Raw genomic sequence first — 144,179 nt, 5'->3', positions numbered from 1 at the left:
TGCTATTGGGCTATTTTACACCAGCTCAATGTAACTTTGCCACGGCTGGCTTAATACCATGCAGGTCAGAGGTGAGGGGTTCTGCTCTGCACTACAGCATCAATGACCATTCCTGAAATCTAGGGGGTGCCGCTGAGTATGGTAGCGTCGTGGTTCTGTCACTGGGCTAGTAATCATCCATCTAATGGCTGAGAGTGATAATGCTAGTTGATTCATGAACATGTAGTTCAAATCCCACCTGTGGCAGTCTGAGAATTGAAGTTCTGTTTGAAAAAGGGAATTTAGTAAATCTAGTCATTTGTGTGCCAACGTCAGAAACATACCCACAAAAGCTGCTATTTTTAAAGAAGAAAATAACTCCTACAGCGCCTTTCACCACCTCGGGACGTCCCAAAGCACTTCCCCACCGATGAAGTACTTTTTGAATTGTAGTCCCTGTTGTAATTGTAGAAAGCGCGGCAGCCAATCTGCGCACAGCAAGGTCCCAAAAACAGCAATGAGATAAATAATCTGTTTTTAAGTGATGTTGGTTGAGAGATGTGAAAATATCAGATGGACCCATCAGCAAATCCCCAGGAATTGGTTCAGGATAAGGTTTAGACAATCTCAGTCTAGACAACCCTGAAAAATCTTTCCTACTAGCATCTGTGGACTGTTGCCCAAGTTGGGAGAATTCTCCTGCAATAGGCAAGGAACAGCCTGACCTAGACATACTCATAGACTCATATCTTCTGGCCAACATCCCGAGAACAATTACAAAAGATTCACCTCCGCTCCTCCAATTCTGGCCTCTTGTGCATCCCCGATTTTCATCACTCCACCATTGGCGGCCGTGCCTTCAACTGCCCAGGCCCCAAGCTCTGGAATTCCCTCCCTAAACCTCTCTGCTGCGTCAGCCCTGGCTCAGTTGGTAGCACTCTCACTTCTGAGTCAGAAGGTTGTGGGTTCAAGTCTCACTCTAGAGACTTGAGCACAAAAATCTAGGCTGACACTCCCAGTGCAGTGCTGAGGAAGTGCTGCACTGTTGGAGGTACTGTCTTTTGGAAGAGACGTTAAACCGAGGCCCCGTCTGCCCTCTTAGGTGGATGATAAAGATTTCATGGCACTATTTTGAAAAAGAGCAGGGGAATTATCCCCGGTGTCTTGGCCAATATTTATCCCTCAATCAACATCACTAAAACAGATTATCTGGTCATTATCACATTGCTGTCTGTGGGAGCTTGCTGTGCGCAAATTGGCTGCTGCGTTTCCTACATTATAACAGTGACTACACTTCAAAAAGTACTTCATTGGCTGTAAAGTACTTTGGGACGTCCTGAGGTCGTGAAAGGCATGTTATAAATGCAAGTCTTTCTTTTCTTTCTTTTGTTCTTCTTTTCCGTCTTCTCCTTTAAGACGCTCCTTAAAACCTGCATCTTTGACCAAGCTTTTGATCACCTGTCCTAATATCTCCTTATGTGGCTCAGTGTTAAATTTTGTCTGATAATCGCTCCTGTGAAGTGCCTTGGGATGTTTTACTATGTTAAAGGCACTATATAAATACAAGTTGTTGTTGTTTCTCCCTTGCCCCTTCTTTCCCCAAACTTAGTAACATCTTTCAGTTTTCAGCTCGACAAAAGGTCACGCCAAATAACATTTCAACTTCTATTTTCTCTTCACGGATGCTGACTGATCTGGGGCCAGATTCTAGCATTTGCAAGTTTTTTTTCTTCGTTTTTTGTTTAAACGAAACCATATCTCCGTGCAATGCAAATGTGTCGCTTCATAAAATATGCAAATGACTTTCATCTTCAGCCTTTGTGAAGTGTTACTTTGAAAGATGCAACCTCCTGGAGTGTGGAACTTGAAAAATATTGCAAAATTAATTGCAAACCCTCAAAATAATGTCCTATTCGTCATATGCCGCAGACAAGGGCTCTTCATGGCCCCTTTGAAGAAGATCCTATTTCAGCAGAGGCATTGTGTTATGAATCATTGCTTTGAAAGACACTTATGTGCCCATGGGTTCAGATGATAAATCATTACCCAGCTAATAGTAATAATGAAACTGCAATAGGAACTAAGCAAGTCATCCTACCGAGCCTTCCTTACAGCAGCTTCTCATTTCTCTGGAGATATATAGAAGGAAAGAAAGAAAGAAAGAAAGGAAGGAAGGAAAGAAGGAAAGAAAGAAAGAAAGAAAGACTTGCATTTCTATAGCGCCTTTCACAACCACAGGATGTCCCAAAGTGCTTTACAGCCAATGAAGTACTTTTTGAAGTGCAGTCACTGTTGTAATGTAGGAAACGCGGCAGCCAATTTGCGCACAGCAAGCTCCCACAGACAGCAATGTGAAAATGACCGGATAATCTGTTTTAGTGATGTTGATTGAGGGGTAATTAATGGCCAAGACGCTTGGAGATCTCTGCTGCACTTTGAAACAACGCCATGGAATCTTTTACATCCACCTGAGAGGCCAGACGTTTAACATCTCATCGGAAAGACGGCACCTCTGACAGTGCGGCACTCCCTCAGTACTGCACTGGAGTGCCAGTCCAGGTTTTGTGCTCAATTCCCTGGACTGGGTCCTGAACCCACGACCTTCTGACTCAGAGGAGAGAATGCTACCCACTGAGCCACAGCTGACAACTTGTTAAATATAAAGCTCTTTATTCTTCCTTTATTCATTCTTGGGATGTGGGCATCACTGGCAAGGCCGGCCTTTATTGCCCATCGCTAGTTGCCCCTTGAGAAGGTGGTGGTGAGTCGCCACCTTCTTGAACCGCTGCAGTCCGTGTGGTGAAGGTGCTCCCACAGTGCTGTTAGGGAGGGAGTTCCAGGATTTTGACCCAGCGAAGGTGGAGGAACAGAAAATGCTGGAAGGTAGCATCTGTGGAGAGAGAAACAGAGTTAACGTTTCGGGACGATGACATTTCATCAGAACTGGAGAAAGTTAGAGATGTAACAGATTTTAATCATGTGCAGGGGCGGGGAAAGGGGGAGGGGAGGAAAGAACAAAGAGAAGGTCTGTGGTAGGGTGGAAGGCAGGTGAGATTAAATGACAAAAGGGATGATTGTGCAAGGCAAAAGGGGGTGGTAATGGGACAAGTAAAGAAACAAAAGATGGGTCTAGAAGAGGTGTAAATGGGAATGGCAGAATCATCAACAGCTGCCATGTGAAAAAATAGGGGCCGAGGTTATGGTCTGAAATTGTTGAACTCGATGTTGAGTCCCGAAGGCTGTAAAGTGCCTAATCGAAAGATGAGGTGCTGTTCCTCGAGCTTACGTTGAGCTTCATTGGAACAGTGAAAGAGGCCGAGGACGGAGAGGTCAGAGTGGGAGTGGAGCGGAGAATTAAAGTGACAGGCGGCCTAAAGCTCAAGGTCACGCTTGCAGACTGAACGGAGGTGTTCCGCAAAGCGGTCACCCAAGCTGCGTTTGGTCTCCCCAGTGTAGAGGAGACTGCATCGTGAGCAGCAAATACAGTATACTAGATTGCAAGAAGTACAAGTAAATCGCTGTTTCACCTGGAAGGTGTCTTTGGGGGACCCTGGACGATGGGAAGGGAGGAGGTAAGAGGGAAGGTGTTGAATCTCCTGCGCTTGCACAGGAAGATGAGAGGGTGTTGGGGGTGATTGATGTCCACCTCTGGTCCACTACTTCAATCACCCTCAACCCCTTGAGAGTTTGAATACAAGCAGCAGATCTGGCTGGAAGGGGGGCCTTGAACCCATGACCTTTGGAATCACTAGGCAAGATTGACTACCATGGAGCCAAGGCTGATGCCATTAAGTGGAAGTGGGCTTGTGGTAATCATTAGAACCTGCACTCCAGGTCCTGTATTGATTTCTTTGTGGGTTCAATGACGAGACATTTATGAAAGAGAATGGCCTAGAAATTGAGTTTTGGCGCAGCCAGGGCTTTAGCGCCGGAAGTTAGTGCCGGAGCTAAGTCGCGCTGGTCGGGCCCAAAATTCACCAATTCTGCGCCCAAACGGCTGCCGGCGCTGCTGAGAGCTGTTTGCGCCTGAAAACTGGCGCTACGCGCTGAATATCGGCGCTATTCCGGCGCTGCGGCGCCCGCTGCGGTGCGGCAGGTTCGGGAAGTGCAGGCCTCCTCCTTCCCTTAAGGAGGAGCTGCCTGCACCCGGCCGCGGCCCTCGAAAATCTTTTTAAAAATGAGCCCGGCACCTCGGACAAGTGCCGGGCTTGCTTCTGTTCCGGGGGGGGGGGGGAAGTCCGGGGAGGGAGCTGCGGCCAGGCGGCCGGCGGGAAAGCGGCCGGCCGCCGCGGTGCCTTTAATGCGCCGGCGCAAAGTCATGTAAGACTCTGTTGCCAGAGTCTTAGTTGCGGCTGCCACGGGCGAGGCGGCCGCAACTGAATTTCGGCGCTGGGGCCCGTCGGCATGGCAACCGGGACGCTGCGCACACCGATGACGTCATCGGTGCCGGCGCAGCGCTACCGGTCTACCGCGGCGGAAGGGCCCCAGGCAATTTCGGCGCCGGCGCCAATTGCAGCACTAGGCCCTCTAGCGCCGCAAAATCGGCGCTAAGGGCACTGAATTTCTAGGCCAATGTCTTTTAATCTAAAGCTTGTTCAACTCTTTTAACAGCATTTACAGGAGACATCATGTTAGAAATCCATCTAAAGCGAAACTGAAACTAAACTCCTCTGCCTTGCTTGTCTCTGTCACATGCCCTCTGCTGGTCAGGCACAAGCAATCAATACATGCAATCATGCTGGTAAGGCATCATAATCGAACAGGCAAATACCATCTCTATTTGCTGATATCATTACATCTCCTTTTCTTAAAACAAAAGTATTTTACTTTTAACTAACAACATGTTTTCTTTGTATTAATCTGCATTTTAACTGTAACACTTAATGAACTTACATTATCATTATCATGATCAAGGTTTTTTAACCTTGCTTTGTGTGTTCACATGAAATATGTCAATACACTAGAACTTGAAGAAAGAATAAGATAACATTACTTCCTCCTATAACAATAGTCCTTAAATTTGCTCAATGAGTCTCTCAGGAGGCTTCACGTGTCTTGAGGATTTTCTGATTGATTGTCCTTGAATCTGAGTTGTTGCCTCAGATGATTGGTTCTCAGCTGTGTGATCAGGTTGTTCAACAGTATCAGTCTCTTGACCTGCTGTGGCTGGTCCCATGAGAAGATCTCGACGATTTCTTCTCAGAACAGCACCCTCATCTGTCTGAATGGTGTATGATCTTGGTTGAACTTCACTCAGGACAGTTCCCTTCTGAGTCCATGTGTTTGTTTTGTCTTTCAACCTTACTTGGTCACCAGTGTGGAGTTCAGGTAGGTTTTGTGTTCCTCTGTCATAGTAGTACTTTTGCTTTTCTTTCTGTTGTTCTTTGAACTTCCTCACTTTCTCCCGCTCTTTTGTTTTCAGGAGGTTCTCCGGGATGGGTAGGTTTGACCTTAGCATACGTCCCATAAGGAGTTGGGCTGGTGACATACCACACTCGAGCGGCGTTGTGCGGTATACAAGCATGCTCTGGTAGAAGTCAGTTCCACTGTCTTTTGCCTTGTACATCAGTCTTTTCACTGTGTTTGCGGGCTCTCCTGAGTCAACAGCTCTGGACAACGTGTCTGCTGTATACATCAGCTTACCCGGTGTGTACGCAACATTCAGTTCATCATAGACTGTCTCTCCTTCGCTTTCCACAACGAGGACTCTCTTTACCAGGTTCAGCCTCTCACAGGCTTTTAAACCTAGTATGGCTTGCACATCCTTTAGCACCACGATTAATGCTAGCGTGTGCTCTCTGTCCTTGTGTGTTACTTTGACAATGCATCTTCCTTTCACTGGTATATCAGTACCTGTATATCCTGTCACTTTCACTTTTATTCCATGTATCTTTGGTCTGGGTCTAATTTTCTTAAAATCAGTCTCTGATATCACATTAACTTGTGCTCCAGTATCCAATTTAAATGGAATATGTATGTCATTCACTTTTAGTGTCAACATCCAGTCTCTTTCTTCTTCTTTGTTTTCAGACACAACATCTACATTGAACTCCTCTACGTCGCTTTCATCTACTGCATGGACCTTGCTTTGTTGCATTTGGTTCTTACAGCAACGGGCATAATGGTTGTTCTTGTTGCAACTATTGTATGTTTTACCATATGTTGGACACTTTCTTGGTGGATGCTGTGTACCGCATCGACTACATGACTTTCGATTGTCCCTTTCATTTTCGTTCGCTGGCCACGCCTCTTTTTTCACATTGGCGCTCTTTTTGTTAAACGGTTTGTGTCCGTTCTTACTCACTGCATCCACGTTGCAGCTACTGTCACTGAACAGCTCCTTTGCCTGCAACTTCACAGTCTCTGTAGCCCTACACAGTGCTATGGCTTTTCCCAGGTCTAGATCTTGCTCTCTTAGCAGTCTTTCCCTTAGACCATTATCTGGAATACCACACACCAGTCTGTCTTTTATCAGCGAGTCTGTCAGTCCCCCAAATTCATATGTTTTGCTTCTGTTTCTCAGTTCAGTCACATACTGATCAATAGTCTCACCCGTTTTCTGTACACATGTGAAAAATCTGTGCCTCTCAAATGTCACGTTACTTTTAGGTATGCAGTAGGCCTCAAACTGTTCTATTATTTTATCTAGCTTCATTTTGTCTCCATCAGCAGCGAATGTGAAGTTATTATACACCTCCAGCGCTTCATCACCCACGACATGTAAGAACAGTGACGCTTTCATTTTATCACCTTTCTCGTCAGCTCCGATTGCCGCTAAATACAACCCCACACGTTATTTGAACCTCCTCCAATTTTCAGCCACATTACCTGTCAACTGAAGCGTCGCCGGTGGGTGTAAACCTTCCATTTTTCACTTCGTTAGCTATTCTCCAATGGTAAGCAACGATGCTCTCTTTTGGCTTGCTAATTAGTGGAGAGCTGATTTAACTTCAGATTTTTTCTCTTCATCTCTTTCAATCACTTCTGACACCATATATTGATTTCTTTGTGGGTTCAATGACGAGACATTTATGAAAGAGAATGTCTTTTAATCTAAAGCTTGTTCAACTCTTTTAACATCATGTTAGAAATCCATCTAAAGCGAAACTGAAACTAAACTCCTCTGCCTTGCTTGTCTCTGTCACATGCCCTCTGCTGGTCAGGCACAAGCAATCAATACATGCAATCATGCTGGTAAGGCATCATAATCGAACAGGCAAATACCATCTCTATTTGCTGATATCATTACAGGTCCCAGACTGCCCTTGAGCCACACCATGGGAGATCGATAAAGAAAATACTGCAGGTGCTGGAAATACTCAGCAGGTCAGGCAGCATCTGTGGAAAAACAGCAGCAGCCAACATTTCAGGCCTTAGGCCCTTCCTCAAGCCTAGTCACCAAAAGGCTAAAAGATTGACTGCTGCTGTCTTACCATGGGAGACCTACTAGTCGCTGTCTAACAATGCCCTGTAAACTATTTATGCTTTCATAATAATTTATCTAGAAGATATAACCTTTTTAGTAGCCTCAATCAATATTATAATAAAATGCTTTTAAACCCAATGCTTTGTGTTACTGTCAGACTGCTTGACTCTCTCCGGCTGCAAAGCCCAAGATCAACATCAAAGCCCCATCACTCTCCGCTCTGATACAAGATCCAATGCTCTTGAGAGATACAACAGAGACCTCATCCTAACCAGTGCCATTAGCTTTTACTGAATGGCTTAACCTGGACGAAATGTATAAAATTCTTAGAGGGCTTGACAGGGTACATACTGAGAGGTTGTTTCCCCTGGTTAGGGAGTCCAGAACTAGGGAGCACAGTCTCAGGAAAAGGGGTCAGCCATTTAGGACTGAGATGAGGAGAAATGTCTTCACTCAGAGGGTTGTGAATCTTTTGGAATTCTCTACCCCAGAGGGCTGTGGAGGCTCAGTCGTTGAGTATATTCAAGGCTGAGATCGATAGATTTTTGGGCACTAAGGGAATCAAGGGATATGGGGATCAGGCGGGAAAGTGGAGTTGAGGTCGAAGATCGGCCATGATCTTATTGAATGGCGGAGCAGGCTCGAGGGGCCGAATGGCCTACTCCTGCTTCCATTTCTTATGTTCTTACAAAACACTGGAAAATAAAAATGAAGGTCCCGATTTTAATGGTGGCGGGGGTTGGGGGAGGGGTGGGTACGGAGCTCACAAGCCCGAAAACGGGCAAGGAGGCACTGCCAATCTTAAGGGCCAGGCCTCGTTATCGTAACTTCCATTGGCGTACCGCTTTAACCCGGCCAGATACACGACCTAGCTGGCGGGCGGCAGTGGAAGGCCGTAAGCAGGAGGCCACAGCCAGGGCCCAGTGGGATTCAGGTAAGTGGTAAGAGTGGGGGTGGCGGGGCAGGGGGTGGGGGGGACGATGGCGGTTTATTAACATTTAGCTGCTATCCCTTGCCGATATCATCTGGAAGGATGGGGTCACCTTCCACCAGTTAGCCCACGACACCTATGCTGAGGGGTGGGAGGGGGCCCGTGTGGAGCATAAACGCCGGCGCGGACCAGTTGGTCTGAATGGCCTGTTTCTGTGCTGTAGACTCGATGTAACTCGATGCTTTACCTCCCCAAGGCTGTTGCTGCAACTGTCTGCCTTACAATAAGATCTGAATGAGATCACATCCTCTTAGATTCCCACCAGCACTTGTGTGCTTCTGAGCTTGACTTTACTTATTTCCGGAACCTGGGTGTACTGCCCCAACCCAAACAACAACAACAAGTTGCACTTATACAGCGCCTTTAATGTAGTAAAACGTCCCAGGGCGCTTCACAGGAGTATTATAAAACAAAATTTGACAGCGAGCCACATAAGGAGATACAGGAAACTTTCGTTTAACCAGAGGTTAAATGTCCGGAAAGCACTATCTACCGGCAAAATTCAGGAGCCGTTTCCTATAAGTTTTTTTACTTCTCGTTGCTTTTTTTTTCCAGTCAGGCTCTGCAAGGTCTAGCTGAAGCTGTTGCTTAGCTACAGAGACGCTTTTAAGCTGCGGCCGACTGTTTTGAAGCTGTTGCTAAGCAACAGGGTTTGTTGATTCACACGGAGCTCAGAAGCTCCGTATGTTTTAACATTAGCGCTGGTTTCTACGGCAATTTTGATGGTACGGCACCAGCTCGGTCCCGTCAGTGCCGGATACCAGAAAGTTTCCTGTATTAGGACAGCTTGGTCAAAGATGTAGGTTGTATGGTGATGTAAGAAAACTACTAGGCACTTGGTCTAAGCGTTAAACAAAGCTTTAATCAACTGTTTTACAACATGGAGGTCGAGTTGTGTCCTTCACCAGTTCCTGTTAAAGAATGTCCTGAGCAAGCTGGGCCCATGCCCGAGTATTTATACTCTCCCTGGACAGCGCCACCAGCAGGCCGCCCAGTATTATTTCATAAGTCATTTCCACATGAATGACAAGATTCCTGTCATATGGCGTGTCTTAAAGGATATTTCCTTGATAGTAGCAGGAACGATTTATAAAGTGCAGTGCAAGGGTTGGATGGTGCTACAAAGGGAAGGTAACTTGTAAAATAAAACAGTCACAGCTTTAGAGGAACTGTATGACTATGATGATGTTGCTGGCAGTAAATTCTCTAATGTATAATATCTAAGATTAGAGTTCTGCAGTTATTAATCTGCCAAATAAAAGCGTAATAAAAAAATTACAATAAATCCATAACTCTGTAGCGCAATTATCACCCTGCCGTGATCTGCACTCCTGTGTTCTGATTAAATTTGTTTGTATTGGATTTGTAAAATGTACGGCCCTCGTACACAATATCAAACCTGATCAACATTATGTAGGGTCTCGGTATCTACATGCAGTTTTGCTACAACCAAACTGTTCTTTCTCCGTTGTCTTGTACAAAATGTCTGTCCCACAAACAACATTGAGGTACAATCATTGAGGTTGACAAACCATTTGTGAGACCTTTATTTTTTTTGGTCGATTTTCTCTCATCCTACTTTCCTGACAGCTCTAAATCTCGCCACTGTACAGTTCCTCGGGAACCCTCTGGTACCTTCTACCTCTGTCATCCCAGGCAGCGAGTTTTGGGGTGGGGGGCTATTGGAGAATGAAGAACATCAGAACCAAGGCTGACCCTGCCCGCCACTTGATGTCCACATACACTTTCCAGTATGTGTCAACGGACACCAATCAGGATCATGAACACGGCCTGATTCTCCTCTCCTTAGCCCAGGAACACTGAGGTCTCTTATGGCACCTCAACCATTTATCGTGCGGCCAGCCGGCGCTAACTGGGCAGAGGGAATGATCCCTGCACCGGAGCGGGTAGGCCCAATCCGGACACTGGGCCTCGGGCCCCATTGTCATGAGACCGGCGAGCTGCAGACACCTGCTGGGGAGTGATGGGTGTCCCTGGGTAGAGGGTTACAATTAGGGGCCGCTGTGTCGCGATTGGAAGGGAGGGGGGTAATTGGGATGGGGGTGGGGGGGGAAGTGGTCAGGAGGGAGGGGGTGATTGGGACAGGGGAAAACCTGTGGAATTCTCCACCAAAGAAGCCACTGAATATATTTAAGAAGGAGATAAATAGATTTCTAGACACAAAAGGCATCAAGGGGTATGGGGAGGGAGCGGGAATATGGTATTGAGATAGAGGATCAGCCATGATCACATTGAATGGCGGAGCAGGCTCAAAGGGCCGAATGGCCGACTCCTGCTCCTATTTTTTTATGTTTCTATGTTTTCTAAAGCGATTGAGAGGGAGGTGGTTATTGGGACGGGGGAAGCGATTGGGGGGAGATGTTAATTGGGATGGGGAGATGCGATCGGGAGCGAGGGGGTGATTGGGACAGGGAGACGGGATTGGGAGCGAAGGGGTGATTGGAACAGGGAGAAGGGATCGGGAGCAAGGGGATTGGGACAGGGAGAAGGGATCGGGAGCGAGGGGGCAATCGGGAGCGAGGGGGCAATCGGGAGCGAGGGGGCGATTGCGACAGGGAGAAGGGATCGGGAGCGAGGGATTGGGACAGGGAGAAGGGATCGGGGGTGAGGGGATTGGGACAGGGAGAAGGGATCGGGAGCGAGGGGATTGGGACAGGGAGAAGGGATCGGGAGCAAGGGGGTGATTGCAACAGGGGGAAGGGATCGGGAGTGAGGGGATTGGGACAGGGAGAAGGGATCGGGAGCGAGGGGGCGATTGGGACAGGTACAAGGGATTGGGAGCGAGGGGGTGATTGGGACAGGGAGAAGGGATTGGGAGCGAGGGGGTGACTGGGACAGGGAAACAGGATCGGGAGAGAGGGGATTGGGACAGGGAGAAGGGATCGGGAGCGAGGGGGCGATTGGGACAGGGAGACGTGATCGGGAGTGAGCGGGAGATTGCGACAGGGAGACGTGATCGGGAGCAAGGGGGCAATCGGGAGCGAGGGGGCGATTGGGAGAAGAGGGGAAGCGTTTGGGAGAGGGGGTTGGTGGAAGAGGGCTGTGTGGGGGCTGGTAACAGACTTCTGCACTGCAGTGTACCCGAGAGGAGCACAGCTGCACCTCCCGGCTCCACATTCAGGTAAGTATACTTTAGACACTTAGGCCTAGAAATTCAGTTGGGCGCGCCAGCCGTTAGCACCTTAGGAGGAGTAGATCTCGAGCGCTAGGCGCTTAGCGCCCGGGCGCAGCGCGATCTGCGCCTCGCCCCAACTTCAGTACACATTTAGCGCCGGCGCAAAGTCTTAGCGCGCGCAGCATGACATCATTTACTAGTGCAACGCCCTTTGTGCGCCCCGAACCGGAACTTCACTCGCGCCGGGCCATTGTGCGCCGGGCGGCCCTAACGACTGTGAAGTGGAATGGTACACAGCCGAGGCGAGCCGCGGGGAGCGCTAATTAAAGGGCACTTACCCTGCACTATAAAGGCCAGCCATTTTGCAGCATTCACTCTTGTGCAACGGTTTTTTGGAGAGAGACCAAGGAGGAGAGCTTACTGGTTTGGACCAACACTAGGACAGGTATTTTTGGCTCAGGCCAGAGCTTAGCAATTATCTTTGCCTTCATTGAGAGCTCATTGTTTGCCAGCATATAATGGGGGCTGCATTGGGTGCCAACGCTCACTTTCAGCCTTATGCCAGAAGGGCTTACAGACGCCGTGAGAGAGTGGCAGCCCTGGCTAGACGCAGAGGGGGCAACAGGCGTCGCCAACTGAGGCCTTACCCACCCAGGGTATACCGCCAGCAGTCCTCCTATCTGACCATGTCTGCCGCGATGTGTGTAAGGAGGCTGCGATTCAGAAGGGAGGTGGTTGCAGACATCTGCCAGCTGCTTCAGAGAGATCTGCAGCCACAGCTGATGCGCAGGACGTCTCTGTCGGTGGCAGTGAAGGTGACGGTGGCTCTCAACTTCTATGCCACCGGCTCCTTCCAATCCGCAGCTGGGGACATCGCTAACATCTCCCAGTTCGCCGTGCATTGCTGCATCCGCCAGGTGACCGAAGCCCTTTTCAGAAGGAGACATCAATTCATCTCCTTCCCCATGACCCTGGACAAGCAGCAGCAGCGTGCAGTGGGATTTGCAAGAATAGCGGGCTTCCCCATGGTGCAGGGCGCCATTGACTGCACGCATGTGGCTTTGCGGGCACCTCTGGAGCATGCCGAGGATTACCGCAACCGGAAGGGCTACCATTCCCTCAACGTACAGCTGGTGTGTGACCACAGGCAGCGCATCCTAGCTGTCAATGCCCGCTTTCCAGGCAGCAGCCACGATGCCTTTATCCTGCGACAGACAACTGTGGCTGACATGTTCCAGGCACAGCCTCCCCCAAGAGGATGGCTTATCGGGGACAAAGGCTATCCTTTGTGTACCTGGCTCATGACCCCGCTCCACGCGCCCACGACCCCTGCTGAAGAGGCATACAACGAGAGCCATCAAGCGACTAGGAACATCATAGAACAAACAATCGGCGTCCTCAAGCAACGGTTCCGCTGTCTCGATCGCTCCGGGGGAGCCCTCCAGTATTCGCAGGACCGAGTCTCCCAATTCGTCGTCGTTTGCTGCACGCTGCACAACCTGGCTATCCGCAGGACTCAGGCACTGCCACCTCACGTTGGACCCCCACCTCAGGAGGAGGAGCAGGAGGAGCATGAGGAGGAGGAGGACGAGGAGTACCAGCCCAGGAGGGAGGCACAAGGTCCAAGGGCCGCCCGTCGGCGGCTTATTGAACATCACTTCTAGGCCCCCTGTCAGGGAATGGCTTGTGCCAATGAAAGAATATGATTGCAGCCGCTCCGCAAGCCCTCAGCCGGTTAAGGCAACAAACACTTCAAAGATCAAACATGGACAATGTTAATAAATAAAATGCTTTATTGTACAAACTCAGGGCCCTTCCCACATGAAAACCAAAAACAGACGAAACCCCCAAAAAACACTCAAACACATTACTCGCTCCCACAACCTGGAGAGGATTAACAAAACAGTGCAACTAAAATGGCCGTCATCCTCGGACTTCGTAAAATACAAACATCACATCCTCGGCCTTCAAAAAACAAACATCCAATTCTCGGCCTCAAAAAACAAACATCCAATTCTCGGCCTCAAAAAACAAACATCCAATTCTCGGCCTCAAAAAACAAACACAACTGGCCACACATTCGACTTTTTGGCCCGCTAGGGCGATGCCTTGGCCATCTTTGTGTGGCCCCTGCCCGCCCTGCTGCTCCTCCTCAAAGTAAGGCCATTGGCTGCTGCAAGGTTGGGGGCAGGCTCCAGAGGGGCACATGTCGTGACGGCAGATGCCCTTGGGGGTCGGCCTAGTCGAGGTCTGGCCGTCGAGCGGGCGGCTGTTGAATGCTGCAGCTGTGGCTGGCCAGCATCAGTCGCTGCAGCAGCTCCTGGCAGCTCCACTGGGGGAGTGGCAGTGGCGGCTGGAGGAATGGGGGCAAGCTGGCGGATGGCAGGCGCTCGCTGGTCGCCTGAGACACTGGCACTCGCCCGGGCCAGCACTGCAGCATGCGCACCAATCTGCCGAGGGACAGACCGCTGTGCTGCTGCAGAGCGCCGGGTGCCCTGGCGATGCCTGGCTGACACAGCGAGTGTGGCAGCAGTGAGTGCCCGTGTTGACCTGTTCAGTGACCTCATCAGAGCACCCAGTGACTGCACGGCACCACTGATCAACTGCCCACTCGCTGCCTGAGCTGCCCCGAATGCCGCCCGACTCGCTGCCTGATCTGCCCCGAATGCCGCCCGACTCGCTGCCTGCTCTGCCCCAAATTCCACCAAACTGATGGCCTGTGAGGCCCCGACGTCGGTGACACTCCGAGAGAGGGACTCGATGGCCTCAGGCAACCGTGCCACTACCCCCATGAGCTCCGTGTGCCGGCGCTCCGAGTCCGCGGACAAGTCCTCAAGGCGTTCCATCTCCTCGGCGAAGACCATCTCCGGACTGGAGGCCGGACTCTCCCTCTGGGGAGAAGGCCGCCGAGCTGGCCGGCCCTTCCTGCGTTGCTGGACGCCGCTGGGCCCAGCAATTGGACTCCCCTCCGACCCTTCCCCCCTCTGGGGAGAAGGCCGCCGAGCTGGCACCCCCCTCCCACGTTTCTGCAGGCCGCAGGTCCCATGAGCTCCCCTCCCCTCCGACACTTCTGCGACGCTCCCCTCCAGGGAAGACGTGTCCCCTACATTGGCATGGGTTGCCACGGCTGAGGGTTCCCCTGATGGGCCGCCTTCCTCTTGCTCCTCCTCCTCCTCCTCCTCTGAGGGGCTGTCACTGGCAAGTTCAGGGACCTCCTCCTCACCATCTGAAAGCAGGAAGGCACAAGAGTAGCTTTAGAGTGAGGAGAGGGCGTCAGCGAGGGATGCATGCGTGGTGGCATTCAGCGCATTGGTCGGACATTGGCAAAGCAGGTAGATCTGATGCGCAAGTGGGACGAGAGAGGTCCAAACGTTGATGTCCTTACCATTGGTGCCCAGAACAGGGTCGGCATCTCCACATGCAACGGGGCCAATCACCCGGCCACCCATGATGCGCTCCACGCGATGTTGCAGCTCGGTGAGCGGCTGGATCTGGGGTCGGCCTCCCCTGGTCGCAGTCCGGCTCTTCTTGTTATTGGCCAGCTTGGCCTGCAAGAGAAAGGACGGCCTCTAAGTACAGTGTGTCGCCCTGATCTTGTGTGCACTGCCTCCCATGGTGGAATAGCCTGGCCAGTGTGTCGCCCTGATCTTGTGTGCACTGCCTCCCATGGTGGAATAGCCTGGCCAGTGTGTCGCCCTGATCTTGTGTGCACTGCCTCCCATGGTGGAATAGCTTGGCCAGTGTGCTAAGTGCAGAATGGGCAATTGATGTTCATGCCTGTTCCATTGCTGCTGGATGAGGGCTGGCCATTAGGGCTTTCAGGTCCCTTTGCCCATAATGTGAGGTGCACATGCAAGGATGAGGAGGTCACTGGAAAGGGTACTCACCCTGACAATCCGCGTGAGGTCATTAAACTTTTTGCGGCATTGGACACCGGTCCTGGGGACCTCGCTGTTGGCTGACACCTTGCTGGCGACATGCCTCCAGGCTCTCCGGTAGGCGCGGACCGGCACCTTCCTGCCATTGTCCAGGTACAAAATATGGCGCCTCTTCTCCACACCACCAACCAGCACACTCAGATCACGCTCTGAGAAGCGCTGCGCTCGTTCACGGGCCCTCTGCATGGCTTCAGGCGCTATTTGGGTCCAGCAGCAGTGTTCAGGCCTAGCTGGAGGGCTCCACTATCCAGGGCGTGGCAGCAGACAAAGTCGACCCTTCCCCCTTAAGAGCTGGCCGGCGCCAGGGTGTCTGCTGTCAATCACGAGATGGCCGCACCTGCGCTGCGCCCGGCCTGGGCGCTCTCGCTCAGCACCTCCGGCTTAGCGCCTAAAGAGAGGCATCCAGCGCCAGTTTTAGCGCTCGAGCAAACTCTTAGGGCGAACCAATGAATATCGGAGAAGTGGCCTCGATTTGGCGGCGGGCGCAAACTTTAGCGGCCGCCCGACTTTAACGCCCCAAAAGTGGCTACAATGAATTTCTAGGCCTTAGCTTACTGGTAGAGGCCTGCAGCGATTCCTTTAATAACCGCTGGTTAGGCCGCATACAGACCGTATTTTCCTGACTGCAGCCGATTCACGCTGGCTGCATTCGGGGCAGCCCAATTTTGCAAAGTGGGCCTCAGATAGGCATTATCCCCCCCTATTTACATAGCAAAGGGCTAACACCTATTTCAGCCGTGGGCTCTGAACGCCGCTTTTTCTGCCTTCACCAATATGGTGGGCAGCGCATTTCTGGTGCATAATATGAGCGTGCACCACCCGCCATACTGAAAGCTTAGGCGTCCATCTTGTGTCTGAAAAACGGCCGCAACGCCATCCAATTACTAGAACACTGTGTTTAAACAACATCAATTAACAGATTCCATTGGGGAATGACTGGATAGAGAAGGCGAGAGCCAATCTGGCTCGAAATACGTTAACTTAGCACAGACCAGGAACATAAGATAGAGCCTTCTGGTCCGAATTATACCAACCATGGCCCCATGGAACTAGAAGAATATTTCTTTTACCCTATTTACAATCTTGCTTTACATTCTGTTACAGTCCCATCTCTCCCATGGTGGTTGCTTGGAACTCTGTCAAAGATATAATCACCAAAATATATTTCCTCCAATTACTGATATCAGTGAAATAATTATTCTTTTTTTTATCACTTCTTGCTTTAACACACAGTAGGACTTAACCTAGCAGGTCCCTAACGGTCAGTTCGGAGAGCAAGGCAACTGGGATGCTCGTGTAACTATTAAAGAAAGCAAAAAATAATTTTTAAATACTGTAGCACAAACTGACCATGTACTGTCATGTTACAAGTAAAAATAGCGAAAGACCTAGCAATTTAAGTAAATCATTGCAGAAGGACTGCAAGCTAAAAAAAAAAGCGTATACTTTATGGCTAGCATGAGGAAGACTGCTAATCCGGGGCTTGATTCAGAATGTCCTGAGTATTACATAGACTGTACAGCGCAGAAACAGGCCATTCAGCCCAACAGTTCCGTGCCGGTGTTTCTGCTCCACACGAGCCTCCTCCCACCCCTCTTCACCTCACCCTATCACTCTATTTCTTTCACCCTCATGTCTTTAACTAGCTTCCCCTTAAATGCATCTATACTATTCACCTCAACCACACCCTGTGGTAGCGAGTTCCACATCCTAACCACTCTCTGGGTAAAAGGGTTTCTCCTGAGCTGCTTATTGGATATATTAGTGACTATCTTATATTTATGGCCCCTAGTTCTGGTCTCCCCCACGAGTGGAAACATCTTCTCTACGTCTACCCTATCAAACCCTTTCATAATCTTAAACACCTTTATCAGGTCACCTCTCAGCCTTCTCTTTTCTAGAGAAAAGAGCCCCAGCCTTTTTAATCTTTCCTACATTACAACAGTGACCACACATTAGCTGTAATGCGCTTTGGGACGTCCGGTGGTCGTGAAAGGCGCTATATAAATGCAAGTGTTTCTGGGGGAGAAATTCGGTATCGCCCCGTTTTGGGGCGCAATTATCGGCCGGGGGCAAAGTTTAGCGCCTGGCGCTAATTATCGCCTCCGACTGCAAACTTGGCTTCTATCGCCCCTGGAGGTGATTGGAGCGCTAAATCAGGCGCTACACACCTCTCTTAAGGCGCTAATGCTGAGGAGCGAGGCGCTACCTCAGTGCGCTGGCGAAGCTCATGTGATGTCAGTCAGCAATGGAACACAGACACGCTGGTGCCGGCTGCAATGTATATACCTTTAAGGGGGGAACTATGTTTTACAGCTCATGTACACTGCAGTACCAGCAGTGACCACACCTGTATATAGCACTGAGTAGTAATCTGTACAGATCAGTTGAAGTGTGAGCCACGTTGAGTAAACACCTGTTGTACCGTTCTCCGCAGTCTGTGTCTTATTATATACGGACACAACATTGGCGACGAGGCAGGTTCGAACCTACCTGCAACTCTGCATCACCTCCCGGGGATTCGTTCCTGGAGATCAGTGGATTGGAGGTCAAGGCCAGAGACTCGGGCGTCGACCACGGGCAACCGCCCAGTCATCCAGCAGAGACTCGAGAATTGCGGGGGAGGCTGTTGAGAGCCAGGCTTGGCTTTCCAGTCGAGGTGGTCCAGCGAAACGGGCTGGCAACAGGTGGTGCGCAGACCCTTCCTGGACAGCGGCGGGCTAGAGCCCGACCGAGCGGCACAGCAAAGGGCCGAGCAGCGTCGACGGGGGAGAGAGAGAGAGGGCAGAGCGCACAGGGCACAGCCGGTGTTCAGGGGCCGAGCAGCGTCGGAGAGATGGAGAGAGAGATGCGCAGAAACCTACAGGGCACCGCCATTGCCACGAGAACTGCTGGGAGCGGGGGAGGAAGGAAAGCGCGGGAGACGCCATTTTAAGCCATTGGGAGACGCCATTTTAAACCACACCCAAAATGCCAAAGAGTGGCAGTATCACCGCATTTGACAATGAAGTCGAAGATTGGACTACATATGTCGAACGAATAGAGGTGTACTGCAAGGCAAATGAGGTGTCAGATAACAAGAAAGCATCGGTATTGTTAAATTTAATGGGTGCAAAGACATATGGTTTATTACAAAATCTAGTAACCCCAATGAAGCCAATGGAAAAGAGTTTTGAAGACATAGTAATAATACTAAAGGAACATTTAAACCCCACACCGCTGCTGATAGCAGAAAGATTCAAGTTTCACAAACAGAACCAGCATAAGGATGAAAGCAATGCTGATTATTTAACAGAACTGCGCAAACTATCGAAACACTGCCAGTTTGGAGCGGGCCTGGCAGATACCTTAAGGGACAAGTTTGTGTGTGGGCTTCAAAGTGAAGGAACCCAGAAACGGCTTTTATCTGAAAAGGACCTTACGCTGGAAAAGGCTTTCAGCATTGCGGTATCATATGAAGCAGCAGCACGGGGTGCTGCAGAGATACAACAGAGACCGCAAGAATATGGCACAAACGAAATGTCATATGGAACAGAGAAGTGCTATCGCTGCGGCAGAACAATACATGACCAGAATGATTGCTGGTTCAAAGACAAAGTGTGCAGACAGTGTGGAAAAGTAGGACACATAGCGCGAGTCTGCAGGTCGGGAAAGAAAACCAGCAATAAGAAACCTACCAAAGGAAAGTACAAGAAGGTACATAAGATGTTAGGCCAGATGACCAAAAGCTTGGTCAAAGAGGTAGGTTTTAAGGAGCATCTTAAAGGAGGAAAGTGAGGTAGCGAGGTGGAGAGGTTTAGGGAGGGAATTCCAGAGTTCGGCCTAGGCAAGAGAAGGCATGGCCACTAACGGTTGAGCGATTATAATCAGGGAAATTCATGAGGACAGAAATAGAGGAGCGCCGTTATCTCGGGGGAGTTTGGGGGCTGAAGGAGATTACAGAGATAAGAAGGGGCGAGGCCATGGAGGGCTTTGAAAACAAGGATGAGAATTTTGAAATCAAAACGTTGCTTAACCGGGAGCCAATGTAGGTCAGCCAGCACAGTGGGTGATGGGGGAACGGGACTTGTTGCGAGTTAGGACACGGGCAGCCGAGTTTTGGATGACCTCAAGTTTACGTAGGGTAGAATGTGGGAGGCCAGCCAGGAGTGTGTTGGAATAGTCAAGTCTAGAGGTAACAAAGGCATGGATGTGGGTTTCAGCAGCAGATGAGCTGAGGCAAGGGCGGAGATGTAGTGTATGTACCTGTGGTAAACCACGTTCACTATCGTATCACTGTTAGTAGTTAGCACTGTTCACCACTGTTCGTTATAACTGTATCACTGACCACTATTGTATCACGGTACGAGGTCGCCTCTTGCCACACTGCTATACCTGGGATGACCACTGCCGACTCCGCCTTGGCTCCACCCACCAGGCCAGGTATAAAGGTGAGCGACTGGCTGGTATTCCTCCTGCTTGGATCGGATCACCCACGAGAGTGGGCTGTTATTTAGTCAATAAAAACCTTTAGTCACCTTCGTAACTCTTCGCCTTTTATTGGAGGAATTGATAGGTATATCAATTTTATTGACTAAATTTAATGATGTCCGACAACGAGTCACAACCGGCGGAGGAGCCACCAGCGCAGCTCTCAGGAGCACAGCCACACCAGCCAGCTTGGCTGCGAGCCCTCAGACCGCCGTACCTGGACCTGAACCCACGAGCAGCAAACTCAGCCGCAGACTTTAAACACTGGCTGGTCTGCTCCGAATCATACCTGAGAGAATCCAGCGTCCCTCAGGCATCCAAACTAAGTGTCCTGCAGGCACAACTGAGCCCGAGAGTATACACTCTCATCGAGGACATGACTACCTATGAGACCGCCATCAACCTGCTGAAACAGAAGTACCGGACCCCGGTAAACTACATGTACGCTAGGCACCTCCTAAGATCACGGCCGCAACAGCCAGGAGAATCAGTAGCCGAATTCTCACAGGCGCTATATGCACTCGCCAGGAACTGTGACTTTAAATCGGTGTCGGCAGCCGAAAATACTGAAGATAATATCCGCGACGCATTCCTGAAAGGCCTACGGTCCGAGTACTCACGGCAAAGACTGCTGGAAGCTAAAGACCTCAGCATGGAAAAAGCTGAAGCCCTCGCTATCTCCCTGGAAGTGGCCCACCAAGATCAGGAAGCATTCACCAGGTACTGCTCGCGACCCTGGGACTCGGGCCCGACCCCTACCACAGCACCCTTCCCAGCGCCGCCCCCGGGACCTACCTCTGCGTCGGCGTCCCGGACCCGACCGGCCCCGCCACCCCCGGCACCGGCCCCGACATCGGGCATCCGCGATCGGGCCGCCGGCTGTTTTTTTTGTGGCCAGGAGAAGCACCCGAGGTCGCGCTGCCCAGCCAAGAACTCCATATGTAAAACCTGCCTGAAGAAAGGCCACTTCTCCAAGGCCTGCAGGAGCGGATCCTCAGAGGCCAGCAGTGCCGCATGCGAACTATGGGGGCGGCCATCTTCGTTTAGGGCAACTGAGGCCAGCATCCCCACACATGAGTCATGGGGGCGGCCATCTTTGTTTAGGGCAACTGAGGCCAGCATCCCCACACATGAGTCATGGGGGCGGCCATCTTTGATTAAGGCAACCGACCCCAATAGTGCCTCATGGGGCCCTACCTCGTGGGAGACGCCATTTTACTCACCACGCCCGACCGCCTCGCCCGCAGATGACAACGACTCGCTCAGCTACACACTAGCTTCCGTCACCCTGGACCAAGCCCGCCCGCACCATCTGTCCAAGTCAATGATGGACATCAAAGTGAACGGCCACGCCACGACCTGCCTGTTCGACAGCGGAAGCACGGAGAGCTTCATCCACCCAGACACGGTGAGCCACTACTCCCTCTCTGTCCTACCAACGCGCAGCCGAATCTCGATGGCATCGAGGTCCCACGCCACGGACATCAGCGGCTATTGTGTCGTGACCCTGTCGGTTAAGGGCACGGAGTATAAAAACTTTAAACTCCTCGTCCTCCCCCATCTCTGCGCTGCCGTCCTACTAGGGCTGGACTTCCAATCCCACCTCCAAAGCGTAACCCTAGCATACGGTGGACCCCTCCCCCCACTCACAGTCAACAACCAGCAAACGTTAAACCGCCCACCGCGTAACACCTGCAGCCTCTCCACCCTCAAGGTCCCGCCACCCTCTCTGTTTGCTAACCTTACCCCTGACTGCAAACCCGTCGCTACCAAAAGCAGGCGGTATAGCGCCGGGGACAGAGCCTTCATTAGCTCTGAGGTGCGGCGCCTCCTGAAAGAGGGCATTATCGAGGGGAGCAGCAGCCCCTGGCGTGCCCAGGTCGTAGTCGTAAAGACCGGCGATAAAAACCGCCTGGTCATCGACTACAGCCAGACCATAAACAGATATACCCAGCTGGACGCATACCCCCTCCCCCGCATATCTGACATGGTCAATCAGATTGCACAGTATAAAGTATTCTCGACCATCGACCTGAAGTCGGCCTACCACCAACTCCCTATCCACCCTGAGGACCGCCAGTATACCGCCTTCGAGGCGAATGGGCGCCTATACCACTTCCTTAGGGTCCCCTTCGGTGTCACTAATGGGGTCTCGGTCTTCCAAAGGGAGATGGACCAGATGGTTGACCAGAACGAACTGCAGGCTACATTCCCCTACCTAGATAACGTCACTATCTGCGGCCGCGACCAGCAGGAACATGACGCGAATCTGGAGAAATTCCTCCGTACGGCCCAACGGCTGAACCTCACCTACAATAAGGAGAAATGCGTGTTTAACACCACGCGCCTTGCCATCCTCGGCTGCGTAGTGGAGAACGGAATCATCGGCCCCGACCCAGAAAGAATGCGCCCCCTCATGGAGCTACCCCTCCCCCACTGCCCTAAAGCACTTAGGAGAACCCTGGGGCTTTTCGCCTACTATGCCCAATGGGTACCCAATTACGCGGACAAAGCCAGACCCCTCCTGAAAGCCACTTCCTTCCCCCTCACGGAGGAGGCGTGCGCGGCCTTCTCCCTCATTAAGGGAGACATAGCCAAGGCCACGATGCACGCAGTGGACGAGTCCATCCCCTTTCAGGTGGAGAGCGACGCATCCGACTTCGCCTTAGCCGCCACCCTAAACCAGGAGGGGAGGCCAGTGGCCTTCTTCTCAAGGACCCTACAGGGCCCCGAGATCCGACATTCGTCGGTCGAGAAAGAGGCCCAGGCGATCGTGGAGGCAGTACGGCGCTGGAGGCACTACCTGGCAGGCAAACGATTTACCCTCCTCACCGACCAGCGTTCGGTGGCTTTCATGTTTAATAACAAGCTGAAGGGCAAAATCAAGAATGACAAGATTTTGAGATGGAGAATCGAGCTCTCCACCTACGATTATGAGATCTTGTACCGGCCAGGCAAGCTGAACGAATCCCCTGATGCCCTTTCACGAATGACATGCGCCAGCGCGCATATCGATAGGCTTCAGACCCTCCACGACCAGCTCTGCCACCCCGGAGTCACCAGACTCTACCATTTCATTAAGGCCCGCAACCTGACCTACTCCATCGAGGAGGTCAGGACCATGACCAGGAACTGCCAGACCTGTGCGGAGTGCAAACCGCACTTCTATAGGCCGGACCGAGCAAGCCTGATCAAGGCCACCCGCCCCTTCGAGCGCCTGAGCATCGACTTTAAGGGGCCCCTCCCGTCCTCTGACCGTAATGTGTACTTCCTCAACATCGTTGATGAGTACTCCCGTTTCCCCTTTGCCTTCCCCTGCCCCGACATGACCAGTAGCACGGTCATTAAGTGCCTGAATGCCCTCTTCGCCTTGTTCGGGTTCCCGAACTATATACACAGCGACCGGGGCTCCTCCTTCATGAGCGAGGAACTCCGGCAATTCCTCCTAGAGAGAGGTATTGCAGCAAGCAGGACCACCAGCTACAACCCCAGAGGTAACGGTCAGGTGGAAAGAGAGAACGCGACGGTATGGAAGGCCGTCCTCTTAGCCTTAAAGTCTAAGGGCCTCCCAACCTCCCGCTGGCAAGAAGTCCTCCCGACAGCGCTGCACTCCATCCGGTCATTACTTTGCACGGCCACTAACACCACCCCCCATGAACGAATGTTCGTTTTCCCCAGGAAGTCGACTACGGGAACCACTCTACCAACCTGGCTGACCGCCCCGGGGCCGGTCTGGCTGCGGAAACACGTGAGGACCCATAAAACGGACCCCCTGGTCGAGAGGGTGAACCTCCTGCACGCCAACCCCCAGTACGCCTACGTGGCGTACCCAGACGGGCGGGAGGACACTGTCTCCCTACGAGACCTCGCACCCTCAGCCGATCCGGAAACACCGCCACCACCCCCCCCAACCTCAGTCCAGGTAGACAGCATGCCGGAACCCCACGAGCCCTCGCCGACCACGCAAACACCAGCATCAACACCGGATAAGGCACCAGCACCGGATAAGGCAACACCACCGCTGCGGCGATCGGAGAGGCTTACGAAGCCTCCGGACAGACTGACCTACCAGAATTGGTAGTACACTTCACCCCGCCGGACTTAATTCTAAACAAGGGGTGAATGTGGTAAACCACGTTCACTATCGTATCACTGTTAGTAGTTAGCACTGTTCACCACTGTTCGTTATAACTGTATCACTGACCACTATTGTATCACGGTACGAGGTCGCCTCTTGCCACACTGCTATACCTGGGATGACCACTGCCGACTCCGCCTTGGCTCCACCCACCAGGCCAGGTATAAAGGTGAGCGACTGGCTGGTATTCCTCCTGCTTGGATCGGATCACCCACGAGAGTGGGCTGTTATTTAGTCAATAAAAACCTTTAGTCACCTTCGTAACTCTTCGCCTTTTATTGGAGGAATTGATAGGTATATCAGTACCCGTCTACCTTTAAGGAAACTATTGTATGTAACCGTTCACCTTTAAGAGAACTACTTTAGGGGTGGCACTACTTGTTGGCTTCTGTATACTGTAATACCGATAGTGACCACACCAGTATATAAGTGTTGTGGCAGGATTGCTGGGGCAGATTCGCCCTGACCTTCGAATAGTAAAGACCTGTTTGTTTGTTACTTCTGAAGTCTGTGTATTTATTAACTGCACAACCCACAGACTTTACAGTGGCGACGAGTCCGATCGTACCCTGCGGCAAGACTACCAAAGCAACGAAGAGCGTCGAAGAGAGGCAACCGCCCTCGTCGTGCTGCTGAAAGAAAACACGAGGCTGCAGCAGGAGGAAGGAGGAAGACTTTAGCAACAAAAGCTTCCATCTGCAACAGGCACTGACTACCCTTCTACCACGGTGCGGAGTGAGCCGATCAGCAGGAAACAAGGCGGCCGCAGAGACTGTGAGTAGGGGAAGGTGTAGAGAATATCCGGAGGATAAGGGCTGTGCACTCGACCACGGTCGAGGGGGAACGGAGCCGGTCAGAAAGTCGGGTCCAACGGCGTCATGAGACAGTCGGACCTCGATCGGCGGGAAAAGCCGGGCAGCGACCGCAGCCACGAAGCGCTGAGACTGGGAGTAGGCGCGGGAAGAGAAACCCAGCCGCAGCCGGGGAGGGAAATACCGGTCTGCGAGAGGGCTGGGAGGCGAACAGGAACCATGCGGGTGGGAGAGAGAGACAGAGCCGAGCAAGGAGAGAGAGGCTGCGCGAGAGCCAGTCCAGCGGCTGAGCTGTTCTCCACCAAGGGGTACCCAGAGCCGGTGGAACCGAACGTGCGGGAGAGAGAGCGACAGAGCCGGGTACGGAGAGAGAGACTGCGCGAGAGCCAGTCCAGCGGCTGAACTGTCCGCCGTTAACGGGGTGTACCCAGCGCCGGTAGAGCCATGCGAGCGGGAGAGAAAGACAGAGCCGAGTAAGGGGAGCTGTGCGGAAGCCAGCCCAGCGGCTGAACCTGTCCGCTGTGGGGAAAGCGTACCCCTTCCACCAGGGAAGAAACGCGGGAAGCCGCCATTAGGCGGAGAAGACGACAGAAGCGGGAAACCGCCAGTGAAGTGGGCGGGGCGAGAAGGAAAGAGCGGGAAACCGCCATTTTCGCGGGAAAACCGCCATCTTAGAAATAAACAAATAAATAAGAATACTTAAAGAAATACTTGTGTTGTACCCAAGGAAAGGAAGATGCCTAAGCGGGCGGACATCAACGAGTTCAATTCGGAGATAGAAGACTGGGCCACGTACGTAGAACGTATTGAGATACATTGTAAGGCTAACAAAATAGCTAAGGATGAAAAAGCTTTAACCTTACTTAACATGATGGGTGCGAAAACATTCGGGTTGTTGAAGCATCTTCTCTCACCAGCTAAACCGGCGGATCAGACTTTCGAGGATATGGTAGCAGTGCTGAAGGATCACTTGAACCCCACACCGTTGATGCTGGCTGAACGATTCAAATTCTACGCAAGAACGCAGAGGAAAGACGAAAGCAATGCGGAATACTTGGTCGAACTGCGTAGGCTAGCGAAATACTGCCAGTTCGGAGGGAATCTGACAGAGGCACTGCGTGACAAGTTCGTATGCGGATTGTCCAAAGAAGGAACGCAGAAGCGACTACTGGAAGAAAATGACCTCACACTGGACAGGGCTGTCCTCATAGCGGCATCGCACGAAGCCGCAGCGAAAGGAACGGCGGAAATGCAGCTAAAGGCAGCGGCACTAGGGGTGAACCAAATTACTTCGAGCACAATAAAATGCTACCGTTGTGGGAAGACAACACACGACCAGAATCAATGCCGGTTTAAAAACCAAGAATGCAGGAAATGTGGCAAGATCGGGCACATAGCTAAGGTATGCCGGTCAGGAGCAACGCACAACAATAAGGAGTCACCACAAAAATGGTACGGGAAGGTGCAAGAGGTGACTAAGAAGAGTCTGAGGGAACAGAAGTCGGTCTCACACTCCAAATGCAAAGGACTGGACAGTCTGAGAATTCACAACGTGAGCAATGAAGCTGACCGACAAACTATCTGGATAACGCTACAGATTGCAAAGGTCCAAGTAAAAATGGAAGTGGACACCGGATCGGCGTTGACGGTCATGAATAAGCATGACTATAAAAAAATTTTCAAGCATATTCCACTACGGGATACGGAACTAGTACTACAGACATACACGGGGCACAAAGTATTCCCCATCGGAAAGATAGAAGTCAAGGTGAGATACAAGGATAAAGATCATCACCGGTTGGACCTGTATGTATTGCCTGAGGGAGGACCACCACTTCTGGGACGGGAGTGGATCCGAAAAATAAAGTTGGACTGGCAGTCCCTAAACACCATGACGGTGGATTCCGAAAAAGAGGATGTCAAACCTGAACGGTTGTCCAGAATATTGGACGAAGCTAAGGAGGTATTCCAGCAAGGACTGGGAACACTGCGAGGAATTAAAGCAAAGGTTAAGATTGCAGAAAATGCAAGCCCAAAGTTTTTTAAGGCCAGATCGGTACCTTACGCAATACGACCAGCTGTGGAGGCAGAACTGGAAGAACTTGAACGATCAGGGGTTCTGTCAAAAGTGGACTGGAGTGAGTGGGCCACGCCCATTGTTCCCGTCATGAAGTCCTCACCAAGTAATAAGCCAGGGGGACCGGGGAAGGTCCGTATCTGCGGAGATTTCAAGATCACTGTGAATCCGGTGCTTCACACGGTACAATACCCGCTTCCGCGGATTGAAGATATCTTTGCTTCGTTGGCTGGAGGGAAGCATTTCACGAAAATAGATCTGGCTCAAGCATATCTACAGATGGAGGTCGAGGAAGAGTCACGCCAGTACCTCACCATCAACACTCACAGAGGCTTGTATCGCTACAATAGACTGGTCTTTGGGGTAGCTTCGGCGCCAGCAATTTGGCAGAGGGCCATGGAACAGATGTTACAAGGAATTCCAAGCACGCAGTGCTACTTAGATGACATTTTAATCACGGGAAAAGATGAGGAAGAACACCTCACGAATTTGAAACTGGTACTCACCAGGTTGAAGGAGTATGGCCTTCGGGTCAATCGCAAGAAGTGTGAGTTCTTCCAAAACTGGATCTCATACTGCGGTCATGTCATTGACCGAGAGGGACTGCATAAGTCACCTGAAAAGATAGAAGCGGTCGTGAAGGCCCCCGCTCCAGGAAACGTATCACAGTTAAGATCATTCTTGGGGTTGATTAATTACTATCACAAGTTTCTGCCAAATTTATCCACGGTGCTGCATCCGCTGAATGACCTGTTGCGGAAAGAAACACCATGGAAGTGGAGTGAAGAATGCAAAAAGGCTTTTCGCAGAAGCAAGGAGTTGATCACCTCTGAAGAAGTGTTGGCTCATTTCAACCCAGCATTACCCCTTCGTCTAGCTTGCGATGCTTCCCCGTACGGAATTGGGGCAGTACTCTCGCACAGGCTACCAAATGGCTCGGAAAGGCCAGTGGCTTTCGCGTCCCGATCATTGACACCCGCGGAGCGAAATTACGCCCAAATAGATAGGGAGGCCCTCAGTCTTGTGTGGGGCATGAAGAAATTCAACCATTACCTACAATGTAAAAAGTTCACATTGCTGACAGACCACCAGCCGTTGGTGTCCATATTCAACCCAAATAAGGCCGTTTCCACCATGACAGCACAAAGGTTACAAAGGTGGTCCGTGTTACTTGGGGCACACCAATACGAAATTGAGTACAAAAGGTCTAAACAGCATGGAAATGCTGATGGGTTGTCCTGCTTGCCATTGCCGATGGTAGAAGAAGCGAGTATAGTGGACCCAGTAGAGTTGTTCCACTCATCCATAGTGGAGTGTCTGCCGATAACAAACTCAATGATTGAGAATGAGACAAGGAATGACCCGACTCTTTCACGAGTCTATGATGTAACAGTGGAGGGATGGCCAGCACAGAGCGAACCAACACTGCAAGCATTTGCACAGAGGAAAGAACAACTGTCAGTGTGTCGAGGAACCCTGATGTGTGGATCTAGAGTGGTGATTCCACCCAAACTCCAAAAGAAAGTGCTAAAGGAGCTGCACGAAGGACATCTGGGTGGAGTAAAGATGAAGAATCTAGCAAGAGCGTTTGTGTGGTGGCCAGGCATTGATGGAGACATAGAGGAGATCACGAAGAACTGCCTAGGATGTCAGAGGGTTCAGAACGCGCCACCCCAGGCTCCTCTGCATCCATGGGAGTGGCCCTCATCGCCTTGGCAAAGAGTACACATCGACTTTGCTGGTCCATTTATGGACTCGATGTTTCTAATAGCGGTGGATGCCCACTCCAAGTGGCCGGAAGTAATTAAGATGACCACCACCACGACGGAAAAAACCATCACAGTGTTAAGGACTATGTTTGCTCGGAATGGCCTGCCGGAACAAATCTGTTCGGATAATGGACCACAATTTGTGTCCGAAGAATTCAAGAAGTTCTTAAAGAGCAATGGGGTTAAACATTACACGTCAGCCCCATACCATCCCGCCTCCAATGGATTGGCTGAAAGGTTTGTCCAGACCTTCAAGAAGGCCGTAAAAGCCATGAGTAATGAAAACATAAGTCTACAACATAAGGTGGATAGCTTTTTGTTGGCATACCGAAATGCAACACATGCGGTCACAAATCAAACTCCCGCAATGATGTTTTGTAATAGACGCCTAAGATGCCGGCTGGATTTACTAAAACCAAACGTCAGAAGAGACGTAGAGAACCGGCAATTCCAGGGCATGAACGACAGGGTCACTAGATCTTTCCAGATCGGTCAACGAGTGTTGGCCCGGGACTACCGTACTGAGAAATGGCAGCCTGGAACTATTGGGAAAAGGCTGGGGCCGTTGATGTACACCGTGGACATTGGAGACAATATAATAAGGCGTCATGTTGACCAAATCATAGGGTCCGCTACAAATGGGCAACCGACTTCACCACTTTCTCCGGGTAAGGTTGAGACTGAGATACCCAGAACACCTACTTCCGATCTAGTGATACTGGAGTCAGCTGAACCTGACACGGCTTTTCAAGCCGAATCGAACTTGCCAGAAGCACCTCCTAGCCCGCCTGAAATGACGACACCACTGCGGCGTTATCCGGACAGAATCCGGAAACCCCCAGAAAGACTGAATCTATGAACTGTCTTACATAAACCTGTATATATGTTAGAATGTATGTTCACTATGGACTTAGTATGTTGAAAGCTAAAAAGGGAGGATTGTAGTGTATGTACCCGTCTACCTTTAAGGAAACTATTGTATGTAACCGTTCACCTTTAAGAGAACTACTTTAGGGGTGGCACTACTTGTTGGCTTCTGTATACTGTAATACCGATAGTGACCACACCAGTATATAAGTGTTGTGGCAGGATTGCTGGGGCAGATTCGCCCTGACCTTCGAATAGTAAAGACCTGTTTGTTTGTTACTTCTGAAGTCTGTGTATTTATTAACTGCACAACCCACAGACTTTACAGGAGACAGGCGATGTTACGGAGGTGGAAACAGGCGGTCTCAGTTATGCTGCAGATATGTGGTCGGAAGCTCATTTCAGGGTCAAATATGACACCAAGGTTGTGAACAGTGTGGTTCAGCCTCAGACAGATGTTAGGGAGAGGGATGGAGTCAGTGGCTCGGGAACGGAGTTTGTGGCGGGGACCGAAAACAATGGCTTCGGTCTTCCCAATATTTAATTGGAGAAAATTTCCGCTCATCCAGAACTGGATGTCGTTCAAGCAGTCTGACAATTTAAGAGACCGTGGAGGGGTCGAGAGAGGTCATGCTTGTAAATCCTTTTTGCACCTTCTCCAGTGCCTCTATATCTTTTTTATGATAGAGACCAGAACTGTTCACAGTACTTACTGCAAGTGTGGTCTAACCAGGGATCCAGACAAGTTTAACATAACTCCCCTGCTTTTCAATGCTACCCCTTTAGAAATGAACCGTTAGTGCTTTGTTTGCATTTTTTGTGGCTACTTTTAGTGATTTATGTATCTGTACCCTTAGATCCCTTTGCTCCTCTACCTCAGTTTGAGCCTTAGGTTTTTATTTTTATATTAAAACTGATGATTGTATGGGAAACCTGAAACAGCCCCTTACATCACAGCAATGTAACCCTTTTTACAACAGCACTGCCGCACCATGTGACCCCTCCAGCAGCAGCAGCAGCGGCCGCACCACGTGACCCCCCACCACCAGCATCCTCTGGCCGGGCCGCACCACGTGACCTTCCTCCGGCCGGGCCGCACCACGTGACCCTCCTCCGGCCGGGCCGCACCACGTGACCCCCCAGCAGCATCTCCGGCCGGGCCGTACCATGTGACCTCTCAGCCGCATCGATCCCATTGACGGGGGGGGGGGGGGGGTGGGGGAGCAGAAGATTACGTCATCTCATCCCCGCGCGGCGGTGTCGCAGAAGCCCCGCCCCCTCTGTGGTGGTGACGTCACGTCCGGCCTGCCGCCTTATAAATAGCGGGCTCCCGGCGCTGGCGCATCCCGTTTGGCGGTGGAGTCCTGGTGTGCGGGTAGTGTAGTAGAAGCTCGCCTCACAACAACAACAAGAAGAAGACGAAGCAGCGCGGCGCTGACTCATCTCACTCACTTTCATTATTTCGCCTCACACCGCGCCGAAGAAGCAAACATTTTTTCCCCCCCCTGTTCCCTCCACATGTTTCATCACAAGCCGAATATTATATCCAAAAAAAGAGAAATTACTAATTTTTTAAAGTGATTTTTCTGGGGGGCGGGGGAATAAATTCATTTTATTTTCTAAAAAATTAAAAAAAGGATTTCCTCGATGTACGTTCTGGGCACTTGGGCCGATATGAAGCCAGAGATCACGGCGGCGGTGGGATTTATTTGCAAGCTGCTCCGGACCAAGGCTCTGGTGGACGAGCGCCAGCTGCAGACTTTCTGCCAGTCGCTGCAGGACCTGCTGGCGGGTAAGTGTCGACCTTCCGAACGGACCGCGGCGGCCCCGGGAGCTGGCGCCCAATGGAACGCTGCCCGGTAAAATGGAACGCGGCCCCGGGAGCTGGCGCCCAATGGAACGCTGCTCGGTAAAATGGAACGCGGCCCCGGGAGCTGGCGCCCAATGGAACGCTGCCCGGTAAAATGGAACGCGGCCCCGGGAGCTGGCGCCCAATGGAACGCGGCCCTGGGAGCTGGCGCCCAATGGAACGCGGCCCCGGTAAAATGGAAAGCGGCCCCGGGAGCTCGCGCCCAATGGCCCGGGACAATGTCTCCCATTGACCCCCGCGGACGTGTCCTAAAGCGCTGCCTAGATGTAACTTTTTTTATATTCTAATTTTTCTTTCTATCCCTCCCCTCCGTGCTTTGTGCTGCACGCTGAATGCAAAAAATCCTTTTGGCTGCAGTGAAAGCAAGGGTGCAAGACTGAATCTTCATTAATTGCCACAGGACGCTGCAAACAACAACCCCCCAAAAAAAGTGTTACTTTCTGTTAGCCTTTCTCCAGTTTAGATCATGTCTTCCTTTGCCTTTCCAACAGAGCACTATAAACACCACTGGTTCCCCGAGAAGCCGTGCAAAGGATCCGGGTACCGGTGCATCCGGATCAACCACAAAATGGACCCCATCATCTGGAAGGCGGCGAACCGGATCGGACTGAGCAACCAGCAGGTTTACCAGCTGCTCCCGAGCGAACTCACCCTCTGGGTCGATCCCTACGAGGTGTCGTACCGGATCGGCGAGGACGGCTCGATCTGCGTCCTGTACGAGGCGCACCCCATCGGCCACAGCCACCAGCACCACCACCACCTCCACCACCACCTCGGCGCCGGCTCGCCCCTGCCCATGGTGGACGGCAGCCGGACGAGCTGCAAGGACGAGCTGCTGATTGGCAGGACGAGCCCTTCCAAAGCCTACAGCATGATGACCGTGTCCAGCTAGTGCACGACCAAAGGCTGCACTGGTTTGGAGGGAAGGGTGGGGGGGGGGAAAGAAGGAAGGCTCCTATGATCTGGGACTCACTCTGGGGTCAGTTCTCTCTCTCAAATGTTAAGGAGAGAATTTGTAGCTCTCACACAGGCTGTATGTGTGTCTTTGAAAAAAAAATGTCAAATTTGCTCAAATGTTTCCAGCAATATACCAAATCCAGACCAAAATATATTTTATATATATATCTATCTATATATAGAAACATTTCTGTATGAGGAAACGAAAAAACTGCCAACTATCTGTCGCCTTTTACTTATTCCTCAAAACAGTATTTTGACACGTGGCGATTTGTTTTTAAAAAAAAATAAAATTAGGGCGAAAATATCTTTGAAATGGGTTTAAACAGCCTTTGTAGAGCTACAAAAGCACTGCTCTTTTAACATTTGACTAACTACTTTGATGAAATAGCTATATCTGTACATTGCTAGCCTAGGATTTTTCTAAAGTGCCGTCTTTTATTTTTAGCACTGTTCAGTGAAGTGGATGCGGACTGTAGTTTCTCCTCTACCGTGATCGGGTGGCTTCACAAATGTTTGGTTTGTGAATTCTGTTTCGATCATCTCTCGATATTTGGTAAATTATGAACTGCTGTAAATTTGTACAGTTCATGTATATTGGTCGTGGCAAAAAAGTTGTACAGATTTCTATTTTGGAAGAGAGATTTTCTTCTCTTATAATAAAACGTTTCCTATCTTGCCATTTTAACAAAAAAAAAACAAAAGTTGGCTTCCGTGTTTTGGTTGGGGAAGTGTTTGCGATTTCTTTGTGGCCCCTTGCAACCAGTATTCAGCACCGTAAAATTCCAAAATTGGCCTCGAAAGAGGGGAACTGAAAGTAAAATCTTAACATCCGAGTCTGCAGCTGATGCAATGTTTGAAAACAAAAGTGTAGGAATTAAGGTTTTTTTTGGAGATGCGATCAGCTAAAATTCTGTAGAATGCTTGAAATCATTTTTTTTGAACGGAATGATGGTCGGGGTGGGGGGCGGGGTGGGATGGTCGGGGTGGGGGGCGGGGTGGGATGGTCGGGGTGGGGGGCGGGGTGGGATGGTCGGGGTACAAGGGAAACCTGCGGCCAAAACAGGGCGACTTCCAAGCCAACGCATTTTTGAGTGTTACAGAACATTAAAAATAATGGAGCCCAGATCTCTCTCGTTTACTTTCTTCGCTTGGATCTTTGGGAATTCAAATGTTTACCCCCCCCCCCACCTCTGGTGTTTAGTTGGGCAAGTCCAAATGAGCTTTATAAGTGCTTGTTAGTATAATAGAAAGTGTTGGTGTGAAGATCAGCATCTGGTGAAGCGCCCAATAAGTCTCAACATGTCAGGTTCTTACCATTGAGAGCTTCCTCAGTAACCAGAAAGGGGCTGATTATTAGCTGTGGCTTGTTTACATTTACAATCCCCCGCGCCCCCCCCCTCCCCTCAATAGTATGTGCGTTCAAACTCGCTGCACTTCAGAACAAAATATTTCCAGACTTGTAGTAACTGAAAGGATAAAGTATGCTGCTAAAATGGGGGCGCATCTCGCCTTCTCCTTGGGCACTTCTAATCCATTGCATCTCAAAAGTGACACCGAATGACACCGGCCGTGTTAAATCCCCCACCGTCCTCCCTGGGACTGAGATGGAAATCGAACCTCTTTTGTTTCGGTGCAGACTGGATCGTGAGCAGCTTGGGACGTCCATCCAAACTCCCACTGTTACTCTGACGGCTACCGGTAAGTCTTCAAAAGACATTTTTTTAATCTCTTAAAGGAATGCCAGCGAGAGAGATTATTGTGTAGGAGGGAATATTCCTTGATACTCTTCCATTGTGCAAGGTGAGGTTGCCTCTTTGTGCCATGCATTATAATTAATTCAAGCCTAGAAAGATTCATATATTGCTTAGGAAGAATGCTCACATCAGCCATGAGATGATTTGTATTCCATTTGTGGAGCTGAATGCTTTATCTTGTGAATAAGTCCCGCAGCCTCGAGTGTGGAATACAAATGTGCAATGTATGGCAGATTCCCCCCAGCTGTTATGAATATTCATAGAATCATAGACATTTACAGCACAGAAGGAGGCCATTCGGCCCATCGTGTCTGTGACGGCCGACAAAGCTCTCCACCCTAATCCCACTTTCCAGCTCTTGGTCCGTAGCCCTTAGGTAACGGCACTTCAAGTGCATATCCAAGTACTTTTTAAATGCAATGAGGGGTTTCTGCCTCTACCACCCTTTCAGGCAGTGAGTTCCAGACCCCCACCGCCCTCTGGGTGAAAAAAGTTCTCCTCAACTCCCCTCTAATCCTTCTACCAATTACTTTAAATCTATGCCCCCTGGTTATTGGCCTCTCTGCTGTGGGAGATCGGTCCTTCCTATCCAGGTCCCTCAATTTTATACACATAATGGACAATTAAAGGAATATAAAATTGTCATCAGCTTCCCTCACCCATTATCTTGAGAGTGACCTTTTAATAATGGGAGTAAAAATTAAAGTACATTCCATTGAATTTTATACGTTCATAGTTTAATGTTTTTTTTTTGGAAGTGACAAGATATTTAACAAATCAACTAAGTGTACGTGTTGCAGGTTCAAGATCCTGCTGCTAACAGTTGCCCCAGTTGAAAAGATGTTTGGCAAGCCAGTTTTCATTTGTTTACAAACGCGTGGCAATAATGCAATTTGCATCAACACGGCCCCTTCGCCTCCGATGAGCGGCAAATCACAAGGCTCTTTTTAGAGGCAAAATAAAAAGGTTTGCCAGAAACGCTTTTCATAAAAGACAATGCCCCTTTGATTAATGCTGAGCAGTCTTTGTTGACTTGGATAGCGGGGGGAACAATTACTAGCCAAGTTGTTATCTTTACAGGAGCCCCCTGAAGGGTAACCTAGCCCTGGATGCGTGGCTGTAATTTGAAACTCTTATCAAAGGCAGAAAGGGGGAGGAAGCTATACAATATTGAAGCCATTATCCACGATTGCAAGGGTGGAAATATTTCTAAAGTTGCTAGGCTACACAAATGTGATGATGAAAATTGCTCAGTTTTGTTACCGTGTAACGTGAACGCATCAGAAAATTGCCAGATTATCTTTGTGATTGTTGATTTTATGATTACTTGGTAGCTGAGGGTTGATTGTATGAGTTCACACTCTGGTGCATTGCTGGGGGGACGGGGGGAGTGCTTATTGGAAATTGGATGTAGACGTTAGCAAACCCCAGGGATTCTCTATTCTTTAGCTCCAATAGTCTGAATTCTTAAAACTTACCTATGTTAGCTAAGGTTTATACTTCAGTTCAAGTCACACTCCAGAGACCTGAGCACAAAAAGCTAGGCCAACACTCCAGTGCAGTGCAGAGGGAGCGCTGCAACTGTCGGAAGCGCTGTTTTTCGGATGAGACGTTAAGCCGAGACCCCGTCTGCCCTCTCAGGTGGATGTAAAAGATCCCACAGCACTATTTCGAAGAAGAGCAGGGGAGTTCTCCCCGGTGTCCTGGCCAATATTTATCCCTCAACCAGCATCACTAAAAAAAAACATTATCTGGTCATTATTTCATTGCTGTTTGTGGGAGCTTGCTGAGTGCAAATTGGCTGCTGCGTTTCCTACATTGCAACAACAATTACACTTCAAAAAAGTACTTCATTGGCTGTGATGCGCTTTGGGGCGACCTGCGGTCGTGAAAGGTGCTATATAAGTGCAAATCTTGTTTTCTTTTATTGCGAGGCTAAAGCTATGTTCTGGGTGGAAACCAGATTCTACTGTATTTCAGTAAAAGAATGCAAAGGGTCCTCCCCATTTCTGGGAGCAGTATTAAAGGTTTTGAATAAACACCAGCTTCGTATAGTGTTCCCAGTTGCTACGGGGATACAAAGAACGTGCATTTCACGCCCTCAGGATGTCCCCAAGCGCTTCACAGCCAATGAAGTACTTTTTGAAGTGCAGTCACCGCTGTAAAGTAGGAAACGCGGCAGCCAATTTGCGCACAGCAAGCTCCCACAAACAGCAATGAGATACATGACCAGATAAGCTGTTGAGGGATAAATATTGGCCCAGGACACCGAGGATAACTCCCCTGCTTGAAACATTGCCGTGAGATCTTGTCCGTTCACCTGAGAAGGCAGGCGGGCACCTCCGACGGTGGAGCACTCCCTCAGTACAGCACTGCTGCCAGCCTAGATTTTGAGCTCATGTCTCTGGAATGGGACTCGGATGTGAGAGTGCTACCACTGAGCCAAGACTGAGTCAATTCTTGGAGGTAGTTACAACAGTGGGGCAGGTGTGACTGCTCCATTTGAGGTGAAATGAGATGAAGACACTAAGAATGCCAATAGATGAAGGAATAAGGTGGAGCCACCAATGGTAAGAGGTAGCTCTTGACTAGACCTTTGAAAAGCGAGTATGCTCTGGTCCTAAAATTAAGCTGTGGGATACCAGCATATGAATATTTAATGTATTTGTCTGAAATTACGAACTGTTTTAGAAAAAGCATTAACCTGTTCAAAACAAATGGGTTAAAACCTCTTAAATTAACGGAGACATTTCAGCTGAATGGTATAATTTCAGGGTTTTCATAGTTGAAGAACTGATTTTCATTACCACAGTGAATATCACAATGTCCTGAATCAGCCCCGGAGGCCGTAGAGTCTGAAGGAAGTTTATGAATATTGAGAGGAGTCATCCAGCAAAAATGTTTTGGGTTGGACGATGAGTGGAAAGCAACAATACAAGAGAGAGCAAGAGTTGGAGAATGAATGTCTCGAGGGAACCTCTAACCTAATGGAAAAATAATCAGCGGGTTTATCCATCAACTACAGCACTGATGGAGCAATTTCAGAAGAAACAAAGCTGCCATGACTATCTTTGGTACAAGACCATATGGTGGTGACTTGTTCAGGAATGCATGGAGTCATAAAGTCTTTGGCGATGATTCATCAAAAGTGTTCAGGAAGCAAGTGTTTAACATAATTGGAGAGTCCACGGAAGCTTTTGTAGCTATAGAAATGAGCAGAAATTTTAAAGATTGGGAAGATCGAAGCCATTGTCTTCAGCCCCCTCCACAAACTCCGATCCCCAGCCACTGATTCCATCCACAGCAACTTGTATTTATATAGCGCCTTTAACGTAGTAAAACGTCCCAAGGTGCTTCACAGGAGCGTTAGAAGGCAAAGAATTTGACACCGAGCCACATGAGGAGAAATTAAGGCAGGTGACCAAAAGCTTGGTCAAAGAGATAGGTTTTAATGAGCGTTTTAAAGGAGGAGAGAGAGGTAGCGAGGCAGAGAAGTTTAGGCAGGGAATTCCAGACCTTGGGGCCTAGGCAGCTAAAGGCACAGCCACCAATGGTGAAGCAATTATAATCAGGAGTGCTCAAGAGGCCAGAATTAGAGGAGCGCAGATATCTCGGGTGGGGGGGGGGGGTGGTTGTAGGGCTGGAGGAGATTAGAGATAGGGAGGGGTGAGGCCATGGAGGGATTTGAAAAGAAGGACGAGAATTTTGAAATTCAGTTGTTGCTTAACCTCCCTGGCCACCATCTCCTGACTCTTCCAACGCTTTCATGGCCGACTTTGCAGTTTCCCATGCTCCACTACTGCCAGATCCTAACTCGCAGCAAGTCCCGTTCACCCGTCACCGCTGTTCTCGCTGATCCTAACTCGCAGCAAGTCCCATTCACCCGTCACCCCTGTGCTCGCTGATCCTAACTCGCAGCAAGTCCCGTTCACCCATCACTCCTGTGCTCGCTGATCCTAACTCGCAGCAAGTCCCGTTCACCCATCACTCCTGTGCTCGCTGATCCTAACTCGCAGCAAGTCCCGTTCACCCGTCACCCCTGTGCTCGCTGATCCTAACTCGCAGCAAGTCCCGTTCACCCGTCACCCCTGTGCTCGCTGATCCTAACTCGCAGCGAGTCCCGTTCACCCATCACCCCTGTGCTCGCTGATCCTAACTCGCAGCAAGTCCCGTTCACCCGTCACCGCTGTGCTCGCTGATCCTAACTCGCAGCAAGTCCCGTTCACCCATCACTCCTGTGCTCGCTGATCCTAACTCGCAGCAAGTCCCGTTCACCCGTCGCCCCTGTGCTCGCTGATCCTAACTCGCAGCAAGTCCCGTTCACCCATCACCCCTGTGCTCGCTGATCCTAACTCGCAGCAAGTCCCGTTCACCCGTCACCGCTGTGCTCGCTGATCCTAACTCGCAGCAAGTCCCGTTCACCCGTCACCACTGTGCTCGCTGATCCTAACTCGCAGCAAGTCCCGTTCACCCGTCACCCCTGTGCTCGCTGATCCTAACTCGCAGCAAGTCCCGTTCACCCATCACCCCTGTGCTCGCTGATCCTAACTCGCAGCAAACCCCGTTCACCCATCACCCCTGTACTCGCTGATCCTAACTTGCAGCAAGTCCCGTTCACCCGTCACCCCTGTGCTCGCTGATCCTAACTCGCAGCAAGTCCCGTTCACCCATCACCCCTGTGCTCGATCCTAACTCGCAGCAAGTCCCGTTCACCCATCACCCCTGTGCTCGCTGATCCTAACTCGCAGCAAGTCCCGTTCACCCGTCACCCCTGTGCTCGTTGATCCTAACTCGCAGCAAGTCCCGTTCACCCATCACCCCTGTGCTCGCTGATCCTAACTCGCAGCAAGTCCCGTTCACCCGTCACCCCTGTGCTCGCTGATCCTAACTCGCAGCAAGTCCCGTTCACCCATCACCCCTGTGCTCGCTGATCCTAACTCGCAGCAAACCCCGTTCACCCATCACCCCTGTGCTCACTGATCTACATTGTCTCCTGGTCCACCCACGCTTCGAATTTAAAATTCTCATCCTTGTGTGTTCAATTCCCTCTGGTCTCACCCCTCTCTATCTCTGTGACCTCCTGCAGCCCTACAACCCTCTGAGAACTCTGCGCTCCTCCAACTCTGGCCTCATGTGCATCCATGACTTCCTTCGCCCCACCATTGACGGCCGTGCCTTCAGCTGTTTAGGCCCTGAGCTCTGGAATTCCCTCCCAAAGCCTCTCCTTTAAGAAGCTCGTTAAAACCTACCTCTTTGATCAAGCTTTTAGACACCCCTCCTAATAACTCCTTCTTTGGCTCAGTGTCAATTTATGTCTGATTACGCTCCTGTCAAGTGCCTTGGGACGTTTTACTACGTTATAAGACACTATGTAAATGCAAGTTGATGTTGATGTAGGGCAACAGGGTGTTTCGGACGCAGAAGGAGAATTTAACCAGATTTCTAAGCATTTTGACTAGCAATGAGTGGTTGAAGAGAAGTTCTATGGCAGAGTTAAATTTGGAAGCACAAATATTGAAGATGATGTTAGAGATACCTTCAGGACCAGCGATCTTACTGTACTGTAGGTAGCGGCTGATGAGAGAGCTGGCAGGGATAAAACATGGCTTGACATCAGCCACGATTGCCAAAAGAATAGAGAAATGGAGGTTTTTTACCAATTGTGTGCAGTTTTAGTCGCCTTATCTGAGGAAGGATGTTCTTGCCATGGAGGGAGTGCAGCGAAGATTCACCAGACTGACACCTGGGATGGCAGGAATGACGTATGAGGAGAGATTGGGTCGATTAGGCTTATATTCGCTAGAGTTTAGAAGAATGAGAGGGGATCTCATTGAAATTTATAAAATTCTAACAGGACTGGACCGACTAGATGCAGGAAAGATGTTCCCGATGGTGGGGGAGTCCAGAACCAGGGGTCACAGTCTAAAGATAAGGGGTAAGCCATTCAGGACTGAAATGAGGAATTTCTTCACCCAGAGAGTGGTGAACCTGTGGAATTCTCTACCACAGAAGGCAGTTGAGGCCAATTCATTAAATATATTCAAGAAGGAGTTGGATATATTTCTTAAGGCTAAAGGGATCAAGGGATATGGGGAGAAAGCAGGGACAGGGTACTGAGTTTGGATGATCAGCCATGATCTCATTAATTGGCGGAGCAGGCTCGAGGGGCCGAATGGCCTACTCCTGCTCCTATCTTCTATGTTTCTATCATTAGGATGAGAGGTAGAGGGGGAAAGTAGGCCAAGCAGACCAGCTTTCACTTTAGGAGAAGAGGATTCACAGAAAATTGAGCAGCAGATGTAAGGGACCAGAGGAATGTCGCTCATATAGGGGCAGCATGATGACAGTTTGTGATTCTTTTCACTAAAATTGTTTCATCAGCTCTAATAGTTGGTTTATAAAAATTCTGAGCACAGATCAAACTGGCTCGGGATGCCTCGGACTGCTCAAGACGGGCTATGTTATGAGATGATTTTTTAAAAAACAGGACCGGATTGGGCGCAGCTAAAGAATCAGATCTGTCAGATGCCCAAATTCCTCAGGTGCATCTCAGCCCTTGATCAGAAGCTTGGACAAGTTTGGGCCCTTGAGCAGAAAAACCATGGCCTCTGCACCTAGATATTGCTGTATACCAGATGACCACCAGCACTCGATTACTGGTTTTGCCCTGGTTACCCTCTGGTAGATGATTAATCTGTGAATGTGCTTTTCTTCCTACCTGCAGCATTTGGGGAAAAATACAGTGTGCTGATAGGGTGAGTTGATGTAAGGGGTGGGACGAGGCTGGTGTGGAGCAATAAACACCAGCATGGACCAGTGGGGCCGAATGGCCTGTTTCTGTGGTTATGTAAGGCAAAGGGTGAGGCACGAGAGCTTCCCCTCCAGCTAGAACATCATCAGTCACTACACTGGCACAGATCGAGAGGTCAGGCGAGTTGAAAGCAGCAGTCGGACTGGAAACGGCAGCAAACAACTAATCCAGTTGTCTGACTTAAAAGTGCCAAATATGAATGGACTGGCTTAAAAAGTGCTATTTGTTTCCTGGTAATCTTGCAAGAGATAGATCTGAGACTGGGTGGAAAATAAAAAGATCAATCAGATATAACCATAATAAAAAAAAGTATTATATTCTCACCTCCACCAGAGACTTAAGCACAAAAATCTAGGCCGACACTCCAGTGCGGTGCTGAGGGAGTGCTGCACTGTCGGAGGTGCCGTCTTTCGGATGAGACGTTAAACCAGGTGGATGTAAAAGAACCCACGGCACTATTTCGAAGAAAAGCAGGGAAGTTCTCACCAGTGTCCAGGCCAATATTTATCCCTCGATCAGCATCACTAAAAGAAGCTCAGATTATCTGGTCATTATCACATTGCTGTGAGCAACTTTCCTACATTACAACAGTGACTACACTTCAAAAGTACTTCATTGGCTGTAAAGTGCTTTGGGATGCCCTGAGGTCGTGAAAGGCGCTATAGAAATTCAAGTCTTTCTTTTATCTCTAAGCACCGCACCTTAGGAAGGATATACAGGAGACTTTGGTTTATCCGGAGGTTATATGTCCGGAAAACTCGATCTAACGGCAAAAATCAGGAGCCGTTTTCTATGTTTTTTTAGTTCTCATTGCTTTTTTTTTCCCAGTCAAGCACTGCAAGGTCTGTAGCTATAGCAACAGCTTCAGCTAGAGACGCTTGCAGCTGCAGCTGACTGTTTTGAAGCTGTTGCTAAGCAACAGGGTTTGTTGATTCACACGGAGCTTCTCAGTTCCGTATGTTTAAACATTAACGCTGGTATGTCCGGCACTTTTGATGTTACGGCACCAGCTCGGTCCCGTCAGTGCCGGATATCAGAAAGTTTCCTGTATTGGAGAATGATACCGGGGCTAAAAAAAATTAAATTATGAGGGTAGCTTGCATAGACTGGGCTTGTATTCCCTTGAATATAGAAGATTAACGGGTGATCTAATTGAGGTGTTTAAGATGATTAAAGGATTTGAGAGGGTAGAGAGAGAGAAACTATTTCCTCTGGTGGGGGGAGTCCAGAACAAGGGGGCACAACCTTAAAATGAGAGCCAGGCTGTTCAGGGGTGATGTCACACAAAGGGTAGTGGAAATCTGTAACTCTCTCCCCCCCCCCACAAAAAGCTGTTGAGGCTGGGGGGTCAATAGAAAATTTTGAAACTGAGATTGATAGATTTTTACAATAGCAAAATACTGCAGATGCTGGAAATCTGAAATAACAACAGAAAATGCTGGAAATACTCAGCAGGTCAGGCAGCATCCGTGGAGAGAGAAACAGAGTTAACGTTTCAGGTCTGGGACCCTTCATCAGAACTGGAAAAAGTTGGAAATGTAACAGTTTTTGTTGGGTATTAAGGGGTATTAAGGGTTACAGAACCAAGGCGGGTAGATGGAGTTATGGCACAGATCTGTCATGATCTAATTGAATAGCGGTATAGGCTCGGGGGCCTGAATGGCCTCCTCCCATTCCTATGCCAATCTTACAGATCCGCTGCTTTTGAAAGTTTGCAGTTTTACCTTCCTACTGGTAGTGATTGTTATCCTATTTATAGTACGGACTGATTTCATCAGCAGGTGGTCACCAATGTTCCCTGTAATTTTTTTTGAGGGGGGCCGCACGACCCCTTTAACGAGACATGCGGCCCATTCAAAAATCCGCGCATGTGCAGTTCTTGCATTTAAAATGCCGGTGAGCTGGTCTTTCGGAGCTCTGCACAGGTTAAAGGGAACATTGGCGGTCACATCGTCTAACTCCGATCCACCTCGAGCTGCCCTGCTCCTTCCAGGGACACAATTAGCTGATAATCTGTTTTTACTGATGTTGGTTGAGGGAGTAACATTGCCAGGACACCGGGGAGAACTCCCCCCCTGCTCTTTGGGCCTCGGTTTAATGTCACGTCTGAAAGACGGCACCTCCGACAGTGCAGCACTCCCTTCGCACTGCACTGGGAGCGTCGGCCTTGATTTTGTGCTTCTTGTCTCTGGAGTGGGGCTTAGAACCCACATCCCCTGTGACCCAGAGGCTGACACACAAATGAATACAGCCACTGTGGGGCACTCCAACTGTAATTTGAGTCTACTTGCTTCTGACGATTAGTATATATAACAACTTAAACACAGGCTCTAAATGTAATATCATAATTCTTGAGCACTTATTTGAAAGGTCTGAATAAATAGCTATAGATCAGTATCAAAGATTTGGACAAACTTAGTGATTGCAAAAGAACCGAGTATCAAAATATTGTCAATGAAAGTGTATTTTCATATTAACTTTGAGGATTTTTTTTTTTATTTACAAATAACTTCCAGAATTGCTGTGGAATTTTTGCACTGAGATAAATTACAGTATTGAAAAAAAAAGTTCCTTGAAGTAATTCTATTAATCATTTATTTTTTTAAATTGTAGTGTTATTCTTGAACAGGGTATGCTCAGTTAAGCTAAGTTGCCTTTTGTTTGTTCAGGGTTTAAGTTTATTGGCTTCATCCCTTTTTTCAGATCAAATTTTTGCTGTGCTTTTATTTACATAACCCTTCAGTTATAAATAGTGAAATGGAACTAAGCTGGTTTCTCATGCTCGCCTGCTGTACGCTGTATTCATTTGCGTGCAGAACTAGAACTAGTTGTGTGTAACAAAACTACGACACAGGCAGTGAAAGTACTTGGGAGTTGGCATCACAATCCTTTTGAATTCATGGCTGGGTTATAAAGACTTCCCGTAAAGCTCTTTGGGTTTTCACCACGTTTGTTACGCAATATTTTAGCCATCTTTATTTGCTAACTGGTTCATTGGGAATGAACAGTCTGTAAAAATGGATAAGTGAAGTTAAAAGTGGCTGTGCCAGGGAGAGAGAGTCACTTGTTAGGAGGATGACGGGAACAGTGATGTGGAGAGACTGGAGAAGCTGGGGGTTGTTCTCCTTAGAGCAGAGAAGGTTAAGAGGAGATTGACCAGAATGGTTCCAGGGATGAGGGACTTCAGTGATGTGGAGACACAGGAGAAGCTGGGGGTTGTTCTCCTTAGAGCAGAGAAGGTTAAGGGGAGATTGACCAGAATGGTAACAGGGATGAGGGACTTCAGTGATGTGGAGACACTGGAGAAGCTGGGGGTTGTTCTCCTTAGAGCAGAGAAGGTTAAGGGGAGATTGACCAGAATGGTTCCAGGGATGAGGGACTTCAGTGATGTGGAGACACTGGAGAAGCTGGGGGTTGTTCTCCTTAGAGCTGAACAGGTTAAGAGGAGATTGACCAGAATGGTAACAGGGATGAGGGACTTCAGTTATGTGGAGAGACTGGAGAAGCTGGGATTGTTCTCCTTTTGAGGAGTGGAGGTTAAGGGGAGATTGAATGGAGGTGTTCAAAACTATGAAGGGTTTTGATAGAGTAAACAAGGAGAAACTGTTTCCAGTGGCAGGAGGTTCGGTCACCCGAGGACACAGATTTAATATAATTGGCAAAGGAACCAGGGTGGGAGATGAGAATGTATTACGCAGCGAGTTGTTGTGGTCTGGAATGTGCTGCCTGAAAGGGCGGTGGAAGCAGATTCAATAGTAACTTTTAAAAAGGGAATTGGATAAATACTTGAAAAGGAAACATTTGCAGGGATATGGGAACAGAGCAAGGGAGAGTGGGATTAATTGGATAGCTCTTTCAAAACAGCCAACACAGGCATGATGGGCCGAATGGCCTCCTTCTGTGCTGCATGATTCTAGACACTGACACTGGTGTCTGAATTAGCGGGGAGTGTCAAAGCTTCTTCCAGTTTAGGGTTGATTGATGCAAGTTGAGAGGAGTCGTTTTGTTTTTGATTTTAATCCAATTTTACTATCTGGACATCACATCAAATGTTTCAGAGAATTTTGGCTTTGGAAAAAAGGGGCTCTAAAAATATCAGCAGACATTTGCAACTAATTCTACAGATCATTACAATTTTGGACGGAAACATCCGTCCTTGTCCAAACAAAATCCAGAGTGTTTTTTTTAACTGTCCGTGAGATTGGAACAGTCAGGGACCCAGTTTAGCCTGTGACGTGCGGAAAATGATTAAATAATTCAACCGGTTTTAATTTAGGCTTTCTTCTTATCGTTCAGCTTCAGGAGTACAAACAGATTGTCAAATCCCCCTTTTTTTTTTGTTAATCTGAGTTAATACGCCATTATTTATAAGATTAAACAGCCACGCACTGCATTATCCCTGGTGCCTTACATTTTGTTAAACATCTGTTTCCTATTGCCGTATTTCTATCGAAAGAGAAATGAAACACAAGCATGTGCGCTTGTAAATTAGTTAAAGGGGGTGCTGTACATAACCAAAATAGTTCCGTTAAAGACATAAGTTATGGCCTGGCCAGTTGCCAAACATTACTTCTGTTTCACAATCGAAGACAACTCTTAAATTACAAAAGTTGTACGTGCGGCATTTTAGACCCTGCGTTGCACTTTACGGTTCAGTGCTGGGGACTTTTTTGTCTTTCCACTGCCCGCACCAAGAAGCCCAAGGCCAAACGCAGAAGGAAGTCCCCCTCTACTCCGCCCGAAGTCCCCCTCTACTCCGCCCGAAGTCCCCCTCTACCCCGCCCGAATACAACAATGACATGCATTTATCCAGCGCCTTTAACATAGTAAAAACATTCCCGAGGTGCTTCACAGGAGTGTAAATCAGACAAAATCTTGACACCGAGCCACATCAGGAGATATTGGGGACAAGTGGCCAAAAACTTGGTCAAAAGAGGTGGGTTTTAAGCAGCGCCTTAAAGGAGGAGAGAGAGAGAGAGAGGCGGAGAGGTTTATAGAGGGAATTTCTGAGTTTTAGGGCCCAGGCGGCTGAAGGTACAGCTGCCAATGGTGGGGCGATTAAAATGGGGGGATGCGCGAGAGGCCAGAATTGGAGGAGCGCAGAGATCTTATGAACACGGCGCCTTCTCTGAAGAGCACCAGTTTTGACATTTCCACTTCCCGCGCCAACTATTCCCGTGAGCTGTCCGAATATCGGAGCCAGCTTGTGCTTAATTCCATGCTCTTTTTTTTAACCCGGGGGACAACGTGCCCTTAGGAACTGAAGGCAGGCTGCCCAAGCTAATTTGGATCAAAATTTTTACAGCCGGCGGAAGGAGGATTGTCACCCCATTATTCAGGGTTAAGGCTAGTGTTCAAATAGACTGCACTGCCCAGTTCCTATTTGCTGCCATGTTTACTTTATTTTTAAATGTTTGGAAATATTACGAGGATCAAACACAGATCCTGGCTTAATTTCATAACATCGATCTTTACTTTAAATCCCTCATGGCCTTGTTCCTCCCTAGCTCTGTAACCTCTGCCATCCTTACAAACCCCTCCCCCTGAACTCACCGTTCCTCTGTCTCTCACCCCTTGTGCATTGTCCCACCCCTTCACCATTCCTGGGCCCCCTGTTCTGGAATACCCTCCCTCAAAACCCCTTCACCGTTCCACCCCCATCTCCTCCTCTTGAGACCCTCCTTAAAACCCGCCTCTTTGACCAAGCTTTAGGTCACCCCTTCCAATGCCTCCTCCTTTGGCTTGGCGCCCATTTTTTTTGATTGTGCCGCTGTGATTGCACCTTGGGATGCTTTTCAACGTTAAAGGTGCTTATATGAATGCAGGTGGTTGTGGCTGACCAGCTGAATTGGGTCCTATTAACGCGATGCACAATACAGGGGAAAAAGAGTCGTTCTGACTACTTAGAGGTTTACAGCATCAAGAATGCAAGTGGAATATGAAAAAAAATACTGCCTGGAATTGAAGGCATGGGGGGAAAAATTCAGTTGGTTTGCACCTCCAGTTAGCGCCTTAAGAGGGCGCTAATGGGGCGCAAAGCAACTAGCGCCTGGGCACGGCGATGTTTGCGCCGCTCGCGAAATTAACTAGACATTTTGCGGCGGTGCTAAACACTACCGCCATGATCTGCGCCGGCAGATCGTGACGTCAGTCGAGTGCACAACGCCCCGGTAGCGCCCCGGACCGGATATTGAGTGGCGCCCCCTGCCTTACCGCCTGCCGCTAGCAACGACAGGTTGAGGGGAGCATTTTGCAGTCAGGAAGGGATGGGGGAGCGCTTCCTGCATTTTTTTGTTGGTGACATTTTTGCACCACGCATTCTGAGAGAGAGAGATAGACTTCTGGAGAGATTCAACGCTGTGTGAAGGAGTTTTGGGTACTGAGCAGCACTTTGCAGGTTCATTTTGATTTGCCCTTCCTTGTATCGATTTAGAAGAGACTGTGGGGGCTGCACTCTGAGCTCTTTCCCTGGGCCTCTCCATTGTTGTTTCCAGCAGATTTTATGTACAGGTCTCTCCTAGCTGAGATTCAAGGCTGCAATGAACAGGATGTGGATGGAGAGCAAAATCAACCCTCCCCTTTAAGATAAAAACAAAAAATGCTGGAGAAACTCAGCAGGTCAAGCAGCATCTGTGAAGAGAGAAACAGAGTTAACGTTTCAGGTTGATGACCTTTCGTCAGAACTGCCCTTTAAGAACTGGCCGGCACCAGTGTGTCTGTGTTCCATTGCTGACTGACATCACATGAGCTTCGCCAGCGCTCTGAGGTAGCGCCTCGCTCCTCGGCCTTAGCACCTTAAGACAGGTGTGAAGTGCCTGATTTAGCGCTCCAATCACCTCCAGGGGCGATAAAAGCCAAGTTTGCCGTTGGAGGCGATAATTAGCGCCAGGCGCTAAACGTTGCGCACGGCCGATAATGGCGCCCCAAACGGGGCGATCCTGAATTTTTCCCCCATGGTGTGTTGGAAACATTAGGAGAATACTCACAAGGAGGCACGTACTGACATGAATGGTTTATGATGAAAAAGCAGCAAGATTAGTGCTGACCATAGGTTTGCTGCTAATAGTGGGCTGTCTGTCTCTCTAGCTACCGCTGTTTCTCTCTCCTTGGAGCTTTCCTTTTCCACCAGTTGTCGAAAGACAGCAGCCATTTAAATGTTCGCATCGTCTCACAGAAGTGTTCACGCAAGTGTACTTAACCTAGTGTGGGATGGTAGCACCAGATCTGTTGGGGGGGGGGTGGGGTGTTTGGCTGTGTGTTTTAATGAGTGAAACTTAATTGAACTTTATTGTTAGGTAGTTCCTCCACCCTCTGTAAACTCCAGCTTATCCAAAACTCTGGTGCCCCGTATTCTGTCTCTCACCCAAGTCCCCGCTGACCCATCACCCAAGTCCCCGCTGAAACTGGCTCCAGGTTCCCTGGTGCCTCAAGTTGAATATTCTTGTCCCTGTCCCTCCCTATCTCTGTAACCCCCTTCAGCCCCGCACCCCTCCTCGCTCTCCATTCCTTTGCTCATGGCCTCTTGTGCATTCCTCCCTCCCCCATCTTTGCCCCACCCTTGGAGGTTCCACCATGGGCACTGACATGAATCTTGTCATTCATGTGGAAGTGACTTATGAAATAATACTGGGCGGCCTGCTGGTGGCGCTGTCCAGGGAGAGTATAAATACTCGGGCATGGGCCCAGCTTGCTCAGGACATTCTTTAAAAGGAACTAGTGAAGGACACAACTAGATCTCCATGTTGTAAAACAGTTGATTAAAGCTTTGTTTAACGCTTAGACCAAGTGCCTAGTAGTTTTCTTACATCAGGCACTCTCTGGAATTCCCTTGCTGAATCTTCCGCCCCCCCCCACAATTCTCCACCTCCATCACTTTGACCAAGCTTTTGCTCATCCCTCCTTTGGCTTGGCATCCAGTTTTTTAAATTGAGCCTCCGTGAAGCGCTTTGGGACATGTTTTTTTTTCTCCTGTGTTCAAGGCGCTATAGAAATGTGAGCTGTTGTTGGAAAGGTGCCAAGCTGGTTGGGTTTGTACCCCTTCGTTCAATGATCCACCAGGCTGCCTATGGAAGAACAATTCATTGGAGGCTGTTCAGAGAAGGTTCACGAGGTTGATTCCGGAGATGAAGGGGTTGTCTTGATGAAGAAAGGTTGAGCAGGTTGGGCCTATACTCATTGGATTTTAGAAGAATGAGAGGGGATCTTATTGGAACATATAAGATTCTGAAGGGGCTTGACAGGGTAGATGCAGAGAGGATGTTTCCCCTCGTGGGGGAATCTAGAACTCGGGGGCACAGTCTCAGAATAAGGAGACACCCTTTTAAATCAGAAATGAGGAATTTCTTCTCTCAGAGGGTTGTGAATCTTTGGAATTCTCTACCCCAGAGAACTGTGGAGGCTGGGTCATTGAATATATTTAAGGTGGAGATAGACAGATTTTTGAAAGGTAAGGGAGTCAAGGGTTATGGGGAGCAGGCAGGAAAGTGGAGTGGAGGCCAAGATCAGATCAGCCATGATCTTATTGAATGGCGGAGCAGGCTCGAGGGGCCGAATGACCGACTCCTGCTCCTACGTCTTATGTTCTTATGTTCAAAGGAATTCCCATGAAGCACTTACTGAATCCCATCAAACGATGGTTCCACCAGTTCCCACTTGAGCAGCTAATCACGCAGCCCAATCATGGTAGGCACTGACCCTCCTGGTTGTATGAGCGTATTTCATCGGACCCCCTGGCTTTGGGCTAACACTTTCCAGCAGCTGCCATTTCAAGTCTCGAGTTTTCTTTATGTCTTCAATGTCTTGAATAGACCTGCCCAGGGCAGTTTGCCATGTGCCAGTCACCGGGCCTGTTGCAAGCTGCCCTTCTGCCACACATGAAGCACACATCAAGTTGCAGCAAGTTGTGTTCTAAAGCAGAACTGGAAGAAAAATTATCAGTCATAAACATGGCATTGGTACCATAGTTACATAGAATGTACAGCACAGAAACAGGCTATTCGGCCCAACTGGCCCGTGCCGGTGTTTGTGCTCCACACGAGCCTCCTCCCACCCTACTTCATCTATCCCATCAGCATATCCTTGTATTCCTTTCTCCCTCATGTTTATCTAACTTTCCTTAAATGCATCGATGATATTCACCTCAACTGCTCCTTGTGGCAGAAAGTTCCACATTTTAACCACTCCCAGGGTAAAGAGGTTTCTCCTGATGTCTTTATTGACTTTATTAGTGACTATCTTATATTTATGGCCCCTAGTTTTGGTTTCCCCCACAAGTGAAAACATCTTCTATACACCTACCCTATCAAGCCCTTTATATCACACCTTTCACAACCTCAGGACATCTCAAAATACTTTGCAGCCAAAAAAGTACAGCCACTGTTGTAATGTAGGAAACGTGGCAGCCAATTTGCACACAGCAAGGTCCCACAAACAGCTACACTGTGACAATGGGCAGATAGCGGGGGGGAAATTCGGTATCGCCCCATTTGGGGCGCCGTTATCGGCCGTGTGCAAAGTTTAGCGCCTGGCGCTAATTATCGCCTCCGACAGCAAACTTGGCTTTTATCGCCCCTGGAGGTGATTGGAGCGCTAAATCAGGTGCTTCACAACTGTCTTAAGGCGCAAACGCCGAGGAGCGAGCGCTACCTCAGAGCGCTGGCGAAGCAAGGAAGGGCAAATCAAAATAAACCTGCAAAGTGCTGCTCAGTACTCAAAACTCCTTCACACAGTGTTGAATCTCTCCAGAAGTCTCTCTCTCTCTCTCTCAGAATGCGTGGTGCAGAAATGTCACCAACAAAAAAAGGCAGGAAGCGGTCGCCTTTAAATAGCGCTCCCCCAGTCCCTTTCTGACTGCATAACGCTCCCCTCAACCTGTCGTTGCTAGCGGCAGGCGGTAAGGCAGGGGGCGCCACTCAATATCCGGTCTGGGGCGTTGCACACTCGACTGAGGTCACAATCTGCTGGCGCAGGAGATCGTGGCGGTAGTGTTTAGCGCTGCCGCAAAATGTCTAGTTAATTTCGCGAGCGGCAGAAACATCGCCGCGCCCGGGCGATAGTTGCTTTGTGCCCTCTTAAGGCACTAATGGGGGTGCAAACAACTGAATTTCCCCCCCAATCTGTTTAAGTAACGTTGGTTGAGGGATAAATATTGGCCAGGACACCAGGGGGAACTCCTCAGCTCATTTTCGAACAGTGCCATGGGATCCTTTACCTCTACCTGAGAGGGCAGACGGGACCTCTGTTTAACATCTTATCCAAAAGACGGCACCTCCGACCGTGCAGCAGAGTGTCAGCCTAGATTTTGTCCTCGAGTGGGACTGTGAACCCGCAACTAATCTGACTCGGAGACGAGAGTGCTACCCACTGAGCCACAGCTGACACTGATTTAAAAAAAAATGCTGATGAGTTAAGCTTTGATGTTGTTTATCAGAGATGGTAATAATAATATGTGACACATTAGCCAGTCTCAGCAGTTGATAAACATCTTGCACCTATTGTCACAGGAAGTCTCTGCACCCTTCTGAGGGGGAACAGAAGGAAGTGAAAAGACAGATACAGACAGGTAGCCTGGGGTTCTGTTTATGAAGCAGAATGCTGTGGGAACAGTCAAGCCCAGAAAAGGTAGCGAGAAAGTTAAGATCGCAGGGGAGTGAGTAGAAGTTAATTTTGTTTAAGTCGAGCAAAATGACACACTGATGTGGGGGAATAAAAACAGAAAATGCTGGAAATATTCAGCAGGTCAGGCAGTGTCTGTGGAGAGAGAAGCAAGAGTTAACGTGTCAGGTTGTTGACTCTTGTTTCTCTCTCCACATCCGCTGCCTGACCTGCTGAGTGTTTCTGGCATTTTGTATTTCAGATTTCCAACCTCCGCAGTATTTTGCCTTTTGCACTGATTTGGGGAAATGTGGCGTGTTCGTTATGTTTTGTGTCATTACACAAAGACAGGTTATGCTAATTGAACAAAAGGAGTCTGATCATCGCTGTTGCTCTGTATGTCCACTCACAGCGAAATAAAGCAGTCAGTGTTCTTGTTCAGGCCAACATCCCCAGCATCGAAGCTCTGACCACGCTCAATCAGCTCCGATGGACAGGTCACATCGTCCGCATGCCCGATACGGGAATCCCAAAACAAGCGCTCTACTCGGAGCTCCGGCACGGCAAGAGAGCCCCAGGTGGGCAGAGGAAACGCTTCAAGGACACCCTCAAAGCCTCCTTGAAAAAGTGCAACATCCCCACCGACACCTGGGAATCCCTGGCCCAAGACCGCACAAAGTGGAGGAGAAGCATCCGGGAAAGCGCCGAACACCTCGGGTCTCTTCGCCGGGAGCAAGCGGAAGCCAAGCGCAAGGAGCGCACGTCAACCCAAGCACCCCACCCACCCGCCCCTTCAACCACCGTCTGCCCCACCTGTGACAGAGACTGTAGGTCCCACATTGGACTAATCAGCCACCTGCGAGCTCATTTTTAATGTGGAAGCAAATCATCCTCGGTTCTGAGGGACTGCCTAAGAAGAGAAGAAAGCAGCTCAATAATTTGCATGTGGCGCTGTTGGACCAAACGTTCGCTCGTTACCTTTGAATAGACCGAGGAAGCACAGACTGAAAAGTCTGGAGTATCCAGTTCAGATCGCAAAGGGATATTATTACACGGTTGAGTTGCGCTATCATACAGTTAGGCATTGAGCACGGCCCCCCAACGTAAGACACTTATAGGAGCGACTACCTGTACTCGAGAGAATATGTAACGCAAGACCCTCAACCTGTTAACGTTTCTTATTTCGAAAACAACAGAGAGGAACTGCTGGAAATGTCACACCGCCTCAGGAGAGACACAAAACAAACCAGCAAAAAGAAAAGAATATTTGTCTTGGCAAAGCAGCAATTATCGCCTATCCCTAGTTCCCCTGAGGGAGATTAAGGATCAACCACAAAGTGTAGGACTGGAGTTACCTGTAGGCTAAGGGTGGAAGGTTCCCATTGCAGTTGGGTTTTTAATGGTGAAATGGTAGCTTTTACGTTACCAGATTTATTGCATTGAATTGCACCATTTGCCGTGGTAAGATTTAGAACTCTTTATCCATGGAGCGTCAGTCCAGTGCCATAACCATCAAGCTACCATAACCATACCTGGTTAATCTGGTGCTACTGCAAGGTTTCAATCCTGAATAATACGAAAGCTTTCATCCCTATTAGACTTGAAACAATACTTTTCATGGATAAATCTTTACTTAAAAAATATATATATGACATTTTCTGGGTATGCGCTGGTGATGAGGAGATCCAGCAGCTCCCATCAGAAAATCGCAGGCATACTGCCGGTTATCCCCCGGTATGCGTTGGCAGTGGGTGAAGGTCATTGCCATCAATGTGCTCTCAAAGAATCGTACATTGTAGACTGAGGCCATTCGGCCCATCGTGCCTGTGCCGGCTCTTTGAGAGAGCTATTCCAATTAGTCCCACTCCCCCCTTCTCTTTCCCCATAAAATTTTCCTTTTCCAGTATTTATCCAACTCCCTTTTGAGAATTATTATTGAATCTGCTTCCACTGCCCTTTCAGGCAGCGTGTTCCAGATCACAACAACTCGCTGTATAAAAATAATATCTCCTCATCTCTGGTTCTTTTGCCAATTATCTAAAATCTGTGCCCTCCGGTTACCGACCCTCCTGTCAGTATAAACATTTTCTCCTTATTTACTCTTATCAAAATCCTTCATGATTTTGAACACTTCTATTAAATCTCCCCTTAATCTTCTCTGCTCGAAGGAGAACACTCCCAGCTTCTCTAGTCCCTCCACGTAACTGAAGTCCCGAATCCCTGGTACCATTCTGGTAAACTTACCCCTTTAATGTTTAATGTCTGTAAATTTAACACAAGCTTTGCACTGTACAAATTCAAAGTGCTGCAGTTTGATTGTTGATTAAAATGTAAGATTGTCTTGTTTAATTTTCATTCCCGTTTCGCAAGCACTAAACAATTCTCTCTACTTTAAACAGGTTTCCACACCTACATTTTCAAGTAGTTTAAAAAAATGCCAAGTGGCTGAACGCCAAACCTGGCTGAGTTCCATTTCCCCCACCCAGGAGTGACTCCTTTTTATTTCCCACTCCAGCCTCTTGGCATGAAATTGCCAAATTAGTGCTGAATTATGGTCAGTAGCACACTTTCCTCTGAGTCCGGAGGTTGTGGGTTCAAGCCCCACTCCAGAGACTTGAGCACAAAATCTAAGCTGACTCTTCAATGCAGTACTGAGGGAGTGCTGCACTGTTGGAGGTGCCGTCTTTCGGATGAGATGTTAAAACGATACCCTGTTTGCCCTCTCAGGTGGACGTAATAGATCCCGTGGCGCTATTTTGAAGAATAGCAGGGGGAGTTCTCCCCGGTGTCCTGGGCCAATATTTATCCCTCAACCAACATCACTAAAACAGATTATCTGGTCATTATCACATTGCTGTTTGTGGGAGCTTGCTGTGCACAAATTGGCTGCCATGTTTCCTACACTTCAAGAGTACTTCTTTGGCTGTAAAGTGCTTTGGGACACCCTGAGGTTGTGAAAGGCGCCATATAAATGCAAGTTCTTTCTTTTGTGCGGAAATGGATTGAGTCTAACCAAAATTCATCGTGGCCGACAGAGATAGAGAGAGCGATTAAAAAAATGACAGCCACTGACGTAATAAAACTCACTATGCACTTGGTTCGAGAATAAAGCAAGGCTTTAATCAACTTGTTTCAGAACATGGAGGTCTAGTTGTCCTTCACTAGTTCCTGTCTTACAAAATGTCCCTGAGCAAGCTGGACCCACGCCCGAGTATTTATACTCCTTGGACGGCGCCACCAGCTGGCCGTCCAGTGTTATTTCATGAGTAGTTTCTTCATGATGATGAGGTTTATAACAGCCCCCATCCCATCAGCCCGAGCTGGATATTAAGGCATGTCTCGGGGGTGAGAGCACGAGGTTGCTTGGACTCCCAGCTAGCTAGTTGCTTTTGCACTGGTACCTGTTGGGGAGCTTGCACTGCCAGCTCCTGAAGCGTGGCACTCGGGCACTTGTTGGCAACCCCTCTGTATACCCGCCAGACTGGTTAAAGCCAGTGCCCAGCGCGGGAGACCCCTTGGTCTGAGACCCTTCATGTAAACACACCACTGGCACCGATACAAAACATAGAAACATAGAAGATAGCAGCAGGAGTAGGCCATTCGGCCCCTCGAGCCTGCTCCACCATTCAATGTGATCATGGCTGATCATCCAAATTCAGTATCCGGTGCCTGCTTTCTCCCCATATCCCTTGATCCCTCTAGCCTTAAGAAATATATCCAACTCCTTCTTGAATATATTTAATGTATTGGCCTCTACTGCCTTCTGTGGTAGCTTTAAACAGCATTTAACCATCGAGGCAGTTACATTGCAACCACCTTCACACTGTCAACCTTTGTCTCTTTTTAGTACTTTGATTAATTTTTGTTACTATACGGTTCAGGAAGAAACAAATGGCTTACAGCTGTTCCTACGTTCCTGTCCCGTAAATCATGTTGAAAGTCATCTCCCAAACCCACGACCTCCACCATCTAGAAGGACAAGGGCAACAGGCGCATGGGAACAACATCACCTTCAATTTCACCTCCAAGTCACAATCCATCCCGACTTGGAAATATATCGGCCGTTCCTTCACTGTCGCTGGGTCAAAATCCTGGAACTCCCTCCCTAACAGCACTGTGGGAGCACCTTCACCACACGGACTGCAGCAGTTCAAGAAGGCGGCTCACCACCACCTTCTCAAGGGCAATTAGGGATGGGCGATAAATGCTGGGCCTTGCCAGCGCCGCCCACATCCCATGAACGAATAAAAAAAAACAACTTTCGCTGCTGAGTCAGAAGGTTGTGGGTTCAAGTCCCACTCCAAGAGACTTGAGCACAAAATCTAGGTAGCACTGAGCTAGTGCTGCACTGTTGGAGGTGCTGTCTTTCAGATGAAACGTTAAACCAAGGCCGGGGAGTTCTCCCCCGCCACCCCTGGTGTCCTGCCCAATATTAATCCCTCAACCAACATCAGTAAAAAAAAACATATGAGCTGGTCATTATCTCATTGCTGTTTGTGGGAGCTTGCTGTGCGCAAATGGATACGGGGTAGGACATTTAGGACTGAGATGAGGAGAAATTTCTTCACTCAGAATTCTCTACCCCAGAAGGCTGTGGAGGCCAAGTCACTGAATATATTTAAGAAGGAGATAGATAGATTTCTAGACACAAAAGGCATCAAGGGGTATGGGGAGAGAGTGGGAATATGGTATTGAGATAGAGGATCAGCCATGATCATATTGAATGGTGGAGTAGGCTCAAAGGGCCGAATGGCCTACTCCTACTCCTATTTTTCTATGTTTCTATGTTTTTAATTGGCTCCTGTGTTTCATACATTACAACAGTGACTACACTTTAAAAAAATACTTGATTGGATGTAAAGCGCTTTGGGACGTCCTGAGGTCGTGAAAGACGCTATATAAATGCAAGTTCTTTCTTGTTTCTTTTTTTATTGTGATTTCACTCAGTCGCATCAACATTGTCGGGACTTTCTAGTAGCAGGTTGCAGCACATATCATGTTCTCACTGACTAGCAATGAATGTCAGGAAAGCACCTAATGCAGCCAGTGGGGTCAAGGACACTGTGTGTTCAGCTAGCTGATCCTTTGCAAACAGACCTTATCGGCACTGGCAAAACAAGGTGCACCCTGCACCAACTTATCAAACTGCAGCTGAAACCATAAAAATAAACTGTGTGCTGTCAATGCCTTCAGTTCCGTGTACTCTCTAACTTTTAAGGGTTGCCCTTGATTGAGCTGCCACTGACTGTTTGCTCAATACTGTTTTTTATGTGGGTGAGGCTTAGTAACCTAAAGCTACTCTTATGCATCCAGCATTTTAATTCGGAGCCCAAGAATCCAGCCATCTCCCGGCATTGAAAATAAATCATTCTCGGGATGTCGCTGGCAAGGCCGGCATTTATTGCCCATCCCTAGCTGCCCCTTGAGAAGGTGGTGGTGAGCCGCCGTCTTGAACCGCTGCAGTCCCGTGTGGTGAAGGTGCTCCCACAGTGCTGTTAGGGAGAGAGTTCCAGGATTTTGACCCACGTCGACAAAGGAACCAATATCCTTGCGGGGAGGTTTGCTAGCACTGCTGGGGGGGGTTTAAACTAACTTGGCAGGGGGATGGGGTACAGAGTGGAGCTATAGTAGGGGGTGATTTACAGCCAAATACAGAGGGAAAAACAAGTCAGCTGGGAAGGCAAAGCAAATATGTGAAGGCAAAAGAGTATATGGCAGGGCTGGAAGGCATTTATTTTAATGCAAGGAGTCTTGCAAATAAGGTGGATGAACTGAAGTTGTTGTTGAACACATGGGAGTACGATATTGTTGCTATCACGGAGACATGGTTGAGGGAGGGTCAGGACTGGCAGCTCAATATTCCGGGGTATAGAATCTTCAGGCGAGACAGAGGGGGGTGTAAAAGGGGAGGGGGTGTTGCAATATTAATTAAGGAGTCAATTACTGCTGTAAGGAGGGATGATATATTAGCGGGTTCCTCTAATGAGGCCATATGGGTAGAACTTAAAAACAAAAAGGGGGCAAGCACTTTGCTGGGAGTGTACTATAGGCCCCCAAACAGTCAGGGGGAGATAGAGGAACAGATATGTAGGCAAATCTCAGAAAAGTGCAAAAATAATAGGGTAATAATAGTGGGGGATTTCAACTTCCCCAATATAAATTGGGATAGTCAGAGTGTGAAAGGCATAGAGGGTGCAGAATTCTTAAAGTGCATCCAGGAGAGCTTTTTGAGCCAACATGTAGAAAGTCCTACAAGAGAGGGGGCGGTACTGGACCTAATTCTGGGGAATGTAGCCGGGCAAGTGGTGGAAGTGTCAGTAGGAGAGCATTTTGGCGACAGTGACCACAATTCGGTGAGATTTAAGGTGGTCATGGAAAAAGACAAAGACGGCCCGGAAATAAGGGTTCTAAATTGGGGGAAGGCCGATTTTAATATGATAAGGCAAGATCTGGCCAAATTGGACTGGGAGCAGCTACTTATAGGAAAATCCGCATCAAAACAGTGGGAGACTTTCAGAAGGGAAATAGAGAGAGTACAACGCCAACATGTTCCTGTAAAGGTCAAGGGTGGGACCAACAAGCAAAGGGAACCTTGGATGACAAGGGATATACAAAAATGCATTAGAAATAAAAGGGGGGCTTTTGGCAGTTACAAAAGACTAAAGACGGAAGAAGCCCTAGAGGAGTATAAAAAATGCAGGGGCATACTTAAAAAAGAAATTAGGAGGGCGAGGAGGGGCCATGAAATAACACTGGCGAGCAAAATAAAGGAAAATCCTAAGATGTTTTATAAGTATATTAAGGGCAAGAGGATAACCAGGGAAAGGGTAGGGTCCATTAGGGACCAAAGTGGCAATCTGTGTGTAGAGCCAGATGATGTAGGCGGGGTTTTAAATGAATTTTTTGCATCTGTGTTCACTATGGAGAAAGACGATGCAGACATAGAAATCGGGCAAGGGGGCTGTGACATACTTGAACATATTAGCATCGAGAGGGAGGAGGTGCTAGCGGTTTTAGCAGGCCAAAACGTGGATAAATCCCCAGGCCCAGACGAGATGTATCCCAGGCTGCTGTGGGAGGCAAAGGAGGAGATTGCAGGGGCTCTGACACAAATTTTCAGAACCTCTCTGGCCACAGGGGATGTACCAGAGGACTGGCGAACAGCTAACGTAGTACCATTATTCAAGAAGGGTAGCAGGGATAAACCAGGGAATTACAGGCCAGTGAGCCTAACATCTGTGGTAGGGAAATTATTGGAAAAAATTCTGAGGGACAAAATTAGTCTCCACTTGGAGAGGCAAGGATTAATCGGGGATAGTCAGCATGGCTTTGTCAAGGGTAAATCATGTCTGACAAATCTGATTGAATTTTTCGAGGGGGTGACTAGTAGGGTGGATGAGGGAAATGCTGTGGATGTGGTTTACATGGACTTCAGTAAAGCTTTTGACAAAGTCCCGCATAGGAGACTGGTCAAGAAGGTAAGAGCCCATGGGATCCAGGGTGCCTTGGCGCGTTGGATCATAAACTGGCTGAGTGGCAGGAGGCAGAGGGTGATGGTCGAAGGTTGCTTTTGTGACTGGAAGCCTGTGTCCAGTGGGGTACCTCAGGGATCGGTGCTGGGTCCCTTGTTGTTTGTGATCTACATAAATGATTTGGATGAGAATGTAAAAGGTATGATCAGTAAGTTCGCAGATGACACGAAAATTGGTGGGGTGGTAAATTGTGAGGAGGAAAGCCTCAGGCTACAGGACGATATAAACGGGTTGGTCAGATGGGCAGAAAAGTGGCAAATGGAATTTAACCCTGAAAAGTGCGAGGTGATGCATTTTGGACGGACAAATAAGGCAAGGGAATACACAATGAGTGGTAGGACCCTAGGAAGTACAGAGGGTCAGAGGGACCTTGGTGTACATGTACATAGATCCCTGAAGGCAGCGGAACAGGTAGATAAGGTGGTTAAAAAGGCATATGGGATACTTGCCTTCATTAGCCGAGGCATAGAATATAAGAGCAGGGAGGTTATGATGGAGCTGTACAAAACGCTGGTGAGGCCACAGCTGGAGTACTGTGTGCAGTTCTGGTCGCCTCACTACAGGAAGGATGTGATTGCTTTGGAGAGGGTGCAGAGAAGATTCACCAGGATGTTACCTGGGATGGAGCGCCTCAGCTATGAAGAGAGGCTGGACAGGCTGGGGTTGTTTTCCTTGGAGCAAAGAAGGCTGAGGGGGGACCTGATTGAGGTGTACAAAATGATGAGGGGCATAGATAGGGTAGACAAAGAGGAACTTTTCCCCTTAGTAGGGGGGTCAATAACAAGGGGGCATAGATTCAGGGTAAGGGGCAGGAGATTTAGAGGGGATTTGAGGAGGAACTTTTTCACCCAGAGGGTGGTTGGAATGTGGAACTCAATGCCTGAAAGGGTGGTAGAGGCAGGAACCCTCACAACATTCAAGAAGCATTTGGATGAGCACTTGAAATGCCATTGCATACAAGGCTATGGACCAAATGCTGGAAAATGGGATTAGACTGGACAGGGATGGATGGGCGGCGCAGACACGATGGGCCGAACGGCCTCTTTCTGTGCTGTAAAACTCTATGACTCTATGACTCTAATATATTTCCAAGTCAAGGTGGCGTGTGATTTAGAGGGGAACCTGGAGGTGGTGGTGTTCCCGCCTTGTCCTTCTAGGTGATGGAGGTCGCACGTTTGGGAGGTGCTGCCGAAGACATTGACAATGTTTTTCTTTGCTTGAGGAGGGAGGAAAGCCAAAACTGTGCGTAGATTGCATCACAATGGCATCACGCATGAGGACTTTCCACACTATTTCTGTTGTAGGAACAGGAGGAGGCCATTCAGCCCCTCGAGCCTGCCCCGCCATTCAATTAGATCGTGGCCGATCTGCACCTCGCCATTTACCCGCCTTTGCTCCATATCCCTTCAGAGCCTTGCCTGAATGGCCTCCTCCTCTTGTGGTGAACCTGTGGAATTCTCTACCACAGAAGGCAGTTGAGGCCAATTCATTAAATATATTCAAGAAGGAGTTAGATATATTTCTTATGGCTAAAGGGATCAAGGGGTATGGGGAGAAAGCAGGGACAGTGTACTGAATTTGGATGATCAGCCATGATCTCATTAAATGGCGGAACAGGCTCGAGGGGCCGAATGGCCTACTCCTGCTCCTATCTTCTATGTTTCTATGAGAGTTCATCGGGCTCATTCCAATCTCACAGCAGGGGGCAATGCTGACAGGGAGAGCTTTGTGGGAAATCACGGACCCGCAGCACACGATTTTCCATTCATTCCTTTTTCATGGGCTGAAAATCAAGGAACTGTACCTGGGATTCCCTCCACAATGTTTCTTCCTGCGGGCACCACTCAACAGCAACAAAAACTTGCATTTATATAGCGCCTTTAGCGTAGTAAAACGTCTCAAGGCGCTTCACAGGACCATAATCAAAAAAGCAAACAAGTTGACACCGAGCGAAAGAAGGGGAGACAGTGGGACAGCTCATCAATGTTCCCTCTAACTATTTTTTCATGCGCGGCCCCTTTAACTGGATGCGTGGCCCCTTTAACTGGATGCGCAGCCAATTCAAATTTTCGTGCATGTGCGGTTTCTTCCATGTAAAAGCCGGCGAGCGGCCTGCGCGGGACCTCCAGACCGCTGCGCGGCCACGCAGCTTAGCGGGAACGTCGCAGGCGAGAGAGGTGGGCCTTAAACAACATCTTAAAGGAGGAGAGAGTGGCGGAGAGGTTTATGAAGGGAATTCCAACGCTTAGGGCCTAGACGGCTGAAGGCAGAGCCGCCAATGGTGGGGTGAAGTAACTGAGCGGACGCACAAGAGGCCTGAGTTGGAGGAACGCAGGGCTCTCGGAGGGTTGTAGGGCCAGAGGAGGCTCCGGAGACCATGGAAGGATTTGAAGGCGGGGGTGAGAATTGAAGTGGACCGGGAGCCAGTGTAGGTCAGCGCGCACAGGGGTGATAGAAGGAGCGTGGAAGTGGCCCTCCTGCTTGTAAATAAAAATTTGCCAAACACTTTTTCATGCAGACATTGCCCCTTTAAATCTACTGGTTGTGGGGGAGGGGGAGTACATAAGAATGGACCTTTTAGTGTAGAATTTTCCTCCCCTGCTTCAGTGCGATCTCACAGTTCTTTCTAAGTGACTGTACTGCACTTTAAGGAATAGTCCACTTGTATACAATCCAAAAGGTTTTGCTTGTCTGATATATGCAAATACCCCGATAATAAATTACGCCATGGTTGCAATAAAATGGGAGGCCTTTGAAGTATGAGAGACATATTCTGGTGGACGTGTTGCAAACCAAGGAGGGGCTTTGATATCTGTGTAAAAACAAAGTCTATTAAGCTTTTCATTTTTAAGAACAGCTATGTTCCACAGCTCTCTCAGAACAGCACAGCCCAGGATATTTGTGTCTGTGCCACCACTGCTGCTATAAGCAACAAAGAAAGGTTTATATTCTTAGGTAGGCCCTTAGCAGGCCAGATGCTGTGAACAATGTTGGAAGAATTTTGCATTGATAAACCCCTAACCAAACCTAATTCCTTCCATCCTCAGTAGCTTGTTTGGGTCCCTTTCATGAACACAACAAGCTGAGCTAATGGAATTCAGTGGCAGCTGGCGAATGGCTGGGAAAGTGCGAACCTCTGCTTTGAACCCTCTCCCCTCCAGACCTATTCAGCGAGCCGGCCTGTCACGTTTCTCTCTTTAAAAAGAGCGGCTTGCGGCTAAAAAGCATCTGGGCACTTCGATGTAGGTGGGGGGAGGGTGTTGATGTTGGGGGAAGGGGTTGAGGGGCTGGGAGGAGGTGGGGCAGGGGTAGGGGGAGTTGGGGTGGGGGAGGGTGTTAATGCTGGGGGGAGGGTGTTGGTGGTGGGGGGAGGCTGTTGATGTTGGGAGGAGGTGGGGCAGGGGTAGGGGGGGTGTTGATGTTGGGGGGAGGGAGTGGGGCGAGGGTAAGGGGGGTTGGGGTGGGGGAGGTTGGTGGTGGGGGGAGGGGGTTGATGTTAGGGGGAGGGTGTTGGTGGTGGGGGGAGGGGGTTAATGTTGGGGGGAGGGTGTTGGTGATGGGGGGAGGGGGTTGATGTTGGGGGGAGGGTGTTGGTGGGTTGGGAGGAGGTGGGGCAGGGTTAAGGGGGGTGTTGATGTTGGGGGGTGGGAGTGATGGATCAGGGTGCTGGGCAATGTTCCCTCATCCTGTGCCGCCGGCGAGCCAGCTTTTAAATTGAAATAAATGTCATGTATACGGAATTTTGAATGGGTGGCGCAGCCCGTTAAAGGGACTGCGCAGCCCAAAAATAATCCCAGCGAACATTGGATGGTGGGGAAGAGGGAGAGCAGGGTGGGGGAGAGGGGGAGCAGGGTGGGGAAGAGGGAGAGCGGGGCGGGGGAGAGGGAATGGTTATCAGACGTACGCAGGTGGGGACACACAGTGATTTGCCAAAGCCATAAAAGAGGCTGAAAATGTTCTATCTGGCCCCATGAACCTAACATTCACCGCTGATCTTGCGTTTTTATCACACCTTTCACAACCTCAGTACGTCCCAAAACATTTTACAATCAATGAAGAACTTTTTGAAGTGTAGTCACTGTTGTAATGTAGGAAACACAGCGGCCAATTTGTGCACAGCAAGCTCCCACAAACAGCAATATGATAATGACCAGATAATTTGTTTTTTTAGTGATGTTGATTGAGGGATAAACATTGGCCAAGGCACCAGGGAGAACTCCCCCCTGCTCTGCTTTGAAATAGTGTCATGGAATCTTTTACGTCCACCTAAGAGAGTGCAGACGGGGCCTCGGTTTAATGTCTCATTCGAAAGACGGCACCTCCTGTTACGTCCGTGTGTAATTGAGACACGGACTGCAGGAGTTGGTTACAACAGGTGTTTACTGAGTGGAGACAAAACTGGAACTACTATGCAAAGTTACTACACAGGCTTATATACAGGGGTGGTCACTACTGGTACTGCAGTATACAGGGGCTGCAGGATATAGTTCCTTCTTCACAGTACATACACTACAATTCCTCCCCTTTTAGCTAAACAGTACATGACATTCGATTAATAATTAAATAACATATTTACAATTACAGTTGCTACATACATTAGCTGAAGTTAAGCAATTATAAATTCAGTCTTTGAGGAGGCTTCCTGATTCTGCCTGGATACTGCCTCTTTGGGGTATCAGGTTCTTCTGGCAAAGTTGATTCGGGATCAACGTCGTTGTTTGGTTCGTCTGCTTCCAATATCACTGATTCTGAGGTAGATGCAATTGGTACTTCGGTTTCATCACCAGGTGTATCGGACCGTGGTGTGGATTTGACGTTTTCCAGTGACTCTAGAATCTGGTCAGCATGGCGTCTTACAATGCTCTCTCCAACGTCCACGGTATACATTAAAGGTCCTTGCCGTGTGCAGATCGTTCCTGGCTGCCATTTCTCTGTGCGGTAGTCCCGGGCCAAAACTGGTTGACCTATCTTAAAACTCCTGGTCGGCCTTTCATTCATATTCTGAAACTGCCTGTTCTCCACATCTCTTCTGATGCTTGGCTTAACCAAATCCAAGCGGCATCGTAGTCTTCGATTGAAGAACATCATGGCTGGAGTTTGGTTGGTAACCGCATGTGTCGCATTCCGGTAGGCAAACAAGAAGTTATCCACCTTGTGTTGTAGGGGTATGTCTTCATTACACATTGCCTTGATAGCCTTCTTGAATGTTTGAACGAACCTCTCAGCCAATCCATTGGTGGCTGGATGATATGGGGCGGATGTGTAATGCTTAACACCATTGTTCTTTAAGAACCTCCGGAACTCTTCAGACACAAACTGTGGTCCATTGTCGGAGCAAATCTGTTCAGGCAGCCCATTTCTGGTGAATATGGTTCGTAAGACTGTGATAGTTTTTTCTGTGGCGGTTGAGGACATTTTTATTACCTCTGGCCACTTTGAATGTGCATCCACCGCAATTAAAAACATCGAGTCCATAAATGGACCAGCAAAATCAATGTGCACCCTTTGCCATGGAGATGAGGGCCACTCCCATGGATGTAGAGGGGCTTGTGGTGGGGCGTTTTGGACCTTCTGGCATCCTGTACAGCTCTTGGTCAGCTCTTCGATTTCTCTATCGATTCCCGGCCACCACACAAACGCTCTGGCTAAGTTCTTCATTTTTACCCCTCCCAGATGACCCTCATGAAGCTCATTGAGCACTCTATCCTTCAATTTGGGTGGAATTACTACTCTAGATCCACACATCAAGGTGCCTCTGCACACTGACAGCTGTTCTTTTCTCGGCGAGAATGCTGGCAACAGTGGTTCGCCATGTGCTGGCCATCCCTTCACCGTTAAATCATAGACCCTGGAGAGTGTCGGGTCATTTCGTGTTTCCTTTTCTATGTTTGCATTCGTCACAGGTAGACATTCGACTATGGTCGAGTGGAATATCTCCACAGGATCCACTGCAGGTGCTTCTTCCACCGTCGGCAACGGAAGGCGCGACAATCCATCAGCATTCCCATGCTGTTTAGTACCTTTGTACTCGATGTCATATTGGTGTGCCCCTAGGAAAAGGGACCACCTCTGTAAGCGTTGTGCTGTCATTATCGGGATGCCCTTCTGAGGGTTGAAAATGGAGACAAGAGGTTGATGATCAGTTAGTAGAGTAAATTTTGACCGTGCAGGTAGTGATTGAACTTCTTCACCCCCCACACCAGGCTGAGGGCCTCTCTGTCATTCTGGACGTAGTTACGCTCGGCTGAAGTTAACGAGCGTGACGCAAAAGCTATCGGCCTCTCTGAACCATCAAGGAATTTATGTGACAGTACCGCTCCAATGCCGTAGGGAGACGCATCACACGCCAGTCTTATCGGTAGTGATGGGTTGTAGTGAGCCAATACTTCTCTTGAAGTGATTAGGTCTTTACTCTTCTGAAAGGCCCACTTACATTCATCGCTGCATTTCCATGCTACTCCAGTTTGTAGTAGGGCGTTCAGAGGGTGCAGAATTGTGGACAAATTCGGCAAAAACTTATGGTAGTAATTCACCAATCCGAGGAATGGCCTCAGTTGCGACACATTTTCAGGCGCTGGAGCCTTAACTACCGCTTCAATTTTGTCAGGGGACTTATGTAACCCCTCTTCATCAATCACGTGGCCACAATACGATAACTGTTTCTTTAAAAACTCGCACTTGGGGCGATTGGCTCGTAGCCCATGTTCTCTTAGTCTAGTGAGCACCTGCTCTAGGTTGGCAAAGTGTTCACTGTCATTTTCACCTGTCACTAGGATGTCGTCCAAGTAACACTGAGTCCCCGGAATCCCTTGCAGGACTTGTTCCATCACTCTTTGCCATATCGCCGGAGCTGATGCTACTCCGAATACCAGTCGATTATACTGGTAAAGATCTTTTTGAGTGTTTATCATGAGATACTTCCTCGAGGATTCTTCAACCTCCATCTGCAAATATGCTTGTGCTAGGTCAATGTTTGTAAAACGCTTCCCTCCAGATAGTGAGGCGAAAATATCTTCTATCCTCGGGAGAGGATACTGTACTGTGTGAAGGACTGGGTTCACCATCACCTTGAAGTCCCCACAGATGCGAACCTTCCTTGGCTCCTCAGACTTATTGCTTAATGTTTTCTTCATGACAGGAACGATGGGTGTCACCCACTCGCTCCAGTCTACTTTAGATAACACGCCTGCATTCTCCAGATTCTCCAGCTCTGCCTCGACGGCTGGGCGAATTGCATACGGTACCGGTCTTGCTTTGAAAAACTTGGGAATTGCATTCTCTTCTATTTTTATCGAGGCGGTTACGCCTTTAAGAGTTCCCAGTTCTTGTTGAAATACCTCTTTAGCGTTAGCTAAGATTTTTGACAATCGTCCAGGTGTGGCGTCGTCATCCTTTTTACCAGCTACAGTCAGTGCCTGAATGGAGTGCCAGTCTAAACTTATCTTTCTGATCCATTCACGTCCCAATAACGGTGGTCCACCATCTTGCAGTATGTACAGATACAATTTCTGTATTTCCTTGCTGTTGTATTCGACAGGCACCCTTATTTTCCCTCTGGTGTATACTTTCTGCCCCGTATACATCTTCAAGACAATGGATGTGTCTTTCAAGGGTATGTGTGAGAATAGCCGCTCGTAGTCTCGTCGATTCATGACGGTCAGGGCTGATCCTGTATCCAATTCCATTTTGACTTGGGACCCTGCTATCGTGAGGGTGACCCAAATGGTTCGGTGATCCTCTTTTGCTATTACGTTGTGAAGTTTGAGACAGCTTAGTCTCTTGTTCCCGGATTCACTATCGCTCTTCTGGTTTTTGGAACTACTGTCCGTCATCTTTTGTACTTTCCTGTACTGTTCCTTAGTAGCCTTATTGTTGTCGTTAGTCTTCTTCCCAGACCTGCAAACTCATGCAATGTGTCCCTTCTTTCCGCATTGCCTGCATATTTTGTCCTTGGACCAGCAGTCCTTCTGGTCATGGGTTGTTCTGCCGCATCGATAACATTTTTCAAATCCCCGTGTCATTTCATAGGTGCCGTATTCCTGTGGCTTTTGCTGTATTTCCGCAGCTCCCCTTGCTGCTGCTTCGTATGATACTGCCACGCTGAAAGCCTTATCTAGCGTCAGCTCTTTCTCTGAGAGTAACCTCTTCTGGGTTCCTTCACTCAGGAGTCCACAGACAAATTTGTCCCGTAGGGTATCTGCCAGTCCTGCTCCGAACTGGCAGTGCTTTGATAGCTTGCATAGTTCTGTAAGGTAATCAGCATTGCTCTCATCTTTATGCTGATTTCTCTTGTGGAATTTAAATCTTTCTGCTATCAGCAGCGGTGTAGGATTTAGGTGTTCCTGTAGGATATCAACAATTTCGTTAAAACTCTTTGCCATCAGTTTGGCTGGAGTGATCAGGTTCCGCAATAGGCCGTACGTTCTTGCGTCCATTACGTTTAGTAGTACCGATGCCTTTTTCTCATCGGCTACTTCATTTGCCTTGCAATATACTTCGACTCTTTCCACATACGTGGTCCAGTCTTCTATTGCATTATCGAAGGCAGTGATATTGCCAGTCTTTGGCATCTTGGAGATCTAAGATGGCGCCTCCCGCGCTTTGCCTTCTTCCCCGATTGAACATAATGGCGCCTCCTGCGCTTTGCCTTCTTCGTTGCTGCTAGCGCTGTTGCTGGCGTTTTTATGCCTTGATGGCGATGCCCTATTGTCTTCGCGCATTTCCCCCCGCGCTGCTGCTAACGCCACTCTCCGCGGTCCCCGTGGCAAACTGCAGCTCCTCGCGGCTTTCTGCGCTTCTAATTTCTTTTATTTTAATTACTGTTCCCGTCGTTAGAGCAAACCCTACGGGACACTTTCCTTCCTCTTCTCGGGTCCGTACACTGCCCGGCTTCGTAGCACCAGCCGCGCCCTGTGTGCGCCACCCTCTCCCTCTCCTCTTCCCGACAACGCTGCTCGGCCCCGTTGAAAAGCCACCCGATCGAGCTCTAGCCCGCCGCAGCCCAGGAAGGATCAGTGTACTACCTGCCACCAGCTCGATTAGCTGGAACACCATAGACAGGATAACCAAGCCCCGCTCTCGACAGCCTCTCCTGCAAATCTTCAAATCCGATGAATCAGAGGCGGTTGCCCACGGTCGACGCCCGTTTCTTCTGTTTGATTGTTTTTTTTTCTTCCTTCTGGCCTCGACCTCTAACAACTTCGCTTCAGGGATGGATCCCCATGAGGTGGTGCAGAACTGTAGGTAATTTCGGATCTGTTCGTCACCAGTGTTACGTCCGTGTGTAATTGAGACACGGACTGCAGGAGTTGGTTGCAACAGGTGTTTACTGAGTGGAGACAAAACTGGAACTACTATGCAAAGTTACTACACAGGCTTATATACAGGGGTGGTCACTACTGGTACTGCAGTATACAGGGGCTGCAGAATATAGTTCCTTCTTCACAGTACATACACTACACCTTCGACAGTGCAGCACTCCCTCAGCACTGCACTGGGAGTGTCAGCCTAGATTACGTGCTCAAGCCTCTGGAGTGGGACTGTGAACCCACGACCTTCTGACCCAGAGGCGAGAGTGCTGCCCATTGAGCCTAAGAGCGCTCGAGGTATTCGCTAGGGCTTGATTCTCGTTTAAAGTTACCATTGTTTACATGCTCATGTCTTACACAGAAGAATGGCTGGAACAAAAGTTGTAAAATCACAACACGTATTCATCTTCCCTATGGCCCAGAAATTCGGACCGGAGGCTTCCCGCGGGTGCAAGCCCCCGATCTGCACTTACCTTGCGCGCCGGCCGTTGAGCTGTGGGCCCGCGTGGGATTCCGATCCGGGGCCTGGTCCAGCTGCCGGCGCGCAGTGCTTGCATATCCCAGGGGCGTAGTTAGTTCAAAGTGTCCCCTGGGATCACGTGGGCCATGGGGAGCCAATTGGAGCAGGGAATGCTCCATTCATAAGTCTGACAGGAAGTGCTGTCAAACTTATAAATACTATGGCCCCAAAATAGCACTAAATCTTCAAATAAATGTTTTAAAAACATCACATTTTTTAAATAAACTATAAATTACATGAAATAACTATTTTAAACAATAATTCAAATTTTTGAAAAAAATAATTTTATTTTCTAACGGGGCTAAAAATAAACTTACCTTGCTTTAAATTATTTAAAAATAATAAACCTATGGAAATTTTTTTTAATTTTAATTAATTCACCACTTACCTTGTAAAAAGCAGGCCTTACGCCTGCTTTTTACATTTCTAACTTCTGCAGGCTTACCCTCGCGGGAAAACCTGTAAAAAAAAATGAAGTTCGATGCGCACGCTCAGCCTCCCCCGCACACGCGTTCGACCTCTGAACCCCTTCGTTCAGAGGAACGGAAGTGCCGGTTTCCCACGCATGCGCAGTGCATGCAGGAAACCTGCACTTCCATCGTGCCTACGGGTGAGTACCCCGTGCGTACTCACCCGTGGAGACCTGAATTTCTGGGCCATTATTTCTCGGAATGTCAAAAACATTAAAGGAAAAAATTGGGTAGAAATTATTCTGGGCCTGTTTTCTGGTGGAGTCGGGGAGGCGGAGGGTGGGGGGAAAGGGGGGACACTCCTGTTCCTCCTGCCTCCATGGAAAATTAATTATAAGAAAAATTATAATGAAACATATCTCTGGTCACCTATCTGTCTCACCGAAGACACATTTTACGCAGGGGTCCTTCAACGGGAGTTAGGCCCCCTCATTCACTAGAGTTTAGAAGAATGAAATGGAATCTCATTGAAACTTATAAAATTCTAACAGGACTAGACAGAGTAGATGCAGGAAGGATGTTCCCGATGGTCGGGGAGTCCAGAACCAGGGGGTCACAGTCTAAGGATAAGGGATAAGCCATTTAGGACAGAGATGAGGAGGAATTTCTTCACCCAGAGAGTGGTGAACCTGTGGAATTCTCTACCAAAGAAGGCAGTTGAGGCCAATTCATTAAATATATTCAAGAAGGAGTTGGTTATATTTCTTAAGGCTAAAGGGATCAAGGGATATGGGGAGAAGGCAGGGACAGGGTACTGAAGTTGGATGATCAGCCATGATCTCACTAAATGGCGGAGCAGGCTCGAGGGGCCGAATGGCCTACTCCTGCTCCTATCTTCTATGTTTCTATGTTAACATATTTAAGGGGCTTAGAGCCTGTTTTAACTGTTTGCCTGTGTTTGATGCATTGTCCATTCGGTATAGGTTGAGTTCCTAGGTCTTTGGTCCTTCTGTCGCTAAGTTACACTGTAGAATCAAAGAAAGAAATACTTGCACTTACATAGCGCCTTTCCCAACCTCAGGACATCCCAAAAACACGTCACAGCCAATTAAGTAATTTTTTTGAGGTGTAGTCTTAAAGGAGGAGGTAGAGAGGTGGAGAGGTTTAGGGAGGGAATTCCAGAGCTTTGGGCCCCAGGCAGCTGAAGGCACGGCCACCAGTGGTGGAGCGATGAAAATCGGGGATGCGCGAGTGGTCAGAATTGGAGGAGCGCAGAGATCGCGGAGGGTTGTGGGGCTGGAGGGGGTTTACAGAGTTAAGGAGGGGGCGAGGAGGCCATGCAGGGATTTGAAAACAAGGATGAGTATTTTAAAATCGAGGCGATGCTTAACTGGGAGCCAATGTAGGTCAGCGAGCACAGGAGTGATGCATGAACCATTTCCACCAGCAGGAGGGCCGGTAACCAGAGGACACAGATTTAAGATAATCGGTAAATGAACCAGGGGGCAGATGAGGAAACATTTTTTACACAGCGAGTTGTTGTGATCTGGAACGCGCTGCCTGAAAGGGCGACGGAAGCAGATTCAACAGTAACTTTCAAAAGGGAATTGGGTAAATACTTGAAAAGGAAAATTGCCGGGCTATGGGGAAAGAGCGGGGGGGAGGCAGTGGGACTAATTGGAGAGCTCTTTCAAAGAGCCGGCACAGGCACGATGGGCCGAATGGCCTCCTTCTGTGCTGTAAGATTCTATCCTTCCTTCAGAGATTTGAACTGATAAACCTTTGTTACTCTAAAATCTGTATCCAGCTACATTGCGCAGATCGGAATTCCAAGGTAAAGATAAGTGAGATGCAGCATATCGTTGCTGCTGTTGCTAATGCTGATGTCCGGGACGTGAGGGGCCATTACATGTCTCTGTCAGTTCCTAAGTGAACCATGAAAGGACCCAGCAGTAAGCTGCTCTGTCTGTCTGTGCGCGAATCGCTGTGTTGGTAATAGTATCATATAACCTGCCAACTGGGTAAACAGCTGGCCTGAAATGCTGCCTCACTGTACGGTGTACGGAATAGAATATTGGTGCTAATTTGGAAGTTACAGATATTTGTCCTATTGTACGGACATTCCTTTGTGTTCATTTTAGAGGCTTAATTTTGGTCACTCATTAAATTTGGTCACACAAAGGGTAGAGGAAATCTGGAACTCTCTTGCGCGGAAAACTCTGTTGAGGCTGAGGGGGGTGGGGGGGTGCGGGTGGGGGGGGATCAATTGAAAATTTCAAGACTGAGATTGATAGACTTTTGCTAGGCAAGGGTATTAAAGGATGTGGAACTAAGGCTGGTAAATGGAGTTAAGATACAGCTCAGCCTGATCTCATTGAATGGCGGAACGGGCTCGAGGGGCTGAATGGCCTCCTCCTGCTCCTCAGTGATCACAATCTATTCCTGATTTTTCAAAAGTTGTTTTGTTCTTTTGCGCTGAAAATAAAAATTGGGATTGCCCAGTGAGTCAGCCGTGTCAGGGTTAGCATCAGCCGTGACTCAGCCCTCTGAGTCAGAAGGTCGTGGGTTCAAGTCCCACTCCAGAGACTTGAGCACAAAATTCTAGGCTGACACTCCAGTGCAGTGCTGAGGGAGCGCTGCACTGTCGGAGGTGCCGTCTTTCGGATGAGACATTACAGTGAGGTCCCATCTTCTCTCAGGTGGACGTAAAAGATCCCATGGCACTATTTCAAAGAAGAGCAGGGGAGGTGTCCTGGCCAATATTTATCCCTCAACCAAAACAACAATAACAGATTATCTGGTCATTATCATATCGCTGTTTGTGGGAGCTTGCTGTGCGCAAATTGGCTGCCGTGTTTCCTACATTACAACAGTGACTACACTTCAAAAAGTACTTCATTGGCTGTAAAGTGCTTTGGGACGTCCGGTGGCCATGAAAGGTGCTATATAAATACAAGTCTTTCTTTTTTTTTGACTCGAATTATGCTTTGTAAATAACGCAGAAAAGTAGGAATTTCGACAGAAAAATTGAATTATCAAATAAAGTGGCCTTCAAGTAAGAATAATTCAGAAATAAAGTAGTTCTGCTTTGAAATACGAACATATGGACAATGACGGACAGGTGCAGACCATTTGGCACCCCGAGCCTGTCCCACACATTTGCGATACCTTGTGTATTTTTTTTATTTGTTCCTCTGATGTGGTCATCGCTGGCAAGGCCAGCTTTTTTTGCACATCCCTAATTGCCCTTGAGAAAGTGGTGGTGAGCCGCCTTCTTGAACCGCTGCAGTCCGTGTGCTGAAGGTACTCCCACAGTGCCGTGAGGGAGGGAGTTCCAAGATTTTGACCCAGCGACGATGAAGGATTGGTGATATACTTCTAAGTCAGGATGATGTGTTACTTGGAGGGGAACTTGGAGGTGGTGGTGTTCCCATGCACCCTGCTGCCTTTGTCCTTCTAGGTGGAAGAGGTCGCGGGTTTGGGAGGTGCTGCTGAAGAAGCTGCTTTGCCCTGGATGGTGTCGAGCTTCTTGAGTGTTGTTGGAGCTGCACTCATCCAGGCAAGTGGAGAGTATTCCATTACACTCCTTACTTGTGCCTTGTAGATGGTGGAAAGGCTTTGGGGAGTCAGGAGGTGAGACACTCGCCGCAGAACACCCAGCCCCTGACCTGCTCTTGTTGCCACAGTATTTATGTGGCTGGTCCAGTTAAGTTTCTGGTCAATGGTGACCCCCAGGATGTTGATGGTGGGGGATTTTGCGATGGTGATGCCGTTGAATGTCAAGGGGAGGTGGTTAGACTCTCGCTTGTTGGAGATAGTCATTGCCTGGCACTTCTGTGGCGTGAATGGCACTTATGCCTTATCAGCTCAAGCCTGAACGTCGTCCAGGTCTTGTTGCATTCAGCGAACATCCCTATTTCTGACCTTATGTTGAAGGGAAGGTCATTGATGAAGCAGCTGAAGATGGTTGGGCCTAGGATACTGCCCTGAGGAACTCCTGCAGCGATGTCCTGGGGCTGTGATGATTGACCTTCAACCACCACAACCATCTTCCTTTGTGCTAGGTACGACTCCAGCCAGTGGAGAGTTTTCCCCCCGATTCCCATTGACTTCAGTTTTACTAGGGCTCCTTGATGCCACACTTGGTCAAATGCTACCTTGATGTCAAGGGCAGTCACTCTCACCTCACCTCTGGAATTCAGCTCCTTTGTCCATATTTGGGCCAAGGCTGTAATACGGTCGGGAGCCGAGTGGTCTTGGCAGAACCCAAAATGGGCGTCAGTGAGCAGGTTATTGGTGAGTAGGTGCTGCTTGATAGCACTGTCGATGACACCTTCCATCACTTTGCTGATGATTGAGAGTAGACTGATGGGACGGTAATTGGCCAGATTGTTTTTGTCCTGCTTTTTTGTGAACAGGACATACCTGGGCAGTTTTCCACATTGTTGGATAGATGCCAGTGTTGTAGCTGTACTAGAACGGCTTGGCTAGAGGCACGGCTAGTTCTGGAGCAATAGCCTTCAGCACGACAGCTGGGATGTTGTCGGGGCCCATAGCCTTAGCTGTATCCAGTGCGCTCAGCCATTTCTTGATATCATGTGGAGTGAATTGAATTGGCTGAAGACTGGCTTCTGTGATGGTGGGGACCTCAGGAGGAGGCCAATATGGATCATCTACTCGGCACTTCTGGCTGAAGGTGGTTGCAAACGCTTCAGCCTTGTCTTTTGCACTCACCTGCTGGGCTCCACCATCATTGAGGATGGGGATATTCATGGAGCCTCCTCCTCCCGTTAGTTGTTTAATGGTCCACCACCATTCACGACTGGATGTGACAGGACTGCAGAGCTTTGATCTGATCCGTTGATTGTGGGATCGCTTAGCCCTGTCTATAGCATGCTGCTTCCGCTTTTTAGCATGCATGTAGTCCTGTGTTGCAGCTTCCCCAGGTTGGCACCTCATTTTTAGGTACGCCTGGTGCTGCTCCTGGCATGCTCTTCTACACTCCTTATTGAACATGGGTTGGTCCCCTGGTAGAGTGAGGGATATGCCAGGCTATGAGGTTACAGATTGTGCTGGAATACAATTCTGCTGCTGCTGATGGCCCACAGCGCCTCAACATATACACTCTCCACCCCACCCGAAACCATGTGATCCCCTGGGAGAGGCTAAAAAACTGATTTAAAAAAAAACAGGCCAATTTGGGGAAAAAAATCTGGGAAATTACTCTCTGACCCATCTAGGCGATCGAAACCAGACCAGGAGATCGCTCTGGCCCTGAATTTCCTGCAGTCCCTCTCTTCTGTAAGAGGTGATCTCCGCCCCAGCCAGAAACAGGTCCAGCTCTCGCTTGAAGGAATTCAGCGAATCAGCGTCCACCGCACGAGCCGGCCGCCTATTCCAGAGGTCCACCATTCTCTGGGAAAAGAACCACCTCCTGACATCTAACCTAGATCCAGCCTTACACAACTGGCTCTAGCCTTATATTTTTCTCCTGCTGGTTTGTATTACATGTTAGGAACACGATTATTTTTTTTAGGAACCTCAAGGGCAGTACTTGTAGCTGCTCAGCTTTCCTTTGCAAGCAATCTTATTTTTGAATCTGCCATGTATATTGGCGCTGCTAAGCAGAGCTGGAGGCCTTTCAAACTAGCAGTCTGTCATTTCTTGTCATAAATCTTCCATTGGCCTCAGAGTCAGTTGCAAGACTGACTTATCTGCACGGCGGCAACTGTTGACGTATTGTTACAAGGTGCTTAAACTCTAGATTAAAAAACAAGGAATGCAAATGCCCGATCGATATTGCGTTGTTCCGTCACAGACGGATGGGAGCACGCGTTTGTGGTGTGGCGACACACAAGCTGGCGTCATTTAATGGTGAATAGAAAATACCGACAAAGAAAGCGAGTGGTCAACAGGGGGGGTCACGACCTGTCGAACCTTGCGCTGAGAAATACCGTTCGCAGATGTTACTATATTGCGAGCCTGGCTGATCGTGTCTCTATCGCAAGTGCTGATTGGTGGAGTTGGTGCAGTCGCCGTTCAATAAACCAAGTTACGTGAGAGTCTGGTATTCCCCCCCACCTACAGGTGCCCACTTGTAAATCACCAGCGCTACTTTTTCTCAGCAGTCAACAAGAACTTGTATTTATATAGTACCTTTAGCGCAGTAAAACATCCCGGGGCGCTGCACAGGAGCGTAAATCATGTGGTGTATGTAACCGTTCCACCTTTAAGAGAACCGTTCCACCTTTAAGAGAACCGTTCCACCTTTAAGAGAACTATTTTAAGGGTTGCACTACTTTATCTTGGCTGCTGTATACTGTAATACCGATGGTGACCACACCGGTATATAAGTGCTGTGTAATGATTTATTGGGCAGTTCCGCCCTGACCTTCGACTAGTAAAGACCTGTTAAAATTTACTCTTGTGGTCTATGTAATAATTCTCACTATAACACACAGACTTAACAGTGGCGACGAGTACTATCTTACCCTGCGGCAGAGATACATCCAAGGCAGTTTAACGGGCGTCGAGAAGAGGCATCCGCCCTCATCATCCTGCTGAGAAAAGACTCGGGTCTGAAGAGCAAAGGAAGAATTCTGACACGAAGCCTTCCATCAGCAACAGGCAGTGATCATCCCTTCTATCACGGTGGTGGGTAAGCCGATCAGCGACGAGCAGCAAGTCGGCCACGTTGGCTGTGAAGTAGGGGAGGGAAAAACGGAGGATATAAGGGCGGAGAACTCGACCACGGCCGGGGAAAAGAGCCGGACAGAAGTTGGGGCCAGAGGCGCTGAGACTCGGGCAGCGTAAGGCACGGGAGCCGCGGTGAATGCAAACGCAGCCGGTGTAAAAGACCGGGCTGCAAGCGGGCTGGGGGACGCAACAGCGTCGAGAGAGAGCTCGACCGCGACCGGTGAAAAAGGCCGGGCAGCTACCGAGGCCGCGAGGCGCAGCGACCGGGACAGAATAAGACGCGGGAGAAAATTTTAAAAAAACGCAGAGAACTCAGCCGCAGCTGGGGGAAAGGACCGGACTGCAAGAGGGGCTGGGAGGCACAATTTGAGAACCGCTGGGGAGGGCGAATGCAGCAATACGGCAATCGCCATTACAGCCAGCGGGAGAGAAAGGCAAACGCGGGAAGCCGCCATTTTTGTAGGCGGGGAAGAAGACAAGCGCGGGAAACCGCCATTTTGGAAAAAAAAAGTTAAAGAAAAATTTCTTTTTGTTTCTCAAGAAGATTGCGAGGATGCCTAAGCGTGGTAACATCAACGATTTCGATCCCGATGTTGAAGATTGGGCCATGTATGTAGAACGCATAGAGATATATTGTAAGGCAAATAAAATATCAAATGAAGATAAAGCACTAACCTTACTAAACTCAATGGGTGCGAAGACATACGGGCTATTGAAGCATCTTCTATCACCAGCTAAACCGGCGGATCAGACCTTCGCTAATATTGTTGCTGTCCTGAGAAATCATTTGAACCCCACACCGCTGATGTTAGCGGAACGATTTAAATTTTATGCGAGAACGCAACGGAAAGAGGAAAGCAACGCGGAGTATTTAATTGAACTGCGTAAGCTAGCGAAATACTGTCAGTTTGGGGAAAGCCTGACAGAGGCACTGAGAGACAAATTCGTGTGTGGATTGTCGAAAGAAGGAACACAAAAGCGGTTGCTTGAAGAGAATGATCTTACACTTGATAAGGCTGTCACTATTGCAGCATCGCACGAAGCCGCAGCGAGAGGCACTGCGGAAATGCAGCTGAAGGCAGCAGTACTCAGCGTAGATCAAATGGCTTTGGGTACAATGAAATGTTATCGTTGTGGAAAGACAACACACGATCAGAACCAATGCTGGTTTAAAAACCAGGAATGTAGAAAATGTGGCAAGCTTGGTCACATAGCTAAAGTATGCCGGTCAGGAAAGAAGACCAGCAACAAAAAGTCACTGCAGGAAAAGTGCAGAAAGGTACATAAGGTGGCTGAGAAGAGTTTGGATGAACAGAATTCGGATTCAGGCTCCAACAGCAAGGAACTGGGTAGTCTGAGAATTCACAATGTGAGTAAGGAAGCTGACCGACAAACTATCTGGGTCACACTGCAGATAGCAGGAGTCCAAGTGAAGATGGAATTGGACACCGGATCGGCGTTGACGGTCATGAGTAAGCAAGGTTACAAAAGGTTATTCACACATATTCCCCTACGGGATACGGAGATAGTATTAAAGACATACACGGGGCAAAGAGTATACCCCATCGGAAAGATAAAAGTCAAGGTGATACACAAGGGCAAAGAACACCAAGGAATGGACATATATGTACTACCTGAGGGAGGTCCACCACTTCTGGGACGGGAGTGGATCAGGAAAATAAATATGGACTGGCACTCCCGATTGTCCAGAATAGGGGATGAGGGAATATGCAGCAGTGACAGTGACAAAGCAGAGAGTGAGAACTCGGTGAAGACAATCAGCTCAGACTCTGGAACTGATGATGGTAAGACCAGCCCATGTGCAAAAGACAAGTCTAAAATGGACTTGCAGACTAATGCTGGAAAAACGAAGGAGTGCATAAATGCTTCAGAAGAGAACAAAGTATCAGAACAGAATTCCACTGAACAACAACAACATAGTTTGACAGAGAATTCTGAGTCTGTCCAGTCTACAGACATGCACATTTCTGAGGAACACCGGGCTCGAACTCAACTCAATTTCAAACTACAACAGCAATTAGAACAAATGATTCGCCGTTTTGAGCAAGAGATGAATGCAAAGAAAAAGTTCTTTGACACAGAGTTGGAGAATCTGGGAAGACAGCAGAAGCAGCTGATTGAGAAAATGGATCAGGAACACACAAACCGTCTGCGCGATGAGGCCAAACGAATCAAAGCTGAGCAAGAAAGGGAATATGTCAAATTCATCGATCAGTTGAAAGCTAAGAAGAAAGAGCACCCTTTTGTGAGCAGTGTCAGCAGTAATAAGCCACTCAGGGAATTGGTGGCAGAGGCAAAAGCTGAAGTGATGGAGGAAATAGAAGACAATAGAGAAGAAGCAGAAGATGATGACTCATCTGAACCATTATCACCCCTACCAGGTCACGCACGTGGTCCCTCCGAACTGAGCCAAATCAGTCTGGAAGTAGAAAAACTTCCCAAGGTACTCGAGCCTTTAGAAGTCAGCAATGCTGGTTCTGAAGTTACGAAAGTTCAAGCTGTTAAGTCCAGTGAAGGACTATTAGATGAGTCACCCCAGCAATGAGAACCTACTACACCACCGAAAACTACGACACCACCGAGGCGTTATCTGGACCGAGTCAGGAGACCTCCTCAGAGACTGAATCTGTGAACTGTTTTTACATGAAGTTGTGTATATATGTTAGTATGTTATGTTTAATGGGGAATATATACTGTTAAGCTAAAAAGGGAGGATCGTGGTGTATGTAACCGTTCCACCTTTAAGAGAACCATTCCACCTTTAAGAGAACTATTTTAAGAGTTGCACTACTTTATCTTGGCTGCTGTATACTGTAATACCGGTGGTGACCACACCGGTATATAAGTGCTGTGTAATGATTTATTGGGCAGTTCCGCCCTGACCTTCGACTAGTAAAGACCTGTTAAAATTTACTCTTGTGGTCTGTGTAATAATTCTCACTATAACACACAGACTTAACAAATCAGACACAATTTGACACCGAGCCACATGAGGAGACGTTAGGACAGGCTGACCAAAAGCTTAGTCAAAGAGGTAGGTTTTAAGGAACGACTTAAAAGGAGTTGAGAGAGACGGAGAGGTTTAGGGAGGGAATTCCAGAGCTTGGGGCCCCGGCAGCTGAAGGCACGGCCACCAATGGTGGAGCGATGAAAATTGTTTACTTGTGCAGCCAAAACTGTAAAGTCAGCGCCAGACTGAAAGCAGTAAAACCCACATCTGAGAGTTAGAGGTTCGAGGGTTGGGGCAGAACATTGGATTATGAGGGCTTTATGTGATGGGATGTGGGTTCCCACTCAGTTTCCTACATGGAGAGTCCCCCCCGTTCTTAACTGCTTTGAAACAGAAAGACTTGCATTTCTATAGCACCTTTCACAACCTCAGGACATCCCAAAGCACTTTACAACCAATGAAGTACCTTTTGAAGTGTGGTCACTGCTGTAATGTAGGAAATGCGGCAGCCAATTTGCGCACAGCAAGCTCCCACAAACAGCAATGTGATAATGACCAGATGCAGGAAACTCTTGTTTAAACGGCACCTAAATATCCGGAATTTTCTATTAACCGGCAAAATTCTCACTCCGAAAACAACACCTCAATAACTGGCAATGTTGCCGAGTCCGAGTCCGAGTCTCCTGCGGTGGCCGAGTTAGTCAGTCAGTTCTCCAAACTGCCACTACTCGGCTTCTTGGCGCTATCGGAAGTCGGAACACCTCAATAACAGGAGTCTGACTCTCCCGCGCTGCCGGTAGTCTCTTCTGATCCGCCATTTTACAGGGGTACTGTGTGTCTCCCACGCATCTGGTAGTCATTGCATTGCATTACCCTCAACTGGCAGTACTGTACTTAATCAAGCATCTTCCACCATCCATTTAACACAACATTCTGTAGGTGAGTACTCAATTACTGTATACTGCACATTTCTTGATTTTTTTTATTTATCTTTGTTAAAAATAGCCTCGGTAGATAACCCTCTCCGTCATCCAGAATTTTTGATCAACCGGCAACACGCCGGTCCCGTCGGGGCCGGATACCAAAGAGTTTCCTGTAATCTGTTTCAGTGATGTTAGCTGAGGGATAAATATTGTCCAGGACCCCACGGAGAACTCCCCTGCTCGTCTTCAGAATAGTGCCATGGGATCTTTTACATCCACCTGAGAGAGCAGACGGGGCCTCGGTTTAACGTCTTATCTGAAGTGCGGCACCTCTGACAGTGCAGCACTCCCGCAGCACTGCACTGGGCATGTCAGCCTGGATTTTGATAACAAGCATGATACAACGATAATGGAGTTGTTGACTAATCACAGCAATCAATCTCTATCAACAGACCCAATCATGAGGTGAGGAAAACCCCAGTGGCGGATAGGGTTCCCAACCCTCCCGGATTGGCCTGGTGTTTCCAGGAATTGAAGCTTAATCTGCCGGACAACTGCTGCCAGCAACACCCGGGAGAAAAATCAGCGGGGCATTAAACAAAAAATTGTGTTTTTCTTTCATTTTCTTTGAACACTTTCCATTATTAGTTATAAAAATATTGGAGATAGAAAAAAGGGTCGTTTGACTGAGAGTTAAGAATCATCCAATCGGGTGAGGAAGAGTCTGTTCACTTTCTAATTGGCCGTGAGAAGGCGGGGCAGCGTGATGGACGAGTTGGACAGCCAATGGCGGGAGTGTGGGGGCGGGGTGGCTGGAGGCAGGAAGTCATATGATGAAACCTCCAGGAATACGTCCAATCAGAGTTGGCGACCCCAGTGGCGGAGAGCTTTGGAGACCAGAAGTCCAAAGTCTCCTGTTCCTCCCGAACACTCCACACTCCACCCTCCACCATCTACAAGGCACAAGTCAGGAGTGTGATGGAATACTCTCCACTTGCCTGGATGAGTGCAGCTCCAACAACAATCAAGAAGCTCGACACCATCCAGGACAAAGCAGCCCATTTGATTGGCACCCCATCCACCACCTTAAACATTCACTCCCTCCACCACCGGCGTACCGTGGCTGCAGTGTGTACCATCTACAAGATGCACTGCAGCAACTCGCCAAGGCTTCTTTGAAAGCACCTCCCAAACCCGCGACTTCTTCCACCTAGAAGGACAAGGGCAGCAGGCGCATGGGAACACCACCACCTCCAAGTTCCCCTCCAAGTCACACACCACCCTGACTTGGAAATATATCGGCCGATCCTTCATCGTCGCTGGGTCAAAATCCTGGAACTCCCTCCCTAACAGCACTGTGGGCGTACCTTCACCACACGGACTGCAGCGGTTCAAGAAGGCAGCTCACCACCACCTTCTCGAGGGCAATTAGTGATGGGCAATAAATGCTGGCCTTGCCAGCGATGCCCACATTCCATAAACAAATAAAAAAAACACACACATCACGTCTCAAAGTACTCACGTACTGTATCCCAAAATGTTATTTTGTGAATGAAATCTGACTAATTTGCATTTGAATTAAGCAATACTAAAACCTTTCATTAGAACTGCTAAAGTGACTGAGGCCTCTCAGGATTTGCCAGGAAGGCTCTAGAACAGGGTTTTTTTTTGTTGGAGCCTGATCAACAAATCAAGTCTGCCTCAACATTTGCTTTAAAAAAAATCATCTTTATGAAAGATAAAAGTGAAGAGGTGAAATATAACAACATATCTTCTAGGAACAGGAGGAGGCCATTCAGCCCCTCGAGCCTGTTCTGTCATTCAACTAGATCATGGCTGATCCGTATCTTAACGCCATCTACCTGCCTTGGTTCCACATCCCTTGATACCCTTACCCAACAAAAATCTATCAGTCTCAGTTTTGTCATTTTCAATTGACCCCCAGCCTCAACAGCTTTTTGGGGGAGAGAGTTCCAGATTTCCACTACCCTTTGTGTGAAGAAGTGCTTCCTGACATCACCCCTGAACGACCTAGCTCTAATTTTAAAGTTATTGGGGGCTAAATTCGGCTGATTTGTGCCTCCCGTTAGCGCCCTAAGAGGGTGCTAAGGGGGCGCAAATCAACTAGCGCCTGGGCACATCGCCGCTAATGACATCATCGCCATGCGCAGCGCCCTGCTCGCGCCCCAGCTGTAATATTGGGTGGTGCCCCCCCCCGACTTACCACCGGACGCTATGTCCGCCGGGGTCAGGGGGGGGCCTACCTGTGGCCGGGGTTAAAGGGGAGGTGGCGGGCGGCCATTTTTGTTGCTGGCCGCTTGCCAGCACCTGCCCTCCCCGTTACTGTCTCCGGCCCCAGTGAAGCCCCCCCCGCCGGGTACCGGCTGCTCTCCGTGAGTTTGTCGGCACTCCCGATCCCTGGTGGCCCAGCTGGGCGCCGGGACGCGCTGCGCCAGGCCCCTCCCCTTTAATAAGAGGAGGAAGACCGGCAGTACCGCTGCACATAGCTTCGCGATATTGGCTCGCAGCGCCCCAAGAGGGACGTGGGGCGCTTCCAGTAGCCCCCCTCCTCCCTCTCGGGGCGCTACCTGGGAAAATCGGCCGCGGGGGCACTAACTTTTTGGGGGTGCTATAATTAGCGCCCCGGTGAAGGTAACGGGCGCTACCCAATTTTTACCCCATTAACTCTGGTCTCGTTCCCCAGAGGAAATAGTTTCTCTCTATCTAACCTATCAACTCCTTTAATCATCTTAAACATCTCAATTAGATCACCCCTTAATCTTCTATACTCAAATGGAATACAAGCCTAGTCTATAAAGATAGCAAAATACTGCAGATGTTGGAAATCCAAAATAACAACAGAAAATGCTGGAAAAACTCAGCAGGTCAGGCTTTTGTTTCTTTTATTCTTTTGTCCGATCGCAGCCCTGCCTTCGATCTAGTTTCTTTTCTTTCCAGTTTTGAAGAAGGGTTCAACCCGAAACGTCAACTCAAATTTCTCTCCACGGATGTTGCCTGACCTACTGAGTTTTTCCAGCATTTTCTGTTGTTATTTCCTAGTCTATAAAACCTGTCCTCACAATTAGTATCATTCTGGTGAATCATTCTATTTAAATGTAAATCAACGAAACTCGTTGTTGGAAGAAAAGAACAAAGACAAATTGCATTGCATCAGGTGGCCATTTCCCCCGCCATTAGACCATCCACTTAGACATGAATACAAAGCCCTGACGAAAGGTCATCGACCTGAAACGTTGACTGTGTTTCTCTCTCCGCGGTTGCTGCCTGACTATGCCGAGTGTTTCCAGCGTTTTCTGTGTTTACTCAGACATGATGTCATTGCGATATAAATAGTACACTGTTTACACGCAGCCACAGCAAAAACAATTCAAGGATGTGCAGGACAATCTCCCTGGTGTAAAACTATTCTTTAAAATTTGTTTATGGGATGTGGGCGTTGCTGGCAAGGCCAGCATTTATTGCCCATCCCTAGTTGCCCTTGAGAAGGTGGTGGTGAGCTGTCTTCTTGAACCGTTGCAGTCCCGTGTGGTGAAGGTACTCCCACAGTGCTGTTAGGGAGGGAGTTCCAGGGTTTTGACCCAGCGACGATGAAGGAATGGCGATATATTTCCAAAGTCAGGATGGTGTGTGACTTGGAGGGGAACTTGGAGGTGGTGGTGGTGTTCCCATGCGCCTGCTGCCCTTGTCACAGCAAAATGCTGCAGTTCCTGGGACTGAGGAAGGTGTACAGCGCAAAGATGCCATTCACAAGATCGCAAGGTAATTACAGATGAGGACGGCCATTCAGCCCATCTTAATTCGTCCACTCCTGAATCTCCCTACAGCCAACCCTTTGCAGCAGCCGATTTTTTTTTTCTTAAATGATTCCAGGGTTTTACGCCTCCACTTTTCTATCTGGGAGACCGTTTCAAAAGTACTTTATTGGTCATAAAGCGCTTTGGGACATCGTGAGGTTGGGACAGGCGCTATATAAATGCAGGTTCTTTCATTTGTTTTTGCAGATCACTGCTTCACTTCAGAAAGAAAGGAAGAACTTGCATTTATATAGCGCCTGTCACGACCACCGGATGTCCCAAAGTGATTTACTTTTAAAGTGCAATCGCTGTTGTAATGTAGGAAATGCGGTAGCCAATTTGTGGGCAGGAAGCCATGTTGAGTAAAGACAAACAAGAGGCGTCTTTTACCCACACTTGAAGCAGGTTTTAGTCACTTCGTAAATACAAATAAAGGGGCCTATCACTTGCTTGTGGTCCCAACTGCAAGATTAGTTTGCCAAGAAAGAAAGACTTACATTTATATAGCACCTTTCACGACCACCAGACATCTGAAAGCGCTTCACAGCCAATGAAGTACTTTTGAAGTGTAGTCACTGTTGTAATGTGGGAAAAGCAGCAGCCAATTTGGTTACAACAAGCTCCCACAAACAGCAATGTGATAACCAGATAATCTGTTTTTGGTGATATTGGTTGAGGGATAAATATTGGCCAAGACACCGGGGATAACTCCCCTGCTCTTCTTCGAAATAGTGCCGTGGGATCTTTTATGTCCACCTGTGAGAGCAGACGGGGCCTCGGTTTAACATCTCATCCGAAAGACGGCACCTCTGACAGTGCAGCACTCCCTCAGCACTGCACTGGAGTGTCAGCCTAGTTTTAAGGGGTCAAGTCTCTGGAGTTGGACTTGAACCCACAACCTTCTGAATCAGAGGCAGAGTGTGCTACCCACTGAGCCACAGCTAACACCAAGACAGCCAATGCCGTCACGGGCTGTACGTGGGGTACCTAGGAATCGCCCGCTGAAAAAAAGTAATTGACTCACCTCTGCACATAGAGCTGGGATGAGTGGGAGTGCTTCTCCCGATCCCACATTAAAGGACCCCCAACCCCGATCGCAGCCAGTCCCAGTCCCCCTGCCCCGAGATCCATGACCTCGCCCCGATCTCCCTCCCTCCCGACCCCCAGCGACTCCAGGCTCCCCGACCCAGGCCTTGACCCCGCGGGCCACTGTCGCTACCACTGCCCCCCCCGCCACTCACCAAATCCACCCCACCGGCCAGGCTACTGCTGCCCCACCACCCCATCCCCAACCCACCATCTTACCCCCCCACCCCAACCCACCATCTTACCCCCCCACCCCACCCCAACCCACCATCTTACCCCCCACCCCATCCCACCATCTTACCACCCCCACCCCATCCCACCATCTTACCCCCCCACCCCACCCCATCCAACCATCTTACCCCCCCACCCCACCCCATCCCACCATCTTACCCCCCCACCCCACCCCAACCCACCATCTTACCCCCCCACCCCAACCCAACCCACCATCTTATCCCCCCACCCCAACCCACCATCTTACCACCCCCCCAACCCACCATCTTACCCCTCCACCCCACCCCAACCCACCATCTTACCCCTCCACCCCACCCCAACCCACCATCTTACCCCCCACCCCATCCCACCATCTTACCACCCCCACCCCATCCCACCATCTTACCCCCCCACCCCACCCCATCCCACCATCTTACCCCCCCACCCCAACCCAACCCACCATCTTATCCCCCCACCCCAACCCACCATCTTACCACCCCCCCCACCCTATCCCCATCCCACCGGCCAGGTACTGCTGCCCCTCCCCCCCACACCCTCCCCAGTCCAGCAATTTCCCTTACCCCACCAGACCATTGCTTACCGATTGATATGCGAGGCTCCCCGGGCCTCTCCATCCGCACACGGGGTGTGTGACAGACATCGAGGCCGATATAAGTGCCGAGCCCAATGAGGGAGGGGGCTTTGGAGCAGGTGGCTTTGCCTTTAGCCCCTCGACTGGAAATTGGAGCCTGGGCTGGAAAGATTAAGGGAAACAAATGAAAAAGAGGTCGCCCAATAACAACTTTTAAATCACTATTTGGAATGAAAGGGCCGCAGTGTTCGCCCTTCCTCCCCCTCAGCTAATTACGGGAGCTAATTATGGCGTTCGGCTCTCCCAGAAATGGCTGTAAACATTTTCTATAACCAGTTGCAGGACTACCTTTGACTTGTAAACAGAACGAGCACTGGTGGAGCCTTCGAATCATTGGCCCACGTTACTAACCCGCTGGTTAATGTCTGCCGCCAGTATCTTGGGCCGTAACATGAAGCAGAACCGTGAGGCTGTAAAACAACACTGTCCCCTTAATGAGTGTAAAGTGCACTTATGTTCACAGTCAGCTCAGTCTTCGTGCCAAGCAACACAACAGTAAACCTTTTTTTTAAATTACCTTTACTGTATTATTCCATCAAATTCAGTATATATATTTTCTTTACCTGGCAGCTACCAACCATTGTAAATTTTGAACTCACCAACTGTAAATCATAGAATCATCGTACAGCGCAGAAGGCGGCCGTTCGGCCCATCCTGCCCGAGCCATCCCATTAGTCCCACACCCCCTGCCCTTTGCCCACAGCCCTGCAACGATTTTTTTTCATTTTCAAGTACAGGAAACTCTTTTTTATCCGGCACCGACGAGGCCGGCGTGGTGCCTGTTACGTCCATGTGTAATTGAGACACGGACTGCAGGAGTTGGTTATAACAGGTGTTTACTGACTGGAGACAAAACTGGAACTACTATACAAAGTTACTACACAGGCTTATATACAGGGGTGGTCACTACTGGTACTGCAGTATACAGGGGCTGCAGAATATAGTTCCTTCTTCAAAGTACATACACTACAATTCCTCCCCTTTTAGCTAAACAGTACATAACATTCGATTAATAATTAAATAACATATTTACAGTTACAGTTGCTATACACATTAGCTGAAGTTAAGCAATTATAAATTCAGTCTTTGAGGGGGCTTCCTGATTCTGTCTTGATAACGCCTCTTTGGGGTATCAGGTTCTTCTGGCAAAGTTGATTCGGGATCAACGTCGTTGTTTGGTTCGTCTGCTTCCAATGTCACCGATTCTGAGGTAGATGCAATTGGTACTTCGGTTTCATCACCAGGTGTATCGGATCGTGGTGTGGGTTTGACGTTTTCCAGTGACTCTAGAATCTGGTCAGCATGGCGTCTTACAATGCTCTCTCCAACGTCCACGGTATACATTAGAGGTCCTTGCCGTGTGCAGATTGTTCCTGGCTGCCATTTCTCTGTGCGGTAGTCCCGGGCCAAAACTGGTTGACCTATCTTAAAACTCCTGGTCGGCCTTTCATTCATATTCTGAAACTGCCTGTTCTCCACATCTCTTCTGATGTTTGGCTTAACCAAATCCAAGCGGCATGGTAGTCTTCGATTGAAGAACATCATGGCTGGAGTTTGGTTGGTAACCGCATGTGTCGCATTCCGGTCGGCAAACAAGAAGTTATCCACCTTGTGTTGTAGGGGTATGTCTTCATTACCCATTGCCTTGATAGCCTTCTTGAATGTTTGAACGAACCGCTCAGCCAGTCCAGTGGTGGCTGGATGATATGGGGCGGATGTGTAATGCTTAACACCATTGTTCTTTAAGAACCTCCGGAACTCTTCAGACACAAACTGTGGTCCATTGTCGGAGCAAATCTGTTCAGGCAGCCCATTTCTGGCGAATATGGTTCGTAAGACTGTGATAGTTTTTTCTGTGGTGGTTGAGAACATTTTTATTACCTCTGGCCACTTTGAATGTGCATCCACCGCAATTAAAAACATCGAGCCCATAAATGGACCAGCAAAATCAATGTGCACCCTTTGCCATGGAGATGAGGGCCACTCCCATGGATGTAGAGGGGCTTGTGGTGGGGCGTTTTGGACCTTCTGGCATCCTGTACAGCTCTTGGTCATCTCTTCGATTTCTCTATCGATTCCCGGCCACCACACAAACGCTCTGGCTAAGTTCTTCATTTTTACCCCTCCCAGATGACCCTCATGAAGCTCATTGAGCACTCTATCCTTCAATTTGGGTGGAATTACTACTCTAGATCCACACATCAAGGTTCCTCGGCACACTGACAGCTGTTCTTTTCTCGGCGAGAATGCTGGCAACAGTGGTTCGCCATGTGCTGGCCATCCCTTCACCGTTAAATTATAGACCCTGGAGAGTGTCGGGTCATTTCGTGTTTCCTTTTCTATGTTTGCATTCGTCACAGGTAGACATTCGACTATGGTCGAGTGGAATATCTCCACAGGATCCACTGCAGGTGCTTCTTCCACCGTCAGCAACGGTAGGCGCGACAATCCATCAGCATTCCCATGCTGTTTAGTTCCTTTGTACTCGATGTCATATTGGTGTGCCCCTAGGAAAAGGGACCACCTCTGTAAGCGTTGTGCTGTCATTATCGGGACGCCCTTCTGAGGGTTGAAAATGGAGACAAGAGGTTGATGATCAGTTAGTAGAGTAAATTTCTGACTGTGCAGGTAGTGATTGAACTTCTTCACCCCCCACACCAGGCTGAGGGACTCTCTGTCAATCTGGGCGTAGTTATGCTTGGCTGAAGTTAATGAGCGTGACGCAAAAGCTATCGGCCTCTCTGAACCATCAAGAAATTTATGTGACAGTACCGCTCCAATGCCGTAGGGAGACGCATCACACGCCAGTCTTATCGGTAGTGATGGGTTGTAGTGAGCCAATACTTCTCTTGAAGTGATTAGGCCTTTACTCTTCTGAAAGGCCCACTTACATTCATCGCTCCATTTCCATGCTACTCCAGCTTGTAGTAGGGCGTTCAGTGGGTGCAGAATTGTGGACAAATTCGGCAAAAACTTATGGTAGTAATTCAGCAATCCGAGTTGCGACACATTTTCAGGCGCTGGAGCCTTAACTACCGCTTCAATTTTGTCAGGGGACTTATGTAACCCCTCTTCATCAATCACGAGGCCACAATACGATATCTGTTTCTTAAAAAACTCGCACTTGGGGCGATTGGCTTGTAGCCCATGTTCTCTTAGTCTAGTGAGCACCTGCTCTAGGTTGGCAAGGTGTTCACTGTCATCTTCACCTGTCACTAGGATGTCGTCCAAGTAACACTGAGTCCCCGGAATCCCTTGCAGGACTTGTTCCATCGCTCTTTGCCATATCGCTGGAGCTGATGCTACTCCGAATACCAGTCGATTATACTGGTAAAGACCTTTGTGAGTGTTTATCGTGAGATACTTCCTCGAGGATTCTTCAACCTCCATCTGCAAATATGCTTGTGCTAGGTCAATGTTTGTAAAACGCTTCCCTCCAGATAGTGAGGCAAAAATATCTTCTATCCTCGGGAGAGGATACTGTACTGTGTGAAGGACTGGGTTCACCGTCACCTTGAAGTCCCCACAGATGCGAACCTTCCTTGGCTCCTCAGACTTATTGTTTAATGTTTTCTTCATGACAGGAATGATGGGTGTCGCCCACTCACTCCAGTCTATCTTAAATAACATGCCTGCATTCTCCAGGTTCTCCAGCTCTGCCTCGACGGCTGGCCGAATTGTATACGGTACCGGTCTTGCTTTGAAAAACTTGGGAATTGCATTCTCTTCTATTTTTATCGAGGCGGTTACGCCTTTAAGAGTTCCCAGTTCTTGTTGAAATACCTCTTTAGCGTTAGCTAAGATTTTTGACAATCGTCCAGGTGTGACGTCGTCATCCTTTTTACCAGCCACAGTCAGTGCCTGAATGGAGTGCCAGTCTAAACTTATCTTTCTGATCCATTCACGTCCCAATAACGGTGGTCCACCATCTTGCAGTATGTACAGATACAATTTCTGTATTTCCTTGCCGTTGTATTCGACAGGCACCCTTATTTTCCCTCTGGGGTATATTTTCTGCCCCGTATACGTCTTCAAGACAATGGATGTGTCTTTCAAGGGTATGTGTGAGAATAGCCGCTCATAGTCTCCTCGATTCATGACGGTCAGGGCTGATCCTGTATCCAATTCCATTTTGACTTGGGACCCTGCTATCGTGAAGGTGACCCAAATGGTTTGGTGATCCTCTTTTGCGATTATGTTGTGAAGTTTGAGACAGCTTAGTCTCTTGTTCCCGGATTCACTATCGCTCTTCTGGTCTTCAGAATTACTGTCCATCATCTTTTGTACTTTCCTGTACTGTTCCTTAGTAGCCTTTTTGTTGTCGTTAGTCTTCTTCCCGGACCTGCAAACTCGTGCAATGTGTCCCATCTTTCCGCATTGCCTGCATATTTTGTCCTTGGACCAGCAGTCCTTCTGGTCATGGGTTGTTCTGCCGCAGCGATAACATTTTTCAAATCCCCGTGTCATTTCATGGGTGCCATATTCCTGTGGCTTTTGCTGTATTTCCGCAGCTCCCCTTGCTGCTGCTTCGTACGATACTGCCACGCTGAAAGCCTTATCTAGCGTCAGCTCTTTCTCTGAGAGTAACCTCTTCTGGGTTCCTTCACTCAGGAGTCCACAGACAAATTTGTCCCGTAGGGTATCTGCCAGTCCTGCTCCGAACTGGCAGTGCTTTGATAGCTTGCGTAGTTCCGTAAGGTAATCAGCATTGCTCTCATCTTTATGCTGATTTCTCTTTTGGAATTTAAATCTTTCTGCTATCAGCAGCCGTGTAGGATTTAGGTGTTCCTGTAGGATATCAACAATTTCGTTAAAACTCTTCGCCATCGGTTTGGCTGGAGTGATCAGGTTCCGCAATAGGCCGTACGTTCTTGCGCCCATTAAGTTTAGTAGTACCGATGCCTTTTTCTCATCGGCTACTTCATTTGCCTTGCAATTTCATTCGACTCTTTCCACATACATGGTCCAGTCTTCTATTGCATTATCGAAGGCAGTGATATTGCCAGTCTTCGGCATCTTGGAGATCTGAGATGGCGCCTCCCGCGCTTTGCCTTCTTCCCCGATTGAACAAAATGGCGCCTCCCGCACTTTGCCTTCTTCCCCGCTGGATTAAGATGGCGCCTCCCGCGCTTTCTGTCTTCTCCGCTGCTGCTAGCGCTGTTGCTGGTGTTTTTATGCCTTGATGGCGACGCCCTATGGTCTTCGCGCACTTCCCCCCCGCGCTGCTGCTAACGCCGCTCTCCACGGTCTCCGTGGCAAACTGCAGCTCCTTGCGGCTTTCTGCGCTTCTAATTTCTTTAATTTTAATTACTGTTCCCGTCGTCAGAGCAAACCCTACAGGACACTTTCCTCCCTCTTCTCGGGTCTGTACGCTGCCCGGCTTCGTAGCACGGGCCGCGCCCTGTGTGCTCCACCCTCTCTCTCTCTCTCTCCTCTTCCCGACAACGCTGCTCGGCCCCGTTGAAAGGCCACCCGATCGAGCTCTAGCCCGCCGCAGCCCAGGAAGGATCAGTGTACTACCTGCCACCAGCCCGATTAGCTGGAACTCCATAGACACGATAACCAAGCCCCGCTCTCGACAGCCTCTCCTGCAAATCTTCGAATTTGATGAATCAGAGGCGGTTGCCTACGGTCGACGCCCGTTTCTTCTGTTTGTTTTTTTTTTTCTTTTCTTCCTTCTGGCCTCGACCTCTAACAACTTCGCTTCAGGGATGGATCCCCATGAGGTGGTGCAGAACTGTAGGTAAGTTCGGATCTGTTCGTCGCCAGTGTTACGTCCGTGTGTAATTGAGACACGGACTGCAGGAGTTGGTTATAACAGGTGTTTACTGAGTGGAGACAAAACTGGAACTACTATACAAAGTTACTACACAGGCTTATATACAGGGGTGGTCACTACTGGTACTGCAGTATACAGGGGCTGCAGAATATAGTTCCTTCTTCAAAGTACATACACTACAGTGCCGGTTGATCAAAAAGTCCGGATTACAGAGAGGTATAATTACCAAGGTACGAGAGCTCCGTACACGGTCACAGATCCAGGCGTCCCTGTTGTATGGCAACAGGTGGAGGAACCCCGGTTACACGGCCACTAATATGAAGTAAAACTTACCTGAACCTACTCCTGAATTTTGCCGGTTAAGAGAGATTTCCGGTTATTTAGGTGCCGGTAAAAAGAGAGTTTCCAGTATTTATCCAATTCCCTTTTGAAAGTTACTATTGAATCTGCTCCCACCGCCCTTTCAGGCAGCGCGTTCCAGATCACAACAACTCGCTGCGTAAAAAAAAAAAATGATTCTCCTGACCTTCCCCTCACTGGTTCTTTCGCCGCTTCCTTTAAATCTGTGTCCTCCGGTTACCGACCCTCCTGCCGGTGGAAACAAATCAAAAACACTTCATAATTAGGGGTACGGTAGCATAGTGGTTATGTCAGTGGGCTAATAATCCAGAGACATGAGTTGTGAAGAGGGCACAACGAATTCGCAAAGGGATATAGACAGGCTAAGTGAGTGGGCAAACATTTGGCAGACGGAATATAATGTGGGAAAGCACTTTGGTAAGAAAAATAAAAAAAGCTAATTATTATTTAAATGGAGAGAGATTACAAAATGCTGCGGTACAGAGGGACCTGGGGGTCCTTGTACATGAAACACAAAAAGTTAGCATGCAGGTACAGCAAGTAATCAAAAAGGCAAATGGAATGTTGGCCTTTATTGCAAGGGGGTTGGTGTATAAAAGTAGGGAAGTCCTGCTACAACTGTACAGGGTATTGGTGAGACCACACCTGGAGTACTGCGTACAGTTTTGGTCTCCTTATTTAAGAAAGGTTATACTTGCATTGGAGGCAGTTCAGAGACGATTCACGAGGTTGATTCCTGAGATGAGAGGGTTGACTTATGAAGAAAGGTTGAGCAGGTTGGGCCTATACTCATTGGAATTCAGAAGAATGAGAGGTGACCTTATTGAAACATATAAGATTCTGAGGGGGCTCGACAGGGTAGGTGCAGAGAGGATGTTTCCCTTCGTGGGGGAATCTAGAACTAGGGGGCATAGTTTCACAATAAGGGGTCGCCCTTTTAGAACTGAGATGAGGAATTTCTTCTCTCAGAGGGTCGTAAATCTGTGGAATTCTCTGCCCCAGAGAGCCGTGGAGGCTGGGTCATTAAATACATTTAAGGTGGAGATAGACAGATTTTTGAAAATAAGGGAGTGATGGGTTATGCGGAGCGGGCAGGGAAATGGGGCTGAGCCCAAGATCAGATCAGCCATGATCTCATTAAATGGCGGAGCAGGCTTGAGGGGCCGAATGGCCGACTCCTGCCCCTATTTCTTATGTTCTTATGTTCTAAACCCCACCACGACAGTTGGAGGAATTTAAATTCAGTTAATTAAATAAATTTAGAATTTAATAAAAGCTAGTATCCGTAATGGTGACCATGATTGTTGTAAAACCCATCTGGTTCACTAACGTCCTTTAGGAAAGGAAATCTGCCGTCCTTACCCGGTCTGGCCTATAATGTGACTCCAAACCCACAGCAATGTGGTTGACTCTTAACTGTCCCTCTGAAATGGCCGAGCCACTCAGTTGTACAAACCGCGACGACAAAGTCAACACTGCGGGAGCACCTTCACCACATGGACTGCAGCGGTTCAAGAAGGTGGCTCACCACCACCTACTCAAGGGCAATTAGGGATGGGCAATAAATGCTGGCCTTACCAGCGACGCCCAGATCCCGAGAATGAATAAATTTAAAAAAAATGATGTTTGGTGAATTCATGTTCTTCACACTCCACCGCACTAAACTCAGTGTGTTAATTGGGTGGCAAGATCCCAAATTGACTCAGGAGGCAAGTGGAGCCAGACCGCCTCCTCTGGGGAGTCTGGTCTCATCGCTGCTTCATTTCAGTGTTCGGCTGATCCCTGACTCCAGATTCAGGCTCCATGGCTTCACCCCCTCCCTACCCCTGTAACCTCCTCTAGCTCGACAACCAATGTTCCTGTTAAGCGGTGAGGCTGCGCCGCGGTCTGGAGGTCCTGCGCAGGCCACCTGCGAGCTTCACAATGGGAAAAGCCGCGTATGCGCGGAAACTTGAATGGGCACCGCACCCAAAAAAAAAAAATTGGAGTGAGCATTGCCTACAACCCGCTGAGATCTTTAGCCTTCCTACAATTCTGGCCTGTTGGCACATCCCCTACTTCCTTCACCCCAGCTTGCTCCCGGCTAAGAGACTCGAGGAGTTCGGCACCTTCCCGGATGCTTCTCCTCCACTTTGAGAGGTCTTGGGCCAGGGATTCCCAGGTGTCGGAGGGGATGTTGCACTTTTTCAAGGAGGCTTTGAGGGTGTCCTTGAAGCGTTTCCTCTGCCCACCTGGGGCTCTGGAATTCCCTCCCTAAACCTCTCCGCCTCTTTCTCCTTTGAGTCGTTCCTTAAACCTACAACTTTGACCAAGCTTTTGGTCACCTGTCCTAATGTACCCTCCTTTCTTCATTTCTTCTTAGGCAGTCCCTCGGAACCGAGGATGACATGCTTCCATGCTCTAAGAATGAGTTCGCAGGTGACTGATGAGACCATTGCGGGACCTACAGTCTCTGTCACAGGTTGGGCAGACGGTGGTTGAAAGGACGGGTGGGTGGGGTGCTTGGGTTGACCTGCGCTCATTGCGCTGTTTGCGCTTGAGTTCCACTTGCTCCCAGCGAAGAGACTCGAGGTGTTCGGCACCTTCCCGGATGCTTCTCCTCCACTTTGAGAGGTCTTGGGCCAGGGATTCCCAGGTGTCGGAGGGGATGTTGCACTTTTTCAAGGAGGCTTTGAGGGTGTCCTTGAAGCATTTCCTCTGCCCGCCTGGGGCTCTCTTGCCGTGTTGGAGCTCCGCATAGAGCACTTGTTTTGGGAGTCTCGTATCAGGCATGCGGACAATGTGGCCCGTCCATCGGAGCTGATCGAGCATGGTCAGAGCTTCGATGCTGGGGATGTTGGCCTGAGCAAGAACACTGATGTTGGTGCGCCTATCCTGCCAATTGATTTGCAGGATCTTGCAGAGGCAGCGTTGGTGGTACCTCTCCAGTGCTTTGAGGTGCCTGCTATACATGGTCCATGTCTCTGAAGCATCAGGTGGGCAGGAACCACTACTGCTCTGTGGACCATGAGCTTGGTGCCGAGTTTGAGGTCCTGGTCTTCAAACACACTCTTCATCAGGCAACCGAAGGCTGCACTGGCACACTGAAGGAGGTGTTGGACTTCATCATCGACGTCTGCCCTTGTTGACAGTAGGCTCCCGAGGTATGGAAAGTGGTCCACGTTGTCCGAGGCCTCGTTGTGGATTTTGATAATCGGGGGGCAGTACAGTGTGGCGGGGGCAGGTTGGTAGAGGACCTTTGTCTTACAGATGTTTAGTGTGAGGCCCATGCTCTCGTATGCTTCGGTAAACTTGTTGACGACGGTTTGGAGTTTGACCTCCGAGTGAGCGCAGACGCAAGTGTCGTCGGCATACTGTAATTCGATGACAGAGGATGGGATGACCTTGGACCTGGACTGGAGGCGACGGAGGTTGAACAGTTTCCCATTTGTTCTGTAGATTAGCTCCACTCCAGCGGGGAGCTTACTGAGGGTGAGATGGAGCATTGCAGCAAGGAAGATCGAGAAGAGCTTTGGTGCAATGACACAGCCTTGCTTGACCCCAGTCCATACGTGAATTGGGTCTGTGGTGGATCCGTTGGTCAGGATCACGGCTTTCATGTCGTCATGAAGCAGGCGGAGGATAGTGACAAACTTTTGAGGGCAGCCGAATTTGAGGAGGACACTCCATAATCCCTCACGGTTGACAGTGTCGAAGACTTTTGTGAGGTCAAAGAAGGCCACGTACAGCGGTTGGTGCTGTTCCCTGCATTTCTGTTGTATTTGACGCGTGGTGAAGATCATGTCCATTGTGCCCCTTAGTGGACTGAATGCACATTGCGACTCTGGGAGGAGCTCTTCAGCCACTGGGAGAAGGCGATTGAGGAGGATTCTTGTGATGACTTTCCCTGTGGCAGATAGCAGGGAAACTCCTCTGTAATTACCGCAATCGGACTTGTCACCTTTCTTGAAGATGGTCACAACTACGGCGTCTCTGAGATCCCCTGGCATGCTCTCCTCCTTCCAGATAAGAGAAATGAGTTCATGTATTCGTGCCAATAGTGCTTCTCCGCCATGCTTTAGTGCCTCGGCAGGGATTTCCTCTGCTCCTGAGGTCTTGTTGTTCTTCAGTTGTCGGATGGCCTTTTCAACCTCATGCCGGGCGGGGTTGTGCTGAGGTGGTGGCGGGTAGCATGCTGTGGGATGGAGTTGAGTACACTCGCATCGAAGACAGAGTCTTGGTTAAGGAGGTCTTCGAGGTGCTCCTTCCAGCAGGCACTGACTGCCTCTCTGTCCTTGATGAGTACCTCTCTGTTCTTGGCCTGCAGTGGGGAAGGGCCTTGGGTGCTTGGGCCGTAGGTGGTCTTGACTGCGCTAAAGTATCCACGCATGTCGTGGTTGTCGGCTAGCTGCTGGATCTCCTGCACTTTCTCCACCCACCATCTGTTCTTTAAGTCGTGAGTTTTTTGTTGGACCTCGGCCTTCAGGCGTCTGTAGAGCTGCTTTCTTGCTCTCGAGTGCTTTTGCTGTTTCCAGATCAGGAATGCCTTGCGCTTGCTGCTTATTAGCTCCTGGATCTCCTGGTCATTCTTGTCGAACCAGTCTTGGTGTTTCCTGGTCGAGTGACCGAGCGTCTCTTCACAGGTGCTGATTATGGAGGCCTTGAGTGCAGACCAGACGCTGTGGACACTCTGTGTCTTTGAATCACTGGGAGTCATCAGTTTGGTTGTGAGGCGCAGGCTGAATAGGGCTTTCTTAGCAGGGTCTTTGAGTGCTCCAGCGTTGATTTTCCTGCGGCATTGCTTCTGTTGCCGCCGCTGTTTTGGGGCTACGTTGATGGAGATGACAGAGTGGATTAGGCGGTGGTCTGTCCAGCAGTCATCAGCTCCTGTCATGGCACAGGTGATGCGGATGTCCTTGCGGTCCCTCAGTCGGATGGTGACGTAGTCCAGCAGATGCCAGTGCTTGGAGCGAGGGTGTTGCCATGAAGCCTTGTACTTGTCTCGCTGATGGAACAAGATGTTGGTTATGACAAGGCCATGTTCTAAGCATTTCGTCAGGAGGAGGGTACCGTTGGAGTTGGCTTTCCCTGCCCCCTCTCTGCCGATCACACCTCCCCAGAGGTCTGTGTCCTTTCCAACTCTGGCGTTGAAGCCGCCAAGGAGGATCAGCTTGTCGCCCGTTGGGACTTGGGACAGGGATTGTTTGAGGCTGGAGTAGAATTCCTCTTTGGTCTCGTCTATGGCTTCCAGTGTTGGGGCGTATGCACTGATGACCGTAGCGCACTGGTTCCAGGCTAGGGTGAGCCGAAGAGTCATGAGGCGTTCGTTTATTCCACAAGGCGAGTCTCTGAGACGTTCAACTGGCTCATTTTTTATGGCGAAGCCCACCCCATGGAGGCAGCATTCTTCTTCAGGTTTACCTTTCCAGAAGATGGTGTAACCACTGCCTTGCTCCTTGAGCTGTCCTTCCCCTGCCACTTAGGGCGGCGATGTCAATGTTGAAACGCCTGAGCTCCCGGGCAACGATAGCAGTACGGCGTTCCGGTCTGTCACTGTTGGGGTTGTCCATGAGGGTCCTGATGTTCCAGGTCCTGAACTTCATTTTAAAGGGTGGAAGATGCCTGTGCGTGAATTATTTTAATGTGGGGTGGCCGTTGCACACCAGCTACCACACGGGCTTGACAGAGCAAGGTCTTGGTCCAATGGCAAGGGGATCCAAGACGATTGGAGACCAGGCTCTGCTACATCGGCCTAGCACACACACACAAACATGCTGCTACTGTCCTCCTGCCTCCTTCCCGCGGGTCCTCGCACCTGGCTCCCTCGACCTCGCTCCTGGGTCCCGGCCTCACTGCTCCTCCCGTCCCTGCTCCTGGCCCTCGTCCTCGCTCCTGGGCCTTGTCCTCGCTCTTGGGCCTCGTCCTTGCTCCTGGGTCCTGGCCTCACTGCTCCTCCCGTCCTCGCTCCTGGGTCCCGACCTCACTGCTCCTCCCGTCCCTGCTCCTCCCGTCCTCGCTCCTGGGCCTCATCCTCGCTCCTGGATCCGACCTCGCTGCTCCTCCAGTCCCTGCTCCTGGGCCTCGGCTTCGCTCCTGGGCCTCGGCCTCGCTAGCTAGGGCAGACTAGCTAAAAGAGGATGCTGGGCTGAATACATCAACATTTTTGTTCAAGGGTGCAGTAGGTGACAAAGATTCTCCTGGTTATCCTGGATTGTGTGGACCTCTTAGCTGGAGCTCCTCAGGCTCCATCTGACGTCACTTTTCCAGATGTAGAATTTTTTCAGATTCTTCCCTGTGTCACAAAGACGCCTCTGCTCTCCGTCGCTCCTCCCGCCCTTTAAGGCCTCTTTTAATGTTGACTCAAAGCTTAAAGTACAACATCTCTTGTTATTAAAAGTAGGCATTTGATACGCTCCATTTACTTGATGTTAACATTGGTTACGGTTGGATTAAGCTACACTCTTAGGGCAAAAACCCAGCTGTCCTGGCCGGCATTTATGCCTCAACCAACAATTAAAGCAGATGATCTGGCCATTTATTTCTTTGCTGTTTGTGGGAGCTTGCTGTGTGCAAATTGGCTGCTGCGTTTCCTGCATTACAACAGTGAATATCACATCAAGAGTAAAAGCTAGAATGGGAGAAGGTTGAACATGAAGAAAACTACCGTTCTGCAAAGAGGGAAGATAAATTGATTGAGATCTTAATTTAAAAATGGGGGCTAAGGCCCTAAATGTAAGATAGTCACCAATAAATCCAATCGGGAATTCATGAGAAACTTCTTCACCCAGAGAGTGGTGAGAATGTGGAACTCGCTACCACAGGGAGTGGTTGAGGCGAATAGTATAGATACATTTAAGGGGAAGTTAGATAAACACATGAGGAAGAAAGGAATAGAAGGATACGAACATATGAACATACGAATTAGGAACAGGAGTCGGCCACTCGGCCCTTCGAGCCTGCTCCGCCATTCAATAAGATCATGGCTGATCCGATTACTCCACCTTCCCGCCTACCCCCGATAACCTTTCACCCCCTTGCTTACCAAGAATCTATCTACCTCGGCCTTAAAAATATTCAAAGACTCTGCTTCCACCACTCACTTAACTTATCTATATCCCTTTGTTGCCTCCTTATGTCCTCTTCACAATTTACTTTTCTACCTATCTTTGTGTCATCAGCAAATTTAGCAACCATACCTTCGGTCCCTTCATCCAATTCATTTATATAGATTGTAAAAAGTTGAGGCCCCAGCACTGATCCCTGTGGCACACCACTTGTTTCCTGTTAGCTAGCCAATCTTTTATCCATGCCAATATGTTACCCCCTGCACCATGAGCTTTTATTTTCTGCAATAACCTTTGATGTGGCACCTTATCAAATGCCTTCTGGAAATCTAAGTACAGTACATCTGATGGAGAGAGATGAAATAGGGGTGGGAGGAGGCTCGTGTGGAGCATAAACACCGGCACGGACCAGTTGGGTTGAATGGCCTGTTTCTGTGCTGTACATTCAGTGTAATTTTATGTAAATATGATGCCAGTGGAATTTCTGCGGTAAATTCTCCAATAAAGTTCTTTCCTTCTCCCTCAGACCGCGAGGCACTCATGCGCAAACAGGCTGGAGCGTAGGTATTAATCTTCATTTTGTTCTCTGCTTTCATAGGATTTAGTGGATGACTGATTTGGGGTCTAAAGTAAATTGCTTGCAGACGTGTGCGGAGCATCATCCATTTAAAGATAACAGATGGCTGCGGATTTGTCTGGACCTGTTTCACTCGGGTCATTGTCCTTCAACGCATTCCAAATAATATTAGTGTGTGTTTATCCGTTCATTAAACCTGAGCTCATACTATGTGGCAGAATTGAAAGACCTGGACAATCTACCTGTCCTGTTGTTAAAACAATGTGACTGATAGAGGGCTATAAGAATACGCAACATAGCTGGAGTTGGAGGACTTGCATATTTTTTTTAATCCATTCATGGGATGTGGGCGTCGCTGGCAAGGCCAGCATTTATTGCCCATCCCTAATTGCCCTCGAGAAAGTGTTGGTGAGCCGCCTTCTTGAACCGCTGCAGTCCGTGTGGTGAAAGTTGCTCCCACAGTGCCGTTAGGGAGGGTGTTCCAGGATTTCGACCCAGCGGCACTGAAGGAATGGACGATATATTTCCAAGTCAGGGTGGTGAGTGACTCGGAGGGGAAGTCGGAGGTGGTGGTGTTCCCATGCGCCTGCTGCCCTTGTCCTTCTAGGTGGAAGAGGTCGCGGGTTTGGGAGGTGCTGCCGAAGAAGCCTTGGCGAGTTGCTGCAGTGCATCTTGTAGATGGTACACACTGCAGCCACGGTGCGCCGGTGGTGGAGGGAGTGAATGTTTAATTTACCATAAATTTCTATATAAAATCGATATGGAACTCTTACAGACTCCACCATGGGCAGTTTCCCAATTCAAATGAAAGAAAGAACTTGCGCTTATACAGCACCTTTGACCTCAGGATATCCCAAAGTGCTTCACAGCTAATGAAGTACTTTTAAAGTAGAGGCATTGTTGTAATGTAGAAAATGCAGTTGCTGATTTGCACAGCAAGCTCCCACAAACAGCAATGTGATAAATGACCAGATACTCAATTTTTTTTTGTGATGTTGATTGAAGGATTAATATTGGTCAGGACACCGGGGAGACCTCCCCTGCTCTTTTTTGAATAGTGTCATGGGGTCTTTTACGTCCACCTGGGAGGGCAAACGGGGCCTCAGTTTAACATTGGTGGTGTGCCCTCACCGCCCGCCCATTCAGCCCTCACAATCCACCCGCCCAATCCGCCCACACAATCCACCCGCCCAATCCGACCACACAATCCTCCCGCCCAATCCACCCGCTCATCCTCCCGCCAATCCGACTACACAATCCGCCCACACAATCCGCCCACACAATCCTCCCGCCCAATCCATCTTAAAGGAGGAGAGGGAGGTTAGGAGGCGGAGAGGTTTAAGGAGGGAATTCCAGAGCTTAGGGTTTAGACAGCTGAAGGCACAGCCGCCAATGGTGGAGCGATTAAAATTAGGGAAGCGCAAGACGTCAGAGCTGGAGGAGCGCCGAGATCTCAGATGGTGGTAGGCTGGAGGAGGTTAGAGAGTTAGAGAGGGGCGAGGCCATGGAGGGCTTTGAAAAAAAGGAAGAGAATTTTAAAATTGAGGCGTTTCCAGACCAGGAGCGAATGTAGGTCAGCGAGCACAGGGGTGGTGGGTGAACGGGACTTGGGGTGAGTTAGGACACGGGCAGCAGAGTTTTGAATGAGCTTAAGTTTATGTAAGGTGTAAGATGGGAGGTCAGCCCGGAGAACATTGGAATAGTCAAGTCTAGAGGCAACAAAGGCATGGATGAGGGTTTCAGCAGCAGATAAGTTGAGGCACGGGTGGAGTTGGGTGATGCTACGGAGTATGTTGGGGCTCTTGGTGATGGCGCGGATATGTGGTTGGAAGCTCAACTCGGAGTCAAATATGACACTAAGGTTGCGAACAGGTTGGTTCAGCCTCAGGCAGTTGCCAGGGATTGATGGAGTCAGTGGCTCGAGAACGGAGTTTGTGGTGGGGACCAAAGACAGTGACTTTGGTCTTCCCAATATTTAGGTGGAGGAAATTTCTGATCATCCAGTAGTGGATGTCGGACAAGCAGTCTGACAAATCAGAGACAGTCAAAGTAACATAGCTCCGCTTTTTATGGGCTCCCAAAAATGAGGGGGTTAGGGGTCAATGGGACAATCTCGCTGGAGATACCAGAATTCAGAGAGGAGGCTGGATTGGACCGGGGCTCCACTCACCGGGACTATCTGCAGTGGGGTTCAAACCCTGCACCTCCTGCCTCAGAGGCAGGAACGGTACCACTCATTCCTGGTCCGTGTGGAAAAGGAGTTATTCTTTGTAGCAGTTTGATACAACTGAATGGCTTGCTCGGTCACTTCAGATGGAAGTTAAGAGTCAACCACATTGGTGTGGGACTGGAGTCACGTATAGGCCGGACCAGGTAAGAACGGTTTTGGAGTTTTAAATGACAATCCAACAGCTTCATGCTGTCACTTTCATGAGCTAGTTACTTCTATATTTTTATTTCTATATTTTTATTCAACTGAATTCAAATGATCAAACTGCCATGGTGGGATTTAAACTCATGTTCACTGGATTAATAGTCCAGTGTCATAACCCCAACCCAAACCAACCCAACGAACCTAATCGGAGGCGGCGGCGGGGCTGGGACATGAAGGAGAGAGCGGAGGAACAGCGCGGACCTGATTGGACGAGGCGGCGGCGGGGGTGGGACATGAAGGAGAGAGCGGAGGAACAGCGCGGACCTGATCGGACGAGGCGGCGGCGGTGGGACATGAAGGAGAGAGCGGAGGAACAGCGCGGACCTGATCGGACGAGGCGGCGGCGGGGGTGGGGCATGAAGGAGAGAGCGGAGGAACAGCGCGGACCTGATCGGACGAGGTGGCGGCGGTGGGACGTGAAGGAGAGAGCGGAGGAACAGCGCGGACCTGATCGGATGAGGCGGCGGTGGTGGGACATGAAGGAGAGAGCGGAGGAACCACGCATACCTAATTGGAGGCGGTGGCCGAACCTTCCACGATTTCCAAAAAAAACCAGGTGTAACGTCACAGGACAGCAGGTAGGTGATTGATTGGTGAGTATTAAGATTTTTTGTGGACAGTGAGACTGTCCCGAGCAATCATGTCTGCAGGAGATGTCTCCATCTCAAATCTCTCCGGCTCAGAGTCATGGAGCTGGAGTGCGAGTTGGAGACACTCCGACACATAAGGGAGGGTGAGGAATTTCTGGACAGTTTTATCCACAATACAGTCGCACCCCAGAGGAAAGCGCAGGTTCAGGAATGGGAGGGTCTGACTGTTAGGGAGACGGGTAGTGTGGATTTAGGAGAGGTTGAGAAGGAGGTCCCGCAGACACTGGTCCTGTCCAACAGGTAGGGTGTATTCACTACCTGTGAGGACAAGGAGAAAGACTGCTGAAAGAATGCAGACCAAGGCACCGTGGCTCAGAAGGCTGTCCAAGGCGGGGAAGAGCAGAATAGAAATGTGGTAGTGATAAGGGGCTCTAGTTAGGGGGATAGATAGCATCCTCTGCAGCCAAGAACGAGAATCCCAACGGGTGTGTTGCCTACCTGGTGCCAGGGTAAGGGATATCTCACAGCGGCTAGAGAGGAACGTGTAAAGGGAGGGGGTAAATCCAGTTGTCGTGGTCCATGTTGGAACAAATGACATAGGTAGGAACAGGGAGGAGGTCCTGCTGAAAGAGTATCATGAGTTAGGCTCTAAATTAAAAAGCAGGACCTCGAGGGCAATAATCGCCGGATTACTGCCCGAGCCACATGCAAATTGGCATAGAAGCAGTCAGATCAGGAGAATTAACACGTGGCTAAAGAGCTGGTGTGGGAAAGAGGGGTTCCTTTTCATGGGACACTGGCACCAGTTCTGGGACAGGAAGGAGCTGTACCGATGGGACGGGCTCCACCTGAACTGGGTTGGGACCCATGTCCTAGCGGAAATGGTAAATAGGGAGTTGGCAAAGGCTTTAAACTAGTAAGGTGGGGGGGGAGGGAATCTAGAAGAAACGTAACCAGCCTAAATATAAACAAAACAGGAAAAGAGAGCATAGGAAAGAATAAAGTAAGCAAGGACATTGATGGCAAGGGAATAAATAGAGTTATAGAACAGGAGTCTAAAAAGATGGTTAAACATAAAGTGAGAGGAAATCCTATTAAAAATGAGTTCAACTGTCTGTAGGAGAAAATTGAAGAACATCTAGAAACCAAAAATATAATAATGAATAGTCAACATGGATTTCAAAAGGGAAAGTCTTGTTTGACCAACCTTATTGAATTTTTTGAAGAGGTAATAGAGAGTAGACAATGGTAATGCAGTACAGGAAGCTTTTTTTTATCCAGCACGGACGGGACCGACGTGGTGCCGGTTCATCAAAAATTCCGGATAACTGAACGCTATAGTAAAAGATACGGAGCGGAGAGCTGAGAGCTCCGTATAAAGCAACAAACCCTGTTGCTTAGCAACAACTGTAGAACAATGGCCACAAGTTCCAAGCGTCTCTGTAGCTTAGCAACAGCTGCAGCCACAGCCTTGCACAGCAACAGATGGAAGAAGGCAAATACAATATGAAGTAAAACCTACTCCTGAATTTTGCCGGTTAACCGAGATTTCCGGTTATTTAGGTGCCGGTAAATCGAAAGTTTCCTGTAGTTGCAATTTATCTGGATTTTCAAAAGGTCTTCGATAAGGTAGCCCATAATAGACTGATGAACAAGGTCAGAGAATGCAGAGTCAGGGGACAAGTAGCAGAATGGATTGCTGGCTGGCTTCAGGACAGAAAGCAGAGAGTGGGAGTAAAGGGTAGCTATTCGCAGGGACAGAAGGTGGGTAGTGGTGTTCCACAAGGATCAGTGCTGGGACCTCTGTTGTTCACAATTTACGTTAACGATTTAGACTTTGGAATCAAAAACACAATTTCTAAATTTGCAGATGACACCAAATTACAGGACGACATTAGTAAACTTGCAGAATGGGCATATAATTGGCAAATGAAGTTCAACATAGATAAATGTGAGGTATTACATTTTGGTAGGAAGAATAGGGAGGTCATTTATCACTTGGAGGGTGCGAGTCTGGGTGGGGTAGATGAACAAAGGGATCTCGGATTACAAATACACAAATCACTAAAAGTTGCGACACAGGTTAGCAAGGCCATAAAAAAAGCAAACCAAGCACTAGGGTTTATTTCTAGAGGGATAGAATTGAAAATTAGGGAAGTTATGCTAAACCTGTATCGAACCTTGGTTGGACCACACTTGGAGTACTGCGTACAGTTCTGGTCACCATATTATAAAAAGGATATAGAGGCACTGGAGAGGGTGCAGAGAAGATTTACAAGGATGATACCAGAAATGCGAGGGTATACATATCAGGAAAGGATGAACAGGCTGGGTCTCTTTTCTCTTGAAAAAAGAAGGCTGAGGGGTGACCTAATAGAGGTCTTTAAAATTATGAAAAATATTGATAAAGTGGATACAGAGAGAATGTTTCCACTTGTGGGGAAGAGCATAACTCGAGGCCATCAATATAAGATAGTCACCAAGAAATCCAATGGGGAATTCAGAAGAAACTTCTTTACCCAGAGAGTGGTGAGAATGTGGAACTCGCTACCACAGGGAGTGGTTGAAGCGAATAGTATCGATACATTTAAGAGGAGGCTAGACAAACATATGAGGGAGAAGGGAATAGAGGGTTATGGTGATAGATTTAGATGAGGAAAGATGGGAGGAGGCTCGAGTGGAGCATAAACAGACTGGTTGGGCCGAATGGCCTGTTTCTGTGCCGTACATCCTGTGTAAACCCAACGCAACCCTACCCTACTATGGAACTTGGCTGGTTCAATCACCATAACTTGAGAGTTACATTGACGCTAATGAGTCTTTTATACTAATGAAGGAATGTCCAGAATTAATTGAAAAGGAATTCTGTGCATTACCATGGTATCAGATCACGGTGGAACCTTAATTCTGAGAGAGGCGATGGATTTGTTGCACAATGAGTGTTAATTCACATGTGAATTGTTATTTGTGACTATTAACTGTGCACAATGATCAGCTTTGGAAGTAATATGACTAATTGTGCTCATAGAGCGAATTGCAGTAAGGGTTCGCCGTGGACTAAAATGCTGATTTATGGCAGTCCATTCCTTTTTCGATGAGGGGAATCTGCAGGCACTGAAGAAAGCATGATGTGCAGACGGACACCTGGGAGTCGAGAAGGACGGGTTTAAGATGGTGAAATTTGATGAGCGGCTAATTGATCTGTGGCCAGAATTGATGCACGAGCCAATGAACCGATCAATGCTCCCAAATCAGAGAGAGCTCACGTTTCCCGTAACTGCTCCTCAATCTGCAGAGAAAGCAGTCCGGTGAGAGCAGAAGGACCCTCTCTGACCCTCTGTCAGGGCGTTACAGGATACAACGGTATTGAGGCCGAGTAAACACTATCTCTAACCTATCAATTTTAAATGTGAGCTAAGCACTTAGTTTAAGTAATAAATAATTCACTGCGAGATTCTCAGTTGCCGGATTGGTCGAGAGGCGAGCAAAAACACTCAGGCGCATCCCTTGAATCTTGAATTAAAATGATAAAAACCCAGCAGCTGTTAATTCCTTTTTTGAACAACACGCTCCGCGGCTCCTTTCAGCTCCATGCACCGACCATTGAGTACACGTGCCGTTTGGTCTTCTTTCATATGTGTGGTGTTTTGCACTTGTCTGTATCGAATTTCACCGCCCCCCTTCCCCCATTGTTCTGCCCACATAGCAAAGAAAGAACTTGTATTTCTATAGCTCCTTTCCCAACCTCAGGACGTCCCAGAGCGCTTTACAGCCAATCAAGTACTTTCTTGAAGTGTGGTCACTGTTGTAATGTGGGAAACGCGGCAGCCAATTTGCGCACAGCAAGCTCCCACAAACAGCAATGTGATAATGACCAGATCATCTGTTTTAGTGATGTTGGTTGAGGGATAAATATTGGCCCCAGGACACCGGGGAGAACTCCCCTGCTATTCTTCGAAATAGTGCCGCGGGATCTTTTACGTCCACCCGAGTGAGCAGACGGGGCCTCGGTTTAACGTTTCATCAGAAAGACGGCACCTCCGACAGTGCCGCACTCCCTCAGCACTGCACTGGGAGAGTCAGCCTAGATTTTTGCTCTCGAGTCCCTGGAGGGAGACTTGAACCCACAACCTTCTGACTCAGGAGTCCTGGGGCCAATACTTATCCCTCAACCAACATCACTAAAACAGATGATCTGGTCATTATCACATTGCCGTTTTGTGGGAGCTTCAAAAAATACTTCATTGGCTGTTTTGCGCTTTGGGGCACCCTGACATCATGAAAGGCGCTGCATAAATACAAGTCTTTCTTTCATATGCTCCACTTTTTCAGACTGCGTACAGTACAACGTCTACAGGGTAATCTTAACTTTGGGCTGTGGCGTAAATCGGGCGATATCGGATTGACTGCCCATGACACATCCCGTCCCATGTGCCTCTCCGCTGACTTGAAATGAAAGGAAAAGCAGGCATGGGGAGGTGGTGGACGTCACGTGCGGCCGATCCGACATTGTCCGCACCGCGCCACTGCCGAATGTTAATGCTGCCGCCCTCCCCCCACCACCCACCGCAAGGTTCGTGACTGAAGATTAAAATTGGGCCTTCCATGGAGTGTTTGGACAGTTAACCAACCTCAGCTGTCTCGACTGAGTCAGCTTTGCAAAACAAGATCAAGTCAGACCAGCTGTTGTGTTGGCTTCAGTGTTCACCTTCCTGAAATACAAGCTGCTGACTACAGACATTGCCACACGGCACAGGAAATTCTTTTAAGTGACATCACACATCCTGTTTTGCTGAGGTGATAGGCTGAAGCAAATTTCGTCGGTGTGTAGAAGGGATTTTTATTTCCCTAGCAACTGTTTTCAAGTATTCAGCACTCAGTATCAGGGTGGGCATAGAAGGAAAGAACTTGCAGTTATATAGTACCTTGGACGATGTTAGGGAATGGTAGCGTAGTGGTAATGTCACTGGGCTAATAATCCAGAGGCCTGGACTAATGATCCCGAGTCTGTGAGTTCAAATCCCACCACGGCAGCCGGGGAATTTAAATACAGTTAATTAAATAAATCTGGAATAAAAAGCTAGTATTAGTAATGGTGACCATGAAACTATCGGATTGTCCTAAAAACCCATCTGGTTCACTAATAAATCTGCTGTTCTTACCCGGTCTGGGCCTATATGTGACTTCAGATCCACAGCAATGTGGTTTGACTCTGAAATGGCCCAGCAAGTCACCCATGTTGAACAACACTTAGAAGAAGAACTGAGAGTAGCAAGGGCACAGAATGTACTCCTGGGTGGGTGACTTCAATGTCTATCACCAAGAGTGGCTCGGTAGTACCACTACTGAAGGACATAACTGGTAGTCTGGGCCTGCGACAGGTGGTGAGAGAACCAACACGAGGGAAAAACCTACTTGACCTCGTCCTCACCAATCTACCTGTCGCAGATGCAGTGATACAGTAAAGGCTATGGGCTCAAAACTGGGCACCCATAAGGCACTGTGGGGCAGCAGTAGAATTGTACTCCACCACAATCTGTAACCTCATGGCCTGGCATATCCCTCACTCTACCATTACCATCAAGCCAGGCGACCATTCAATAAGGAATGTAGAAGAGCATGCCAGGAGCAGCACCAGGAGTACCTAAAAATGAGGTGCCAACCTGGGGAAGCTGCAACACAGGACTACATGCATGCTCAGAAGCAGCATGCTATAGACAGGGCTAAGCAATCCCACACTAAACGGATCATATCAAAGCTCTGCAGTCCTGCCACATCCAGTCGTGAATGGTGGTGGACCATTAAACAACTAACAGGAGGAGGAGGAGGCGGCTCCATGAATATGAGTGCAAAAGACAAGGCTGAAGCGTTTGCAACTATCTTCAGCCAGAAGTGCTGAGTGGATGATCCATATCAGCCTCCTCCAGAGGTCCCACCATCACAGAAGCCAGTCTCCAGCCAATTCGATTCACTCCACATGATATCAAGAAACGGCTGAGCGCGCTGGATACAGCAAAGGCTATGGGCCCCAACTATCATGCTGAAGACTTGTGCTCCAGAACTAGCCGTGCCTCTAGCCAAGCTGTTCCAGTACAGCTACAACACCGGCATCTATCCGACAATGTGGAAAACTGCCCAGGTATGTCCTGTCCACAAAAAGCAGGACAAATCCAACCCGGCCAATTACCCCTCCCATCAGTCTACTCTCAATCATCAGCAAAGTGATGGAAGGTGTCGTCCATAGTGCTATCAAGCGGCACTTACTCAGCAAGGAGCCCTAGTAAAACTGAAGTCAATGGGAATCGGGGGGAAAACACTCCACTGGCTGGAGTCATACCTAGCACAAAGGAAGATGGTTGTGGTGGTTGAAGGTCAATCATCACAGCCCCAGCACATCGCTGCAAGAGCTCCTCAGGGCAGTGCCCTAGGCCCAACCATCTTCAGCTGCTTCATCAATGACCTTCCCTCCATCATAAGGTCAGAAGTGGGGATGTTCGCTGATGACTGCACAGTGTTCAGCACCATTCACAACTCCTCAGATAATGAAGCAGTCCATGCCCGCATGCAACAAGACCTGAACAACATTCAGGCTTGGGCTGATAAGTGGCAGGTAACAGTCACGCCACACAAGTGCCAGCAATGACTATCTCCAACAAGTGAGAGTCTAACCACCTCCCCTTGACATTCAACGGTATTACCATCACCGAATCCCCCACCATCAACATCCTGGGGGTCACCATTGACCAGAAACTTAACTAGACCAGCCACATAAATACTGTGGCAACAAGAACAGGTCAGAGGCTGGGTATTCTGTGGCGAGTGTCTCACCTCCTGACTCCCCAAAGCCTTTCCACCATCTACAAGGCACAAGTAAGGAGTGTGATGGAATACTCTCCACTTGCCTGGATGAGTGCAACTCCAACAACACTCAAGAAGCTCGACACCATCCAGGACAAAGCAACCCGCTTGATCCACATCCCATAAGCAAAATTTTTAAAAAGCGCTTCACAGCCAATGAAGTACTTTGTTAGTGTAGTCACTGTTGTAATGTAGGAAACACGGCAGACAATTTGTGCACAGCAAGCTCCCACAAACAGCAATGTGATAACGACCAGATCATCTGTTTTGATGTTGATTGAGGGGCAAATATTTGTCAGGACACCGGAGGGAAACCCCCTGCTCTTCTTCAAAATAATGCCTTGAGATCTTTTATGCCCACCTGAGAGAGCAGGTGGGGCCTCGGTTTAACGTCTCACCTGAAATACAGCACCTTTGACAGTGCAGCGCTGAAGTGTCAGCCTGGATTATGTGCTCAAGTTTCGTGGAGTTGGCCTCGAACCCACAACCTTCTGACCTCAGAGGTAATAGTGCTGCCTCTGATCACAACCTGTACATATGCAGGATATGTACTTTTGAAGTGTGGTCACTGACATGAATCGGTCATTCATGAAAGAAAGACTTATGAAATAATACTGAACGGCCTGCGGGTGACGCTGTCCAGGGAGAGTATAAATACTCGGGTACGGGCCCAGCTTGCGCAGGACATTCTTAACAGGAACTAGTGAAGTACACAACTGGACCTCCATGTTGTAAAACAGTTGATTAAAGCTTTGTTTAATGCTTAGACCAAGTGCCTAGTAGTTTTCTTACATCAATCACTGTTGTAATGTAGGAAATAAATAGAAACCTTGGAACTGCTGGATGACAAAAGAGCCAAGGTCCATCTAGTTCACCTTCTGCCATCCTGGTAGTCGCACGATCCAACGATAATGGAGTTGTTGACCAATCACAGTGATCAATCTCTATCACTGAGCCTACAACAGACCCAGACGTGAGGCGAGGGAAACCCCCAGTGGTGGAGAGCTTTGAGAGCCACAGGTCCAAAGTCACCTATTCCTCGCGAGCACGCTACACTCACCACACGTCACGTCTGAAATTACTCCTATACTGGAGCCCCCAAATTTTATTTTCTGAAAGAAATCTATCTAATTTGTATTTGAATGAATCAGCGCTGTGGTGTATGTAACCTGTTCCACCTTAAGAGAACTACCTTAAGAGATGTACTACTTTCTCTTGGCTGCTGTATACTGTAATACTGTAATACCGGTGGTGACCACACCGGTATATAAGTGTTGTGCAAGGATTTGCTGGGCAGTTCAGCCCTGACCTCCGAATAGTAAAGACCTGTTAAAAGTTATTCTTGTTGTCTGTGTCCAGTGATTGATCCTAAACATAACTGGGACACACAGACTCAACAGTGGCGACGAGTCCGATCTTACCCTGCGGCAATTTTACATCCAAGGCAGCTTCGTCCTCAAAACAGGCGTCGAGAAGAGGCATCCGCCCTCATCATCCTGCTGAGCACCATCGCACGGGAGGCATCGAGAACCCGGGTTAAAAAGAAAAAGAATTCTGACCATGAAGTCCTCCATCAGCGACAGGCAGTGATCATCCCTTCTACCACGGTGGTGGGTAAGCCGATCAGCGACACGAGCAGAAAGTCGGCCGCGTTGACTGTGGAGTAGGGGAGGGAAAACGGAGGAATAAGGGCGGAGAGCTCGACCACGGCCGGTAGAAAGGGCCGGGCTGCAATCGAGGCCGAGAGGCGCAGCGACTGGGGCAGCTTAAGGCTCGAGAGCCGCGGAGAACTCAAACGCAGCCGGTGTACAGGACCGGGCTGCAAGCGGGGCTGCGAGGCAAAGCAGCGTCGGGGAGTTGAGAGGCTTAAGGCACGAGAGCCGCGGAGAATTCAAACGCAGCCGGTGTAAAGGACCGGGCTGCAAGCGGGGCTGCGAGGCAAGCAGCGTCGGGGAGTGAGAACCACTGGGGAGGCGAGAACGGCAGCAGCAAGGCAATCGCCATTGCAGCCAGCGGGGGAAGAAGGCAAACGCGGGAATCCGCCATTGTAGTCAGCGGGGGAAGAAGACGAGCGCGGGAAAGACCGCCAAGCGCGGGAAGCCGCCATTTTAGTAGGCGGGGGAAGAAGACAAGCGTGGGAAGCCGCCATTCTGAGAAAAAAAAAATTTTTTAAACTGGCAAGGATGCCTAAACATGGGAGCATTAATACCTTTGATAGTGATATCGAAGATTGGACCACGTATGTAGAATGCATGGAAGTTTATTGTAAAGCAAATAAGGTACCAGATGATGAGAAAGCACTAACCTTATTAAGCTCAATGGGTGCGAAGACATACGGACTATTGAAGCACCTTCTATCACCAAATAAACCGACGGATCAGACTTTCGCGAATATTGTTACTGTCCTGAAAAATCATTTAAACCCCACGCCGCTGATGATAGCAGAACGATTTAAATTTTACAGGAGAACGCAGTTGAAAGACGAAAGCAACGTTGAATTTTTAATTGAACTACGTAAGCTATCGAAGTACTGTCAGTTTGGAACAGGACTAGCAGATGCGCTGAGAGATAAATTTGTGTGTGGATTGTTAAAAGAAGGAACACAAAAGCGGCTGCTTGAGGAGAATGATCTTACGCTTGATAAAGCTGTCACTATTGCAGCATCGCAAGAAGCCGCAGCGAGAGGCACTGCGGAAATGCAGCTACGGTCACCGGAACTCTGCACCAATCAAATGGTCTTGAGTACAGTAAAATGTTATCGTTGTGGAAAGACAACGCACGATCAGAACCAGTGCTGGTTCAAAAATCAGGAATGCAGAAAATGTGGCAGGCCTGGTCACATAGCTAAAGTATGCCGGTCAGGAAAGAAGACCAGCAACAAAAAGTCACCACAGGAAAAGTACAGAAAGGTACACAAGGTGACAGAGAACAGTTCGAACGAACAGAAGTCAAATTCAGACTCCAGCAGTAATGAACTGGGTAGTCTAAGAGTACACAATGTTGGTAAGGAAGCAGACCTCCAAACAATTTGGGTCACACTTCAGATAGCAGGTGTCCAAGTGAAGATGGAATTGGACACTGGATCGGCATTGACGGTCATGAATAAGAAAGATTACAAAAGGTTATTCCCACATATTCCCCTACGGGATACGGAGATTGTATTGAAAACATACACGGGGCAAAGAGTATACCCCATCGGGAAGATAGAGGTAAAGGTGGTCCACAAGGGCAAAGAAAGCCGAGGAATGGACTTATATGTGCTACCTGAGGGAGGTCCACCACTACTGGGACGGGAGTGGATTAGGAAAATAAATATGGACTGGCATTCCTTAAAAGCACTAACGGTAGATTCCGGTACAAAAGATGTCAAACCTAAACGATTGTCCAGAATATTGGACAATGCTAAAGAGGTGTTCCAACAGGGACTGGGAACACTGAGAGGAATTACGGCAAACATCAAGGTTGAAGAACATGCAAACCCGAAATTTTTCAAAGCCAGACCGGTACCTTATGCAATACGACCTGCTGTGGAAGCTGAGCTGGAAGGGCTAGAACGTTCAGGAGTACTGTCTAAGGTAGACTGGAGTGAGTGGGCCACGCCCATTGTCCCCGTCATGAAGCGTTCATCGAGCAACAAGCCGGGGGAACCGGGGAAGGTTCGCATCTGTGGAGATTTCAAGATCACTGTTAATCCGGTGCTTCACACAGTGCAGTATCCGCTTCCGCGGATTGAGGATATCTTCGCTTCGTTGTCTGGCGGGAAACACTTCACCAAGATAGACCTGGCGCAGGCGTACTTACAGATGGAAGTTGAGGAAGAGTCACGCCAGTATCTCACGATCAACACGCATAGAGGCTGGTTTTTGGAGTGGCATCGGCTCCAGCAATTTGGCAGAGGGCCATGGAGCAGGTATTACAGGGAATTCCAGGTGCACAATGTTACCTGGACGATATTCTGATTACAGGAGATGATGACGAGGAACACCTTGCAAACTTGGAACTGGTGCTCACCAGATTGAAAGAATATGGTCGTCGAGTTAATCGCCAGAAATGTGAATTCTTTCAGAAGCGGATCTCGTACTGTGGTCATGTCATTGACCAGGAGGGGCTTCATAAGTCTCCTGACAAGATCGAAGCTGTCGTGAAGGCTCCCGCTCCGGATAATGTATCCCAATTGAGGTCGGTTCTAGGGTTGATTAACTATTACCATAAGTTTCTGCCAAATTTATCCACGGTACTGCACCCGCTGAACGCTCTTTTGCAGAAGGGAGTACCATGGAAGTGGAGCGAGGACTGTAAGAGGGCCTTTCGCGAAAGCAAGGCATTGATCACCTCAGAGGAAGTGTTGGCTCACTTCAACCCAACGCTGCCTATTCGTTTGGCTTGTGATGCTTCTCCATATGGTATTGGGGCAGTACTCTCACACAAGTTGCCAAATGGCCAGGAGAGGCCAGTTGCGTTCGCATCCAGATCATTGACCTCCGCTGAGCGCAACTATGCTCAGATAGATAGGGAGGCTCTCAGCCTTGTGTGGGGAGTAAAGAAGTTTAATCATTACCTGCAGGGCCAAAACTTCACGCTTCTGACAGACCACCAGCCGTTGGTATCCATTTTTAACCCTAAGAAGGGTGTTTCGGTGATGACAGCACAGAGACTCCAGAGATGGTCCCTTTTCCTAGGGGCACATCAATATCAGATAGAATTCAAAGGTACAAAGCAGCATGGTAATGCTGATGGGCTGTCGCGCCTGTCACTACCTACAGAGGAGGAGGCACCGACGGTTGACCCTGTTGAGTTATTTCACTCGACCATCATCGAATGTTTACCAGTCACCAATGCAAGTATTGAAAGAGAAACCAGGAACGACCCAACACTGTCCAGGGTCTACGAAGTGACAGTGAAGGGATGGCCAGCACATGGTGATCCACTGTTACCGGCATTCTCAGCAAGACGAGAACAGCTGTCCGTCTGTCAAGGAACATTGATGTATGGAACAAGGGTGATTATTCCTCCTAATTTAAGAGAGAGAGTTCTAAAGGAACTGCATGAAGGTCATCTGGGGGGAGTCAAGATGAAAAGCCTTGCTAGGGCTTATGTGTGGTGGCCGGGTATCGACCAACAGATAGAGGATCTGACGAAAAGCTGCTCAGGGTGCCAAAAAGTGCAAAATGCACCTCCGATTGCACCGCTGCATCCATGGGAATGGCCTTCAACCCCATGGCAACGTGTACATATTGACTTTGCTGGTCCATTCATGGACTCCATGTTTTTAATTGCGGTGGACGCACATTCTAAATGGCCAGAAGTGATTAAGATGACTACCACTACCTCGGAAAAGACGATCGCGATGCTGAGAATGATATTTGCAAGAAATGGATTGCCAGAACAAATATGTTCAGACAACGGACCGCAGTTCGTGTCAGAAGAATTCCAGAAATTCATGAAGAAGAATGGGGTGAAGCATTATACCTCTGCCCCATATCATCCGGCTACAAACGGGTTGGCCGAGAGATTTGTACAAACGTTTAAAAAAGCAATAAAGGCCATGAGCGAAGATCAGATTCCACTACAACACAAGGTGGACAAATTCCTACTGGCATATCGAAACGCCACTCATGCAGTGACAAACCAAAGTCCTGCCATGATGTTCTATAACAGGAGGTTGCGGTCCAGGTTGGACTTGTTAAAACCAAATGTGCGGAGGGAAGTTGAAAACAAACAGTTCCAGCATATAAATAACAAGACCACTCGGAGCTTCGAAATAGAACAACCAGTATTAGCCCGGGACTATAAAAACGAGAAATGGCAATCTGGAACAATTCGGGCCAGACAAGGACCCCTGATGTACACGGTAGATATTGGTGAAAATGTAATACGGCGTCATGCTGACCAACTGGTAGAATCGAGAACAAGGGTCGAACCCATGGTTACGGCAGAGACAACCGTGAAAGAAGTTAGTGAACCTGAAGCTTCTACCTCAGAAGTGAATGTACCTGATGATGATGTCCAATCCATAAGAGACCAACTAGATGAGTCACCCCAGCAACGAGAATCAGAGACCCCTGAAAGGCGTTATCCAACTCGAATCAGGAGGCCTCCTCAGAGACTGAATCTTTGAACTGTTTTGCATGAAGTTGTATATATATATATATTATTATGTTATGTTAAATGGGGATATAACTGTTAAGTTAAAAAGGGAGGATTGTGGTGTATGTAACCTGTTCCACCTTAAGAGAACTACCTTAAGAGATGTACTACTTTCTCTTGGCTGCTGTATACTGTAATACTGTAATACCGGTGGTGACCACACCGGTATATAAGTGTTGTGCAAGGATTTGCTGGGCAGTTCAGCCCTGACCTCCGAATAGTAAAGACCTGTTAAAAGTTATTCTTGTTGTCTGTGTCCAGTGATTGATCCTAAACATAACTGGGACACACAGACTCAACAAGCGCGAACTGCTTCCTCCGTCTCCCCGGGGAGCTGATTACGCAGGTTGACCACTCATTCACTGAAATATCGTTTCCACAGATTAGTTTTGAACTCAGGCGGAGGCCGTGTCCGAATATATTAAAAAAGATTTCATCATTGAAAGTGTTTCTCGCACACATGCTACTTATCCCTTTGTCCTTGCTCGCTGTTAGGGTAATGAGAATTCTGACTCATGGAAGGGACTATATTTAAAACTGATTTAAATTGTTGTATAACGCGGAGATACTCAGTGAATATGTGCGCAGAACAAGTGTGGAGAGAAAGAACTTGTGTTTAAGTATAGTCTGTTACTTCAACGTTGCTTCGTTCGAATGACCTCATTTGATTTTTTTTCATGCTCTTAATTAAATGGTTTAGTCTCGGGGGGGAAATAATAAGAGGGAACGATTTGCAGGGCTCTGGGGAAAGAGTGGGGGGGGTGGGGTGGGACTAATTGGAGAGCTCGTTCAAAGAGCCGGCACAGGCACGATGGGCCGAATGGCCTCCTCCTGTGCTGTATCATTCTATAATCCTAGGAATTCCGTGCCAAAGTCAGCAAGTAATGAACATAATCCGGGGCAGCGGGGTGGGGTGGGGGAGTGGAATTTAGGATGGGCATTCCGTTGGGGTGCCGCCCCGAATTCCTGGGCTTGATTTTGAAAATTCCGCCGGGAGTGGGCGGGGCACATCTTCACCTGCCCTTCCCCCCACCACCACCCCCCCCCGCCCCATTCCATCTCCGGGACTGACAGGACTCCGGACCTCTGGACCTCCCAGGGCGACAGCACCAAGGAGGCCTGCGTCGAGCTGACTGGCGTTTGGGAAGCGGCGCGGGAACGAGCTGGAATTCCTCGCTGTGAACCGTCAGGCCTGAGCGGCCTGCAACCTCCCCCTAAAATAAAACAGAAAGAACTTGCATTTATATCGCGCCTTTCACAACCTCGGGCCTCCTAAAATGCTAAACAGCCGGTGAAGTACTGTTTGACGTGTAATCGCTGTTGTCATGCAGGAAACGCAATTTGATGATAACCAGATAAATATTTTTATCAGTGATGTTGACTGAGGGATAAATATTGGGCTGCACACTGGGGCTAACTCACCTGCTCTTCTTCAGAATGGTACCTTTTACATCCACCTGAGAGGGCAGATGGGGCCTCAGTCTCAGCTGAAAGACAGTGCCTCTGACACTGCAGCACTCCCTCAGTACTGCCCTGGGAGTGTCAGTTTAGATCTATGCGACAAGTCTCTGGAGTGGGTACTGACGTAAGAAAACTACTAGGCACTTGGTCTAAGTATTAAACAAGGCTTTAATCAACTGTTTTACAACATGGAGATCTAGTTGTGTCCTTCACTAGTTCCTGTTAAAGAATGTCCTGAGCAAGCTGGGCCCATGCCCGAGTATTTATACTCTCCCTGGACAGTGCCACCAGCAGGCCGCCCAGTATCATTTCATAAGTCATTTCCACATGAATGACAAGATTCACGTCAGGTACTTGAACCCACGACCTTGTGGCTCAGAGGCAAGAGTGCTACCCACTGAGCCACGGCTGACACCTGCCCACCAACGACCACCTGACAGAGAGGTGAAATATCGCCCTGAAATCCTGCTGCCTCCGCGGGGCGGGTGCCCCAATAGCAGCTCTGCTGGCGTGGGTGCCCTCCCCTATTATTTAAATGGGTTTATGCCAGGGTTTGGGATGAGGGCAAAAAGTCCACCGACAGAGAAGTGGGTCTTTGCGGACCTTCTATCCTCTTAATCGGAATTCCTGGATATTTCACCGTTTTTTTTCACGTAGCAAACGGCTTTGGGTAAACGAGAGTCGACTGTATTTGCCCTATCAACAATAACAACAACAACTTGTATTTATATAGCGCCTTTAACGTAGCAAAATGTCCCAAGGCGCTTCACAGGAGCGTAAATCAGACAGAATTTGCCACCGATCCACATAAGGAGGCATTAGGGCAGATGACCAAAAGCTTGGTCAAAGAGGTAGGTTTTAAGAAGCGTCTTAAAGGAGGAGAGAGGTAGAAAGATGGAAAGGTTTAGTGAGTGAATTCCAGGGCTTAGGGTCGAGGCAACAGAAGGCACGGCCGCCAATGGTGGAGCGGTGAAAATCGGGGATGCGCAAGAGGCCGGAACTGGAGGAGCGCCGAGATCTCGGAGGGTTGTAGAGATGGAGGAGGTTACAGAGATAGGGAGGAGTGAGGCCATGGAGGGATTTGAAAATGAGGATTCGAATTTTAAAATCGAGGCATTGCCGGACCGGGAAGCCAATGTAGGGTCAGTGAGCACAGGGGATGATGGGTGTCATGAATCTTACCATTCATGTAGAAATGACTCATGAGATAACACTGGGCGGCCAGCTGGTGGCGCCGTCCAAGGAAAGTATAAATACTCGGGCGTAGGCCCAGCTTGCTCAGGATGTTTTTGTAACCAGGAACTAGTGATGTAACTAGAACTCATGGTTGTGAAACAGTTGATTAAAGCCTTGTTTTATACTCACACCAAGTGCTTAGTAGTTTTCTTACGTCAATGGGTGAACGGGACTTGGTGCAAGTTAGGACACAGGCAGCAGAGTCAGGACATCCCAAAGCGCTTCGAGTGCCAATGGATTCCTTCTGTAGCGCAGTTACTGTTGGCGAACTTGGCAGATTTGATCTGTTCAAAAAAAAAGACCTCTTTTGGAGAAAAAAACTGTAAAAAAAAACTGAGCAAATACAGCTGGTTTCAGTTACTCTTTTATTACCTCGCAGAGCCAACTCCCTATCTGATGGTCTTCTGCTATTTTGCGTCTGACCGTCGTATGTCTTTGCATCTCTGGAGGAGTTGTAGATCATTAGCGCCTGTAATGAATGTGTCCAATTTAACGCTGCATTATCTATCAAAGCACAGCAACAACATGGCCATGGTAACCAACCAAATCTGCATTTATTCATGAACTGAGATACTGAGATGTAATTACCGGTAATGGACTGGGCGTTAATTACCCTGCAGCGCTAAGCCAGGTTATCTGAGCCTAATTGCTTATTGAGTCCAGCATCAGTTTATTTTTATCTGAATGTTTCATTAAATCTGAGACGGCCGAATACAAGAGCAGAGGTTGGAAGTAAAGCAAATCTCGCCACAGATATGCTTTGGCTTGCCACACTTACCTGTCTGTCAAAAATCAGTCAGCTTATCATCCCGTTATCTGGTTGCGCTGAGTACAGCTTGCCCTGCAGAGTTCTTCTTCTTCTGCTTCTTCTTCTTAGGCAGTCCCTCGGAGCCGAGGATGACTTGCTTCCATATTAAAAATGAGTTCTCAGGTGACTGATGAGTCCAATGCGGGACCTACAGTCTCTGTCACAGGTGGGGCAGACGGTGGTTGAAGGGGCGGGTGGGTGGGGTGCTTGGGTTGACGTGTGCTCCTTCCGTTGCTTGTGCTTGGCTTCCACTTGCTCCCGGTGAAGAGACTCGAGGTGTTCGGTGCCTTCCCGGATGCTTCTCCTCCACTTTGTGCGGTCTTGGGCCCAGGGATTCCCAGGTGTCGGTGGGGAATGTTGCATTTTTTCAAGGAGGCTTTGCGGGTGTCCTTGGAACGTTTACTCTGCCCACCTGGGGCTTTCTTGCAGTGCTGGAGCTCCGAGTGGAGTGCTTGTTTTGGGAGTCTCGTATCGGGCATGCGGACGATGTGGCCTGTCCGTCGGAGCTGTACGAGCTGCAGAGTTAGGGCTAAGTGTGTACTATCATCTGTGGCTGCCTACAGAATGGAGGCAGAATGGAGATGATTGGGTAATTCCCCCGTCAAATCACTGCTGTAAATGACCACCTGTAATCTTGGTGATGAGCGCCAACCTTGAGATCTGGAGAATGGCCATCTCCGATTGAGAGGCAGTATAGTCGGGTATGATGCCAAGCGCCTAAAGTTGTGGATGTTTTCAGGGTTTATAAATGCCACCCACGTGTGTTAGCCATGGCTCAGTGGGCAGCACTCTCACCTCTGAACTCAGGAGGTTCAAGTCCCACTCCAGAGACTTGAGCACAAAATCCAGGCAGCACTGTCGGAGGTGCCGTCTTTCGGATGAGATGTTAAATCGAGGCCCCGTCTGCCCTCTCGGGTGGAGGAAAAAGATCCCGTGGCACTATTTTGAAGAAGAGCAGGGGAGTTCGCCCCAGTGTCCTGGCCAATATTTATCCCTCAGTGAACATCACTAAAAACAGATGATCTGGTGATGATTTCATTGGAGTTTGCGGGAGCTTGCTGTGTACAAATTGGCTGTTGGATTTCCTACATTACACCAGTGACTAGACTTAATTTGCTGTAAGGGGCTTTGGGTCATCCTGAGGTGATGAAAGTTTCTGTAGAAAGAACAAAAAGACTTGCATTTATATAGTGCCTTTCATGACCACTGAATGTCCCAAAGCACTACACCAGTAAAGACACGCCGATCCAGGCCGACGTGAACAACCTACCACCAAACCGTCTCAAATCTAAAAGGCCATTTTGGACCGTCGCTGAAGCTCTTCAGCGATTTCCCCTCAGCCTTGATGACCGATGGCGAAATGCTTGGAAGAGCTGCGATATACGGAATAGATTCCTTATAGAGGACCCCACAGTGCAACCTGAAGGAGCAAACCTTCCTCGCAAACCGTGAACAACCACCAACCGCCTCAGAACCGGTCATGGTAGATGCTGCCACCTTCTCCATAGATGGAAGATTAAAGCATCCTCATCAGGCGACTGTGGAGCTCCTGATCAGACCCTGGAGCACATCATTGAGCACTGCCCTGAGGAAACTCGCAGGCAGCCTACAAGATATCCACACCAGAAGCTTTGGCCTGGATATCTCAATTAGATATTGACATTTACAAAAGAAGAAGACAGACAATGAAGTACTTTTTGAAGCCCAGTCACTGTTGTAATGTAGGAAACACAGCAGCCTATTTGTGCACAGCAAGCTCCCACAAACAGCAAGGTGATAATGACCAGATAATCTGTTTTAGTGATGTTGATTGAGGGATAAATATTGGCCAGGATACCGGGGTGAACTCCACTGCTCTTCTTCGAAATAGTGCCGTGGGATCTTTTACATCTTGTCTGAAAGACGGCACCTCTGACAGTGCAGCACCCCCTCAGTACTGCACTGGGAGTGTCTGCCTGAAGTTTTGTGCTCAACTCCCTGGAGTGGGACTTGAATCCACAACCTTTCTGACTCAGAGGCGAGGGTGCTACCCACTTCTTCTCTTCTTAGGCAGTCCCTTGGAACCGAGGATGACTTGCTTCCACATTAAAAATGACCGATGAGTCCAATGAGTCTCTGTCACAGGTGGGGCAGATGGTGGTTGAAGGGGCGGGTGGGTGGGTGTTTGGGTTAACGTGCGCTCCTTCCGCCGTTTGCGCTTGGCTTCCGCTTCCGCTTGTTCCCGGCGAAGAGGCTCGAGGTGTTCAGCGCCTTCCCGGATGCTTCTCCTCCACTTTGTGCAGTCTTGGGCCAGGGATTCCCAGGTGTCGGTGGGGATGTTACACTTTTTCAAGGAGGCTTTGAGGATGTCCTTGAAGCGTTTCCTCTGCCCACCTGAGGCTCTCTTGCCGTGCCGGAGCTCCGAGTAGAGCGCTTGTTTTGGGAGTCTCGTATCGGGCATGCGGACAATGTGACCCGTCCATCGTAGCTGATTGAGCGTGGTCAAAGCTTCGATGCTGGGGATGGTGGCCTGAGCAAGTACACTGACATTAGTGCGCCTATCCTGCCAATGGATTTGCAGGATCTTGCGGAGGCAGCGTTGGTGGTACCTCTCCAGTGCTTTGAGGTGCCTGCTGTACATGGTCCATGTCTCTGAGGCATACAGCAGTGCGGGTATCACTGCTGCTCTGTAGACCATGAGCTTGGTGCCGGGTTTGAGGCCCTGGTCTTCAAACACTCTCTTCCTCAGGCAACCGAAGGCTGCACTGGCACACTGAAGGCGGTGTTTGACTTCGTCATCGACGTCTGCCCTTGTTGACAGTAGACTCCTGAGGTATGGAAAGTGGTCCATGGTACTGCACTGGGAGTGACTGCCTGAAGTTTTGTGCTCAACTCCCTGGAGTGGGACTTGATTCCTCAACCTTTCCTGACTCAGAGACGAGGGTGCTGCCCACTGGGCCACGGCTGACGCACAAGTCTTTCTTTCATATTGAAATGTGGGTCTGTGTCTCAATGCAAGGTGTGGCCCAGTCTGAGGAAACAGGAATCACCAGCAGTTGGCACACACCTGTATCCTGGAGCATGAGCTGGCCAGGAACTGTCTGCCTATCCCTAACCCGCAGACCTGACTCCAGTGTTGTGGTTTGGGTTGATGTCATCAACACATCTCCTGTACAAAAGGTGTTTCAGGGTGTTTTTTTATTTCACTTGTCTTCTGGAATTTTGACTGAGCCTGGTTTACAAAACCAGGTCCTTTGATTGCCGAACAGGATTATTTTGTTGGCAGTAGCCGGCTTTGTAATCAAGACTGGCTGCTCTCGTAAACAACCCGTATAAACGTTGCAATCTTTTGCTAGGCAGATGGGTCTGTAAATTATTGGCTTCAGTCGAGATTGTGTTGCTCACCAAATATGGTTTCAATCCCAAAGAGAACACAGCCAATTCTCATTCTCATCCTCGGGAGCCTACTATCACCAAGGGCAGACGCCGACGACGAAGTCCAACACCGCCTTAAGCGTGCCAGTGCAGATCTCATTGAAACTTATAAAATTCTAACAGGACTAGACAGACTAGATGCAGGAAGGCTGTTCCCGATGGCAGAGGAGTCCAGAACCAGGGGTCACAGTCTAAGGATAAGGGGTAAGCCATTTAGGACAGAGATGAGGAGGAATTTCTTCACCCAGAGAGTGGCGAACCTGTGGAATTCTCTCCCACAGAAGGCAGTTGAGGCCAATTCATTAAATAGATTCAAGAAGGAGTTGGATATATTTCTTCAGGTTAAAGGGATCAAGGGATATGGGGAGAAAGCAGGGACAGGGTACTGAGTTTGGATGATCAGCCATGATCTCATTGAATGGCGGAGCAGGCTTGAGGGGCCGAAAGGCCTACTCCTGCTCCTATCTTCTATGTTTCTATGTTTCTCTCAGACCCTATCCACGGTTTGAGAAAGGAGTTGTGGCCGCAGCTGCTATCGCAGAGTGTCTGTGTTCAATACTAGCTGATCTCCAGTGGGGTTGCTGACAGTGAGTCCGAGGAGGCACCTTCTGACTCCGAGCTGAGCCTCCGGCGCCCTATCCTCTCCATCGCAGAGTTTGCCTACCTCCACCTCCGTAACACTGCCCGCCTCAGCCCCTGCCTCAGCCCACCTGGCGCTGGGACCCTCAGCCATGCCTGTGTCTACACTACACTCAAGATTTCCAATGCTCCCCTGGCTGGCCTTCCATCCTCCACCCTCCCGAAACATTAGTTCATCCCAAAAACTGTGCTTCCCGTATCCTATCCTGCACAAAATCCCACTCGCCCACCATCTCTGTGCTCACCGACCTACACTGGCTCCCGGTCCACCAACACCTCAAATTTTAAAAACCTCATCCTCGTGTTTAACTCCCTCCATGGCCTCCTCGTTCCCAATCTCTGTAACTTCCTCCAATCCTCCAACCCTCTCCCAGTAATCTCCAACCTTCTGACTCTGGGCTTATACATTCGCGTATCCCTTTGATCCACCATTGGCGGCCGTGCCTTCAGCCACCGAGGCCCCAAGCTCGGGAATTCCCTCTCTAAACCCCTCTGCCTCTCCACCTCTCGCTCCTCCTTTAAGACCTGTAGTGTATGTAACCGTTCTACCTTTAAGAGAACTATTTTATGTAACCGTCCACCTTTAAGAGAACTATTTTAGGTGTGGCACTACTTTATCCTGGCTGCTGTATACTGTAATACCGACGGTGACCACACCGGTATATAAGTGCTGTGGCAGAATTTATTGGGCAGATTCGCCCTGACCTTCGAATAGTAAAGTCCTGTTAAAGTTACTCTTGTAGTCTGTGTATTACTTCGCTATACAACCCACAGACTTTACAGTGGCGACGAGTTCGATCTTACCCTGCGTGCAGCAATACGTCCGAAGCAGTTAACGAAGCGTCGAGAAGAGGCAACCGCCCTCGTCGTTTTGCTGAGAGAAAACTCGAGGCTGCAGAGCAAGAAGGAAGGAAGACTTCAAACAAGACGCCTTCCATCAGCAACAGGCACGGATTGTCCCTTCTGCCACGGTGGGGAGTGAGCCGATTAGCACGAGAAGCAAGTCGGCCACGGTGACTGTGAGTAAAGGGAAAATAGAAACAAATAAACGGAGGATAAGGGCGGTGCACTCGACCACGGTCGAGGGGGAAAGGAGCCGGACAGAAGTCGGGCCCAGAGGCGCTGAGACTGGGGCAGCGTGCAGCAGAAGCCGCGGTACAAGCGGGCTGGGGAGTGTCGTGAGACGACTAGACCGCGACGGCGAAAAAGGCCGGACAAATACCGCGACCACGAGGCGCTGCGACCGGGATCGTAAGGCGCGGGAAGATATAAACATAAATAAGCCACGGAGAACTCAGCCACAGCCGGGGAGGAAAGCACTGGACTGCGAGAAGCTGGGAGGCGCGATTGGGGTGAAAAAGGCCGGGCACCTACCGAGGCCGCGAGGCGCTGCGACCGGGATCATAAGGCGTGGAGGCAATAAATAAATAAATAACTAAATAACCCGCGAAGAATCAGCCGCAGCCGGAGAGGAAAGGACCGGACTGCGGGAGGTCTGGGAGAGGCGTTTAAAGCCGCTGAGGGAGAGCCGCGCGAGCGGGAGAGACAGAGCCCGAGAGAGAGCGAGCGAGAGCCGAGCGAGCGGGAGAGACAGAGCCCGAGAGAGAGCGAGCGAGAGCCGCGCGAGCGGGAGAGACAGAGCCCGAGAGAGAGACCGAGCAAGGTTCCGGCCAGCGGCTTGCAGCAGCTGCCGTGAAGGACCAGGAGCTGGATCTGTCCGACGCCAACTGGTTGTCCCCAGCGCCGGTTGCCCTGCCGAAAAGAAGAAGGGGGGGGGGGACAAGGAACGCGATCGGCTTTTTTAGCGCGCGCTTCAGAATAAACTGAAGCCGGCGCACAGGCTACAAACCCCGTAAACCAGCGGTCGTCGCCCGAGGGCAAAGCTTACCCCTCCCACCAGAGGAAGAAGACAAGCGCGGGAACCCGCCATTTTGGAAAAAAAGAAAAAGTTGAAAAGTTAAAGAGAAATCCTGTTGTTTCGCAGAAAGATAGTGAGAGATAGTGAAGATGCCTAAGCATGGTAACATCAACAACTTCGATGCCGAGGTGGAAGATTGGGCCACGTACGTAGAACGTATCGAGATATATTGTGAGGCCAATAAAATAGAAGATGATGATAAAGCTATAACCTTGCTAAACTCGATGGGCGCGAAGACATACGGGTTATTGAAGCATCTTCTATCACCAGCTAAACCGGCGGATCAGACCTTCGCTAATATTGTTGCTGTTCTGAAGGATCACTTGAACCCCACACGGCTGATGTTGGCGGAACGATTCAAATTTTATGCGAGAACGCAACGGAAAGAGGAAAGCAACGCGGAATACTTGGTCGAACTGCGTAGATTAGCGAAATACTGCCAGTTTGGAGGAAATCTGACAGAGGCATTGCGAGACAAGTTCGTGTGCGGGTTGTCGAAGGAAGGAACGCAAAAGCGACTGCTCGAAGAGAACGACCTTAAACTTGATAGGGCTGTCCTTATTGCAGCATCACACGAAGCCGCAGCGAAAGGAACTGCGGAAATGCAGCTAAAGGCAGCGGTACTCAGTGTGGATCAAATTACTTCGGGTACAACGAAATGTTATCGTTGTGGGAAGACAACACATGACCAGAACCAATGTTGGTTTAAAAACCAGGAATGTCGAAAATGTGGCAAACTGGGGCACATAGCTAAAGTATGCCGGTCAGGAAAGAAGACCAACAACCAAAAAAAGCCATCACCGGAAAAGTACAACAAAGTACACAAGGTGGCTGAGAAGAGTTCAGACGACCAGAATTCGGATTCAGACCCAAACGGCCAGGAACTGGGTAGTCTGAGAATTCACAATGTGAGTAAGGAAGCTGACCTACAAACTATCTGGGTCATGCTAAAAATAGCCGGAGTCCAAGTAAAAATGGAGTTGGACACTGGATCAGCCCTATCAGTCATAAATCGAAGGGATTACAACCGGCTATTCTCACATATACCCTTGAGAGATACCAAGTTCGTATTGCAGACATACATGGGGCATAAAGTATACCCCATGGGAAAGATAAGAGTCAAGGTGAGAGACAGGGGCAAAGAACACCCCGGAATGGACTTATACGTACTACCTGAGGGAGGACCACCACTTCTAGGACGGGAGTGGATCAAGAAAATAGACATGGAATGGCACTACCTAAAAGCAATAACGAGTGAGGACTCGGTGCAGACAATCAGCTCAGACTCTGAAACGGATGACGATAAGACCAGCCCAAGTATGAAAGACAAGGCTAAAATGGACTTGCTGACTGAGGTTGGAAAAACGAAGGCGTGCATAAAGGCTTATGCGCCAGAGGAGAACAAAGTTTCAGAACAGAATTCCACTGAACAACAACAACATAGTTTGACAGAGAATTCTGAGTCTGTCCAGTTTACAGACATATACATTACTGAGGAACACCGAGCTCAAACTCAACTTTATTTCAAATTACAACAGCAATTAGAACAATTGAGTCGCCATCTTGAGCAAGAGACAACAGCAATGAAAAAGTTCTTGGACACAGAGTGGGAGAATCTGGGAAGACAACAGAAGCAGCTGAGGGAGAAAATGGAGCAGGAGCACACAAACCGTCTGCGCGAGGAGGCCAAACGAATCAAAGCTGATTCGGTCTCTGAAGGTGCATGCTCTAATCTGGTGGAGCAAGATGTTCAGCAACTGAAGGCGCTGGTTAGCAGGTTGCAGGCAGAAAAAGCTGAGTTGGTCGACATGACTTCCGAGCTTCTACTGAAGTTGGGTGCAGCATCACCGGACGATTCATTAGTGGAAATTCGAATGATGGGGGCTGCGGATGATGGCGAAGTAGAAGCAGCAAAGGAGCCCCAGGACAAGGTTCTAAACAGCCCTGCAGCTAATGGAAAAGGGATGAGGACAGAAGAGTTAACAGTCAGCCAACTCCTCCAGGGCAAGGTTATAAACAGCCCTGTAGTTAATGGAAAAGGGATGATGGCAGAAGAGTTAACAGTCAGCCAACTCATTCATATGCTGAGGGATAAAACTCTAAAATGGGAAAAACTTAAATACGAGCCTCAATCTTCAAAGGGAAGGGAGCTCTCAAAAGTCATTGGAAGAGCTGAGGTGGCAACCCAGACTGAGAAGTCTGCAGCAGAACAGCCCTTGGATGCCAAAAGTACGCTGACGCACGGCAATGCAGAACAACAGAATACTGAAACAGCTACTTCAGTAGAGGGATTGAATAGTCCGATCAATCAATCTCCGAATGAAGTTGAAGTATTGAAATCACAAATGATGTCATTAGTAAAAGACTTGCAGGAAGCCCAGGAAAAGCGGGATGAAGCTGAACACATGAAGAAGTCTCTTCAGGAAAGATGTCAGGATTTGGAACAAAAGTTGGCTAACATCCAGCTGGGTAGGGAGGAAATAGAAGACCCTCCCGCTGGCTTAGCTCAGGACGACACCGAATATGACCATGACCTGTTGAGCGACACCGAATATTACGAGGACCTGTTCTGCCCAGCTTGTGATGAAAACTCCCAAAGTGCAGAAACCTTGATGAATCACAAAAAGTCTAAGGAACACCGGGAGATGGTGGCGCTGCTACGGGAGGAACTGTGCAGGCAGCTGGCAGCTGACAGTGGAGCCCAGAGAGTCTCCAAGAAGCAGAAAAGGAAAAGACGAAGCAGAAAATAATGACCATCTGAACCATTATCACCTCTACCAGACCACGCACGTGCTCCCTCCGAATGGAGCCAAATCAGTTGGAAGTAGAAAAACTTCCCAAGGAATCCAGTGGTTTTTAAAAGTCAGCAATGCTGGTTCAGGAGTGACGGAAGTTCAAGCTGTTAAGTTTAGGGAAGGACTATTGGATGAGTCACTCCAGCAACGTGAACCGACTACACCACCGGGAACTGCTACACCACGGAGGCGTTGTCCGGACTGAGTCAAGAAGCGCAGGAGACGCCTCCACCAAGACTGAATCTGTGAACTGTTTTCCGCAGAGACTGAATCTGTGAACTGTTTTCCGCAGAGACTATATCTGTGAATTGTTTTACATGAAGTTGAATACATGTATGTTTAATGGAGAACAAGTATGTTGTAAGCTAAAAAAGGAGGATTGTAGTGTATGTAACCGTTCTACCTTTAAGAGAACTATTTTATGTAACCGTCCACCTTTAAGAGAACTATTTTAGGTGTGGCACTACTTTATCCTGGCTGCTGTATACTGTAATACCGACGGTGACCACACCGGTATATAAGTGCTGTGGCAGAATTTATTGGACAGATTCGCCCTGACCTTCGAATAGTAAAGTCCTGTTAAAGTTACTCTTGTAGTCTGTGTATTACTTCGCTATACAACCCACAGACTTTACAAGACCCTCCTATAAACCCACCTCTTTCACCAAGCTTTTGGTCTCCCCTTTTAATCTCTGCTTTGGCTCAGCATCCATTTTGTTTCCTCACTCCTCTGTGAAGTGTCTTGCAACGTTTCTCTACATTAAAGAAGCTGAATGCAAGATATTGTGCTGCTCCCCCTGGCTGCAGCATCTAGAACTAAGAGTCACAGGGCTGGATTTTGTCAATGGGGATGTGATGGAGGCGGGACTCCCACTTTTTGGGTTGTAGTCCCGCCTCCATCGACTTGTGGCCAACCCAAGATATTTTCCCTTGATTGACCTTGTTAAGCCCACCCAGCGGGCTCAGCAGGCCAATTAAGGGACACCTGGTTACTGGCGACATCAGCGATTGACATTTCATCTGTCAAGAGCTTTTGACAGATGAAAAATCAGCGTTTGACAGCTCTGTGAAGCTGTCAAACACTGACAATCTGTCTTCTAACTTGAGTCCTTCCACTCAGACTCAGTTAGAGATCTCTCCAGACCAGAAAGCAGAATGCTGCAGCTTTTCACAGTTCAGTGGCCATTCTGCTTTCTGTGCCAGTGAACTGAGGGACTCCTGAGAACTGAAGGAAGGAAGCCTGCAGGAGAAGGTAAAGGTAAGTAGAACTTATTAAAACACTTTACACTTACCTCACACACTTACCTCTGCACACATGCACCCATCACTCACCTGCACAACGGACATCTCGACCCCTCCAACCCCTTCAGACCAACGGTCCACCTCGCTAATTTGACGTGGTTCGGAGCCATCGGGAAGCCCACACTTCAGGGCTAAAAATAGGGATTAGGCAAAAAACTGCCTGTTAACTACTTGTTAACAGGCAGTTAATTGGCACTAATCCCCTTCCCGCCTCGGGGAGGCGGCTCCCAGCACAGGTTGGATACCCGCCTCCTGGGACATTGGCGGGTTGGGGGCGGGATAGGTTCCTGCCCCCCGATTCTGCAATTTTCCCACCACTCCCGCCTCCAAACCCGCCTCCACGGGGCTTGGAAATTCGAGCCCATCGTCTCAGGATAAGGGGTCAGTCATTTAAGACTGAAAGGAGGAGAAATCTCTTCACTCAGAGGGTGGTGGATCTTTGTGGAATTCTTTAGCCCGGAGGGCTGTGGATGCGCAGTCGATGAGTATATTCAACTCTGAGATCGATAGATTTTTGGACACTTAAGGGACTCAAGGGATATGGAGATTGGGCAGGAAAGTGGAGTTGAGGTAAAAGATCAGCCATGATCGTATTGAATGGCGGAGCAGGCTCGAGGGGCCGAATGGCCGATTCCTGCTCCTATTTCTTATGTTCCTATAACAATAAGGAGGGCCGGTTTTAACCCAGCCTGCCCTATGGGAACGGGGTTGACGGATGGTTAAGATGGCGCACAGTGCTGGGGCAGCGGTGAAACCGGGCGGCAAGCAGAAGCGGAGCCAGTGGAGGCCCAGAGAAGTAAGTATATTTAGGGGGGAAAATTCAGTTGTTTGCGCCTCCCGTTAGCGCCTTAAGAGGGTGCCAATTGGGGCGCAAAGCAACTAGCGCCCGGGCGCGGCGCTGTTTGCGCCGCTCGTGAAATTAACTAGACATTTTGTGGCGGTGCTAAATACTACCACCACGATCTCCTGCGCCGGCAGATCGTGACATCAGTCAAGTGCGCAACGCCCCGGTAGCGCCCCGGACCGGATATTGAGTGGCGCCTCCTGCCTTACCGCCTGCCGCTAGCAACGACAGGTTGAGGGGAGCGTTATGCTGTCAGAAAGGGACTAGGGGAGCCCTATTTAAAGGCGACCGCTTCCTGCCTTTTTTTGTTGGTGACATTTCAGCACCACGCAAGAGAGAGAGAGAGAGAGAGACTTCTGGAGAGATCCAACGCAGTGTGAAGGAGTTTTGGGTACTGAGCAGCACTTTGCAGGTTTATTTTGATTTGCCCTTCCTTGCTTCGCCAGCGCTCTGAGGTAGCGCCTCGCTCCTCGGCCTTTGCGCCTTAAGACAGGTGTGAAGCGCCTGATTTAGCGCTCCAATCACCCCCAGGGGCGATAAAAGCCAAGTTTGCTGTCGGAGGCGATAATTAGCGCCAGGCGCTAAACTTTGCGCACGGCCGATAATGGCGCCCCAAACGGGGCGATACTGAATTTTTCCCCCTTAATGTTTATTTTCGGTTTCCTTGGGGCTTGGGAGGAGCAGGAGTCCTCCTCCAGGCCGCACAAACAAACCTTGGTCTTCCCCTGACCCCCCAGGCTTTCCATCCCCTTCCCCTGCCTGCCCCACCAGAACACCCCCCCTCCCCGCCGCCCCCACCTCACCCCCATCCCCACCCCGGAGGCCCATTCCCTGCCACCCAAAATCCCGCTCCCGCCCGCTGGCCCGGTGCCGATTCCCACCACACTCGGGCGGGACTCCGAAAGGAAGGACGCCCGGCTCATGCACAGTCCGAGGCAGCTGTCCTTTCCCCTCAGTCACCAGCGGTGTTAATCGAGGGATCATGGGTGTGGCTCAGTCGGTAGCACTCTTACTGCTGAGTCACAAAGTCGTGGGTTTGTAGTCCTCTGCTTGCATTTAACTCCAGTCCTATAACCCTCTGAGATCTCTGCGCTCCTCTAATTCCGGCTCTTGCGCAATCCCCTGATTTTAATCGCTCCATCATTGGCGGCCGTGCCTTCAGCCGCCTGGGCCCTAAGCTCTGGAATCCTCTCCGCCTCTCTCTCCTCTTTCAAGACGCTCCTTAAAACCGACCTCTTCGACCCAGCTTTTGGTCACCTGCCCTGATATCTCCTTACGTGGCTCAGGGTAAAATTTTGTTTTATTACGCTCCTGTGAAGCACCTTGGGACGTTTTACTATGTTAATGGCGCTGTGTAAATACAAGTTGTTGTTATTCAAGCTACAGTGTTTTCTCTTAAGAAAGTTTAGCATTTACCCTTTATCGCTTCCTTGCTGATTTCTGGATCACATTACATAATATCAAAATGTGCAACATCACACCATCTTATGAATATCTGCATCATTAAACCTGCCAGGAGTCAAAGAAAATCAATTAATTAAGCTAAGTGAAATTAATTTTCAAAAAAAAGACTTGCACTTATATAGCGCCTTTCACAACCTCAGGATGTCCCAAAGTGCTTTATAGCCAATGAAGTACTTTTTGAAGTGTAGTCACTGTTGTAATGTAGGAAATGCGGCAGCCATTTTGCACACAGCAAGCTCCCACAAACAGCAATGTGATAATGACCAGATAATCAGTTTTTTTGAGTACAACGCTGGTTTTACACCATTGAAGTCAATGCAGAGTGTAAAGCTAGAGTTCCACCCAAACCCATAGTGATGTTGGTTGAGGGATAAATATTGGCCAGGACACCGGGGACAGCTCCCCTGCTCTTCTTCGAAATAGTAGCTGTGGGATCTTTTACGTCCGCCTGAAAGAGCAGACGGGGCCTCGGTTTAATGTCTTATCCAAAAGATGGCACCTCCGACAGTGCAGCACTCCTCAGCACTGCACTGGGAGTGTCGGCCTGGATTTTTTGCTCAAGTGTCTGGAGTGGGACTTGAACCCACGACCTTTGTGACACACTGAGACCAAGGCCGACACCACAATCCACATAATCCCTGACCTTTCCTTCACTGCTATACCTGTGGTGCAGAATACCTCTGCATCAGGGCCTTCTTATTCTCCCAGAAGATGGTTCAATGAGGTGTGAAAAGGAGGCATGCCATTGACAAAGTCACCTCTCTTTAGGAAAGCAAATGGACTTGCCGGCCAGTGGCAGCTGGGGCCTGTGAGACACTTTAACCCCTCGCATGCTCCCTTTTCCTTGCAGTAAATGCACAATCATAGTCATACAATCAACCAAAATGCCCCTGCTGTATTTTAGAAAGCTGAGAGGAGGCATTAGGAGATAACTGCCCAAGTCAGTCAGTACTAAGTCTTCTGTACAAAAGAACATTTCCATTCTCTTCCCTGGTGCTTACATCAGTTTTCCATCAGACAACACCTCGATTTTAAAATTCTCATCCTTGTTTTCAAATCCCTCCATGACCTCGCACCCTCCCTATCTCTGTAACCTCCTCCAGCCCCACAACCCTCCGAGATCTCTGCGCTCCTTCAATTCTGGCCTCTTGCGCATCCCCGCCTTCCCTCGCTCCACCATTGGCGGCCGTGCCTTCAGCTGCTGAGGCCCCAAGCTCTGGAATTCCCTCCCTAAACCTGTCCGCCTCTCTACCTCTCTCTCCTCCTTTAAGATGCTCTTTAAAACCTACCTCTTTGACCAAGCTTTTGGTCACCTCTCCTAAAATCTCCTTGACATGAATCAGTCATTCATGAAAGAAAGACTTATGAAATAATGCTGAGCGGCCTGCGGGTGGCGCTGTCCAGGGAGAGTATAAATACTCGGGCACGGGCCCAGCTTGCGCAGGACATTCTTAACAGGAACTAGTGAAGGACACAACTAGTCCTCCATGTTGTAAAACAGTTGACTAAAGCTTTGTTTAACGCTTAGACCAAGTGCCTAGTAGTTTTCTTACGCCACTCCTTATGTTTGATAATCGCTACTGTGAAGCACCTTGGGGCATTTTCCTACGTTAAAGGTGCTATATAAATGCAAAATGTTGTCGCTGTTGGGCTATTTCTGATAACCTGACTGGCGATGTGGGGATCGTTTGTGTTTGGCTCTGCTTCTGTTCCCAATCTTCGACAGTGGAGGGTTGGAAGGTACTTTGAATTGTGGAAAAGAACCTTGGAGTGAGGAACGTATAAAGATTTCCATATCAATAACTGAAGTGAAATGGACGAGTGAGTGTATACAATGGCTAAAATGATCTGATAGTCCCTCAAATTGAATATCGATCTGGTTTAAAGTGAATGGAGAGAAACCGCAACGTGTGCTCAGTTCTGGCCTCCATATTATAAAAAAGAATATAGAGGCCCTGGTGAAACTGGGAGGTGATACCGATCAGGAAAGGTTTGAACAGGCTGAGGCTCTTTTCTCTAGAAAAGAGAAGGCTGAGGGGGTAACTTGATCGAGGTCTTTAAGATTATGAAAGGGTTTGATCGGGTAGACGCAGAGAAGATGTTTCCACTTGTGGGCGAGACCAGAACTAGGGGCAATAAATATAAGATAGTCACTAATAAATCCAATTTTCAGGAGAAACTTCTTTACCCAGAGAGTGGTGCGAAAGTCAGCTGTGGCTCAGTGGGAGGCACTCTCGTCTCTACATCAGAAGGTTGTGGGTTCAAGTCCCTCTCCAGAGACTTGACACTCCAGTGCACAGGAGAACGGTAGCATGGTGGTTATGTTACTGGACTATTAATCCAGAGGCCTGATATATTATAATGGCACGGACTCAATGGGCCGAATGGCCTCCTTCTGTGCTGTTATGACACTATGAGAATCATAGGGGAAGAAATTGGGTGCCTTTGCACCTCCTGTTATCACCTCCAGGGGGTGCCAACAGGGCGCTGCCGGCTTTGCGAGCAGACGCGGCACCAGTACGAATGCCCGCGAGATTGAGCTGGAGGTTTGCGGCGGCGGTAACCACTAGCGCCACAATCTCCTGCGCCCGGAGATCATGACGTCATCCGGGTGCGCAGCGCCCCGGCTCAGAAATTCACCCTCGCCCCCTGCCTGAGCGCCTGCCGTTAGCACCGATCGGTAGAGAATGCGGTTTGCTGTCGGAGGAGCGCTGGAACAGCGCTATATAAAGGGGTCAATTTCCTGGGGTTTTTTCCTGGCCGGTACGTGCTGGGCGACTTCCCTCCACATCCTCCTAAAGGCCTGTGGCAATGGCCTCCTGCCAGTGTCCGGGAAGAGCGCCACCCGCCGGCGTTCCACGACCGTGACCAGAGCCTCCAAGGCGTGGCCGCTGAACCGGCGCGCTCTCTCCCTGGGCCTCTGATCAGCCATGACTTCTTTGAGTGAAGGCTTGCAGCTCCTTGCAGACCCAGTTCACAAGCAGCAATGGTCAGAGTGATCATTGAGCAACATGATCAAACCTTCCCTTTAAGAACTGGAAGGCGCCAGTCTGTCTGAGAACTCTCTAATTGACAGCACTGGAACTTGATTAGCGCTCTGAAGGTAGCGCCCCACTCTGTGGCGTTAGCGCCCTAAGAGAAGTGAGTAGTGCTTGATTTAGTGCTCAACTTCCCTCTTGGGGCGCTAAAACTCAATTTCGCGTTCGCTGGCGCTAATTAGCGCCGGGCGTTAAAGTTAGTGCCCAGGTCACGTTAGCCCCCCAAAATGGCCGATTCCGAATTTTCCCCCCATCGATTCATAGAATGGTTACAGCACAGAAGGAGGCCATTCAGCCCATCGAGCCTGTGCCGGCTCTCTGCGAGAGCACTTCAGCTAGTCCCACTCCCCCGCCCTGTAGAGTGTGAAACTCGCTACCACAAGGAGTAGTTGAGGCGAATAGCAGAGATGCATTTAAGGGGAAGCTGGATAAACACATGAGGGAGAAAGGAATAGAAGGTTATGCTGATGGGGTGAGATGAAGAGGGGGTGGGAGGGAGGCTCGTGTGGAGCATAAACCCCGGCACGGAGCAGTTGGGCCGAATGGCCTGTTTCTGTGCTGTACGTTCTATGTAAGATGAATCCCCGTATCACAGAACGAGCTTTCAGGTATAATAGAGGAATGAGGGAAAATTTCTAGCGCCAGTAATTTTGACTAGCAATGATATGATGGGTCACTGCAATTTATTACCCGTCACACTGTAATACAATGCTCAGTGACATTCCTAGTAATGGTCAGTATGTTAGCGCTGGCATAACATCAGTTATTTTGACAATCACAGGATGAGTAATAGCTTGTGTTGAACCGAGAGATAAATACTTACTGAAATATGAAATGATTATCATCTAGTTTATGTTTACCGAGCCACTTTGAAGGATTCGCATCCCTTGACTTGGCATTCGGTGACATCATTGCGTGTGAATTATTAATGCTCACAGTCTGTGTTCCCTGTTCTCCGGCACTAAGTGGAATGACTTCATGTTATTTAATACGGCTCTGAGAAGACAGCAAATGAATGGGTTTTGTTGTTTCTATTTCCATTCTGTAATTTATCTCACTTTTCAGAAGTAATTATAAGTGCCTTTCCTTCATGTAATCTCTTATTAAGTGGCACCGGCTGCAATCTTGTAGGTCCCCAATGCCAGGAAGAAAGTACTCGTTGCTTTGAAAAGGTAAAGAAATTTCCCCAGCTGCCTCGTCTTTCACTCACCTCTGTTGCCCAACTACCCCGAGCTGCGAACTAAAACATACGTCAGTGTTTTTAAAAAACAAAAAGTCAACAAACCATTCCTATTTTAAGGAGATCGTAACTGTGAGGTGTTGCCTGCTGCATAGGGACCAACACAGTGACCATTGTAATAGGCCTGCTACATGATCTCGCTCCGCGGGTACATATACCCGCGGGCCCCGGCTTCACCTCACTCACAAACCCAAGGCGCTGATTCCTGAAGGCCAAGTTCCTGACCTTCTGCCACTTCCACCCATTCTGAGCTTCCAAGCTGGGTCTTCGCCTTCGGGCCTTTGCTTGCGTTGTCCGCACGTGGCCGCATTCGGGTCCTTTGCTACCGTTTGTTTGACGGAGCAAGGTAGGTCTTCCAATCGGGAAGGCCTGAGATTTTTCTTAATAATTGGGTGTTCCTGGTGGGGATTATACCAGCCCCTCCCGCCCGCCCATTTTGCCTGCATTCTGACTTTCTGACAGGGATCTTAATTGGTACGGGAAGCACTTACCTGTTGTGGACCACTGCGTGTCAATTAGTACATAAGACACAGACAGAATCATACAGCACAGAAGGAGGCCATTTGGCCCATCGTGCCTGTACCGGCTCTTTGAAAGAGCTCTCCAATTAGTTTCACTCCCCCCTGATTTTTCCTCATAGCCCCGTCATTTTTTCCCCTTCAAGTAATTTATCCAGTTCCCTTTTGAAAGTTACTATTAAATCTGCTTCCACCGCCCTTTCAGGCAGCGCATTCCAGATCACAACAACTTGCTGCGTAAAAAAAATTACCCTCATCTCCTCCTCTGGTTATTTTGCCAATTATCTTAAGTCTGTGTCCTCTGGTGACAAGCCCTCCTGCCACTGAAAATAATTTCTCCTTATTTATTCCCTCATGATTTTGAACACCTCTATAAAATCTCCTCTTAACCTCCTCTGCTCTAAAGAGAACAATCCCTGCTTCTCCAGTCAATCCACATAACTGAAGTCAATCATCCCTGATATCATTCTGGTCAATCTCCTCTGCACCCTCTCCAAGGTCCTTCCTAAAGTGTGGTGCCCAGAATTGGACACAATGCTGCAGCTGGGGCCGAATCATTGATTTGTAAAGGTTAAGCATAACTTCCTTGCTTGTTGCAATCTACATTGAGGTAGATTTTCCGTGAGGTTTCTCGTGATTTCCCACCTGCTTACGCCATCTCCCCTGGGTTTCCGCCCAGCTCCTGCTAACGTTATTCCAATGGCATTAAAGCTCCTTGTGGCACTATGGCAACCAGTCAACTCATGGGATGACGTGGCCTAAAACAGCCTGTGGAAGACAACCTGTTGGCAGCCCCCAAGAGAAATTTGTGAAGTTCTGAAGCACATCAGGCGGGTATGAAATGCACACTATCCAAATTCCAGTTGCCTTTATGCCCCATGACAGAACGTAGGCTCCTGTCTTGGGTGCGGATTAATTACTATTGTGTGAAAGGTCTCATTTACCGTGCTCAACTCAATTACATCTTTTACTCTGTGCGGGATGTCTTTTTGGAATGATAAATTTATGAGGAATAAAAGAAAAGGATAAAAAATGTAACCAAATTGCCATTTCACTATTTGGGCCATGATTTCTTGCAGCAATTTGACCATGTGTGGTGCCATGTGAGTTAAAAATTGGTCCCAGCCCGTTCTTGGCCAGCAGTGGGTGCACGTCCCAAAACATGCCCGTTTTGCCTGCATGGTTGTCGGTCTTCTTGTCTTCCGAGCCTAAGTCCTGGATCGGAGCGGGGGTTGGGGGATTTGGGGGGACGGGGGGGCTGGGTGGTGGTGGGATTTGGGGGCGATTGCAAACACCATGGAGTCAGAGGAGGCCGCTGAGGAATCCTGGGCAGAGCAGGCTCTGCAACCTGCCCCACTCACCGCAGACCGATTTCTGTGAGAGGACCGAAAACAGGCATCAGGCCCCTCGTTTAAATACATAGAAACATAGAAGATAGGAGCAGGAGTAGGCCATTTGGCCCCTTGAGCCTGCTCCGCCATTCAATGAGATCATGGCTGATCATCCAAATTCAGTACCCTGTCCCTGCCTTCTCTCCATATCCCTTGATCCCTTTAGCCTTAAGAAATATATCTAACTCCTACTTGAATATATTTAATGAATTGGCCTCTACTGCCTTCTGTGGTAGAGAATTCCACTGGTTCACCATTCTCTGGGTGAAGAAATTCCTCCTCATCTCTGTCCTAAATGGCTTACCCCTTATCCTTAGACTGTGACCCCTGGTTCTGGACTCCCCGACCATCGGGAACATCCTTCCTGCATCTAGTCTGTCTAGTCCTGTTAGAATTTTATAAGTTTCGATGAGATCCCCTCTCATTCTTCTAAACTCCAGCGAGTACAAGCCCAATTGACCCAATCTCTCCTCATACGTCATTCCTGCCATCCCAGGTATCAGCCTGGTGAATTTTCGCTGCACTCCTTCCATGGCAAGAACATCCTTCCTCAGATAAGGCGACCAAAACTGCACACAATACTCAAGGTGTGGTCTCACCAAGGCCCTGTACAACTGCAGCAAGATATCCTTGTTCCTGTACTCAAACCCTCTCGCTACGAAGACCAACATACCATTTGCCTTCTTAACCGCCTGCTGCACCTGCATGCTTACTTTCAGCGACTGGTGCACAAGGACGCCTAGGTCTCGTTGCACTTCCCCTTCTCCCAATCTATACGACAGGGACCGAAGGCCTGTTTTAGGCGGGTACCAGGAGACGCCTGAAAAAAATGGCCCGACACAACTCCGGATCTGACGCCTATCAGGCATCCTTGGGGCGCGGGTATTGCTGGTACCCGAAATTGGGTCTTGTTGCACCCAATTTACGCTGGTGACACAGGAACCACGAGGTCCAATTTCTACCAACCCCTGCGTCTCTAAATTTGGTGCATTTTATGAGGGACAGGGTACTGAATTTGGATGATCAGCCATGATCTCATTGAATGGCGGAGCAGGCTCGAGGGGCCGAATGGCCTACTCCTGCTCCTATCTTCTATGTTTCTATGTTAAATCGACGTGAAGTCCTGAAATCCCTCAGTGCCCGATGTCGCTGAAAGTAAATCCATTTCCCTTCTCTCTCTCTCTCTCTCTCTGGAGACAGGAGATTTTAAGAGAGAAAATGGACGGGGTGAGGTCAAAATCATTCCATATGTTAGTTGCGATCACGCTTATTTTTAATCAAGAGCTATAAAAGAATTCCGCGTATCGAAGTTTTGGCGAACAATTTTTTTCAGAATTCTGTTTCTAGGGTAACGTACATCCCCAATCCTCCTGAGTTGTCTCAACGGTGTTGTGTCAATGCCACCCTGCCCTCGATTCTGCAGTTACAGAAATAATCAGGCCTTGCAAAACATAGGTGAGGAGGTAAGTGGCTCTGAACGTCATCGAATTTCTTGAATCAAATAAGCAGGCAGATTCAAGCTTGAGCAGCAGCCCGTCAGGGAGCACAGGAGCTGCTCAGTAGATAGTTTCAATTACAATCCTGTTACAGTCTCCAGGTCCAATCTCCTTTAACGATGCTTTCTGTGATGACTAATTTGATGGGGTGGGAGTAGATTCTTCGACGTGCTCATCTATATCCTGTTATGTTTGTTTCAGCATCGATTCAGCCTTTGAAGTGGATTTTAAGAGGCAGCGTTTTTTTTTATCTTGCCTTACTTGGCCGGTCTTCATCTGCTACATTTCCCTCCACATTTGCTTTCCAATCTGAACTGAAAGATTCCCATTCGTAAAAGACAGAGTTTAGCCAACATCCGCTGGACTATCTGTGGCTAAAGTGAAGTGAAAAATGCTTACGCTAATGCCCAAGTAATCCAAAGCAATCCATTGTACAGGTGTTTACATGGCTTTTGTTTAGTACAACACAACATAAATACTGAAATATACAGGGCTCGACATTCAGGCGCTAAACAGCCTACTAAGCTCCCAACATTCCCGGCCGGAGATGCGCCGCCCGCCATATTGGGTAAGGCCGCCGCGCCGGTGGCAGCAGCTCACGTCGGGAACGTTTAAAGGCCAGAATAATTGGGTCGATTGGGCTTATACTCGCTGGAGTTTAGAAGAATGAGAGGGGATCTCATTGAAACTTATAAAATTCTAACAGGACTAGACAGACTGGATGCAGGAAGGATGTTCCCGATGGTCGGGGAGTCCAGAACCAGGGGTCACAGTCTAAGGATAAGGGGTAGGCCATTTACAACAGAGATGAGGAGGAATTTCTTCACCCAGAGAGTGGTGAACCTGTGGAATTCTTTACCACAGAAGGCAGTGGAGGCCAATTCATTAAATATATTCAAGAAGGAGTTGGATATATTTCTTAAGGCTAAAGGGATCAAGGGATATGGGGAGAAGGCAGGGACAGGGTACTGAATTTGGATGATCAGCCATGATCTCATTGAATGGCGGAGCAGGCTCGAGGGGCCGAATGGCCTACTCCTGCTCATATCTTCTATGTATCTATGTATCTATAATTTATTTAAATGAGGGTCCCACATGTCTTGCAGTCGCGGTTTTCAATTTTCGGACGCCCCAGCACTTCAGTCGCCCCTGAGCTGAACTCGCACAGCGCGTGTAGTGCTAGCCGGCAGGAAGGCCCGCTATACTTGCCTGAATGTGGAGCCGGGAGCAGCAGGGTTCCTCCTCCTGACCCCAAATTCAAAGAATGCGGCCCACTTCCCTCTCTCCCCCCCGGGCCATCGATCGCGCCGCCTCCCCACCCCCCGACTCACGGCCTGGTCCCCTCCCGCCGACTATCGATCGCCCCCCACCCGACCCCCAACCATGGCCCGATCGCCCTCCCCGAGGCCCGTGGCCCGATTGTCCCTCCTTCCTCACCTACCCGAGGGCCGCTGTGATGCCAGCAGTGGCCCGATCTTCAATCTGGATTCGCCGGCAGCTCCACACAGCTCGCCGTTTCCATGGAAACGAGGCCAAGGCCCAATATTGGAGGCACCTCGGGCCTCACTATTCAGATGCAGGGACTGTACCCTGCTCCCCCCACGCTCCCAAAAGTGGGCTTAAATGGCCACTAATTCATTGCCTGGATTCATTGTTCATCCATAAAGTAACTATGCTGCCCTACAATCTGAAGCGTTACATGTAGATATAACGTAGACCCCTTCTATTTTATTTTTATTCGCTTATGGGATCTGGGTGTTGCTGGCAAGGCCGGCATTTATTGCCCATCCCTAGTTGCCCTTGAGAAGGTGGCGGTGAGCCGCCTTCTTGAACCGCTGCAGTCCGTGTGGTGAAGGTGCTCCCACAGTGCTGTTAGGGAGGGAGTTCCAGGATTTTGACCCAGCAACGATGAAGGAACGGCCGATATATTTCTAAGTCAGGATGGTGTGTGACTTGGAGGGGAACTTGGAGGTGGTGGTGTTCCCATGCGCCTGCTGTCCTTGTCCTTCTAGGTGGAAGGGGTCGCGGGTTTGGGAGGTGCTGCCGAAGAAGCCTTGGCGAGTTGCTGCAGTGCACCTTGTAGATGGTACACATTGCAGCCACGGTGCGCCGGTGGTGGAGGGAGTGAATGTTTAAGGTGGTGGATGGGGTGCCAATCAAGCAGGCAACTTTGTCCTGGATGGTGTCGAGCTTCTTGAGTGTTGTTGGAGCTGCACTCATCCAGGCAAGTGGAGAGTATTCCACTTCACCACGACCCAAGTAAACTGATGCATGTGTTATGGAACAGAAGGACCTATGATTTGCAAAGCAATTACACAAGCACGATAATTACAGTTACTTTCTTACATGGCGATACCAATTATCTGGCTGATACTATTCTGTTGCTTGTTACTGGGATATGAATTTGTAATGAATGTTAAAATCAAGTCACAGAGTTCATAAAGAATTCAGTGGTGTAAATGGACCTCTTCAGGTGAATTGAATTTCAATGGCCTCAACAGCTGGGGCTCGGTGGGTAGCACTCTCGCCTCCTGAGTCAGAAGGTTGTGGGTTCAAGCCCCACTCCAGAGACTTGAGCACAAAAATCTAGGCTGACACTCCAGTGCAGTGCTGAGGGAGTGCTGCACTGTTGGCGGTGCCGTCTTTCAGATGAGACGTTAAACCGAGGCACCGTCTGCTCTCTCAGGTGGACGTAAAAGATCCCACGGCACTATTTAGAAGAAGAGCAGGGGAGGTTTTTCCCCAGTGTTCTGGCCAATATTTATCCCTCAATCAACATCACTAAAACAGATGATCTGGTCATTATCACATTGCTGTTTGTGGGAGCTTGCTGTGCGCAAATTGGCTGTCGCGTTTCCTACATTACAACAGCGCCTACACTTTGAATAGTACATCATTGGCTGTAAAGCGCTTTGGGACGTCCTGCGGTTGTGAAAGGCGCTATATAAATGCAAGTCTTTTTTTTTCTAAACGAGCTTTGGGAATGGAGGAGGTGAACTGCTTTTTTGGAACGAAGAAGAAATGATCACTGGGAAAAATACAGAGGGTGATTCTCCATCCACCTCCCGAATAGGCAGTAGAAATTGTCTGATCTTTGGCCATGCTTTGACCGGAAAGATCCGTGGGATTCTTGCAAAGGTCAATTGGCTTTGCTTTTTTTTGGTCTGTTTTCATCTTAGAAAATCTTTCTTGCTATACTTCGATTCACTTTCATCATTAAGATTGAGCTTGAAATGCCTCATGAAAGAAACCGCTCCCCCCACAGTGTTTTTGAGACGTTTATCTTCTATGAAGTGAACCTGTCATGGCCACTTACTGATCTCTGTTCCAAACAGGAAACACACATTGAAGGCTGGAAAGCTCCCGCTGGCTAAAAGTAAAACTGTGCAACTGACAGCTGGAGAATCGGAAGATGGAGGAACTCGTTGCATGCCCACTCATAGAATCATCGACTGGTACAGCACAGAAGGAGTCCATTCGGCCCATCGAGTCTGCGCCGGCTCTTTCGAAGAGCAATCCAGTCAGTCCCACTCCTCCGCTCTCTCCCCACATCCCTGCAAATTTTTTCTCCTTCAAGTATTTATCCGATTCCCTTTTGAAGGCTACTATTGAATCTGCGTCCACCGCCCTATCAGGCAGCGCATTGCAAATCCTAACTGTTATGAATCTTATGATCCATGAAGAAAGACTCATGAAATAACACTGGACAGCCAACTGGTGGCGCCGTCCAAGGTGTATAAATACTCGGGCGTGGGCCCAGCTTGCCCAGGACATTTTGTAAACAGGAACGAGTGAAAGATAACTAGACCTCCATGTTTTGAAACAAGTTGATTAAAGCCTTGCTTTATACTCGAACCAAGTGCGTAGTGAGTTTAATTATGTCACTAACCACTCGTTGCGTAAGAAAGTTTTTCCTCTGCTTCTTCTGCCAATCAACTTAATACCGCGTGGCGTTGTTGGCTTATCCACCGCCCCCTCCTCCTTTAAGTCGCTCTTTAAAACCTACCTCCTTGACCAAGCTTTGGGCCACCTGTCCTGATATCTCCTTACGTGGCTTGGTGTCAAATTGTGTCTGTTTAGGCTTCTGTGAAGGGCCTTGGGACGTTTTTACTACATTAAAGGTGCTATAGAAATACATGTTGTTGTGGTTGGCTGTTTGCCGGTGGTGAGCTATGTTCCAAACTCTAATGCGGTGTCAATCAACAGTTACTGACATTTCTGTTGTCGTAGAATGGTGCAGCCCAGAAGGAGGCCATTCGGCCCATTCTTTGAAAGAGCTCTCCAATTAGCCCCACTCCCCCTTCAAAGTTTCACCTTTCCAAGTGTATATCCAATTCCCTTTTGAAAGTTCTAAGGAGGTTTTTTTGTTTGCACAACACGAGCTCGCCAATTCAAAATGGCCACCAAAGGCCAGGCAGGTACTCGCTGGATCCCTTAAAGCTGTATTGCTGATTTTTGTTTTTGCTGCCATTCATATTTGCGAGCTCCGGGGACTCCCTTGAGTGCCGCCCTCTCACTGGAATTAATGGAAGAGGATGAAGAACTGAACAAACAAAGGAGCGTCAATCAGAAAGCACCAGAGGTGCGTTAGCCACACCCAGCCATTTGGCCGTCGCCAACACTGGCTAATTTGGGAGCGATGTGGGAGAACTGCTCCCCTTGAGGCTGCGCTTCAGCGAGACAGTCGCACCGTCTGCTACAGGGAGACCTGCAGCCAACCTCCAGCATAGCGACAACACTGCCAGTGGTGGGAAGGTCCTGTGCCTTCAGCTCCTGGTCAGATCACATCTGCAGTATCTGCTAATTTGCTACCCACGGTTTTCTCCCATCTCCAGTATTTTTTTTTACAAAAGTGAACAAAAGTGTTCAAAGAAAATGAAAGAAAAAACACACCTTTTTTTATTGCCCCTAATGAGGGTCATTTTGACATTGGGCGCCAGTGTAAAATGGCCGATGGCGGGTCGGCTGCCCGTTTTACTTCTCTCCCGCATTTTTATTTCCATTGGCTTCAATGACCTTTCTCCCGCGTTTTTGCTCGCTGCTGCGTCCTGGAGATTAACCTTTCATTCCTGGAGATTCCAGGGTAATCTTCTTCTTAGGCAGTCCCTCGGAA

At 48.9% G+C, this 144,179-nt stretch overlaps 1 protein-coding gene and 2 long non-coding RNA genes across 3 annotated transcripts; all 3 read left to right on the top strand.

The window, feature by feature from the left end:
- Positions 1-30,935: 30,935 nt before the first annotated feature.
- On the top strand, positions 30,936-33,134 carry LOC147106412 (protein BTG1-like). Its single transcript, XM_086009494.1, has 2 exons — positions 30,936-31,395; positions 31,965-33,134. Exons 1-2 carry the CDS (start codon positions 31,251-31,253, stop codon positions 32,363-32,365), a joined length of 546 nt encoding a protein of 181 aa, XP_085865620.1. The 5' UTR covers positions 30,936-31,250; the 3' UTR covers positions 32,366-33,134.
- A 312-nt stretch (positions 33,135-33,446) lies between these two features.
- On the top strand, positions 33,447-80,572 carry LOC147106411 (uncharacterized). Its single transcript, XR_015081452.1, has 2 exons — positions 33,447-34,131; positions 80,404-80,572. It is a non-coding gene; the product is annotated as an uncharacterized LOC147106411 (long non-coding RNA).
- A 2,072-nt stretch (positions 80,573-82,644) lies between these two features.
- LOC147106410 (uncharacterized) lies at positions 82,645-142,908 on the top strand. Its single transcript, XR_015081451.1, has 3 exons — positions 82,645-83,731; positions 99,423-99,460; positions 142,402-142,908. It is a non-coding gene; the product is annotated as an uncharacterized LOC147106410 (long non-coding RNA).
- Positions 142,909-144,179: the final 1,271 nt, after the last annotated feature.

Source organism: Somniosus microcephalus, chromosome 16, assembly GCF_052327205.1.
Source record: "Somniosus microcephalus isolate GS21.2 chromosome 16, FLI_Smic_1.0, whole genome shotgun sequence".
NCBI lineage: Eukaryota > Metazoa > Chordata > Chondrichthyes > Squaliformes > Somniosidae > Somniosus > Somniosus microcephalus.
The sequence above is the reverse complement of the archived record's forward strand: the minus strand, read 5'-3'. Positions and strand labels throughout refer to the sequence as shown.

Bases quoted from the DNA above. Each gene is read 5' to 3' on its own strand.
- LOC147106412 (XM_086009494.1), top strand. From the start codon at position 31,251: ATGTACGTTCTGGGCACTTGGGCCGATATGAAGCCAGAGATCACGGCG. The intron at 31,396-31,964 runs GTAAGTGTCGAC...CCTTTCCAACAG, and splicing joins GCTGCAGGACCTGCTGGCGG to AGCACTATAAACACCACTGG.